The sequence below is a fragment of the Dermacentor variabilis genome, chromosome 2 (assembly GCF_050947875.1).
Source record: "Dermacentor variabilis isolate Ectoservices chromosome 2, ASM5094787v1, whole genome shotgun sequence".
Taxonomy (NCBI): domain Eukaryota; kingdom Metazoa; phylum Arthropoda; class Arachnida; order Ixodida; family Ixodidae; genus Dermacentor; species Dermacentor variabilis.
Window position 1 is genome coordinate 215,449,238 of NC_134569.1, and position 144,179 is coordinate 215,593,416.

At 46.7% G+C, this 144,179-nt stretch overlaps 1 protein-coding gene across 1 annotated transcript; it reads right to left on the reverse strand.

The window, feature by feature from the left end:
* Positions 1-5,222: 5,222 nt before the first annotated feature.
* LOC142570684 (2-Hydroxyacid oxidase 1-like) lies at positions 5,223-60,686 on the reverse strand. Its single transcript, XM_075679032.1, has 5 exons — positions 60,551-60,686; positions 53,197-53,288; positions 28,687-28,845; positions 24,981-25,050; positions 5,223-5,357 (listed from the first exon to the last, which is right to left on the reverse strand). Exons 1-5 carry the CDS (start codon positions 60,684-60,686, stop codon positions 5,290-5,292), a joined length of 525 nt encoding a protein of 174 aa, XP_075535147.1. The 3' UTR covers positions 5,223-5,289.
* Positions 60,687-144,179: the final 83,493 nt, after the last annotated feature.

Sequence of the window (144,179 nt, forward strand, 5' to 3'; positions counted from 1 at the left end):
ATCTCTACATTTAAATGCAACAGAAACTTTAACCTTGTTTTTGCATATAGTGAATATAGAATGCTTAATTTGTACCACATGCATACGTTACTCTAAAGCAGAAAGAAGGAGCAAGAAGTTCCATATATACATATATTGTACATGTAATAATGCCATTTGAAAATCCACCTGTGTGCCTTCTTCAAAGAAACTTTTTCCTATGAGCATTCTACTATCATCTGTTACTACGAAGTTTAAAAATCAAGAAAACCTACTGTGCAATGAAATTTTTAAAAGCAGTCAGTCTTTGCATATTCGTTTATAGTTCAGGTTATGTTATCTATTCACTTTTGACTGAATCATTTTTTAAAAAGCTTTGTAGTAACCAGTGTTACTAGAAAGTTGATTGAAAATGAAGCAAATCCACACCTGTGCATGAAACAAAACTATCTTGCACAAGCCGTGTTCACCTAAAATTATGACCTTATTTAATAATATTCATGCATGTTTTGTAACTATGGTTTTGTACTTTAACAACATAATTATTTTTATTGACTTCCTATTGAATGATGTTTCAAAAAGGTTAAAATAGTGTGTTTTAACTTTCTATTAATTTTTTTAACATACTGAAGTTAGAAAAAATAACGTAACGAACTTTCTTTTGACAAACGCTACTAAAAAGTAAAAGTCAATAGGATGTTGCTAAAGTAGATAGGAAGTTGATAATTGTTCTAAGGAAAGTATGGAAGGATTGTCGTATGGGGTACTTCAGAAATGAAATAAGAATGAATTATTTTAAGAAACTTCCCGCGAATACCGTCGTGCTCTAGCTTAGCGGGCATTATTTTGTGAGCGATGCGATCAAACACTTTTAAAGAATTAATGAATACCACAAGAGTGAGAAGTTTCTGGTCAAATGACTCTAAGATAAGCTCTTTTTGGGTCAGAAGCGCGGTTTCCGTCCTAAGATGTTGGTGAAGACCATGTTGGCTGGGAGTTCGTACGTTATGTTTTTCACGAAAACCAGACATTCATCTGAATAGTATCTTTTCCAAACACTTGGAGAAATCAAGTAGAATGGAGATAGGGTAATAATTTGAGAGAATCTTTTGTATCCTTATTAAGGAACAACCGTGACTTTAGCAATCTGCGTTCTTTTGGGGAATACTGCTTGTTCGATACAACATATAAACATGTATTCTGGCACTGAACTATTTACATCGGCTACATGTTTTATGGGTAAAATTTTAAGGTCATTAATATCAAGCGACTTACTGTTGCGTAAAGCCAGGAGGCAATTTTTGATTTCATTCACATCGTTTGGTGACACGAATGCACTGGAAATAACCCGTAAGTCAAGACATTTCAAACCAGAGACGCGAAGTAAGCATTGAAATTGTCTGCCAGCCTTTTCCCACTCACAGCTTCATTGTTCACTAAAAGTTCAAGCACACCATTAGCAGTTCTACCTCAATTTAAATATTGGTTGATGTTCTGCCACACAAGATCGCTCCTTTTTAAGAAGTGTTGACTGAACAGTTTTTCTATATATCTTTGTTTCGCATGACGAAGAAACGACGTTACTTGGTTCCGGCATTTTTTAAAATTGTACAAGATCATTTGGTGTCGTGGTTTGGATTGGGCGGTTATAAAGGTCTGCTTTCTATTTGATCATTTTAGGGCATTCTGCGGTTACCCATGATTTTTTAGCTTTTCAGGGCTTTTTGAGCGTTACCGTAGAATAGCTTTGTTCATATACAGATTTAAGTATCGCAATTAAGGCATTTTAAGCATTATCTGGACCATTTTTATTGTGCACAACGTCCCTGTCAAGGTTGTAAGTCTTGCCAGAAAGTAATTCAAGGTGTCATTCTTAATGCGCCGGTACATGATTGTAGGGTATGTGCATTGTTTTTTAGAGTTTACTAACGCAAGAATGATGTATGTTAGAAGATGTTCACTTATATGAAGATTATTTACTCCAGAATTAAGACAATCTGCTGCGCAGCTGATAAAAAAGACATCTATTGCCGTCGCTACCTGTAATCGTGTGGGTTCATTTATGAAGGAAATGAAACCATTGCATTGCAATATGGACTCAATCTACAGTTTGTTAGTAGAATATGAAAGAAAATCAATGTTGACGTCAACACCTAAAACTAGATCCAGGTTGTTTTCTGTGACGCATTGGAGATATTCGTCAAGAAAGCAAGGAAATCGGAAAAGTTGCTTTTAGGAGGCCGGTAGATAACAGAGAAGATATTTCTACCACTTTGTAGGTAGAGTATTTCGTAGTCATCATGAGGTACAGTGAAATCAGTGAGACGGCCGCATTCCAAAGTTTTTTCTGTCGCTATTATAACACCCCGCCTCGGTTATCAGGGCGATTTTGCACATACGCGTTGTCGTTTGGCAACTATAATGCTTCATAACTATATTTGTACCAGGTTTCAGCGACTATTATTATGTTGAAACGGCAGTGTGCAAAGAAACGCTTCAAACTCGTCACCTTTGTTGCGCAAGTATTGTGCTTTGATGCAAAAGAAAGACGTCATTTAGTTTTCATGAGTAGACATAGCGGATAAAGCAGACGGCAGGAATGATTGACGCATTGTTTGTTCCGAAAGAGAAAGGAGTCCGTCCATGAGGGGGGCGAAAACGTAAAATATTAAGCAAAGCCGGTCCCCTAAGGTAGTTCATGAAGTTCAAAAACTTTAGATACGACTGTCACCGACATGCCTCAGATTTCCTGAGCAGTACCTTTCCGTTACTCTGTCCGATGTATTTGTAGCCGTGTTCTTTGGCCAATCCTTCGTTTTTTTTTCCCTGCAGTTCGCGTTTCCTTTTGGTCAGATTCTCTAGCACCTACATGTTTCCATTTTCGTTCGCGATATTTTTTATGTTTGCCCACCACCGATCTTGGGTTTCTTGCTTTGCGAAGCGGCGGATAACCGCAGGAATCCTACAGTGCCCTATTGGCAGCTGGTGTACGGCACCTACGTTATTACCAGATAGCGGCGGGGGCGGAATCTTAATAGTGATACCATTAACTTTTGCCAAGATAGCTTCTTTTCCGGTTTCAGGGATTTCATAAAACTGTAGGTTAGCGCGTCTACTCAACCACTCTAGTTCATCAAGCTGACTTACGAGGGCTTCGGTACATTAATTTCCTTCGGGTTTTTCAACCCTCTTTCTTATATTTTTTTTATTGCATACTGTTTTGACTTCGAGGTGGAGGACGAAAGGACGAAAGACGGTCTCTTTCCTCAGCGAAGAAGAAACGAAAAGCTTTATACAATATTTACAGACAGTGGATGATAGCGAACATGTAGCAGCAAGAGGGCATCAGACTGACTGGGCGGCAGCAAGCGACTCTCTCTCTCCTCGCACTCGGCTGGTTCTCCCTTTAGTCCCGTTGGCGACCCCTGGTCGGCAGGAACCAGTTTGGCAGGGGCCGACGTCACTCTCGTCGAATTATTGATTCGTCGCAGAGATGGCTGGGTGCTTCTTGAAGACCCCCTCGTGGAATTCATGATTCGTCGCGGAGAAGTGGGAGCTCTCGTCGCCTCGCGGATAGCCACATGGTGCACGTAGTATGGCAGATCCGGTCGCATCGATGATAGACAAGTGGTATGGCACAACAATGCCCCCTTTTTCTGCACACGCTCTAGCAAATTAGCCGGTTGATCAGACAACATTGTACATATTTCTCGACACCTTCAACGGTCTGTTTCAGATGCATCAGGAATTCCAGTTTTTGATTAATAGCTAGCAGCATATGCCACATGTTGTATGTTTGGCTCGGTTTCTGATTTATCTGGCTGTGTAGAGTCGGAGATTTTGGTGCTCTAGATTTATTGCACCTCCAAGGTTTTCTATAGTGATTTTTCGATTTCAGCGCAGTTTCTGACATGCTAGCGCATTTGCATATATGGAACACGGTGTGGCATTCACTGCAGGACAGGCCATAGTGATCTTCCAGAGCTGATTGACACTCCGGTCATTCATCACCATTATAAATTGCGGCACACTTGGCAGCAGCAGTGAGGCAATTGACCAAACAAATCTTTTTCCTACGAGAAAAAAGGAGAGAGCACCAACCTGCAACGGCACAGCATACAAATTAAACAGATGTCGTCGTGGCCACTGCTGCTGCCAAAGTGTTTTCCGTGGTGCCACTGGGCCGCTTATTATACTGGGTCTGTCGACGGTGGCGCCGACCAACGTGTCATTGATTCCAAGCTGGGTTAGTTAATCCTGGCTTCGTAAGGGCACGTGAGTGAATTCGCTCTTTTCTTTTTCTTTATCTCGTCGTCGTAGCTTGCGTCTTTCAGGATTCTGCAGCAGCGCAACATACAAATTAAACAGATGTCGTCGTGGCCGCTGTTGCTGCCAAAGATCGCGAGAGGCAGCGCGTGGGTGATGCGCGGGCGCGATTCACAGCAGCCGCCGCAGACCTCCGCTCATGCAGTGCTTTCGTGAACAAACGAAGCGCACTACTCTGGCGCCATGTCGTAGTCATCGTCGCCACGGAGTTCGTCTTGTGCGGCACTACGCTTTTCTTCTCATGCTTGACGCACCCTCTTCCTCCGCATTCCGCCTTATGGTTATGCTGCACCATCCTCCTTCGCTTTTCTGATCTCTTCGCTATTGCCGACTCTCGCCTTCCGCTGCGCTCTGCGGTTGCTCGCATACTACGTTGTGCTCGTTCGCTCGGTTACGAGGTACCGCGGGCGACGCTCACCGCAGGCATGGACGCCTAAGTGATGCGCTCTAAAAAACACTGTTCATGTAACAATAGAAGGTCACTGAGGTCAAGCATGGAGTTAGTTGGCCTGCCAGGCTGCGATCGTCAGAAGGCCTAAAATGACCAAGGACAGACAATTATACCAGGTGTTATCGTGTCTGGCGATCCTTGCTTTTTAGCGCTAACTTAGCTTTCTCTATGCGAGTTAGATGCAAACATCAGGAGTGGGAACTTCTGCAAAGTGCCAAGTCTACGTCATGAACAAAACACGTAAATGAATACAGCCCAGCGCAAGAACACCGCGTAGGAATTGTATTAGCTAGAATAAATTTATTGCGCATCGCAATAAATTATTGCACGGTATACCCTTTGGCGGACTGCGATTCGTCTTAGCTGTAAGTTCAACTGCTGCGCGAATAGAAATGGAGATAGCGGGCATTAGTGACAGGACAATGTGTTTTGTCATGCCTTTAGTTTCCTTTAGTGCTGATATTGTGCAGTATTTCATATTTATTGCGTAAACCATTGCATTTACAAGAGAGCTCACACTCTAAGCAGCCTGTTTATAGAAGGCCATAGCGCTCCTGGCGAATCAAGTCTTGTGCCCGAAGAGCGCCCACGCACGGGTGACCTGCAACAACAAAATAAGAAGTGAGGGCGCATCGTTAAACGCTGATTACTCATCATCATCATCATCAGCCTGGTTACACCCACTGCAGGGCAAAGGCCTCTCTTGCAGAACACAAAACAATAAACATCACACGGTTAGCAGCTGGTCGGAATCACGTGGTCTTGCAGCGCCACACGAACGACAGAAACCACTAGCATAGAGGTAACATGTAAAAGTGGTGTTAGTTATCGGTGGCAGTGAAACAATTTAGAGAAGTGCGTACCGTTTACGACTTCATAATATTGTCGCGTATACCCTGCTGAAGTATACATGCTGAATGGGGATCCAGGCGTTTGTACTTCACGAAACCTAACCGTTGAAGCGCGATGCCGAGACGAACCTCGTTCTCTACGTCTTCAGTCCCCTTGCTGTGCCACACCATGTGGCACTACCCCCTCTTCAATAATAATAATAATGAAAGAATGAAAACATACATAGGCTTGACGTGAGAGCGCCGAGATGGCCTAGGACGAACACATAGGCTATAGTCACAATCACTGTCGTGTGCGATATAGTCACAAGGCAATCAGGGACGAGCGACAACAAAAACTAACCTAAGCGGCTGTAAACGTCGAATTTTAGGGGCTATGGTACGGTTTCAACCGCACAACATGCACAATCTCAGATTGCGGTTGTCGACGTCGGGAAGGCTGGCTTCTGTCAGGAAGGACTTCGTAATTCACGTCACTAATTCGCTGCAACACTTTATAAGGTCCGATGTAGCGACTCAAAAGCTTCTCGGATAGTCCTTTTCGGCGCACGGGAGTCCCGACCAAAACTTGATCGCCAGATTGGAAGTCGACTTGTCGATGGCGGAGATTCTAACGTTGCGCATCGATGCCCTGTTGTTTCTTTATGTGCACTCGGGCAAGCTGACGGGCTTCTTCCGCGCGCTGCACGAAGAGTTCGGCATCTTGGGCGAGATCGAGGTGAGCGATGTTGTCGCATGGCAGCATTGCTTCTAACAGAGTCTGCACTTCACGGCCGTAAACGAGGTAAAACGGCGTGAAGCGTGTTGTTTCTTGCGTAGCAGTATTATAGGCAAACATTACGTATGGGAGTATCTCGTGCCACGTCTTGTGCTGTACATCTACGTACATAGACAGCATGTCAGTCATCGTTTTGTTCAGTCGTTCGGTCAAGCCGTTTGTCTTCGGATGATAGGCAGTTGGCCTTCGATGGGTCGTGCAGCTCAGCTTAAAAACGTCTTCAATGAGCTGTGCTGTAAAGGCTTTGCCTCGGTCTGTGATGACGTGCGATGGGGCGCCATGCCGTAGGACGATGCTCTGTGTGAAAAACTGGGAAAACTCAGAAGATGTGCCTCGAGGCAACGCCTTTGTCTCAGTATACCGTGTTAAATAGTCTGTGGCGACGATTATCCACCTGTTGCCAGAAGATGACAGTGCAAACGGGCCCAGAAGATTCATGCCGACCTGGTCGAATGGTTTGGCAGGTGGGTCAATCGGATTCAGCAATCCCGCAGGCTACACAGCTGGCGACTTTCGGCGCTAGCATTCACGGCAGGCTTGGACGTACCGCTTAACACACGCGGCGAGTTTTGGCTAGTAGTAGGATTTGCGCACTCTATCAAGCGTTCGCGTAAAACCCAAATGGCCAGACGGAGGCTCGTCATGACAGGCGAACAAAACTTCGGCACGGAGGTTGTGGTGGAACGACCACAAGGTATGTCTTGTTGGTGGCAGCGGAGTTCTTATACAAGACGCCATGTCGTAAACAAAAACACGACAATCCTCGAGCGATGTGCCGGGGTATTGATGGGTTTCGTCCTTCCAGATGTTCGAATATAAATCGTAGTGAGTCGTCTGCGCGCTGCCGTGTGGACAAATCAGTAACGCTTACGGCCTCAAGGAAAACGCCGTCGTCCACAATGTCTTGGTCGGTAGTGTCGATAGGGGCGCGCGAGAGTGCGTCAGCATCTTCGTGTATGCGGCCCGACTTGTACACGATGATCACGTTGTACTCCTGCAAACGTAGACTCCACCTTGCCAGTCGCCCACAAGGGTCCCGCAAATTTGCAAGCCATCATAACGGGTGATGATCGGTTACAACTTTGAATGGGCGGCCGTAGTAAGGTCGAAATTTGGCCATCGCCCATACGACGGCAAGACACTCTTTCTCTGTAGTGGTGTAGTTGGTCTCTACACGCGATAGTGTGCGACTTGCGCAGGCAATCACTCTTTCAATACCTTCCTGCCGTTGTACAAGCACCGCACCAAGACCGACGTTACTGGCGTCTGTATGAACTTCCGTGTCCGCCTCCTCGTCAAAGTGGACCAGAACTGGTGCTGACACCAGACGCTGTCGAAGCTCAGTGAAAGCAGTCTCTTGCTCTGAGGCCCAGACGAACGATACATCGTCCCTCGTGAGTGGAGTCAGCGGCTCCGCCATCTTCGAAAAATTTTCGATGAAACGCCGGTAGTATGCGCAAAGGCCCAGGAAGCGTCGGACACTTTTCTTGTCGGTAGGTGTTGGAAACGTAGCTACAGCGGCAGTTTTCGCGGGATCGGGGCTAACGCCTTCCGCGCTGACCACATGTCCCAGAAACATAAGCTCCTTGTAGCCGAAGTGACACTTCTGAGGCTTAAGGGTGAGGTTAGCCGACTGAATGGCTTCGAGAACTTGCCGCAGTCGTTTCAGGTGGTCGTCAAATGTCGCCGAAAAAACAACCACGTCGTCGAGGTATACGAGGCACGTTTGCCACTTCAGAACAGCGAGAACGGTGTCCATCATTCGCTGGAAAGTTGCTGGTGCCGAACAGAGCCCGAAAGGAAGTACCCTGAATTCGTAAAGGCCATCTGGAGTGACGAAAGCAGTTTTTTCGTGGTCTCATTCATCTACCTCAATTTGCCAGTAACCGCTCTTTAGATCGAGACACGAAAAATACTTAGCTCGCCGCAACCTGTCTAAAGCGTCATCAATACGTGGTAGTGGGTACACGTCCTTCTTGGTGACATCGTTGAGGCGTCGATAATCAACACAGAAACGAAGCATTCCGTCTTTTTTATTGATCAGAACAACCGGGGATGACCACGGACTGTGCGAAGGCTGAATGACACCATCATGTAGCATCTCCTTGACTTAGGCTTGAATTGCCTCACGTTCATTCGGCGAGACACGATAAGGCTGTTGTTTGATGGGGCGTGCGTCGGCGGATGTCGTTATTCGGTGCTTCGTGATCGGCGTTTGGCCCACCATAGTATACCGAGCGAAGCACGCGCGGAATTCGGTCAGAAGTTCCTACAGTGCGCTCTTTTGGTCGTCCGTAAGCTCGGAGTCTACATCGATGTCCCTGAGTGAACCGTCGTCTGTGTCCACTTCAGAAGCAAATCACTCGACGATGTCCGTTGATGGTTCGGCATAGGCGACGGCAGTGCCACGAAAAATGTGCCGATGCTCAAAGGTAAAGTTGGTAACGAGGAGCGCTGTCTGACTATCACGAAGTTCCACAAGGCTTCGCGCTACACAAATATCTTGTGCCAGCAACATAGAAATGTTGCCTTCTACAATGGCTTCACCGTCTTGTAGTTCGTCGGACTTGACCAGAACCATAACACTTGCACGCGGCGGTATCGTGATGCTGTCGTCCGAAACGCGAAGTGCGGATCTGTGTCCGACGGCGTCGGTCTGTGTTGTTGCCCTTTGCGTCGAGAAAGTGATGCAGCGCTCGTGGAGGTCAATAATGGCACCATATTCCCGGAGAAAGTCCATCCCAAGAATCAAATCGCAAGAACACTCGCGTAGAACCAGACAAGTGGCGAGAAAAGCAGCACCTCGAATTTGTACTCTCGCCGTGCATTAGCCAAGTGGTGTGACGACGTGGTCACCTGCCGTGCGAACTGGTGCCCCGTTCCAGGGTAGCGTAACTTTTTTCAGAACCCTCACCAGTTTGCCACTAAGAATAGAGTAATCGGCGCCGGTATCTACAAGTGCACTCATTTTTCTGCCGTCGATCAACACAGGTATGTCCAGTGAAATCTTGTTGGCGAGAACTGGTTCTGGCGTCGTCGTATTTTCGTTGTTCTGCGGTCGGCACGATACGAGGTCTTCAGCGAGTAGAGTATCAGCGGCCCCGCCTCGGAAGGTCACTGCCGTCAGTTTTCCCGGCGTGAACTTGGTGATCTCCCTTGCGTCATCCTCGAGGTGGTATCACGAGCAGGGAAATATCGTCGCGGTGAAGGTGAGCGTGACTGCCGCTGCGATGCGCCCGTCCTGCGCTGCTGCTCGATGAATTCTGCGATGTCGGGAGGCGTCTGGCCAAACCTAGGTCGAGGCGAATCGATGGAAAAACCCCGCGGCAGAGTCGTCGATAGGGGCACTCCCGATACACATGACCAGCTTCGCCGCAGTGGCAGCACAGCGGTCGTCAGTCGGGTGCTCGCCAAACTTCTGGTTTCCTCGCGGGCGTTTGGCGGTCGTCGAAGCACGGTAGCGGAGTTGTCGGAGCGGCTTGCGCCGATTGCAACGCGACTCGCGACGCAACATAAGTAGGTACGAAAGCCTGGGCGGGGCTCAGTAATGTTTCTGCGTAAGTCTTCCGCGTAAGTCTTCCGGACTCACTTGGCAGAGGTGGCGCTTCACTGCTGGAAAGAGATGCCTGCAGTGCCGGCTGTACTTCGTTGCGTACGACGCTGACGAGGGAGCTGGCTGGCGGTGGCGACGTACCGTGGTGCTTCTGCAGCTCGTCGCGAACCACTGAGCGAATCAGCTCGCAAAGCAAGGCGACGTCGCACCCGAAGCCTACCGGCGTATCCGGAGAGCAGGCGGAGTTTACTTGTCGGTTGTACATGTTCGAACGTTGCTGCAGCGTCTTCTCCATTGCGGTGGCTTCGGTGAGGAACTCCGCGACAGTTGGGCATATTCCGAATAAGACCGCCAAAGAGCTGTTCCTTTACGCCTCTCATCAGATGACGCACCTTCTTCTCTTCCGACATGCCCGGATCGGCACGCTGAAAGAGACGCGTCATGTCCTTCACGTACACGGTGACGCTTTCGTTGGGCTTTTGGACGCGTGACTGAAGGGCTCGTTCCGCTTTTTCCGGGCGATCGGGGCTGGAGTAAGTCTGAAGTAACTTGTGCTGGAATTGAGGCCAGGATGACAGGGCACTTTCGCGGTTCACAAACCACGTGCGAGCACCATCCTGGAGGCTGAAGTAGACGTTCCTGTGTTTGGCGTTGTTGTCCCACTCGTTAAACGCAGCCACGCGCTCGAACTCCGCCAGCCAGTCTTCCACGTCTTCAAATATGTCGCCATGAAAAGCCGTCGGCACTTGGGGGTTCAGCAGCGTTAGGTAAGTCGGTGTCATCCTTTCCGTAGAAGTCGCAGTGGTCGTAGTCATCACTTTTTCCTGGAGGTTTCCAAATTCTAGGGCGAGGTCTCGTATTCGCCGGATTGTGCGGTGCACTGGAGTCACCTCCAATTGGGCGAGGTTCTTGCTGCCCAGGGGGGTCTCCTGTATAAGTTGGGTGTACCCAGGAAGCTCCACCAAATTGTCGCGTACACCCCATTGAAGTATACACGCTGAATTGGTATCCAGGCGTTTGTACTTCACGTAACCTAACCTTTGACGCGCGATGCCGAGACGAACCTCGTTCTCTTCCTCTTCAGTCCCCTTGCTGTGCCACACCATGTGGCAATATCAAAGATGACATCTTGTTCCCATCTTATTTCCTTCTAGATGGACTCAGCCTTTACCCAGGTATCACTTTACGGTTAACCCATCCGTCATACACAGTGAAATTCGAAATCAGCAATAAGAGGAACAGCTCGGAAGTTAACAATACAAACTGCTGCTAGTTTTATACCGTGAAAAAAAAGAAGGGCATGTGTTGGAAAGCAACGTACATGCAGCACCGACACGCGTTCACAGTGTATGCAAAAGGCGTTGCAATGTTTGGTTGCCATAGGCGAGCTCTATAGCTTTCTGTGAGGGTGATTCTCTAGAACAGTTCTCTTGCTGTCTGTTTTCCGCTTCATGTATTTTCAAACATCTCATCTCAGGAAGCCCTGCATATAGCCGAGCTGGCATGTTCAGCTTCCATTATGTTCTCTCTACCTATCTCGAAACCAGCCTGCGATCTCGTTTTCGTCAAGTCGGCCTACGGTGGCAAGTCGAAAGTAGGGGAGTGGTCAAGGGTATCTTCGGTGATCTCGTCGCAACCGCAAACCTTATGCGAAACTTTGTCCATCCCTCTGGTTAAAAAGTGCAGAGAAGTACAATGCAGCGGGATGCACAAACTGTCATTTGCACTATTCTGGACCATTTGTAGGGCCTTATAATGTTCTCTTTTCCGTTGTTAGGCAAGCGGAAGTTGCCGCTTCTGGTTGAGTGTCATCTTTATATGGTAGTACAACCAAAAGTTTGACTTAATTCTGTACGTCCTCCTCAGCACTGCTATTGAGTTATCTGGCACTATAACGTAAAGCTATTCCAAACTGCTTCCATCCCACTTCTGCAACCAGCGCTCTATGATTGATCAAACGTATTTCCAGCTACGCCCTCCTCCCTTTGCCTGTTGGTGACATGAGGTCAGAAAAACCGCTAAAACTCCCCAATTTCATATAACGTTCACACTGATTAGGCATAAATGTACCAAACAAAGAAAAGATTGTTTACAATGGCCCACATTTTTCGCAATGGGCCCACCGCTATTGGTAAAATGTTTGCTGACTGTGCTCACTTCGCCTTTAGGCCACATGAAGTCATAAAATCACATTAGCTCACGACGTCAAGGTGACATTTACGCATTAAACATGCCTTAATGGGCCAAACAAAACTGATTTTTTTTTCGAAATAGCCGGAGGCTGCACTGTTCCGGAAGTAAAATAAAATGTCCGCTTACAGTCTTACACAATCCGCCGTGGTTGCTCAGTGGCTATGCTGTAGGGCTGCTGAGCACGAACGAGGTCATGGGATCAAATCCCGGCCACGGCGGTCGAATTTTGATGGGGGCGAAATGCGAAAACACCCGTGTACTTAGATTTAGGTGCAGGTTAAAAAACTCCAGGTGGTCGAAATTTCCGCAGTCCTCCACTACGACGTGCCTCATAATCAGAAAGTGGTTTTGGCATGTAAAACACCATAATTTAAACAGTCTTAAACAAATGTACACCATTTGGGGCGTATATTTGCGACACAACAATAATAGTCATCTGTCTTGCTTGCGCTCGCTTTCTTCGAAGCGCTGCGTTCGCTACTTTGATCTCGAGAATGCTCTGCCATGCTGATAACACGCATGCCGTTTGTGACTTGGAAGTACCGGGTTCGCAGCGTTAAAGAAAGGAAATGCGGACAAGACAGATGAGGATCATTGTTGTGTGGCAAGATACGACCCAAAGGGGGTAATTTTGCTTAAGAGTGTAGCCATCGCTCTGGCAATAGCTACACGGGGTTGCCGGTGAGAAGCAATCGATTTGCGTATTTATAATAAACCTGTTACATGTCACTAACGTTCCTGCTGCCTTCAATCACGTATACGGCATTGCTCTGCCAACTTTTTTCGCTATCGATCAGTTTTAGTGGCATTTTCCATCTTGTGGTCGCACGCCGCCGCAATTTTCACCCAGTGACTGGAAGCTGAGAAAGCGGAGGCGGGCCAATCGCAGACACCGGAACCCTCCTGATCTAGTTATACACTTTCAGTGCACTAGTTCGGCGCTAACGTAACCCTCTCCACTTATGTGTAGTCCTCGCCCCTTATCAGCCAATTGGATAAGAAAAGCCTGCCAAGGTTGGGAATGCAAAGTTAGTCAAGATGAAGTGAACAAGATGCTAGCCAAATACATTTTTACACCTTCGTTAAGCCCTTCGGCGTCGCCCGTTGCGCATGTTAAGAATAATGATGGCACGTGGCGTTTTTGAGTAGATTATCGTCATCACAACGGAATTACGAAAAAGGACGCCTACTCCTTGCCTCGAATCGATGACGCGCTGGATTGTCTCCGCGGTGTGAATTACTTATAATTAGGAGACCTTCGGCATGGTTATTGACAGATTTCTTTGGATAAGAAGGCCCATGAGGAGACCGCATTCTTCAGCCCTGATAGTCTATATCAATTCAAAGTTATGCAATTCGGTCTATGCAAGACCCTAGCAACGTTCTAACGTATGATAGGCTCTTTGCTTCACGGCTTCAAATGGTTGACATGCCTTTGCAACCTAGACGATGTTCTCGTACTTTCCCCTACTTTAGAGACACACCTTGAGCGCTTATCATGTATTCAAGCATTTCGGAAGTCTGCGCCCTAACTGAATTCATTGAAGTGTCACTTCGGTCACCGGTAGATTAAAATGCTGGGTCAACCCGTCGATGCTTCTGTTATTCAAGCAGATCCGGGGAAAATTGGTGTTGTCACGTCATTTCCTGTACACCAACCTCTGAAAAACGTCCGAAGTTTTGTAGGGCTATGCTCCTACATCCGACGTTTCGTGAAAGATTTCGCAGGAATTGCCCGATCACTTACTGATCCTCTGAAGAAGGAAGTGCCGTTTACGCGGGGTCCCGCTGAAGCTTCCGGTCCTGCCCATCTGGCTACCACTTTCACCACGCTACTAATATTGGGCCAATTGACTCCTTCTACATTACAGAAGTACGTACCGACCCCAGTGGTCACGGGATCGGAGGCGTCTTAGCCCAAACACAACGGAGACAAACTCGTTTATTCCCCTAAGCTAGGCGCCTTCTCACAGCAGAGGACTGAAACTATTCCATTATAGAGCGCGAATGCCTGGCTCACGGCGGGGTGTTTTCTAATTTGCAACCGTACTTGTATGGCACGAACTTGTCGGTAATCATGGACCATGACGTGCTATGTTGGCTTTCGTCACTTAAGGATCCTGCGGATAGGTTTGACCCCTGAGTTCCGCGGCTATATAGTAGTGCACAAGTCCGGCCGCCTACATGAAGACGCCAAATATTTATCACAATATCCAGTGGACGAACCACCCGCCCCCGCTGACACCGATACCGACGCTTGCGTTTTCTCCGTTTCTCAACTTCTCCATGTCACCGACAAGCAATGATGCCACTTTGCGCACCATCATTGATAATTTGAAATCTTGGCATTCAGATTTATTCCTTCGCTTGTTTGACCTCCGGGATGGTGTATTATACCACCAGAACGTTCGTCCCGATGACCTTGCCCTTCTCCCCGTCATTCCTAAGCACCTCTACTCAGCACTTCTCCATGAACTTCAAGACTTACCGACGGCCGGTCACCTCGGCGTCTCGCGCACTTGCGACATCGTTCTCTGACGCTTCTTTTAGCCACGCCTTGCGCGCTGCGTCCGGAAATACTTTGTGGCTTGTGAGAAATGCCAGCGCCGAAAAACGCCATCGACGCTCACTGCCTTCAATCGCATGACGTCCCGCCGCAGTCGTCCTTACGCGTTGGCTTGGAATTACTTGCCCTTTTCCCTGTATGAGCGTCTGGCAACAAGTGGGTCACCGTGGCGGCAGATTGCGCCACGCGTTACGCAGTCACCCAAGCACTTCCAACAAACTGCACCACAAATGCCGCCGATTTTCTTTCACAGGACGTGATTTTACATTAAGGAGCTCCAGGCCAGCTGCTTACTAACCGTGGCTGGGCATTTATTTCAAATTTCATCGCCGACATAGTACAGTTCTGTACAACCAGGCACCAGCTGACTACGTCTTGCCATTCGCAAACTAATGGTCTCTCATCGCGCCTCCATCGAACTCTGAGAGCCGTGCTTGCAAATATGTCTCGTCCCACCATACTGATTGGGACCTTGCTCCGCCCATGTCACATGTGCACGTAATTCTTCGCGCCACGACACTGCCGATTATTCCCCGTTTTTCCTGTTGTTCAGCAGTGAACAAACATTGCAATTGGACACATCCTTTCCATCCGGCGCCGCAGAGGCCAGCGAATATGCATTAGTCGTCATCACCAGGGCAGCGCAAGCAGGAGAAATAACCGACCCTCGCCTCCTGAGCTTTCAAGAGAACCAAGGGTGTTTTACGATCAACAACACAGAGACGTTCACGTTTCACCTGGATCTGTGGTACTCATGTCTTCCCCGATGTTATATCGGCGGTTTCTGTTTCGAAACCATAACTGACTCGCCCTCAGGGGGCGCGGACGTAGGGATGCGAAGCCTATTTAAGGCGCCGCACTTAAAATAATTCTATGAGCAGACTGTCTCGGTCCCTATCTGCGTCCCCGTGTCTCTCTTCAGGCCGCCATCCCAGCATGCCCAACGCACCAGCGCGGCGTTCATGGCGGCCACGCCGACATAACATTTTGCGAGGAAGATAAACCCTTCTGAGCACGAAGCCATGCGCCATGTTATCTGAGTAGTACATGGCGCAGTCGCCTTTCCAGTGGCCATTCCAACAACATTTGGCGACGAGAATGATCCAAGTACATCGCGCCTACCTGTATGCTGCGCCTGCCAACTTCTTCACGGCATCTTTCATTTCTGCTGCCATTAGTTCAGGCACTATTTGTGCATTTTATACGACTGCCTGATTCCTGCTTGCTACTTCTGCAAGCCCACTGTCCACTTCTGCTGCCCTCCTTGCTATAGCATTTCTGCACTTTCTGCCGTTTACGACGGTACTGCGGCGTCGTCCTTGCATCTGCCCTCACCCTTCCGCCCAGCCTGTTACTGCTCGGCATGAAAGCGGGAATACCCCCCGGCCCCTCCTTGTCAGGCACCGTCGTACTGGCCATCCCTTGGCTCAAATGGTGACGTGTGTTGCAGGCATACATCGACGCCGCTGCCAAGACCACTATGCCGGAACACAAAAGAGCGCTCTTCCTCAACGCGGTGGAAGGCGTCAGCGTTTCCTACATCCCCATCGAAACGCAGACTGAAGCCGACGAACGCGCAGGGGACTTGGGGCAGTTGACGTTTATGAAGTAGCGCTTCAAGTGCTCGACCAGTGCTTTTCTGCAGAAGACGATGAATTTTGAAGCCGCGTCCATTTCAACCGCACTTTACGAAGTCCAGCAGAGCCTACTGCAGAATTTATCCAAGAAGTTCAAGGGCTCGCCAAAGCCAGAAGTATGGTCCCGCTACGGACCTCATGGTCCAAGATCAGATCCTTTGCGGCTTGCAGTCACATAAACTTCGCCGCCTGTCCTTTCAACTCGGCGAGTACTTTGCCGTCAAAAAGCATTGGAAATTGCGCAGGAAGAGGAACGAACCGATAAAATAATGGAGAATCTCGGCTTTCTACAGGTAGATGCCCTTTGACGGCGTCGTCGGCCACAAGATGGCGGCCGCGACCAGTCTCGTCTTCCTCGGGACCTTCAAGATGGTAGTTACCTTCCCCGCCCTGCTGCATTTTAAGATGGCGGTCTTCCCCACCCTGTTCCGGTCCAAGAAGGCGATCTTTCCCCCCTGTTCCAGTCCAAGATGGCGGTAACCTTCCCCGTCATGTTCAATTCAATATGGTGGCCAATGGACCGACGCTCCCCCATGACCGTGCCGAGATGACGGACGCCGAAAGCATCGAAGTAGGCCTCCCCGTCAGGAATGGAGACAACCGAGCGCCTTCGCTGCCTCCGCGCCGTCGGCTTTGCCCGGCGGCTGTGTTCACCGCGGCTCGCCGCTGCACTGGGCGAATTTTCCAGGTAGTCCTGCCTGCCACAAATTCCGCCAGACACGTGGAAAAAAGGGACATTTCTTCCAAATCTGCCTTTCCCCCGAAAGTAGATCAGGACCAGTCAATGAGCTGGAAACGCAAGACAGTACTACTATAAAGGCAGCAACCATTCTACACATTGGCCACACTGTCGGCGCTTTACCGCTTATGCGCATTTCCGTCCAGTTGAACAATGTGACTCTACAGTTGATGGTTCACACCGGAGCGGTTGTGTGGCTGATGAATCTTCAGGACTACAACAGGCACTTTTCACATATCCGCTTGTTTCTGTCCCATTTAATCATCCAGAACTACTCGGAGCAAGTAGTGAAGAATCTGGGCTATTTATCCGCAATCGTCAAGTTCCAATGTAAGCCTGCTGCCGTGGACTTCTATGTCAGTGAACGCGGTTCATCACTTCTGGGACTCGACGCTATTGAGGCATTGAAGGTAGTGATCGATGGATCGACGTTGTCTTGTGTCTAAGCCTCATCTTCCGCACCGGACTCCAATTGATATTGGTTCCCGCTGGACGGAATATCATCAGACTTCACTGAACTTATACGGTGCAGCGGACTTTGACAGTGCACCGCAGGTCAACGCCTGTTCGACTTCACCATCAGCGAGAGTGAATCAGCGCAGAGTGTTGGAACAGTCTACCCCAGTTAAAGCGGCCCCACCGCAAGCTCCACGGAAAACGTATGAGGGCAGTGCATCACCTTTCAGTTTGCATGTCGAGCGCATTGCTGCATGGTTTGGCTACAGTCGCACGCATATTAAGGCATATACCCCTCGTGGAAAATATTTTCTAAAACACTCACAGGCAACAGTTCAGGTATGCTTTCAGTGAATTCCGCAATTCAGTGCAGTTCTCATTCGCGAGTGCGTTCTGATACAGCTCTTAAAGTAGCTCGAATGAGTGTTTCATGCTCAGCCGTAAGGCAAGAGAGTCAGGCAAGATTATTTAAGCTGACTGACTTGCCCAGTCAAAATGCTCCGCTCGCAGCGTCGACTGCTGAGAGTTTCACAGGATGTGAGTATTCTGTTCAGGCACCATTTATACATCTGGCTGTAGTGCCCAGCCAACATGTACTTTCGCATTATAGGCGTGTAACTGAACCTAGTGGTTCAATGCAGACGCCTTCACAATGAATAACTGATGTTCCCAGTCGCCATGTTTCTCTGAAACACTTAACGCTCATATCTCCGAGCCTTCGTGCTCACATGCAGTCCTTGCTGTCTTACCCTACATGTCTTTGCTCCCAGTTGGGCCTGCGGAGCGCGTCAGTGTTCATCATCATCATCATCATCATCAGTCTGTTTTATGTCCTAACGGTCCAGTGGTTATCTAAACTGCGCAGTACATGACCTGCCCAGCTCCATCCTTTTCTCTTGATGTGAATTATAATATGGCCTGTACCCGTTTGTTCCCTGATCCAAACCGCTCTCTTTCTGTCTTATAAAGTTGTGCCTAGAATCTTCGTTGCATCGCTGTTTACGCGCTCCTTAACTTGTTCTCAAGCTTCTTTGTCAGTCTCCAAGTCTCTGCCCCATATGTCAGCACTGGTGAAATGCACTGATTGTACACCTTCGTTTCAATGATAATGGCAAGCTTCGAGTCAGGAGCTGAGAATGTCTGCCGTATGTCATCCAATCCATTTTATTCTTCTATGAATTTCCTTCTCATGATCAGGGTTCCATGTGGTTAATTTACTGGGTAAACATACTCCGTCACACACTCTAGAGGCCGACTGGCGATCCTGAACTCAAGTTCCTTTGCCCGGCTATTCATCATTATCTTTGTCTTCTGCATATTAATCTTCAACTCCACTCTTACACTCTCTCTGTTAAGGTCCTCAATCATTTGTTGTAACTAGTCTGCATTGTTGCTGAATAGAACAATGCCATCAGCAAAGGGAAGGTTGCTGAAATATTCGCCGTCGATCTTTACTCCTAAGCCTTCCTAGTTTAATAGCTTGAATACTTCTACCGAGCAAGCAGTGAATAGCATTAGAGAGATTGTGTCTCCCCGTCTGAACCCTTTCGTTATAGGTATTTTCCTGCTTTTCTTGTGTAGGATTAGGGTAGCTGTAGAACCTCCGCAGATATTTTCCAAGGTATCTACGCGCGTTCTGTATTCCTTGATTACGCAATGCGGCTATGACTGTTGGTATCTCTACTGAATCAAGTGCCTTTTCGTACCGCAATCTGGCTCTTTCATGTTCCTGTGCTGCCCTGTTACGCACGCAGTTGGAAACGTTTTGGAAGGGTGTCGGGGATTTCGCCGGTTGATTTGCACACCTGCGCGCAAGTTGAGTGTGCGTCGGCTGTGCGGTTCATGGATCGCGATTAATTAATAATGGTTTCTGCGGGGCAACATGTCGTTCACCCGTCGAGTATAGTGGGTGAACGGGCCCGAGTGCGATGTTGTGGTAACAGCGCGGCCGATAAAGGCACGCTGAGTTTCTTCCGCTGACGCGGCTGCCTTGAGTTCGTTGTCGCTGATGTGTGCGATTGCACATCGTTTTTTTTTGTATTCCTTTTACACGTTCACTAAACATTTCGCATATTCAAGAAGCCTTTGAGCGCCGCCTTCCACGTGGGATTTGCTAAAGTGGTGCACTCGTTTACTTCTACAGCTTTAGACCGCTGTTAGCTTCGGTTATTATAGAAACGGCGCATCGCTGATGTGAAATAATCTCAAAACGTAGCAAAACATACAGACGAGTCAGTGTGAGCGACCGAGTCACTCACACTGACTATGTTTATGCTGTCAGAACAACTGCAACTGTGATCCAGACACATATATATTACCGGCTGTTATTACTGATTCTCGCTTTTCTTTAACTTCATCATACTTATAGTTTGCCCGTGCTATAATGTATCTAGAACTGAGGTTAAACAGCGCGAATAAAACAAGGACATGAGGAAACAAATACCATAGACAAGCGCTGTCGTAATTGTTTCCTCGTGTCCTTGTTTTATTCGCGCCGTTTAACCTCAGTTCTACATATGAGCCAACTAGCCCTCGTCAAGATCCTACTAATATAAAGTATTATTAGAGACAACTGTGCTCGGCATAAGTCACTACTTATAGGCCGTGTAGTTCTCTCGCGAAAAGGCGGATGCCATTGCTGACACTGTTGGCAACTGAGCGAGTTTATGCTGCTATATCGAATCCACTGTCTCTTCTTTCCTGTTTGACGCAGAGGTAAACAATGATTCTTTGGAATTAAGAAATGTCAGCATAACAACATACACAGACCCACCATCTACGGCAATGCGACCGGCAGAGTTCGGGAACGGTGACCAAAGTACAAGACGCTGGCACAGCGCTGTGTAGCCGCTTGCCGCTTCTTGTGTACGTGCCGTGCGAAGTGAAGAGTAGTTATAAAATCGTTATAGGGCCGCAACCTAAATATAAGAGCGGTTTCCTTCGTCCTGACTGTTTATTTTTTAAGTCCAGCTCCATCGGTAGCGGGTGCACGAACACGACGGGGTCAGGCCTAATCCAAACTTCGCTAAACAGAATCAACATTGACTCAGACTTCACGTGCACGGCTTGAGAGGACTGAAGCTCGTGCATTTCAACTTCGAAGGCGTGTCGACGCATGTTGAGCGCGAATAATTTACAAGTGAATGAGCTGCATCTATTGCGTTGTCGATTCGACGGCTGATCACGTAGGTTTCGGTCGGCACGCTGTTTTTGTCGGTGCCGTCGACACGAAAGCCTGTCGCGCTATATGATAACTCGCACCCGTCGGTTGCGTCGTTCTCGGCCTATTACGATCAAATGGTCTCAGTGACACAGTGCTGAATAGTCGGCCAATCGTCGGCGTCAGCGTCTTGTCGGTCTTGTATCGACCCAATGTTACCACGCCTTAAAACAGTCTATGAAGTCAGGCACGCGCTGCCACCACCAGCAACAGTGGGCCGACGCTACAAGAAGACTGCGTCAGCAACGTGTTTTTGAAGTGTCGCCCAAGAGTAACGAAGGGGTTTATCGATAAATTTGACAGCCGTCAATGCTAGGCGACAACTATGTGGTTCACGGTGCAGTCCGGACCAAGCTCTGGCCGTTTTCTGTTTCAAAGTGGAGTTGCAGTCTTACGCACATTTTCGGCACCGCATCGACGTCGAACTACCAGTACAGTTTCAACGCGGCACATGGCACGAACGGTTGCAACAGCGCGCGTCCAAGCGCTTTCTTTTTTTTGGGGGGGGGGGGGGGCACTTTCCGCTGATATCTGGCCGCGCGGCCGCGAGCGCGTGCCTTCCAAATCGTTTTGCGATTAATCCGCTAGGGCAGGGCGCATGCGCCGTCGCGCCGTGACAAAGGCGAATTGTCTCGGCGGTCAAAAAGGCCGCGCCAGAAACCGTGCCACCTAAATGATTTTGTTCCATGATGTTTAATGTGTTCGTATTTTATGTCGTTACTTGTATTTTTATGTAAAAACCTTCACAGGTGTCCAGATATTTGGCTGTTGTGCAGTCCATTGAGTTACATGGCCGTCTTTTGTTGTGTGTTTAAATGTTGTTTTTATGTTTTAATTGAAAAAAAAAGAAACCGAGTGCTTTATTTTGCTGCCTTTTGTTCGTCAGGGAGCAGAAAGTCGAGAGCCAGAGAGTATGTCATTCACGAACATACAATGATGCTCCCTGGCCTTTTGTGTAATACGCCTTCGGGAAATTGCTATTGTATAATGACACGGCTGCTTCTCAGATTCACTTCAAAAAACAAGGGGATGATGTTATATCGGCGGTTTCGGTTTCGAAACCATAACTGACTCGCCCCCTATGTAGTCAGGCGGAGCCTATTTAGGGCGCCGCAATAAAGGGACTCTCTGCCTCGGTCACCGTCTGCGTCTCCATTTCTCTTTCTTCACGCCGCAGTTCCGGCGTGCCCAACGTGCCAGGCGTGGCGTTCGTGGCGGCCACGTCGATGTAACACGCAACCCGCCACGTTGAGCTGTCAGAAAAACACCTGTCTTGGCACACAGGCCCCATACCGAGAGCTGCGTGCCGTGACTCCAGTTAAATATGCAAACGCCCTAGTCAATGCTAGTGCCTCATCTGCCTAATCTGCCGCTGGTGTTCTTTCAAACTCTACTATTCTCTTGTCAACACCGATACTTAGACGCACCAGGACAATGCTTCTGCCACCCGGAACAATGCTGCATGCATATTGCACGTTTCTTTTCGACGATGCACGCGGGCGCCCCGACGAAGGCAAGTTGCTCCTGATCCTCGAGCTGTCAGCTGATCAGGCCAGCGCTGCAGTTGCTTTTGTGAATATGTCTTGGAAATAGTCTTCAGTGTTTATACCATCGTTCGCGTAACAATGCTTTTCTGGAGTTTTCTCTTGTTTCGAAAGCGCATTCACCTTTTCTTTTTTAATAGCATCTAGTAGAATTGATAGCCGCTGCTGATAATGTCAAGGCACTTGACAACCTGTAGTAGTAAAGAAGTGCTTGCCTTGTCAACGTTAGTGGACAAGGCAAGCACTTCTAGGGCCTCTACCCGCCGTGGTTGCTCAGTGGCTATGGTGTTGGGCTGCTGAGCACGAGGTCGCGGGATCGAATCCCGGCCACGGCGGCCGCATTTCGATGGGGGCGAAATGCGAAAACACCCGTGTGCTTAGATTTAGGTGCACGTTAAAGAACCCCAGGTGGTCAAAATTTCCGGAGTCCTCCAGTACGACGTGCCTCATAATCAGAAAGTGGTTTTGGCACGTAAAACCCCAAATATTATTATTATTATCTAGGGCCTCTCGCCACCCGTCTGATACTTCGTGGCAATGAAGTGTCAGAGGGTACGCAACCTTATAATACACTGCGGACAGGAATTTCACAAAGACAGTTGCAGCATTTTGGAAAAAGTGTATTATAGGCTATACATGGGAACGATAGTTGAATGTATCTCCTAGTAATACTTTGTGGCGCAAAATGCATTTCTTCAAAAGGGCCAGAAGGAAAGAAGAAAGTGAAGCGTCTTTCGGAATCGTCCTTTTGGAAGCCATTTTGGAATCGTTTAATGTAGATTGCGCTGCGCGCGTGTCAGGCGGAAGGGTTACAATCTACTGGAATTACTCTTGACTGCAGTGACGCGCTACCCTTCTTCGGTGCATGTGCGCCTTTTGCTTGGCCGCCCAGACATGCAAGCCGATGGCGTTGTTGCCACACTCCAATGAACTCTGCTCCTCAACTCTCCGAAGGCTCTTACTGTTAAATGGGTGTATCTAAGAAGGTAAATATTACTGTACTCGAACGTGTGATCAATATACAAGCAGTTTGCGAATAATAAAGTCATGGAGAAATACAAAAAGCACCTAATGACGCGTTATTGTGACCAGCTCACAAATTTTTAGTTCCTGTGAACAGTTCACAAGACACAGCTGCGTCGCCAGAAGAAAAGTTTATTGCATCCAACGTGTGTGGCAGCACTAGTGAAAAATTTCGTGCACAGTTGCAGTCAGTCTTTCACAAGAAACGTGGATTTATTTTCCGCTCAAGAAAGTCTCGGAGGTTCTCACAGGCATTTACCCTAGAATCTTAGGGGGCGTTACGCTGTAAAGTACAAGGAAAATAACAAAATAACGCTTCATTCGCCTCTTTTACACTCGTTTTCAGCCTACGAGCTTATTCTCGGTGACGAAAGGCGCTCTCTTGAAATCCAAGACATCCAAATAACAAATATGCATTACTGATGTAAATTATGGAAAGAATGTTAAGCAAAACGCTGAACTTTTTACTCGGAAATCCAAGTTCAATCCATTATGCCTGGATTTGTCCTTTTCTTATTGACTATTTATTGGCTTTCATTGCGTATTTTGTTTTTCGATTCGTTACACTTGATGCACTATTGTAATGTTTTGTACTGTAAATATACAGTATGATACCTGCTCATTGTGTCAGAACGATTGCATTAAGTGTGTTGGCTGCAGTATGTGGTCTGAAAATAAGAAGTGGGCTCTCACGTGCTTAGGCAAGCGATGTAAAGCGACGGCAAGCGCAATATCATTGCTACCTTTCAGATTGACAACTGAAAGCTTACCAGTTTTGTTACCATGAAAATGAATTACAGGCATTCAATACGTAAACCAGGTCGCGGTTTGCGAATGATTTACAGTGCCTATTTTGCCCAATATTTTGCCTGAAGTGAGGTTCCACATTTCTCGTCTAAAATTTTGTCTCCGCTTATGAGTAAAGGCTACATCTATGCGCACCAGGAAGAAGAATAATCAGACTTGTTTGGTTCCTTTGGCACGGAACTAGATTGCTGCGACAACAGTTACTGTATCACCTGCGACCAGCTAAACCGCCAAGTATCGTCGCAGGACTATACATGCATAGCAACAATAATGGCCAGAAGCAGTATAGCGCGCCTGCGAAATAGCGTGGAAAACACTTTTCATGCAACAAGTCGAAACTGTGTTTCGCGTGCATTTTATTGAGTTCGTGTGCAGGGCCATTAACTACTATTTAATTTGAATGCACTATTTTGGAGGTAAGAAAGCTGCATATCTGATTCGTTACTTTTGAGGTGCAGCACAACACTGAGTGTTAAATTATTTTTAATGGTACTTTGAATGTGCATTTGCATTTGGCTTTGTTTTTGTCGGACAGTAACAAGCTGAGCACGTGTTGGTGGGCTAGTTGGTTAAGCATGATTACGAAGAAGGCGCCGAATAAAACAACGCACGAAGAAGGTCTCCCTTCTTCGTGTGTTGTTTTATTCGGCGCCGTCTTTGTAATCATAGTAACAAGCTTTTGCACATATGCACTGCTTTTATATTTCGTTGACTCCCAATTGCGGCTGCGTCAGGCTACGTTCAGACTGTGAACTCCCTAACACAACAGTTGAGGCCGCAGATAATTTTTTACCTGCTCTTATTAGCACAAGTTCATGTTGCGTACAGGTTTCGGAAGTATGTTCTGTTATGCTCACCCATTAATGCGAGAGCCCTGTCAAGTTCCGTCTTGAGTATCTCCAGCATTTTCTTGACACCAGCGGTTCCCTAAAATAAGAAGTTGCGGTCAACGTATGCTTGATGGTTTCGTTACTTAGATATTGAACAAAATGCTGCAGTTCCTGTCTTCGCGGAACCAAGCACGACTTCTGCTGTAGATAACCTCCGAGGATGTTCACCAAAAGCGTATACTTCGGTTTAGCGCCGGACCATACGGTCATCTCCTGTGGCGCGATCTATAAGCTGTGGTTATTGATTTGGTCTTTTGCTATTTCGAACACGGCAAAGCGAGTTTATTTTAGGTAGCGGTGGCTAGTAGAAATAGACTCAGTTTCATTTTTTCATCGTATAATGATCAGCTCCCTAATAAAACATCTAGAAAACAACAATTTTTTTAGCAAATATCAGCATGGTTTTAGGTCTGGTCGTTCTTGTTCAACCCAGCTCCTAGAATTCAGCCACGATCTTTTTCATTCATTCGATCTCGGTATACAGACTGACTGTATATTCCTAGATTTTAAAAAGGCATTTGATTCTGTTCCCCATGTTTTACTGTTGTATAAGCTATCATCCCTCGGTATCTCTCCTTCATTGCTTGATTGGATTAAATGTTATCTACAAGAACGCATGCAACGTGTTGTAGTTAATGGCTCACAATCTGATTATGTTGATGTTACATCGGGAGTTCCCCAGGGATCTGTTTTAGGGCCATTGTTGTTTTTGGCCTACATCAATGACATTGCACAGGTTGTGTCATGCAAAGTGCGTCTGTATGCGGATGATTGTGTGATTTATCACTGCATTAGGTCTGCCACTGACCACGAGTGTTTGCAACGCGATTTGGACTGTATAACCCGCTGGTGTGTTAGGTGGCAAATGTCTTTAAACCCCTGTAAGTGTCAGTACGTGTCCTTTACACGTAAACAAAATCCACATCTATTTCATTATACGATAGACAATGTCCAGCTATTGCGAGTAACTCAGTATAAGTATCTTGGCGTTTATTTCTCATCGAATTTAACTTGGACTAAGCACGCTGAATATGTTACAGCGAAAGCCTGTAAAATGCTAAATTTTGTTAAACGCAACTTCCGGCTAGCTCCTCCCAAAATTAAAGAACTACTTTATTTTTCGAACGTAAGACCCATATTAGAGTATGCCTGTATGGCCTGGGACCCGCAAACCACAACTCTGTCTAATATGCTCGAGCATGTACAAAACCGCGCAGCCCGTTTTGTCTGCAATAACTATGACTTTACTTCTAGTATTACAGCACTTAAGGATAGCTTGGGCTGGGAATTATTAAGCACACGCAGAAAAAACATGAGGTTGGAAATGCTTTTTAAAATTTATTTCGGCCTGGTTAAAATAGATAGAGAAACTTACCTTTTACCTCCTCATTTCTTATCTCACAGAAGTGACCACTATTTAAAAATAAGAGAACTCATTTGTAGAACAAACGTCTTCAAGCATTCATTTTTTCCACACACAATATCACAGTGGAATCAGCTACCGCGGGAAATTGCTGATTGTCACACTGAAGCATCGTTCAGAGCATTTCTGCTGAGCATTTAGTGGCGTGAATTTTTATATTGTTGTGTTATTTTTTGGTTGACCAGTTCTGTATTTTGTCGAGCTTATGTACACTGTACATTCCCCCCTGCAATAATGCCTTCGGGCGCTGCAGGTACTTGAAATAAATAAATAAATAAAAATACTGGCCGAAGAAGGAATGACGCCGGCGTCATTGTTTCGACAAGAAAGCCTGTCTACATAATCTAGAGAACATAAATATGTATCATCTTGATCGCATTGTTTATGTAGTGGCTGGTGAAAAGTTTGACTCTCCCATCTGAAGAAAGGATGCCGGAGAATGCAGGAACACGTGTTTTGCATAAAGCAACGGCTCTCCACTTTTCCGCAACCCAATTTATCCCTAAAAGAGCTTTAGAGTTGTTCTTTGCAGAAAGATCACGTCGCCCAGAAATGACAGCTGCGTTTTGGGAGAAGGCGACGTGTGGACAGCCGGTACCCTTTCACCCCGCTTGTTCACTAATCTTAATGTGAGGCAAGCAGAAATAAGCGGCATCCAACACTCGTCTTCTATCCTCGTAATTTGTCCAATAAAAATTTCAAGACCTCGCTTCTTGCTATTTCCTTGCAATATCCGCGTTCGATCGCCTGATGCTTCTCTTTACATTGAACACTTTCACACGCCAATTACTTCTGCCCTTATAAAGTTCTGCTTCAACACATTTTTGGCATTTTAAGAATCATGAACGCGTACTGCTGCTGAATGTCTTAAGAGTATTAAATTCTTCATTGAGTTTTGTCAAATTTATTGAATGTGGTCTCTATTCGATAACTCTCTACAGAATAGACAGATATGAGAATAACAACGTCATGCCTAGCGTACTTAGGAAACACCCATCCAGCCATCTGAAACATCAACTGCACGTAAAACGCTGAAAAACAATGAAAGAGGTGAACCAGCGACAAAATGGCATACCGATAACGAGAGAGAACACACATATGTCTACATTTAAACTCGTTTTGCACACACATATTCAAACTTTGCAGCACAGGTAAGATCAGAAGTGTTGCAAGATGTTTGCGATTTCAAATATCGTTGTTTTCATCGATGGTTGTGCTTTTAAAGCAATCTCTGCTTCGTGCAATAGTGCACACAGTGCCCGAAGTGGTTAAGGAATTAGATCGAATCAATGTCTTGGACAAATAAGGCTTTCCTTTTTTTGCAAGTAAGCATTATCATAGTTACCAGGGGACCCTTGACCTGGATAAAATAAACTGTACTACTTGTAGCGCTATCAAACTCTCGTCTCAGTTCTTCAGTACGCACCAGGCGCTCAAATCACAAAGCTTTTTGTTCGTAAGTGGTGCTTGCCATGGCAGTCCATCTTCGCTAACAATATCTCCAGAATCCGGATAGGCTGAAATTTTTTCGCAAGAAAAATTCTAGCATGAAATATTTTTCCAACTGCAGGCACAGGTGGACGGAATAATTACAGTTTTGAACCCCAACTTCTGTCAGCGTTGGTGCAGTTCCAGTTCGCTGCCGTGTACAATAACATCGTTATCTCCTTAAAGGGACACTAAAGAGAAAAAGGATTTCTTCTGCATCAGTAAATTACCTTTCTATGACACGAATAACACCACTCTTACCTCGATAAGATGCTTGGTAAGCCAGAAAAAGCGCAACTAAACATGGGTGGCGACATCTCCTTGAAGCTCTCGGAATTGGTCGCTGTGACGTCATGGATTTTGATGGCGACTTCTAGGGCCTACTGAAGTATACAGCGGCACTGATTGAATACATGGTGTTCTAAAGGAACCAAATATTAAACATGCTAAGTTTTGGGAACCTATCTCAGCCAACGCGGCCCAAATGCGATAACATACTTTGGAATCCATGACGTCACACTGACGTACCTGCGTCGGAGTTTCGGCGCAAAATTAAAATACTGATACTTCGACCTTCACTCTCTGATCTAATTATCAAACTAGTATTTAAAATGACTGCCTGCAGAGTTCTCAAACAATGCTTTATTACTGTAGACTGATTTACTGTTTCACTTCAGTGGTCCCTTTAAAGGTAAGGGTGCTAGTCGCAGCAAAAACCAGCATCCTAAAGGGTGTAGGAGCCTTCAGTAAGTACGTTCTTACGTTGTAGGCAAGTCCCCAGAGCGCAGGCCTGCCGACGAACACAGCTCTGGCACCGAGGGCAAGCGCCTTGAGGACGTCAGTTCCGGTCCGCACTCCGCCGTCCAGGTAGACCTCCGTTTTGTTCCCTACGGCTTCCACGATCGCTGACAATGCCTCGATCTGCGCGTGACGATGATAAGGACTTGTGATACCGGACTGTTTTCATTTTAAAGAATAAGGTATTATGGACTCATTCCAGCAGCCGTTTCGGTTGGTGATGGTGTCTGCCACCGCCGATGCCTCCGCCACCGGTGTCCATAGCAGTTCTCGCCGGGAATGAGAAAAAAAGTTCCCGATGCGATCAAGCCTGGAGCCGCTGTGTGGAAGTCAGCTACTCTGCCACTGAGCCACGGCAGCGCTGTTTTTTATTACATGGACCAGACCATTCAACAAAATAAGAAAACAACGCGCTACAGAAATGTAAGGCGACTGAAAACATGTTCAAAAGTCAGGCAAACACGTGCAAGCATCCAATAAAGGCATCCAGTCTGGCGATGTTTCCTGTGCAGCATACACACTACGAACGTAGGCAACAGATTCCTAAATAAAACGACCGAGTGCTTAGCAGTGGTTCAGCGTACCTGGCACGGATTCTTGACACATTGTCAAACACGGCCAAAGGCTATGTAGGCGAATCACCATGAACTTGTCATATGGTGGGTCACAGGGACCTTTAGCAGGTATGAAACCAATTGTGCATGATGTTACCTCTAAATGCTCTTCAGGTGGTTGGAGAATGTCCCAGAAGAACACGGCTTCTCTACAATCTACAAAACAGTGATTAATCGTTTCAGCATGTAGACACCAGCGAAGTCTGTTGACCACAGCACGAAGCAGCCCCGTTTTTTCTAACCAGGTTCTGAGAGAAAGGGCTCCGTAACGTAACTTAAAGGAAGAAGTTCTTATCCCTGGAGGAATGACCATTCGGCGGACACGTTTAAGCACGTCTAGGTAATGGCATTGCAAATAAAGCGCACAATAATGGGGAACATAAAATAATGTGTCTTGAGTGCCGCGGAAATTTCTTTGCGGGAACCGTGGAAATATATTCCATACTTAAGCCAGCGTTAAGAAAGTGAAATCCTTCGACAACCTCCTTCAAGAAGCCACAAGGAACCCGGGGTGCATCTCTGACCTTTGATGACACTATTTCTAAAGAGTAATTACTTAATCTAAATTGTAATACCTTTTAGAAATGGATCGTTTAGATTACGAAAGAAGGTTAACTAGGAGACATGTTGTGTAACGAGAGGGTAACTAGGCCAAGACCCTCACTCCGAAGAAGAAAGAAAGGAGCTCACGTCGCATGGCCTCAACACGTGAGCTCCATACGTAGGTAACAAACACACGATGGAAAGCTGGAGACCTAAGCCGCGAGCAGTGTACTACCTACCCGGCATACCTAAGTCCCAAGCTGCTCGGCATATCAGCTCCAACGCTGGAAAATCAGCACTGAATGAAACTAATCTGCTGAGCAAGATGGCAGCCATAAATAAAAAAAAACATTACGTGCGTTGATGCCTGTGAAAGAAAAGGACGAGTCCCTTCTGCAATTGAAAAACATCGTTCTGAGCATTCAAACGTCTTTGTCAGTTAAGTATGACATATGTCAGTTAAGTATGACGAAGTTCTAAATAACTGTAGGTTCAGGACAGCAAAAATTGAAGATATGAATTGCAGCCCGAAAGGAGGTTACCAGGTTACAGGACCAATTCAATGAGCTAGAAGAATACGCAAAAAGGCTTAATCTAGAAATCCATGAAGTTGCGTACGAGGAAGGGGGTAATATTCAATCTAAATTGAATTAGCTATCAATTGATTCAGTGGAGCATGCCGATTTTAAAGTGTTAGCTGTTAAGACAAATCGCATTGTGATAGTCTTAGTATAAGGCCACGATCTGGCGATGTCGTTTTCTGTCGCATGCTGACGAAATACTCCAGTATATCGAAAACAGTAATAACTCGCTCATTATAGTGGGGAACCTTAAGACAGATAGTCTATCTGGTGGGGCAGCGTCTACAAACGTGTTTGATATTTTGTGTAGCTGTAATTATGAAAATATGATTGTCGCGCCCACAGAAATAACTGAAGATACTGAAATTAGTAGCCATCTATATTTAAGATTTGTTATGCTCTGCTGTTAGTTAAGGTGCACTTGCCTGTCGTGTTAGTGATCGTCCAGAATTTTATTTTTATTTTACCATTACAAGAAATGAATCAAATACGTCCGTACGTGCATGAAAATGGTTACAGGAAGCTAAATGAGGAAACGTTGACTCACTTTTACAGGCTAACAATTCAGTCGGTCAGTATATAATTATACACAGAAGCAGATCCAAGCCTGCGTTATGATACTTTGAACAAAAAATTTTAATATATCAAGTTGCTTTCATATTCCTACACGCGTGTGGTACTTGATTGTTTGAACGAGGCGCGTGGGCGCCATCACTCGAGAAAAGACGAGGAAGAACGAACTGGGCTCCCGCGGTGAATCGAACCGATCAGCGCTGCAACCGCTCTTGTAAATATTATTACGATATCATTGAGCGATGCTCAAGAGACGAGCCGCCGCGATAATGACGAAGTTGGTCAGTGGCCTTGGTGCGAGCGAGTGTCGGCCTGGCTGTCTGGATCCAGTGTAAATAGCCTGTAAATAGCCTCTTTCGTCTGTGTCTTTCCACACGTAACAATATAGCCTGTAAATAGTTGCTCGTCTTATTGATTCGTCCTTCGCGTAACATTGTCGTGGAAGTGGAACGTTCCCCGTCCTAGCCACGCAGCTCCGACGCGGCCGCACCGTCGTCTTCTCAGTCATAGCTTCCGATGCAACCAGCCCGTCGCCACCTACACCTGCGGCGCCAACCACAACGTACGTTACGGTTCCTAGTCTCCGTGACCCTGGGACATTCTCCGCCCAAAATGACGTTGACGTGGACGACTGCCTCAGCATGTATCAGGGTGTTAGCCAAAGCCACCACTGGGACCCTACCATTATGTTTGCCAATGTGATCTTTTATCTGGACGGGACACCGCGTGTCTCGTTTCGCACCCATGAGATGGATCTCTCCAGCTGGGACATTTTCAAAGAGCGGCTTCGCGACCTATTTGGCAACCCGTCCGGTCGCCAACAGGCTGCGCGAAAAGAGCTTACCACCCGTCTCCAGTCGTCGACCTAATCGTCGACCTAATCGTAGTCTCCTACATACATGAATTGCTCGCGCTGACCGAGGTTGACAAGGTGGGCCATAGTCTCAAAGGCATCGCGGACGACGCCTTCAATTTGCTCGTCTATAACGACGTTTCTACCGTCGACGCCATCGTCAAAGAATTCGGCCTCTTCGAGGTAGGCAAAAGCCACCGCGTCGTCCCACAGACACTCAGGCTCCCAAACATCCCTGCCACGTCCTCTTGCTCCGCTCTTAGCGCCACACGACCATCTCAAAAAAATGTCACACGTATCGTTCGACTTGAGATTTAAGCGACGCCCCCGGCGGCCCTTCATCCGTGAAACCGTGACGATATCTTTGACCAAGCGGCCCCCACTATTTCCGTTATTCAAGCAGCTGTGCGGCAAGATATTGCAAACCCTGGCATCCCTACCGCCTGCTCTGTCTCCCGACCTGATTCGCCATCCATTCCCATGTCCACAACATGTAATGACCACTATTTCGCTCCCAGACCACGCAATCCTGCTTAATGGCGAAACCCAGATGACAAACCGATCTGCTTCCGCTGCCACAACGTTGGTAATATATCCCGCCACTACTGCACCACCTGGATGGCGCCGTACTGGAGCTCATTCCCTGCTCATTCCCCGCCCATACGCCGACGCTCGCCGTTATTGACCTCGCCGTCTGTACCCTACTTCGGATGCCCCTGACAGTCGCTCCTCCGTGCAATCGCTGTCACCTCAACGCCATCGCTCCCCGTCACCCCAACCTCGCCGTTTTTCCTCGCCAAACCGACGGACGGAAAACTAGGCCATGCAGCTCTTGGAGGTAGTGCTGCATCACGTTCTTCCTGTCCAAATCCTCCGTTGTCGGTCCTCACCAACATGAACCTAATTGAAGTAGGCTTAGACGGTGTTCCGTTGACGGCATTAATTGATACTGGAGCTCAAGTGTGCATAATGAGCGCTAACGTATGTCATCGCCTCAAAAAAGTTCTTATACCTGCCATCACTCGAGCCATACGCGTCGTCGAAGGCGCCACTGTTGCCGTCAGGGGTATGTGCACTGCTCGCATAGGAATTGCTGGCCGCCACGTTCCAGTCCTGTTCACCGTGCTGACCAGTTTCCCTCGTGGCCTAATCTTCTGGCTCGACATTCTGACAACGCATTCTACCTTCATCGATTGTTCCACCGGTACGCTGTGCCTCGAGCTTCCCCTTCTTTCAGACGCTCGCGCCGAACAGCCGAACACCCTCTGCACTACAGCGTTTGTTTGCTTACCTCCAAAAGCATTAGCTTTCGTCGAATTGGCCTCAACTTTGACTCTGACAATCTGACAATTTGACTCTGACAATCGACCACTTCATCAGACGTCCCTTCTTGAGCATCGGATAAACACTGGTGATGCCGTTCCCATTCACCGCCGACCGCATCACGTGTCCACGGCAGATCTGCAAGTTATTCAGCAGGAAGTACACAAGATGCTCGTCAGAGGCATTGTTGTGCCTTCGTCGAGTCCTTCGGCTTCATCGGTCGTGCTCGTCAAAAAGAAAGATGGCGCGTGGCATTTATGCGTTGATTACCACCACCTAAACCGGATTACTAAAAAGGACGTTTAACCTTTACCACAAATAGACCACGCTCTTGATTGTCTTCACGTTGGCAAATACTTTTCCTCCATCGGCCTTCGATATGGTTATTGGCAGATTTCCGTCGATGAGCAAGACCAACAAGAAAATCGCTTTCCTCACTCCAGATTACCTATACCAATTCAAGGTTATTGCCGTTAGGTTTATGCAATGCCCCCACCACGTTCGAACGGATGATCGACTCTCTGCTTCAAGGTTTCAAATGGTCAACTTGCCTTTGTTACCTCGACGACGTCTTTGTGTTTTCTCCTACATTTGAGGCGCACCTTGAGCGCGTCACAACTATCATTGACGTCGTCCGGAAAGCTGGGCACAAATTAAACTCATCGAAGTGCCACTTCGGGCGCTGACAGATTACAGTGCTAGGCCATTTCGTCGATGCTTCCGGAGTGGAAGCTTACCCTGGGAACGTTCGAACACTAATGGCTTTTCCTCTACCTTAGTCTGTCAAAGACGTCCGGAGTTTTGTGGGGTTCTGTTCTTATTTCCAACGGTTCGTGAAAGATTTCGCAGCCATCGCTCCGCCACTCACTGAACTTCTGAAGAAACACGTGCCTTTTACGTGGGGTTCCCCTCAGGCTGCCGCATTTTCACGCCTTATCACGATTCTCACCAATCTACCGGTCTTGGCCCACTTTGACCCATCCTCACCTACAGAGGTTCGAACCGACGCCAGTGGTTATGGGATCGTCGCCGCGTTATCTCAACGCCAACACGCACACGACCGCGTTATAGTCTACGCTAGCTGGCTCCTCACAACTGCAGAGTGCAACTATTCTATTACCGAGCGCGAATGTCTTGCTCTCGTTAGGGCTGTTTCAATGTTCCGCCCATATTTATGTGGCAAGCCCTTCTCAGTAATCGCAGACCATCATGCGCTCTGTTGGCTTTCGTAGCTCAAGGATGCTACTGGCCGGTTCAGTCGTTGGGACCGCCGACTACAAGAATATCCCTACAGAGTGACTTACAAGTCGGGACGCCAACACGAGGACGCAGATTGCTTCTCTCGCTACCCAGTCGAAAACGCGACTTCTACGTCTGATACTGGCACTGTCGCCTGTGTTCGCTTTATTTTTTCACTGCTCCATGTCGCCGACGAGCGGCGCCGTGACCCGTCCTTCCGTATCATCATTGACCGCCTTGAATCGTCACCTTGCTGATAGCTCCCTTCGCTTATTCTCACTTCAAGATAGCGTACTCTACCGCCACAACGTTCACTCCGACGGCCCTGCATTACTCCTTGTGATCCCTAAACACGTTCGCTCGGTTGTTCTCCACGAACTTCACGACCTCCCCGCTGCCGCTCACCTGGGTGTGTCACGTACCTACGACTGGATCCACCGACGCTTCTTTTGGCCAGGACTTGCTCGCTCTGTTCGAAGATACGTAGCTGCGTGTGAGAAGTGCCAGCGACGCAAGACACCATCGACGCTCCCTGCTGGGTACCTTCAACCTCTCGACATTCCTGCGGAACCATTCTTTCGGATTGGTTTGGAATTACTTCTCCCTTTCCTCTTTCTAGCTCTGGGAACAGATGTATCGCTGTGGCCACGGATTACGCCACGCGCTACGCCATCACACGAATGCTTCCTACAAGCTCCGCTACAGATGTCGCCGATTTGCTTCTACGCGACCTGATTTTTTTACGTGTAGCTCCGCGACAATTTCTCGCACACCGTGGCCAGATATTCCTATCAAAGGTTATCGCGGACATCTTGCATTCCTGTGCCCTGAAGCACAAGCTATCCATGATATACCATCTGCAAACAAATGGCCTCACGGAGCGTCTCAATCGCACTCTCACAGACACGCTCGCGAAATATATATCTGCAGACCACACTGACTGCCACCTCGCTCTACCGTGTCACATTTGCTTATAATTACTCGCGTCACGACACAGCCTGTTATTTCCCATATTTCATTCTTTTCGGCCGAGAACCAGCACTGCACCTCGACACAACCTTTCCAGTTCACGGGGCATCGACCAGTGAATGTGCACTTGACGACATCGTCCGCGATGCCCAAGCAAGGGAAATTGCCCGTGACCACCTTCTAAAACCTCAAGAGAGTCAAAGGCGTTTGTACGACCGGCGACACGAGAGACACGCATTTCCCGCCTGGTGCTTTGGTGCGTCTATGGTCTCCGTCGCGCCAGGTCGGCCTGTCATAAATACTGCTGCTCGTTACACAGGTCCATACCGAGTGTTTCCTGCCGCGACTCCCTTCACCTACGAGATCGCCCCTGACGCCCTATTTGCTTCCCAGTCCAGTGATAACGTGCACGTTACACGACTGAAGTATCACCCGCCCAGTGATGACATTTAGACGCTCCTGGACGTCGCTTCTGCCGCCGGGGGATTATGCTACACGCGTGTGGTACTTGATTGTTTGAACGAGGCGCGTGGGCGCCATCACTCGAGAAAAGAAGAGAAAGAACGAACTGGGCTCGCGCGGTGAATCTAACCGGTCGGCTATGCAACCGCTGTTGTAAATATAATCTGTAAATAGTTGCTCGTCTTACTGACGCGTCCTTCGCGTAACAATAATGACTCGACGTTCAGAATACACAATGCCGAAAAAGTGGTGGATAAACAAGAACCTGCATGAAAGAATCGTTGACAAAAACAAACATTTCGCCAAGTTTCGCTGACACAGAGATTGAAATTTACTTCAGATATACAAAAACTACAGAAATATTCTTATCAGGGACTTGACGAAAGCTAAGGACCGCTAATACACTACAGGTTTCTTCGCAACCATACTTCAGTGCAAATTTGAAAGGCTTTTATTTCCTTGCGGTCGAAAGGAAACTTTCCAAACCAAACAATATTGATGGAGTCTAGTTAAGTTCCGCTTTGTCTAATTATTCAGTTATGGCTTTGCAACTCCATGTGCTAACAACAAAGTGCTGACTTTCGGCCTTGACCCTACTTGTTAGCAGATGGTGAATAGCCCACTAAACTCACTGTATTTTGAAACAGCCACACCTCACGAGATTGCAAAGTGCATCCTCAATTAAGAAACAATTGTTTTAGCGGACAGGGAGACATCATATCTGAAGCAGTGCAAGCTATAGCTGACATAGTTGCCCTGTGTTAGCATATGCAGTAGTGAGCAAAAAGATAAAATATCAGTCCTGCGATCTAAACTGCTCAGATGGTAGGTGATGGGCCATGTCGGACGAGTAACCTAGGGAAATAGTCTCTCGAACACGCACTGTCAAGGTACTTTAATAACGCCGAAAATCCACCCACTATGTACAGAACTTGCGTATTCCAAAAATGTGCCATAAGGGAACCGTAATATCGACCATTAGTGGAAATACATGCGTGCTCGTCAGATGAATTTTAAGGATTGGAGGCAACATTAGCCAAGGAAGAAGTTTAGCATGTTATTGCAGGTTTTATATATAGCTATAAATGAAGGGTGGGAGAAAATAAAGAACACGGACTCATGCACTCACGCAAAATGTTGCAAATGGGGAGCAGTCAACAGCGTGAAATGATCAAAGTGGAAAATCCAGCTCTATAGCAGTGCCAATAACAGAAATCGTATCCATCTCTGGGCTTTTGGCTCCACTACAGAGATGGATAACCTTTTCCTTGTGTTAGAAGCTTTGAAGGCAACAAGGACTGCGCGCCATAGGGCTCTATTCTTGGGCCCTAACTACTCCTAATCTCTGTAAACGACATTATCAATACGTCTGACACTCTTCAAATAGTCTGATTTATGGATGATACGAACGTATCCTTCACCGGAAGAGACCTTCCAGTCACCGTGAAGAGTGCGAACTATCTTTTATCAGAGCTATCATAATTGTTGAAAGTTTCCGTTAAATGTACATAACACCAAATTTATTGCATTGATACAATTGTAACCGACGAATCCGCCCTCAGTTTTCGAACTGAAACAATAGAATCTGCGAACGCGAGACGTTTTCTTGGTGTGGTCTTTATTGAACAAATAACTTCGACTGACCATGTCAATGAATTGCAATCTAAAATATCATGCTTAGTGGACGCTTGTCAATAAATTAAGGTTTCGGCTACCGATTTGCTTAAAAAACCAATTGTGTTTTTTCATCATCCAGTCACGTGTACGCGTATTAGTCTGTGGAATTACAATGCACACAAACTTAAGTTCTTTATAAGTTCTACAAAAATGAGCTATTAGGGCAATTTTCAGCATACGTTTCACTTGAGTACTTCACAATATTCGCAACGATTACACATTCTGAATGTATATAAATTGATTACTCTCGGAGAGGCAACATGTCCTTATCTTGTTTGATCCGCAAGAGATCTAACCTTAACCTTTGTTTTCTTTCACTAACAGACGTTGAATATTCTCCACGAAGTGCATCCTGTTAGAACACCTAGGATAAGAACCAACTATGGACTCGAGACTTTTGGACAAACTATAATGTACTCCCCCACCCCCCAGAAAAAAACAAAACGAGAAATGAAAATTTAATGCACGAGTTCTTGAAAGAAACATCGTGATAAAGGTACTGTACTAGTAATCATGCTATATATAATGTTAAGACTCATTTCATTCCTACGAAATTATTGTGCTTGTCGTGTTTTTGCTCGTTTGTTATTGTAAAAGTTTATTATATGAGCTTATTGATGAACAACAGATGGATCATCGTGCTTTTTTACAACATTGCAGCCTCTGTATTTCCATTCATACGCTTATTCTTGAGCCAGTCATGAGCCTATATATGCCGTTTATTTGCCGTTTACGCCGTTATGTCAAGGTCTTTAATTGTACATTTCATTTCTTTATTTCCTTTCAGGGTAGTTCAACGGTAATATGGAGCAGTGGATGACAACAAGAAATAGACATATAGTGAAAACAATATGAGCAAATTTAGTATAAATGTTGGCAACGTGAACATTTTGCCATCTTGGATGGAGGCGGGAAGGTTATCGCAATCCTTGTTAGTATAGGAACTAAACAATTCAAAGGCGCTATAACGTACAACTATAGAATTTTTTCTATTCCAATTCTGCAATGAGCTCTCCACGATTGGTGAAAAATTTGGGGCCACTACCCACTGCGCCGCACTGCAACGCGACGTCACGAAAACCGCGAAAACGCCCCATCTGATATCACATGTGCACACTGATTATGCATGATTAGACGGAACGAAAGAAAAATAATAATGTCTGATTCGAAGCGTTTATCACCATTAGCGAAAAAGGCGTCGTTTGAGCAATTGGTATTGGTTGCACATTTCTGGGCTACGCCCACTTTACCTGTCTGTCACGCGACGGCACAAAGCTACGAAAACTCACCACGTCAAAGTGATGTGTACGCGCTACAGACGCATTAATATGCCAAACAAAACTGAAATATTTTCTAAATAGCAGAGACTTCCCCGTTCCAAAAGGAATAGAAAATGGCTGCTGCCGATCGCTGTGACACTGGCTATAGAGCTGCCGGGGTGCATGGATTTATTTTTTCATATTATAAGATTTCGCGTGGCAGGATAACGTGATTGAGGCATTTCGGCACATATACGACATCGCTCTGCCAGCTCTACTTTGCTGAGGATTCGTTTTAATGGCATTTTTAACCTTCCGTTGCACGTCGTCGCGATTTTCGTCCAGCCAGCGCAAGCTAGGTAAGGGGAAGCGTACCAATCGCAGATTCCTGCACCACCCTCCTCCACGGCTTATCTACTTTCCCTGCGCTGGCTCGGCCCCATCGAAACTCTCTTCATTTGAGCGTGCAGCTCGCTTCTTCTCAGCCAATTAGATAAGAAAGAGGGCTCAATGTAGTCAATGCTATTCGCTTTGAAAGCAAAGGAAAGTGACATCCTATAAACGAGAAGCGCGTTTGATTGGGCTTTTCAAACACCGCTGCATGTTACCGCCAGATTACTGCGTTGGTGGTTACGCAAATTTGACGTCAGGCGATTGGAATAAAAACATATTGGAATAGTTTTACGCTTTAGGGCCCCAGAGTACAGTTTAGTTATTGATACCAGAACACCGACTTCGTGCCTGTGGTCAATACGCGGTGACATGTAGTTATGAATCATCAGCAATTATTGTTTCAGACTTGAAACAATCATGAGAACTTGTGTTTTCTTGAATCGTTGCAACGTACTTATGCCGATGTATGAAATGCACAGCTTGTCACTAGGAAGCAGGCCTCGTCAGGATGTTTGCCTTTAGCCTGCCCCTTGTAGTGCCGACATGTGCTGTATACGATGGTGCTTCTAAAGCATAACATCATGCAGGCGATCTTGCGCGCGACAGCGCCAAGCGACGCGATGGAGATGGCTGTCGCGTTCGCTCGTCGCCCAGAAGTCACACTCCAAGCGAGCGACCGCTTCGCGCGACGGCTCTTCAGTGTTGCCGGTATTAGGGGATCTAGTTAGCGCCAAACCTGGCGTGGCACTTGCTATAATTATTTAAGTTGATTTGTTTGGCTGTACAAAGCAACATAAAGTATTTCTGAAGGGTCTTGGAATAGGTTTCTTTTCGTTTACATATCGAAATTCGGTGGTTCACTCGTTCCGTTTGTATACCGAGAAGCGTGAACAAACCGGTAGTACGTCAGTAATGTACATCCCGTTCCGGCTGCCTACTATTGGCTAGTCCACGGAGGAAGGAAACTCAGGAGAGGCCCTCACGTCACCCTTTGCGAAGCTAAAGTAAAGCCGGAAGTTGGCGTTGCTCATGGCGCTGCTCCGCCTATCGGGCCAGCTCTCCTCTCTTGTTTACATTTCTCGCGAAACCACGCCGCGCTGCGCGCAACCGTGCTGCTCGGACCCGCGCGCTCCGCAGCAATACTAAACAATCGTTAGCACGTTAGCATGATTCTGCCAAAGAGGGCAAAATTTCCCGCGGATATTTCTTCGTCCGTTATCATCGCCGTGGTGCGGTACATTGCGTACAGCGTTGCATGCGCGTTTATTTCACGAACTTTATTTCCTCCTGTCCCACCTGGCCACAGCAACCTCCGGGACAGCACGGTCCAGATAACGCAGCGCAACAAAACACGGAGACCAACGCAAACCTGCCCGCACGGCGCCTTTGCCGCTGTACGAAACCTACGGAGCAACACGTGTGAGCGCACAGAACCAAAACAGAACTGACATTGTGGCCCGAAAGGCGCGGCCGCTACGGCAAAGAAATAAAAAAATCAGCAAAAAAGAGGGGAACCTACTTCGTCATTTCCTCCCCACTTTTCTCCTAGCGCACGGAGGGGGTAGGGCCTCTCCTCAGTTTCCTTCTTCCATGGGCTAGTCGCTCATAACACTTCCGGGCGACGAGCGACGAATTCTAGATTTGCAGAACCGAGCGATCGCGCGACAAGACCGAGCGATCTGTTCGCGCGACGGCCCGATCCGTCGCTCGAAGCCGTCGCTCGTCGCTGTCGCGCACAAAATCGCGCTCATGGGTTTAGCCTCAAAGGTAAAATCTAATGTACGAATTAGAGACCAGTACATGATCGGCACCATTTTTGCATTATAAGCGCAGTCTTTGTCATTGTGTGGTGATCTCAACGTACAAAGGCAAACATGGGTAAAAATTTTCAGTCACTTGTCTCGTGAAGATTATTCACAATAACGTAAATTGCATAAAATTACGCGATAACTCGAAGGCCGAATGTGTGTTTTGCGTCATCAATTATTTTTCTGGCAAGGAATTTCGTTCCATTTTATCGTTTTTAGTTGCACTCATCAAGGTACTCTCTCCAGTTCCCCAAGGAAATGGGCATATATGTTCGTTTAGTTTAAATTTCCTTTCAATCAAACAAAATACTTACTTTGACATTTAACCACGATGTTAGGAGCACTGCAAGCTGTGGACAAGCTTTCGGCTACGCCGTCAAACAAGGTTCACTGAAATGACTGTCTTCAGAAGAGCCACCTGTTCATCTTTGTGGCGGCATCGTTAAAGTTGAAGCTTGATTCAAGTGGAAGGAGGGCTCAGTACGTTTGTGATACCTAATAGCGCATCGAGACGGAAAAAGAAGGCTTAGCCAACGCCTTCCTGCTCCCACATTATAACTACCATTCCTTAAAATGAATAATTTATTGAAGGTTATTTATTCTCGCGACAATACATGGAAAGTGATTTCAAAACGTGAAACAACAGAACGTGATTAAAAATATTCGCGGCCTTAGAATGTTCGCGGAACGAAAGAGGGTCCTCTTGCAGTCGTTGACTTTGGAACTTTCGTTGGCATACTACCTGTACCTAGTCATGCTTGTTGAATAAGCTGACACTGAATACGCGCAGAAAATCACAGCACAGCACGAGTAGACCATAACTTAAACAAGCAGGCAAAACAATTAAACTACACGCAGACAGCCTGTACAGGCAAAGAAAACACATTTGAAAGTCAGCTGAGAATGAATCAGCTAACTGAACCAATGAATCGTAAAACATTCAGCTACCAAGTCACACTGCTAGCACTAAGAAAACAATTGTAGCACAAGTCATACTGCACAAGTTATACTGCACAAGTCATACTGAACTGTGAACAAAGTTATGGGGTGTTTGCTGCAATATGAGAATGTTCATATTATATTTCTTGGGCTTCATCAATGCCTTAGGCACCACAAACTAAGCTTTAAAAATTAGGCTATGGTGTTTTCCGTGCCAAAACTACGTTTGCAATATGAGGGATGCCGGAGTGGGGGGAGCTCCGGAATAATTTGGTCTACTAGGCGTTCTTTGGTCCACCAGGGGTCCACCGTGCACCTAAATCTAAGTACATGATGTTTTCGCATTTCACCCTCATCGAAATGCGGCCGGCGTGGCTGGGATTCGATCCTACAGCCTCGTGCTTAGCAGCCCAACAAACTGTAATCATTGCTTCTCATAATTAGTCCTTGTGCGAAGAACTGTTCAGTCTTCAGTAAGGCATGTTCACAACCCTATTGTAAACAAAAGTTGAGGTAATAATGTAAACGGCACTCATAAATGAAAGTAGAACGTTGTATTACAGCGATAAATTCCGGTGTTTTCCATGTGTAAGTAGCACCAGTAATGTCTTCGCTCTCTTCTGAAGTGTTAATAGGCTTATCATCTTGGTCCTGCATGCGGTAATGCGCACTACGTGGCAATAGATCGTCCAAGTAGGAGATATAGCTTGCTAAATTGAACTTTACTTTTGGTGCAGATTCACAGCGTATGCTGGACGTCAAACCAAGAGTACAAGATTATTTTTCTATTAGGGTACATGTTCACTACATCTAATGATGCAAGGACAACACTACACCTTTTCATTATTGCGAATATCATTATTCGCCTACTTCAGCCGTTTTGACGCTATTTATCGATTGTTACATAAGAAGACGCAGATCAAAAGCTATATACAAGTATATTTACAGCGTAATACGCCGCACTTGGCCAAGAGGCAACAGCCCGCGCTTGCCTTCAATCGTCGTCGTCTTCTTCTTACTGCTCGCCCCTTTGTCATTGGAAATACTATTCCATAGTAATAACCCCGGCGGCAAAAGCGCCGTCCCGGAGCGACTGAAGGCCGTACTCGGAAGCAGCGTAGTAGGCCTTGAGCCTACTGACGAGCACATCACTAGATACCAGGGAAGATGACGAGGTTGAGCTCACAGGAGCAATTTCGTACGTCACAGGCGTCACCTGGTGCAGCACGCGGTAGGGCCCTGTGTAACGCGAATGGAGCTTCTCTGAAAGTCCGAAGTGACGAGAGGGCGACCACAGGAGCACGAGCGCACCAGGCGGAAACTGTACGTCACGGTGGCGGGCGTTGTACTGACGCTGCTGAGTGGTTTGCGAGACCGTCAGTCGAGCATGGGCAAGCTGGCGTAGATGGTCGGCGAGGACGATGGCGTCGCGCGCATACTCGCTTGTTGAGATCGCAGCAGGAGGAAGTGCTGTGTCACGCGGCTAGGTCGGTTCGCGAACTCAGAGTAGATAAAATGGAGAAAATCTGGCGGCGTTGTGCCGGTAAGAATTATAAGCCAATGTGACGTAAGGATCGGCAATGTCCCTGTCGTTGTGGTCCTTAGAAACGTACTTGGACAGCATATCGGTAAGAGTACGGTTTAACCGCTCTCTCAGGCCATTGGTTTGAGGATGGTATGAGGCAGTCAGCTTGTGTTGAATGGAGCTGCAACGCATAATGTCGGCGATAACTTTTGAAAGGAAGTTACGACCACAGTAAGAAGCAGCTGTCCTGGGGCACCATGAAGTAAGATAATGTCACGCAAGAGAAAGTCCGCGACGTCAGTGGCGCAACTGGTAGGGAGAGCCCGCGTGATAGCGTATGGGGTGGCGTAATCAGTTGCGACGGCTACCCATTTGTTCCCAGAGGATGACGTCGGAAAGGGATCGAGGAGGTCTAATCCAACACAAAAGGACGGTTCCACAGGGACGGTGATCGGCTGGAGATGACCGGCAGGTAGCACCTGAGCTGTATTCCGACGCTAGCATGTATCACAGGCAGCAACATAGCGTGGGACGGGGCGAGCGAGACCAGGCCAATAGAAGCAGCGGCGGACGCGGTCGTACGGGAGGTTTACCCCAAGATGTCCTGCAATGGGTGCGTCATGCATCTCAAAGAGCACAATTTGTCGTAGATGTTTTGGCACGATAAGAAGAAGATCAGATCCGTCAGGGAGGAAGTTCCTTCGGTACAGAATGCCGCCCTGGAGGACATATCGGCGAACGGATGTGTCGGTAGGTGTAGAGCGGAGACGCCCGGTGAGTGCTCGCAGCGATAGGTCTCGGTACTGCTCATCGGCGATGTTAGCGAAGGCAGACAGAGAAAATGCCGTTGGCGGTACTACTGTCGGCGTCGTCAGGCTCGTCTACCGGGTAACGAGACACGCACTTAGCGTCCTTGTGTAGTCGGCCAGATTTGTAGGTGACAGTATACGAATATTCTTGGAGGCATAAGGCCCAGCGACCAAGTCTTCCTGTAGGATCTTTCAGTGAGCATAACCAGCAAAGCGCGTGATGGCCTGTGACAACGGAAAAGGGTCGGCCATATAAGTATGGGCGGAACTTCGCAGCTGCCCAAACTAGGACCAGACACTCACGCTCAGTGATGGAATAGTTGCACTCGGAGGGTGAGAGGAGCTTGCTGGCGTAAGCGATAACACGGTCGTTGCCGTGCTGGCATTGTGCCAGTACTGGGCCAATTCCGTGACCGCTCGCATCAGTACGGACTTCTGTAGGCGCAGAAGGATGGAAATTGGCCAGAACGGGAGGCGTTGTGAGAAGGACGATTAGATGCAAGAATGCAGAGGCCTCGTTATCGCCCCCTTAGAAAGGGGCGTCTGTTTTCAAAAGCTCGGTTAGTGGTCGTGCTATGGCCGTGAAAGTTTTCACGAAACGGCGGAAGTACGAACAAAGGCCGATGAAGGTGTGCACATACTTGGCACACTTCGGAACAGGGAAGTGCGTAACAGCATGGATCTTGCCTGGGTCCGGTTGCACTCCATTCGCGTCAACGAGATGCCCAAGGACGGTAATCTGGCGACGGTCGAATTGGCACTTCGATGCGTTCAGTTGCAGACCGGCTCGACGAAAAACGTCCAGGACTGCCTAGAGGCGCTCGAGGTGCGTATCGAACGTTGGGGAGAATACTAAAACGTCGCCCAAGTAGCACAGGCATTTGGACCATTAGAAACCGTGAAGAAGGGAGTCCATCATGCGTTCAAATGTGGCAGGAGCGTTACCTAGACCGAACGGCATCACTTTGAATTGATAATGAAGCCGGGTGTTACAAAGCCAGTCTTCTTGCGGTTGAGATCGTCCACGGCAATCTGCCATAAGCCGGAGCGAAGGTCAATAGAGGAGAAACAGCGAGTACCGTGGAGGTAGTCAAGGGTGTCATCAATCCGAGAGGCGGATACACGTCCTTTTTGGTAACCCTGTTAAGTGCCGATAATCCACGCAGAAGCGCCATGTGCCATCCTTCTTTTTTACCAGTACAACAGGTGACGCCCATGGACTACATGACGGCTGTATGATGTTCTTGGCAAGCATTTTGCGAACTTCTCCGTGAATAACTTGACGCTCAGCCGGTGACACTCGATACGGGCGGCGTTGAATAGGAGGGGAATCGCCAGTATTAATGCGATGTCTAACAGCTGTAGTTTGGGCCAAAGGACGATCGTCGAAGTAAAAAATATCGTGGTAGGAAAACAGAACGCGGTAGAGCTCACGAGCGTGCTCAGACGGCATGTCGGGCGCAATCATCTTTTTGTAAGTCGGCGATGGTACAAGCTGCCGACTGCGATGGTAGATCAGGATGGGCTGAATTGTCGTCTACTGCAATAGATGCTATTGAGTGATCCTCGAATGAGCAAATCTGGGCCAGAGACATCCCGCGTGGCAGCACTTGTGTCGTCAAGCCAAAATTGATCATTCTAGGCAGACGCAATTCGCCGTAATAGATAAAACGGTATGAGGTACTGTGATCCCGTGTGTAAGGAGGACGTCTTGCATAGGAGTAGCGATGTAGTGACCGTCGGGCACTGGTGGGGATGACACTAAGTCAACGTAAGTCAGTGCCGAAGGTGGCAAGCGAACGAAGTCGACCGAACTGAGGCGACTGGGGTGTGGTTCAGCGGGATCCAGAACAGGCAGGTCAAGGCGCAGAGTACTGGCGGAACAATCGATTAGAGCAGAATGTGCGCAGAGGAAGCCTAAGCCGAGGATGATGTCGTGGGGACAGTGGGCGATGACTGTGAATAGCACGAGTGTGGAGCAATCGGCGAAGGAGACGCGGGCGGCTAACATACCAATTACGGGGCCTGTTCCGCCATCAGCGACACGGACAACAGGCGTCGCGGCGGGCGTGATTATTTTCTTCAGGCGGTTACGAAGGTCAGCGCTCATTACCGAGAAATGTGCCCCAGTTTATATAAAAGCAGATACAGAAACACCGTCGATTTGCACGTCAAGAAGGTTCAGATGAGTGGGCAACGTCAGTAGAGGATTTGGCGGCGTAGGGAGCAATGCAGTGTCAGCTCGAGGCGCTGCATCATCTAGTTTTCCGGCTGGGAGCGGCGTCCGAAGGGACTTGGCGAAAAGGACCGACTGGGCTGGGGAGAGCGAGATTGCCGTCGTTGGAGCGAAGGTGAACGAGAATAGGGGCGGTTCGGCGCAGGAGAATCAGTGGCGGCGTTATCGAAGCGTGCGGCGTAGGGACGAGAAGGGCCACCTGAGGGGCGAGAGTAGGTAGTATAAGCAGACCGGGTCGGGGAAGTCCAGCGACTGCGACAGTGCCGACAAATGGGCCCTATCAGACGGCAGTGAAAACAAATGGGCTTGTCGTCAGCAGTGCGCCGTTCAGATGGGTTGCGGAAACGTGGTGGGTAAGAAGATGCGGAACGGGGCGGAATCGAAGAAGCCCGGTAGGTATCAGGGCGATGGGCCGAGCAGATGGTGTGAAGACCCATGTTTTCGAACTCCTGGCGGACAACTGCCGCGGTCAGGGAAACCGTGACTGCAGGCGCGTTGGTGGGGCTGGAGTCGAAGGCAGCCAGATAGGCCGCCTCAATCTCACGCCAGTGTTAATATCGCCAGTGTTGTTGGGACGAGGAGGGTCGGCACAGGAAGATTTCGCTGGGGTGTTGGGCAAATGGGCAAACTGCTGGTCGATATGTCGGCTTTTAGCGAGTTCCAGGCGGCGGCACTCTTTAATAACTGCATCTATCGTCGCGACGTTGTTGACTACGAGCAAGTTGAAGGCGTCATAGGCAATGTCTTTGAGGATGTGGGACACTTTGTCTGACTCAGTCATGTGTGCGTCAACTTTGCGGCACAGAGCCAAGACGTCCTGAATGTACGTGACATAGGTCTCTGTTAACGTCTGCACACGGCGGCCGGAAAGCGCCTTCTGCGCGGCAAGTTGGTGACCATAGAGGTTGCCGAACAAGTCTCGGAGCTTTTTCTTGAGCGAATCCCAACTGGTGAGCTCATCTTCATGCGTCCGAAACCAAACTCGAGGTGTGCCACCGAGGTAAAAGATTACGTTGGCACGCGTGATAGTAGGGTCCCACCAGTTATTGCGGCTGACGTGTTCGTACAGGCTGATCCAGTCTTCGACGTCTTCCCCATCTTTGCCCGAGAATACGCCAGGATCACGAGTAGCAGGGAGAGTGATGTAGGTCGTCGAAGAGGCAGCAGGTGTCGGAGGCGGCTGAGTCGAGTTGTCACCGCCGGGAGTCATGAAGGAAGGCTCGACGTACAGTCCACTGCGAAGCTCCGTGACGAGGTACAGGGAACGCCCACCTCCACCAGATATGTTATGTAAGAAGACGCAGCTGAAAATCTATATACAAGTATATTTACAACGTAATACGCCACACTTGGCTAAGAGGCAACAGCTCGCGCTAGCCTTCTATCACCGTCGTCGTCTTCTTGCTGCTCATCTCTTCGTCATTGGAAATACTGTTCCGAAGCACTATCTATCTATCTATCTATCTATCTATCTATCTATCTATCTATCTATCTATCTATCTATCTATCTATCTATCTATCTATCTATCTATCTATCTATCTATCTATCTATCTATCTATCTATCTATCTATCTATCTATCTATCTATCTTCTTACGCCTACCCAGCGGCCTAGTGGCCTACCAGCCTTGGATACCAGGCTGGTAGGCAATTTGCTCGTGGTAGCGATGCCGCCATGGTCGTTCCATCGACGTGCTTGCATCTTTAATTAATTTGTTAATTTCTTCACTCTCAGGGCCAGAGGCATTACAGAGAGGAGGGGCATACAAAATTGGCGGCCGTTCTCTTAAATTTGTTGATCTCGGTGATGGGAGCCATGAAGGCAAGGAGGTAGTTCTAGTCATTTCCAGTTCCAGGATTAAATGAATTTATACAATAGCTAGTTCGGCATTGCGGTATTTCTACCTTGAAGCTGTGGTGTGTGCGTGAAGATATATAAGATTGGGAGAGGAGTAACTTATCTTTGAGGATATGAGAATAGGGTTGGTATAATAAATTCTGTGAAAAAGACATAAGCGAAAATAGTTACGGCACAGAGAAAGAACGGCAAGACCAAGTGCAGATTTCATTGTATAGATACGCTTGATGTTCGGGAATAATTTGAAACAATGAAACGCTTTGAAACAATTTGAAACATCAAACAATTTGAATCGCCACCTTTGTAATCTGACTTGTCATGCCGCCGTCATGACGCATTCTACGCCAACCTGGTGGGCCAAGTTGACTAATATCTTTGGCCACCAAGTTTGTGTTTGTGGTCCTTGCATCCTCGCCATCATTGCCATGCCATCATCGTCATACAATTGTCATCATGAATTTGTTCTCATACTGTCGTCGTGGTGCCGTCCTGGTTATATCATCGTGGTCACTCTTACTTCGTCATCCGACTCTCGTCACGCCGTCGTCGTCATACAGCCGTCGTCATGCGACCGTCGCCATTTCCTCGACATCAAAGCTTGCTCGTCCGTCCATCATAACCGCCTTAATTATGCTATCGTCGTCATTGTCATCGTCTTACAGTCGCTATCATGCATCCATTGACACACCGTCGTCATCATGCCGTCGTGGTCGTTCAATCGTTGTCAGTCTAATTTCGTTATCCTACCTCCAATATGCCACCGTAGTCACGCCATCCTTATCCCAGAGTATTCGCGACATAGTCGTCATGCCCCTGTCCTCATACACTCGTCGTCATAGCATTGCACTCATACCGTGCTCATGTCATCGTCATCATTGCTTCGTTGTCATACGTCGTCGTCTTGTCTTCATTGTCATACCATCGTCGTGATACCGTCGTGGTCTTTCCATCATCCTCGCTCTAACTTCAAGATTCTACTCTCATCATTCAGTCGTCATGCCATTTTCTTGACACAGTCCTCGTCATACCATTGTCATGTCGTCGTCGCCACGCTGTGGCTTTCGCATAGTGATCACTTCAGCAATGCCATCTCATTGTGGTCATTCCGTCGCTGTCATACCGCCTCCGTCGACAGATCGCCGTTATGGCTTTTTCATTCATTCGTAATTATGCTGTCGCAATTTAATCGTAATTGTGCAGTCGTTATGTCATCGTCGTTATTTCATCATCATCATATATTCGCTGGAATGCGTCCGCTGCAACATTCTCTTTATTATGCCGTCGTGGTTGTGCCACCGTCGTCATTCTAGCTTCGCCATCCAGCTGTCGTCACACTGTCGTCGTCGTACACTTGGTGGTCATCCCGTTGACATTATTCGTTTTCCCGTTGTCGGTGTTATACCATCGTTATAATTTAACTACCGTCATCTAATTATCGTCACGATGTTGTCGCCATATCGCCTTTGTCTTTTCACTGACGTCATTCCTTCTCCCGCATTCCATCATCGTCATGCCGCCAGGCTCATGGTTAGCCTTGGCAAAGAAGAGCCGTTGCAACAGAGGTGAAGACGGGATTATGTCACATATAACCAAAGCAACGGATGCGCCAGAATGACAACTACAGATGGCAAATAAACTTGACAGGCAATGTGGTGTGTTGGTACATTGCTCGAAAGCTAGCCATCGCATTACGATTGACAGGCATTGTGAAATGAGTTCCGCTGTAATTTTTTATGTTGCAAGATGTCGTGGTTAAGAAGGTTGCTGAAGCAAGAAAAATGACCAATGTTAGCTTTTTTTGCTTCAGTGTTGCATAAAATGAGTTCCTTCTGAACAAATAAGGCGGATGCCGTTTATTTGGTTATTGGAAAGCCTGAGTAAAAGTTTGTTAATGTTTGTTAAAAGGTCTCTGAATCAGTTTTCGTCGAAGTTGAGAAAGGCTTATGAAGTGAAAATATGCTATTTCAGTAATGCTTAGCCTCAAACAGTATTTCAATGCGTTAAGCAGAAGCGGAGTTATTCACCATGAAACACTGAAGCCGCGGTTCTTCCACTCCTCCTTCAATGCATTGCACCGCGAAGGCTACGCCGGAGCGGGGCTTGCCCACAACGCTCTGCCTTCGAAATGTCACCGCGGCGCGCAATTCAAATTTCGTTTTGGGTGTTAAAGGGAAACTAAAGCAAAACACTACCCGCCGTTGTTACTTAGTGGCTATGGTGTTGGGCTGCCGAGCACGAATTCGCGCGGTCGAATGTCGGCCACGGCGGCCGCATTTAGATCGGGGCGAAATTCGACAACCCGTGCATTTAGGTTTAGGTGCACGTTAAAGAAGCAGGAGGGCGAAATTTTCCGGTGTCCCTCACTACGGCGCGCCTCTAATCATATTGTGGTTTTGGCAGGCAAAGCCCCACAACTTAGTTTTTAAAGCAAAACGCTAAATCAGCTTAGACTGATTAAGCACTGTTTGAGAACTATGCCGGTGGTCATTTCAATATGATAGGCCAATTGTTACATAAGAAAATGAAGAACAATATGTCAGTATTTGAAATTCGCGTGAAAGCCCTGACGACCGTACGTCAGTGTGACGTCAGGGATTCGAAAGTGTTTCTTTTTTATTTTCGTATTTGGACCGCGTTGGCTCAGTAAAGGTTCCCGCAACCTGCCATGTTTGATATTTGGTTCCTGTAGAACACAACGTATAGTCAACTTGTAACGCTAAACAATGAAGTAAGCCTTAGGAAATGCCATCAAAATCCATGACGTCACGGCGAAGTCATGCGGAAACTTAAAGGAGGCGTCGCCACTCGTCTTTCCTTCTTGCGCTTTTTCTGACTTACCAAGCGTCGTTTCGTTTGGCGCGTCGTCGCCTAGGACGCACTAAACGTAAGCGAAACGCACTTCTCCTCAGCGAACCGGAGTGTGCTTAGCCAGTGGACTCGTCACGGCTGCCGCGGTATATGCGCTACCGTAGCGGACCGCAGCTAAACGCAACCGTAACGTGTATGGGCAGCGTTTGCTTTGTGCACAACGGCGCTCATGTGCTTGCTCGCGCTCACAAGCAGCAGCCTGACCATGCTAAGTGCTGCGGACCCGCTTTGTCCGTCGCCTGCTTGACCTACAGATAGTAACCACGTCCAACTTGTGCATTTTTGAAGCGCTATCAATTAGTCTGCCAAGGCGTCTACACGGAGCGGCCACGAGTGAGCGCGCGCTGACAACCGTGTACATCGTTTGACCTTAAGTTTCGCGTAGATCGGGGCTAGTTGAGCGCTCAAAACTGGTCATACCTGGCGAGACCCGACGGCTACGACACGGATATGCAGGGTGGCCTAAATTTGTTTCCTACGCGGGATACCGCGGCCCAGTGAGAGCAGACGATAGTAGGCTTCTTCCGGAAGTACGTAATTATTATCGAAATTTGAGAGCACAATTTCCCTTACTTCAGCCTGTTTAGTAAACTTCGTCAATAGACGTACACAGTTAGAAGAAGCGCGCTCAACCAAACATCCGTTTTGACTGACGTTAGCTATTGACCAATAGCAGCCGTGTGTGGGAATCGGCTATATGACAAAATTAAGCGTCCAGAAGAGAGCGAGCAGCAGGCGTGCGTTCAAATGAAAACGTTTGAGAGAAAGGTGTCATCGCCCTCCGCTTATGAGCTCCATGCGCCGCGCACAACTGCACAACTTGGCTGGGATATTCCCAGCAGCGTATGCTATCCGCGGACTATGTTTTTGTCACGAATCCCGACAAGTGGTTTAGGACCCCTTTAAAGAACTTTTGGATTTTTTCCAGAAGTGTCACCAAACAATTCGAAGAATTAAGATAGGGCGGTAATTGCCTCCGCTACTGTTATCTCCGCCTTTCTAAAACTGTGATACTCTCTGATTTTTCATATTGGTAGGGAATACTCAAGAAGACATTGACAAATTTAACATGCCCGCCACATACCAGCACATAATTGTCCACTTCAAACTTTATTCCTTTTATTTGGAAGCCGTCGCATTGTTCAGATCACACTGACTTGATGTTCAGTGCTAGTAAGCAAGTGAAGAGCTGTCCCTGGGGGTAAATCTTGTACAAGAAGAATTAAGTTTCTTAAACAAAATATGTGTGAGCCGGTCGATGGCATGTTCCTTTAAGTGGGAACTATTCATTTTCAATTATATAGGTCATTCAAGAGCCCCGCAAGAAATTTTGGAGGCGTTCTATTGTTGTCCAGTGCCTTTGGTATGCTTACCTGGAACTTGAGAGTTCTCTGTTTAATATGGTCCTGTACTTTTAAACAACTTTAGATCGCGGTATCATGGCTAGACATGAAGCACTAGTACGCTTGCCTCCAGAGCCATAAGATACTATATAGGGACCGCTAAGAGGCGAGTTATGGTCACTCTTATCAACTCTGATCCTTTCAACCGATCAGGAGGCGAGCACTACTCCCGAAAAAAGAGAGCTGGGTCTTTATGCTTGAGAAATTTATTCGCGATTATTATGATTACTTAGGTCCTTTTATTGCAGAAACAACGTTATGATCCGTCACTCACGAGGTAATAATTATCCAGAAAAGCGACGCATGAGAGATTCAGTTGAGGACAATTATTCGACGATCCATTCGTCTGAATCTTTCCCCGGCATGGTTAAAGTAACGAAGAGCATACAAAGCAATGGTTGCAGTTAGTAACCTCGTACGTTACCTGTCAAGCACTGCTAACGATCTTTAACTAATGCTTGTTAGTGTTGTTAGTTCAGCTCGCTAAAAATAAGAGTATTTGAATCGTCGTGCATGTATGATGCATGCCGTATGTATGCTCACAGTGGCCGGTGCTCCATCCAGTTGTCGACCTCCATGGTTGGACACAAGAATGGCACTGGCGTTGTACGCCACCGCAAGCTCGGCGTCCCCTGCTGCGAATTCCGCGAAAACCACCATGTCAGCATATGTTGAGCCACAGTAATGCCAAAAGCATAACGCTCGTCTTATAGCACGAATCATGTTACCGCTTCGCCGATGTTCGCGCTCATACTCACTCGGTGTGATATACTAAACAGCTGGTACTGCTGTTGAAACTAAAGCCGTGAAAACCATTGCTTAAAATATATATATCCCCTGTCAGGAAATCTCCTCAGCTGTGAAAATGAGATATTTCAGTCATCGAATGTTAGAGAATTCATTTCAGTCCCGGCTCAATGAAGCCATGTGTGCGATGATGATAGGAAGAAGAAATTTAAATCGATCACCGACTCCATCGCGGCCTGAGCTGGCCGGGATGGACACGGACGACGAGGGCAGCTCGGGAGAGACGGCGGATGAACGCGATGATCGTTCAGTTACCGCGAAAGGGATCGCACTAAATTCCGCAAGACCCGACACCAAACAGCGATGCGGCCGTTATGAGAAACTACGGAAACGAGTAGACAGCATCGAGAAGAGCATCGAGGAACGTTTTACAAAACAGACTGCTCATATGAGCGAAATGTTCAATAACGCGTTAGCTAAGCTCTCTGAACAAATAACACAAATGTTCGCCGCGCACTGGGCGCGTATAGAAGACATAGAAGCGAGGCTATCGCCAGCTGCAGGCAGACCAATCAGAACAATGAGGAAGCCGTACGCTAGACAGCAGCAGCAACACGCTCACAGACGTAGAGACGCAACCGCAGCTGCATGCGCAGCAGCAACCAAGTCACCTCGATGGTGACGGGCTAAATTAAACGCAAGCATCACCATTGCTACACATGCAACGAAGCACACTAACACTGGGAAACAACAATACACAATGTGGCAGTGGAACTGCTGGGGCTACAGGAGGAAGCGGGGTAATCTCCAGCAATTCAAACGCAGCCGCGAGACGAAACCGGATGTGATCCTTTTACAGCAGACAAACCATCCGGTTAAACTAGCTGGCTACAAAGCCATAGAGGCGACCACTACGGAGAACAGGCAAAGAAGGAAACGGGCTACAGCCCGCGTGGCGGGTGGCGCGGGGCCGGGGGCGATGGTGGCGCGCCGGCCGTCTCCCCCGCCACACCCGTCGCCGGCCGCCGCCGTGCTCGTTCGACATAACGTCACTGTGGCGCAGCGAGAACTTGCCTGCGTAAAGATGCCTCACGTGTTCGTAGAATTAATTCCTGAGAGCGGGTTAGGACTCTTCGTCCTTAACGTGTACAGTAAACCTACGCTGCAGCACAGATTCGGGGACCTACTACGGGGCGCGCGCGCGGCTTCCGGCGGCGAGCCTCTACTTGTTGCGGGCGACTTTAACGCGCCCCACGGGGCCTGGGTCTACACCCGAGAAACACCCAAGGGCAAACACCTTTGGGAATACTCGCAAGACTAAAGGCTTGAACTGATCGCGAATCCCGCCGATCCTACACGCAGAGTGAACAGCGTGAGTGCCGATACGTTACCAGACCTTGCGTACGTTTCGAACGTAGCAACAGCTCACTGGCAAAATACGCAGGAAGATTTGGGGAGCGACCACGCGCTGATCGAGATCACGATAGGCACGGGCCCGAGCGGTCGTGGTACTAACCCTGAAGGCAAAGGTCGTAAGCTCAAACTCGTGAAGTGGGACACGTTCCGCAAGAAGCGAGAAGAAGCGGGGCGATGCGACGAGCCGATTACGGACATAGACGAGTGGACGGAGACGCTCAGAAGGGACGTAGGCGCAGCTACGAACGACGTTCCGCCAGAGGCGAACCTCGAAATAATCGACAGCAGGCTCCTACACATGTGTGAAGGAAAGCGAGCCTTCCTAAAGAGATGGAAATGCCAAAGATATAATAAGGCGTTGCGCAAACGCATAGCACAATTAGACAGAGGCATCGAAGAACACGCACTCCAGGTATACAGGGCACAATGGGAAGACACGTGCAACGGCCTCGAGAGGCAGATGACCGGGGCGAGCGCTTGGCGCCTTTTTAGACACCTATTGGATCCGGAGGAGACTCGGGCCGCTCAAGGCCACAAGACTCGTAGACTAGTAAGAGATATTAAAGGCGATAACTTCCCCGACGCAATACGCGACCGTTACTTTAAGGCCGAACGCATCCAGCACGCCGAATACGACGGCGTCGCAAACGAGAAACTGGACGCGGAATTTAGCGAAGCGGAAACTCGGATAGTCCTGTTCGAACTGAACACTCGATCGGCGCCCGGCCCGGACCGGGTTACCAACAAGACTCGCCGCAACCTAGACGACGAGTCAATCTCCCGACTCGCGGCCTACGTCAATGAGTGCTGGCGATGGGGTTCCCTTCCCGAAGCGTGGAAACGGATTCGCGTTATCATGATTCATAAACCTGGCAAGCAAGTTACGTACGCTAGATAATCTAAGACCGATTTCGCTTACGTCTTGCGTCGGCAAAGTCAGGGAACACGCAGTTCTAACACACGTGACTGACTTTCTCGAAGATTATGACGCGTTCCCGCACACCATGCTCGGATTCCGCCGCAACCTCTCCGCACAGGACGCATTGCTTCAGCTTGAGCACCAGATCGTAGACGACACTACAAGCTCCACTAAGGCAATTCTAGGCTTAGATATTAAAAAGGCGTTTGACAACGTTAAACACGAAGTGATGTTAAAAACAATTAGAACATTAGGACTAGGCCAAAGAATGTATAATTACGTTAGAGATTTCCTCTCGGGCAGGCGCGCATGCGTCGTCGTCGGCGACGAGGAATCGCCAGAATTTGAGACGGGTCCGTGCGGCACGCCGCAAGGATCCGTCATATCATCATTACTCTAACTTAGTTCTACTCGGTCTACCCGAGAAATTAACAAAAGTAGAAGGGTTACATCACAGTCTCTACGCGGATGACATCCCCCTCTGGGTTCCCGGTGGAGGATGTGACGGTCACGTCGAGCGAACGCTACAGGCAGGAGTAGATGTGGTTCAGAATTACTGGCGTGAAATGGGCCTCGAGTGCTCGGCTACCAAGTCCGAACTCTTATTCTACAAACCCACAAGGAGAGGTTGTAAAACCCTGCGCGCAGAGGAACGGGAATTCTCCAAAATACGCATTACATTGGCAGATGGTACTCCCGAAGCGCACGTAGAGAAAATTAGAATCCTAGGGTTACACCTCCAGGCAAACGGCCATAACGGAGAGACGGTGCGAATACTTCGTCGTTCGGTGGATGACACGATCCGACTCTTGCGTCGCATCACGAATAGACGCAATGGTATGCGTGAAGAGTGCGCGATCCGTCTCGTGCAGGCGTACGCTATAAGCCGCATAACGTATGTTGCCCCCTACCTGAAGTGGATCGGGTCCGAAAAAAACAAATCGGAATGCGTGATCCGAAAGGCTTTCAAGAGGGCGGTCGGCGTTCCACTCAACGCGAGCACCGAGAAATTTCTAGAGCTCGGAGTTCACAACTCACTTGAAGAGTTAATCGACGCGCACGACGTTGCGCAATACGAACGATTATCGAGGTCAAAGGCAGGTCGATGCATCCTCGAGTCGCTCGGCATCACGTACCACACTCAGCATGGAGAAAAGACGGCGGTTCCCGCCTCGGTTCGCGACCGCCTGATCATCCCGCCGCTTCCCAAGAACATGCACCCGACGCACCACGCCGGGAGACGAAACAAACGCGCAAGCGACCTTCAGAAGAAGTTTGGTAACAGCAACGAGGCGGTGTACGTAGACGTGGCGCGATATGGAGAAGGGAGAAGCGCACACGCGAGCGCGGTTGTAGACCGCACGGGTAAGTGCCTCGCGAGCGCCACGGTGACCACGGGACTGACAGAGGCGGCCGAAGAAGCCGCGATAGCCCTAGCACTTGTCGCGGTGCCGAACGCTGCGATCGGGATCAGCGAGTCGCTGGCGGCAATCCGCGGCTTCGCGTGCGGTCGTGTCTCGTGGGAAGCGGCCTGCATACTCCAAATTTCTGACGACGGCGACTCGTCATCGCCGTTGCAACCCCAAAATTTTACGGTCTTCCTACTCCGGACCCCCGCACACACCGATGTTCCACTCGCAGGCAACTAGGCGGCCCACGCCACGGCTCGAGGTCTCACACGCCGAGCCGCCGCTGATTATGTGGCCGCCGCCTCCGTCCCCGAGAGCGGGGCATCGGATCTGCCGGATCGGGACACTACAACAGGAATACAGCAACAGGAAACAAATTGGGCGTGGGGCGATCGCCTAACTACGTCCAGAGACCTAACCCAACACTACAGACTCGAAAGACGCTCATTCCCGCCACCGCACGATAAACTTCACTGGAACGAGGCCGTAACATTACGCTTGCTCCAGACACACACCTACCCTAGCCCTGCTATCTTACACCAATGCTATCCACGTTTATATCCAACAGACGCGTGTAAAACTTGCGGACAAAAAGCAACGCTGCGACACATGCTCTGGGAATGTGCCGGCAACAACGGTAATCACACCAGCTGCGTTCGCGACGCGTCCATAATCGGGGCCGTTGCCAGAGTACGGAAAGGTTCGAGCTCGCTTCTTCCCGACGCCGCCCCGGATGCGAGAGCTGCCAGGGACCTTCTCCTCAGGCGTCGCCGCTGCTGCGAGGCGGCTATCAAAAGTTCAGAGCTGGTAGACCAGCTCTGGGCCGTCCGGCAAGCCGAAGATGCCGCCCGAGTCCAAGGACCTCGAGCCGCCACCTGAGGCCACCACAGCAAAAACTGCCTGACTGTTCTTTAGTAATGTTTCTTCTTCGATCACAGCCATGGCAGCATTATTACGAGGTGACATTACGATGTTATATTACAATTATTACGACGCTAATTGGCAAGAAAGGCAACGGCTTGAAAGAGCTGACAGAATGTGAGGCCTTTTGCAAGTTCCTGGATAGACAGAAAACCTTTCAAACCACGACTACCACGAGTACGGCTCGGAACGAAAGACTAAAGGAACGGTTCCGTAAAAACAAACATTTAATTTGTTTATTTTTTTGAGTGTTTGAGAAGTTTCGCGATTTGAGACTGGCGTTCCTGTCATTGGTAAGTTATGAGGTTTGTTAATGCTTCTTTTTAATGTGGCGGAGCGATGGATGCTGTTGCCGAAACGGTAGTCTATGAGGATGCGTGTCGAGATGTTAGGGTATATGTAAAAGCAAAAGAAATGCAAAAAATAAAACGTCAACAATGAAGAAAAAAAGAAAGAAAAAGATGACATATAAAACACTAAAGAAACAGCAGAGTTATGTGCTTGTGCCTTTATTGAAACAATGTACAATAACAACCATTTAGAAATTGATATAGCTATTGAGCTACACAGCTTCGCTGTCTTCCATCTTCACATAGTGAAAAGGCTCGTAATTTTTTCACAAAAATTGTAACGATTAAGTTCAGTAGCGTTGATTCAGTAGCCACAAAGTATATTTAGAAGAAGGTGCACAGCGTTATTCGCACTATTGCGCTATAGAGGGCACCGTCGTGAGGAGCTGCGTTAGCCGCCCATAATACCCTCCGGGCGACAGCAGACGCGTTTCTTGAGTCAATGATGGTACACTGGTATAGTGCCCGCAACGAGAAGACCTGATGATGTCGTTCAATACTCTTGCGTTGACGAGGTCAGTTCGACCGTGCTAGATTATGATCGCATGGCATTGCTATACATCAGTGCACAAGATATTGCAACATGCCGCGCGTCTTGATTTGCTTCCGTATTAAGGCGAAAGCCTTAAGTAGCTCGTTGCGAGATGGCCTTGAAACAAACATGACGTGTAGTCGAGTAGTACAAAAAAAAAAGAACTCACGTGACCTTCTCCGAGCTAACGGCGACTGGAGAGGGGACCGAGCGGCGCGCGCAGACAGAAAAACAGGTGTCGCGTCACAGAGGTCACGCGGCGGTGGTGGCGGTAGTGGCACAGTCTACTGCGAAGCCAGAGAGACTGCTGTGAATGACGCTCACCAGGCCCCTAGCGGATTGCGCACAAGGTCTTGGAAGTACGCTATGGCCGGGGATGCTCGCCAAAGTAGACAGGAGGTGCTACGTGCGAAGGGGCAGGAGCATGGCGCTCGACCGCGAGTTCTGCTTTCCCATGCTGAAAGTATGCAACGTATTGTTGTTCCGCTTGCATTACACATTTGTAACACTTACTGGCGACAAGCATGCCGCACCTTTATGTAGTACATTAAGTGCTTGCATATGTCGTTGAGGACATCCACCTAAAGCACTATGCGCATACTTCACACTGAGGCTCGTTATGTCTTACAAGATGTCTCACCCCTTTTATCCTATAACTTCTAACTTAATACATAACTAAGTGTGCAGGAGGCTTTCGCTTCACGTGTTATAGGAATGTAATATGCCCTATAAATTTTTTCGCGTAATTTTCTCTGGTGTAATCTAGAATCACATTAGACTCGGCAAAAGTAGTAGCTCCCACAGTTAGAGCTTCTCCACTTCAGCGCTTTCACGTCGTAACAGTCAACGATGCCTTCGGGGTGAAAAGCCTGAAGTATACGCCAAGATATTGCTCGTGATTAGCGGCAGCGTAGACACGGACGAAGTGCGATGACAACACGGCGCTCACAAGCACGTGCCGCTTCGTACTTGTCCTTTGCGTTGCCGCAATCATGAACTTCAACCAACTTACCTAACTCGCCGCTCTTCTCGACGTAATTGCTCCCTGTCGTGATACCCCTAACTAGGCTTACGATCGCAGGACCACGGTGTGCGACGAACATGCTGCGTGTGTGCGCGTTCGAGCGAGAGAGAGAGAGAGTCTGTGTGTACTCGCGTCAGAACACCGCGTAAGCTCAATAAGACCTGTCGCAGAACGTGCACGGCTATGCGCTCGCCCGTATGTCTAAACCAATATGCGCACAGTATTGGCGGTATTATGCAAAAGGTCTACAGGTCTGTGAAACAGACATGCTGTCTACTTATACTACCGACATAGATTTGCTGGATAACGGTTCCATTTTATGCGGCATTATGCAACGAAGCAAAAAAATACGCTACGTAAATATCTTCGCTGCAAGAAATATCTGTCGTGAAGCACACAATTCTGTGAATAATCAATTCAGCTATTCGATGACGTTAACAATCATCGTCGATTCTTTCTCCACAAATTTCTTTTAAATTAAACTGTTTGTTGCAAAGTATTGAATGTGCGCATTTTGCAATTATAATTGTATAAGGTATCCATTGGATGGGCGTTTAGACTTGAAGATTTGTGTCTTACCGGTTATGATTCCTTTGAGTACTACGGGTAGCGCTGTGACATTCTTGAGCCAAAGAACGTCCTGCCACGTAAGTGTCTGGTCGAAGAAGTCGTTCGTGTACTTAGTGAGACCGGAGCCGCTGGTGGCATTCGTCATATTGAAGTTGGCATAAATGGTCTCGTCGAAATTACCCAACCTGAAGCAAAAAAAATTACAAATGCGAATGAACAAGAAAACTCAAGCTTGCTACGTGACGTTTGCTCTCTACAAAAATATATATTGAAATCCGTCTTTTGTGTACACTTCCCTTTGCCCTTTCCGATGACAGAAACAAATTCGCCGGTAATTTCACTTTTTTCATATGCTACGACAGCTACAGCTGACATTTAACTATTACGAATGATCACTTCGAAAAGAAATCGAAAAAGAGGCAGTTTCCCCCGAAGGCAAGACATTGAAAGCAATCGCAATTTTAACAGTGAGGTTGAGCCAACACCACCTAGATAGCACAAGGTCTGTTTACCGCCATCCCCGACTTCATGCTGCTGGCCCGACTGCAATAGAACCTAATCGTTATGCTCCCGAGTAAGCGGTCGTGATTTGACGTCACCGCTTCATCACGCTAACGTCGGCAATGGAAATTTCGGGTCAGTAGCATGACTTCATGTATCGGAGTTAACAGGCATTGTGCTGTCTAGGTGGTATTGCTTGAGCACGGCCACTGGATAAAAAAAGTGTGGCCTGCCACGTCAGCCGGGCTGCAATGGGAGCGAATGTCTCAGCCGTAGTTCCATTCTCGGCCGGTTGACTGGGCCAAATAACACTAGCGGTCGGGGACGAGACGTGTCGGTTTCGACGGGCGACGACGTTCCAGGAGCGTTCCTCGCGCATTTCCTATGCCGATCCCTGACAGCAGTTTTCGACTGCTGGTGCCACGGCAGATGACAGCGTTTTCGATGCACCCGGCAAGCCGCACTTTCTTTTACAGCGAAGCTGTTTACCTTTACCAACCGGCGATTCGTTCGTGGCAGTCCACAGAAAACTCCGCTCCATCACCTGGTCACCGTCACGAAGGCTTGCCTTGCCATGTTGCGGGAACCGTACTTGATCTCGCTTGCCTCTCTCAACGTGAGATCGCTTGGTCTTCCTTCCAAAGATATAACGCATGACTCCGTACTAAACGAGGTTCAGGTGTTGTGTCTCTCCGAAACGCGGACGGACATAGTCGCCGAAGTGACCGGCAAGGTTGGAATAACGGCCACGAAACGAAGTGAGAACCGCGCTGCCGAAGTCGCCGTCTACGCAAGAAGCGTGCGTGACAGCTTACACGCTAAAGTCTGACCCAATTGACTGCGGCGATGTGTGTGCCATAAAAAACGGGCGATGGAATCGTCATCTTCACCATGTACACTTCGCCGAGCACTTCCAAGACCGACGTAGAGCGGTTCATGCGAACGCACTTCGCGGTGTTGGCGGGAGATAACATTACGCCTTTCGTCATGATGGGGGAGTTTAAGGTCGACATTTCCAAACAGGAAAACAAGTGGTTCGTAGATTTTGTCTTCTAACAGTTTGTACTAAAGTGTTACACAGAAAAGAAACTACCAACCACCATCCGTGACTCATGTGTCGACATAATGCTGGCGAAGAACGTGGGAACTGGCAAAACTGACAACCTCAGTGTATACCACAGCAATCGTAAAGCCGTTGTGAATGTCGTTGTGCGATAAATGGTTATAAACTGCATTTTACGGCGTACTCATTTCATTCGTTAGACTAGAATAGGTTAAGTGGATGGTAACAGCTTCACTGGCAATTCACCTTCACAGAGTGGATTGGGCCTTCAAATTTTTTATCCAGCGGCCGTGGCTTGAGCTTCTCATACCGGGTGCTAACAGACACTGTAACACACATTTCCGTTCCGTACGTAGCTGTCAACGCTGTGGAAGCTGCGCAAGAAGTTTGGTCAGGAAACGTTTTCACTCTGCGCTTTCTGTCCACGCTTAGCTGAGCTCCAAGAGCGTTTGCTGGAGCGAGCATGCACGCGACGCTCTTCGCGACGGGTTGATAACAAAAAAAGTGAAAATAACAACAAAAACATAAAGCTTATCGAAAACTACCCATTAGCAACAGTATACGACAGTGTGTTTGTTTCTAAGGACTAAGCCTTGTTTCATTTAACACTGAGCATATATAAAAATTCGCTGTCTCGCCTGAAAGGCAAAGCGCCTATTGCGATAGCAAATTGGAATATAATTGTACGAAGTAGGATAGTAGCTTTATCGGCCGTGTAAACTTGTAATCATTCGCCCGCTAACTAAATTAACAATTATAGGATGCGTAAGCATGACTTAGCGGGGACGTAGAAAGAAAGAGAAGCACAGAGACAGCGTTGACTTTGTGTATCTGATTCTTTCTACGTCCTTGTTCGGTCGCGCTTACACATTCTATCATGAATTCAAACCAACTAGCCCGCCTACGTGTTTTAACTAAATGAACCAGCACGGTGTCACGCGAGCAAAGGTCATTATGAGCATACCTCTCTCGATGACAACGGAAACTAAAAACGCCGGAGTTAGGAATCATTGCATAGCCGCGAGCCCATTGGCGTCCGCGCATCTGTCGCTTCAACGCGAACTAAACGTCGAAAGCACAGCCCATGTACAGCTACCGTCTCTATGCGCGCTCTGCAAACATCGCAGATCGCTTTAAAGATTAGGCCCGCGCGGGCGCGTAGTTTCCTCACGTCGCAGACAGTTTTCAAAACACTCGAGCGCCGGCAATGCGTCCCTACGGCTTCCGCCCAAGGCGTCTACTACGGCATCCGCGACTCACGTGGCTGCCGCCGTATCAGACGCCGCGGTTGTCTCCACTCTGTAGAGAGAGAGAGAGAGAGAGAAAACTTTTTACTTTTACGCCAGCGTCCGACGCTCAACCCTGGTCGGTCAGCTACCAGTCCTCACCCAACACGTCTCTGACGTGCTGGATAAGCACCGGCAGGAGAATGTTAGTTGCCTGGGGTGGTGGAGTGAGCCAGTCCGTCCATGACCATGGCTTGATGTTAGTGGGAATGCTGGAGAGGGCTGAATGCAGTTTGGGTTGAATGTGAGGGCAACGCCATAAACAATGCTCTAGGGACGGATATTCCATGCAGTTCGGGCATTTCGGTGACCCAGGTAGGCCTTGAATATAGTGACGGAAAAGAGGAGTCACTATTGAGTTTGTTTGAAGTCTTCGGAGAATAGCGCTGGCTTCTCGAGAGAGGTTAGCAGGAGGAGTAATAAAGGCGGCGGCATTGGTGCGAAGTTGCTTTAAAAGTGATGTGCGCTCCTTGTGCAAAGTCTTTCTGTGTTCCCTTGAGTGAAATTCGGATGGCCATAGGCCCGGGGGACCCGGAAAACTAATTACGCGGGTGAGCTCATGAGCTCGGGAGTCCCCCTCCCCCCATGCCTTGATGCCTAGGTATCCACTGCAAGGTAACACAGAGCGAAGGGTGTGCATTCAAGTGACATCGAAGTAGGCTGTGTATATGCTCAGGTAGCAAGTTGTCGCAAAACATGCGGCATGCATCTTGGCTATCGGTGCGAATAAAGATGCGTTCGGTAGGATGATGAGGCCGGGTGACTGCTTCGAGAATAGCAAGAGACTCTGCGTCGGATGGGTCGGGGACTCCTATGTGTGCGTTTACATGCTCGTAGTCAGGGCCGACTACTGCAGTTAGACATCTACCCTCCGAGTGACTAGCGTACGTATAATAATACGTAGTGTCTGGTAGTGGGTTTTCCATATTTATTCGTTTGACTAACTGGGAGCGGCGAGCTTCGTGTTCGTGCGGCTGCATATGGAGCGGCCAGCGAGGAGGACATCGAGGCACCTTAGCAGCCGCCACAGAGGAACGCCCTTCCTCCCTCGCCTGACACGCCTGCCCATTGCCCTGCCTTGCGCGCCACACCAGAGGGCACGGATCTGGGTGGCGTTCCTCGCTCGCGCACGCGAGATTCAACCGCGTTCGCCAGCTCACCTCACACGCTTTCACTCATACGGAAGCTCACGGCGACGGCAGAAATGCACCTGGACTGTCCCTATAATAGTTATGGCAATAAAAACAATTGCGCCCAATTGCGGCCAAAAATTGCAGCGACGTTTCACTGCGTGAACGTGGGCTACGGGCAAGCATGCGGTTGCCATGAACTTGCACAGGTAGCACCACGGCGTTGAAGCACATATTGAAAGGGCGCGGACACTGCGATGCCTTTTGTGCCACAGGGTGTTGTGACAGTCGGGGGTCCTTGCAGCCACGAAGGTTCCATGGATGGTGCCGTGCCAGGTGCCGGGAGAAATCAGGGTTCTGGGCGACGTTCGAAGAATGAGAAAAAGGATTATATTAAAAAAAGGTACATGGGTCATGTTTCAGCACGGCTCCAGCTATGGGAGCATGTTCATGCGTCTCTTCCTCTCACAGCCTTCCGCATCCGCTTTCTATGCCGTTTAACTCCCTCTTTCCCTCGACGAGGGAATTCACTGGCCAGTCACAAACGCCCAACCGCCACTTGTCGCCAACGTGGTGCACCTGTCTCCAACGTGGCACACCTGTCTCTAATGTGGCACACCTGTTACCAATGTTGTATACCTGTCTCCAATGTGGCACACCTGTCAACAACGTGGCACACCTGTCTCCAACCTGGTGCACCTGTCTCCAACGTGGCACAATACGAGGCAACCGCGTGGCAAACAGTGAACCCGCCGTTGATTTTCCCGGGAATACCTGATAATGACCCTGTCATCGGTCAGTGGGCTCTTCGTGACGGTAAAGAGGGCGACATTGGCGTATTGAAGCGAATTGAATGATGAGGCGCCAACATCAGCCGTGACAGCTGCATGTCACCGGTTGAACATCCTTTATTCTGTGGGTGCGCCAGGCCCAAAAAAGGAAAGCGCAAGTGCTAGACATGCAAAGAAACGCTGCGAACATAGAGAGTGAGAACCACGGCGCCGAAGCACAAACTGAAATGGCGCGAACACAGTCGCGGACGCTACATTCACAATGCGCGCCTCGCCGCGGATATTTCTCTCTCTCTCGCTCCCTAGTCAATACTGTGCATGCGCCACTAGTAGCACCGAGCCACAGGTGTACCGCCGCTGCGCAGCGCCGCGCCATTCCGCCACCGCCATTTGGTATGACGTCACACCGCGTTCCTCGTCATTGCGCTTGCCTCCGCTCGCTTCGCCAGCTGCATCGCATGCCTCATAACATGTCGGAGCATTCAAAAGGAGAGCTCGCGTGCGCCGCAACCACAGTTGAGGCGGCAGTATAATTCTGATAAGCAGGAGGAGGCCTGCACTTGACATCGGAACGAGATTAAGAGGAAATGAATCGCCCAGGAAACAGACCAACAGCGTGCCAAGCGACTGGCTAAACGCCGCAACATAGCTAGACAACCAGACTAGCCTGGACTTGAAATCAAGATTAACCAATGCTAACGATGATATGCCTTAGCTTTCGCTAGGTATAACCTGGCTAAGCTAAGCTAAGCAGTGGCTAAGCTTGGTATATCCAAGCTAAGCCACTGCCAATTTTAATGTAGAACACGTTTTGTTTCATGGCATTTGTTTGTGGGCTTTCATTCTGAAAATTCCAAGGAATAGCTTTGTAAATAATGAAATACAAAGTATGAGCAACTTTAGTGCCCTATGGAATGCTTCACGGCCTTAGATGAAAAGTGCCGATTTGTAGAGCTGGCCAATGACCGTTGTTCGTGGAGACATAGAAAAGTGCGAAAGAAGTCATTGCAAGATGTTTGCATTTTCCACAGCATTGACTGCTATGTATGAAACGGAGTGCACAAGGAGATGACGTTTCACAGCGCAGCACGCGAGAGAGCATAGAAGTGCTCCTGCGCAGCAAAAATAGTGCAATGATGATGATAGCGATCTAAAGAAAGGAAAGACGCTTTATTCTGCAACCCGTGAGGTAGCACGGCGAAGCATCCTAAGGTGAGAGGGAGTGCGAAGTGAAAGCTGATAGAGGGAGGATGTGGCCTGATAGACTCCACCATGCGCGACAGGTGGCAGTCCTCAGTAAAGTGGCCAGCGTTGTAGTGGGCGCTTACAGGTTGTCTATTCCCAGTGAAATTTATGAACTCAAGCAGGCTTCGCAGCGCAGTGAGCCGGTGACACACTAGAAACCGCAGGTCCGTCTCTGTGGCCGCTAGAAGCCCGTGGCGTCTGTAAGTGTTGATCACTATTCCCCACCTACTTGTGGCAGTGGCTCTTCCTCCTCCCCATCTCCGACCTCAGGACGTGCACCTCTCCCTCAAGGGGATAGCCAAGCGGAGAGCACAAGCCCCAGCCCTGCAGCCGGCGGCAGCGTATAGGCTCCAGGAGGAGTTGGAAGGACACCTGCTGGTGTTCAGGGTGGTTCAGTCCTCGCCAGCGGGTCGGTAGCAGTGGCGTGCACAGTTCCATCTCTCGCCTGTCACAGGCAGTGTCGGATACCCGTTTACAACAAGTTCTACGGCAGCTGAGCTCGCAGGGCTGCACCTGGCTGCCGAGCTTCTTGCGGAGCATCCTCCCCAGCAGACGCTGGTGTGCGACTCTAAGCCAGCGCCCCAAACCCTCGTCAACCCGCGGCGGGCAGGACTAACAGGGCTGCGGCTGCTTGCGAAGTTATCGGCTCTAGCCACCGCCGGAATCAAAATATTCTTCCATTGCCTGCTCTCCCATGTCGAGGTAGCCGGGGACGAGGATGCCAATACCTACGCCAAAGCTGCTCAACATGATGTAGTCCCTGTTACCAGAGCAACAACGGCTTCGGACTACACGAGATATCGGCTACGGTGCCTGCCGACCTCCATTAAGCCGGACCCTCGAGTGGCTAGTGGCAAGGCTCCGAAGCCGCTTCCAAGGAACGGCCTCACCAGAAGAGGCCATCCAGGCTCCTGCTCTTGCGGACTAGCTGTACTTAGACTGCGGCCCGGCTGTACACCAACGGCCGCGTCACGTGACCTGCCTTCAAGAGGTACGGAGACCCCGAGACTCTGGTGCGCCTTCTCGGTGTCTGCCCATTCTTGGCGCTGGAACGCTACATAGTGATGAACACTTACAGAATATTGAAGATAAGAGGCATGTCAGAAAGTGGCTCTGACGAGGAACGCTTGATGCGGCGTTAAGGGCGTGGCACCTCGATTATGCATGAGGGCCACGGAAAACCGTCGGCGTTTGTCGGTTCCCAGTGAGAGGGTTAAGTCGATTTAGCCTGACGGTGACTGTGTTACACTCAGACCAGCGTTTGCCGCACGTCCGTGTTATGCACGCAGCTCCTCAGCAGGAACGCTCATGACAGCAGCGGCAAGGTAAATGTACCTGGTAGCGAAGCATCCATAGGAGCCCATACGTTCAACACATGGTGGTCCATCGGCGGTTCATGGGGCTTAGCGCCATATGTATGTGGTGGGAACACTTCCGGCGGAAGAAAAAAAGAATGTGACGCCATGTCCGTTCAAAGCAGAAGTGACGTCATTTTGTTTTCGAAGGCGCGAAATCTGTTTTGTTGGCCTGCTTTTGGAGCTATATTGTCACGTGGTGGTGACGTTCAAGAACACAGTAGCAAATACTGTGAAAGACAAAACTAACTTTTATTGGGCGAACCTGTGCCCACAAAAACAGGCTACATTTATAGCGCAACGATAGCGGCGAACACGGTCGGCGATAGTCGAAAATCTGATCAGCGGGTCAAGTGCGTCGGCTTTTACACAGCAGTCGTCGAATGTTCCAGACTAATCGTCCGGGCCCACGTGCCTTCCACAAAGTTCTACACCATTCGCGTCACGCGATGACATCAGATAACGCAAGGATCGGCGACAACAAGACAGCCGGGTAGAAGCATTTTATTTTTTTTATTTATTTATGAATACTGCGATCTTGTACACAAGATCATAGCAGGTGGGAAACATTGCGTTAGGATACAGAATTACAGACACAAAGAAAACAAAATTGCACATAGAAATTCAACAAGAGAATACAGCATCGATAACTTTCCAGAAACTTCCGATACATGCAGGCGCGTCCCGCGCTGTGCGATTGCATTTGTTAAGCGGCCAAACGTGGTCGCCCGATAAAGATAAGTACACGTGCCAATACCCCCCTCTTAACAAGCATCGACCCGATGCTGCAAGCAAACGAAAGTAATAAACAAAAGCACTTGTAGCACAGAAAACAAAAACAAAAATAAGGAAGTTCGTCAGCGTCCGTAAAAGGGTTTAAGGCGCAGAACGTGGACCACTTCAGATCGTGCGCGGCGCCGCTCTGAATGCGAAATGCCGTCTGGCACGACCTCATAGTCCAGTGCGCCAATACGTCGGATGACCTTGTAGGGTCCGAAATAGCTTCGCAGTAGTTTCACACTGAGTCCTCGTCGGCGTGTCGGGGTCCGTACCCAAACACGGTCGCCGGGCTGGTACTCGACGAAGCGTCGTCGGAGGTTGTAGTGTCGCCTGTCGGTCCTCTGCCGGTTCTTGATCCGCAGGCGGGCGAGCTGTCGGGCTTCTTCGGTGCGCTGGAGGTAGGTAGCGACGTCAAGGTTCTTCTCGTCAGTGACGTGCTGCAGCATGGCATCGAGCGTCGTGGTCGGGATCCTGCCGTAGACCAGCTTGAACGGCGTGATCTGTGTTGTTTCTTGCACCGCCGTGTTGTAAGCGAATGTTACATACGGCAGGACGGCATCCCAGGTCTTGTTTCGACGTCGACGTACATCGCTAACATGTCGGCGAGGGTCTTATTCAGCCGCTCCGTAAGGCCATTCGTCTGCGGGTGGTAGGCCGTAGTCCTCCTGTGCCTTGTGTGACTGTATTTCAGAATGGCTTGGGTGAACTCCGCTGTAAAGGCCGTTCCTCTGTTGGTGATGATGACTTCTGGGGAGCCATGTCGCAGCAGGGTGTTTTCGACAAAGAATTTCGCCACTTCGGCTGCGCTACCTTTCGGCAGTGCTTTTGTTTCAGCGAAGCGGGTGAGGTAGTCCGTCGCCACGACGATTCACTTATTTCTGGTTATTGACGTCGGAAAGATCCCAGCAAGTCCATCCCGATCTGCTGGAATGGTCGGCAAGGAGGCTTGATTGGCTGTAGTAATCCAGCTGGCCTTGTCGGCGGTGTCTTGCGTCGCTGACAGGCTCGGCATGTTCTGACATAACGGGCGACGTCGGCGGTCAGGCGCGGCCAATATTACTTTTCTTGTATCCTCGATAGTGTCCGGGAAAATCCGAGGTGTTCAGCGGTCGGATCGTCATGTAGGGCGTGCAATACTTCTGGACGAAGTCCTGACTGGACAACAAGAAGGTAATTGGCGCGGGCTGGTGAGAAGTTCTTCGCGAGTAGAATATTTTGAAGCGTGAAGGAAGATAATCCGCGCTGAAATGCCCTGGTGACAACGTCGGTGTGCCCTTCCAAATATTCGACGAGGCCTTTTAGCTCCGGGTCTGCCCGTTGCTGTTCAGCGAAGTCTTCCGCGCTTATCATTCGAAGGAAGGCGTCGTCATTCTTGTCATCTTGCGGCGGCGGGTCAATGGGTGCGCGTGATAGGCAATCGGCATCGGAGTGTTTTCGTCTGGACTTGTAGGTTACAGTGATGTCGTATTGTAGTCTGAGGCTTCACCGTGCCAGTCGTCCTGATGGATCCTTTATATTCGCTAGCGAACACCACGCGTGATGGTCACTGACGACTTTGAATGGCCTGCCATAAAGATAAGGGCGAAATTTAGCTGTAGCCCAAACGATGGCGAGGTATTCCTTTTCGGTCGTAGAATAGTTGCCTTTCGCTTTTGACAGCGACCGGCTAGCCTAAGCTATCACCTGTTCGACTCCGTTTCTTCTCTGGACTAGAACGGCACCGAGGCCTAGGCTACTGGCGTCAGTATGGATTTCTGTATCGGCGTACTCGTCGAAGTGCGCAAGTGCCGGCGGCGACTGCATGCGTCGTTTGAGTTCTGCAAATGCGTCGGTCTGCGGCGTTTCCCCACTTGAACTCAACATCACATTTAGTTAGACGTGTCAACGGCTCGGCGATGCGTGAAAAGTCCTTGACAAAGCCCCTGTAGAAGGCACACATGCCAAGGAATCTACGCGCTGCCTTCTTATTGATGGGTTGCGGGAACTGTGCGATGGCAGCTGTCTTTTGCGGGTCCGGACGGACACCACATTTGCTGATTACGTGGAATAGGAACAGAAATTCATAGTAAGCAAAGCGGCATTTTTCCGGCTTCATAGTAAGCCCTGACGACTTGATGGCCTCTAGTACTGTCGCAAGCCGCCTGAGGTGATCGTCGAAATTTCCGGCGAAGACGACGACGTCATCCAAATAAACGAGACAGGTCTGCCACTTCAATCCTGCTAGCACCGTGCACATGACGCGCTGGAACGTTGCAGGCGCCGAGCACAGTCCGAATGGCATAACCTTGAACTCGTAGAGGCCGTCTGGGGTGATGAAGGCAGTCTTTTCGCGATCTCTTTCGTCGACTTCTATTCGCCAATAGCCAGACTTCAGGTCCATCGACGAGAAGCATGTAGCGTTGCAGAACCGATCCAATGCGTCGTCTATTCGGGGGAGGGGGTATACGTCCTTCTTAGTGATCTTCTTCAGACGACGATAATCGACGCAGAAACGTAGGGTTCCGTCCTTTTTCTTTACCAGGACAACAGGCGATGAACACGGGCTTTTCGACGGCTGGATGATGTCGTTGCGCAGCATTTCGTCGACTTGTTCTCTTATAGCTGCACGTTCTCGCGGCGAAACTCAGTAAGGGCTCTGGCGGAGTGGTCGAGTGCGCTCCTCGGTGATTATGCGATGCTTGGCGACTGGTGTTTGTCGAATCCTCGATGACGTCGAAAAGCAGCCTTTGTATCGTCGGAGCAGACTTCTGAGCTGCTGTTGCTCAATCACGGGGAGACTTGGGTTAATGTTGTGGTCTGGTTCGGGAACCATCGTCATCGGGGTAGATGCGGCGGAATCCGAGAAGACAAACGCTTTACTGGTTTCCAGAATTTCCTCGATGTACGCGATCGTCGTGCCCTTGTTGATGCGCTTGAACTCTTGGCTGAATTTTGTCAGCAACACTTCAGTTTTCCCTCCACGCAGTCGAGCGATCCCTCTTGCGACGCAAATTTCACGGTCTAGCAGTAGTCGTTGGTCGCCTTCGACGTCAGCGGGTGTTTCGGGGCCGACCGAAATAACAATGCTCGAGCGAGGCGGGATGCTCACTTGATCTTCGAGAACACTCAAGGCGTGTTGACTACGAAAGCTCTCCGGCGGTATCGCTTGATCTTCTGACAGCGTTATCGATTTTGACTTCAGGTCTATGATTTCGCCGTGTTGGTCCAGGAAGTCCATGCCGAGAATGATGTCTCGTGAACACTGTTGGAGGATAACGAAGTTGGCAGGGTAAGTCCGGTCATGAACGGTTATTCTTGCCGTGCAGATTCCAGTCGGCGTAATGAGGTGTTCTCCAATGGCCCGAATTCGGGGGCCCTCCCATGCAGTCTGAACCTTCTTCAACTAGGCGGCGATGTGTCCACTCATTACGGAGTAATCGGCCCCTGTGTCGACTAAGGCAGTGACTGCGTGGCTGTCGAGAAGTACGTCGAGGTCGGTAGTTCTTTGTCTGGCGTTGCAGTTGGGTCTTGGCGTCGGATCACGGCTGCGTCGCGTTGAACTGAAGCTGGAACGTCGCGTCGTGAAGCAGTCTTTCGTCGGTGTAGTCTTGGCTTCCTGACTTCGTAGGGACGGCGGCGCGTCGTCATTAGGTCGTCGAGATGGTTTCTTCGTAGTCTTCTTCAGCGGCGGAGGATCTTCGTCAGTTCGACGAACAGCAACCGCACCTCCATCGGTTGCTGCTTTTAGTTTTCCGGATATGGGCTCGCTGACCGGCCCCGGGCTGGGCCAGTGTATGGTCGGCGCTGCGGCGAGAGGTAGCGGCCTGGTGATGGCGAACGCGACGGTCGTCGAGAGCTCCACTGAGTAGCGGCGAGGTAGTCGGCGATATCGCGAGGGCGTTCACATTGCTGCGGGCGCGGAGCGTTGACGGCGAAACCTCGCAGTCCCATCTCCCGGTATGGGCATCAGCGATACACATGGCCGGCTTCCCTGCAGTGACAGCAGAGCGGGCGGTTTTGGGGGGCTCGCCAAATGTCCGTCTTCCTCGCGTAGGTGCGCTGGGCGACGTGTGGGCGTGCTTGCGACGGCGGAGGCGAACGACGGAATTGCGTCGTTGCAGGGCCCTGGCATGGTCGCGGAGGGGGACCGTGAAGGCATGCGACGGCGGCGTATGTCATCGGTTCTGGCTGGGGCTGCGGTAATTGTGGTTGCAGCTCGGGAACTCCAAGCGATCGGTGCACCTCTTCTTTCATCGAAGCCACTTGCGGCTGCGACGAAGGCAGGACCTTGCGCAGTTCTTCGCGCACAATGGCCCTGATGGTCTCCTGAAGGTCGTCGGAATCCAGTCCTTGGATGGCGTACTGCGGCGTGAGCCCCTGGCGGTTATATTGCCGGGTGCGCATCTCCAGAGTTTTCTCGATCGTCGATGCCTCTGCAGAAAACTCAGCTACGGTCTTCGGCGGGTTACGAATAAGTCCTGCGAAAAGTTCTTGCTTGACGCCCCGCATCAGGAAGCGGATTTTTTTCTCCTCTGACATTTCCGGGTTGGCGTGCCGGAAAAGACGGGCCATCTCCTCCGTGAAGATCGCGATCGTGTCATTTAGCAGCTGCACTCTGGTTTCTAGTAGTGCTTGGGCTCACTCTTTTCGCACGACGCTTGTAAACGTTTGCAAGAAGCCGCTTCGGAACAAGTCCCACGTCGTTATGGTGGATTCTCGATTCTCGAACCAGGTCCTGGCGGTGTCTTCCAGTGCGAAATAGACATGCCGCAGCTTGTCGTCTCTGTCCCAACTGTTAAACGTAGCGACACTCTCATACGTCTCGAGCCAGGTTTCCGGGTCCTCAAATGTTGATCCGCGGAACGTCGGAGGTTACCTGGGCTGCTGCAGCACGATGGGGGACGCTGGGGCTGCCATTGGGGTTGCCTTGGCCACAATCTTCTTGGTCTTCTCAGGTAGAAGTCCGTGCTCCGGGGGCAGCTGTTGAAGACGGCGGCTTGCTCGATGCTCCGGGACTACGTTGGTGTTCTCTTTGCGGTCTGGGCTTGGATCACGGCTTGTCGGGGGCGTCCGGTAAATGAACGAAAAGCACCTCCACCAGATGTCACGTGGTGGTGACGTTGAAGAACACAGTAGCAAATACTGTGAAATACAAAACTAACTTTTATTGGGCGAACCTGTGCCCACAAAAACAGGCTACACTTATAGCACAACCGTAGCGGCGAACACGGTCGGCGATCATTGAAAATCTGATCAGCGGGTCAAGCGCGTCGGCTTTTATACAGCAGTCGTCGAATGTTGCAGACTAATCGTTCGGGCCCGCGTGCCTTCCACAAAGTTCTACACCATTCGCGTCACGCGATGAAATCAGATAACACAAGGTTCGGCGACAACAGACAGCCGGGTAGAAGCATCGATAACTTTCCAGAAACTTCGGACACATGCAGGCGCGTCCCGCGCTGTGCGCTTACATTTGTTAAGCGGCGAAACGTGGTCGCCCGATAAAGATAACTACACGTGTCAATATATTCAAATTCCCCGCCATTCGACTTGATGGGCGTTTCGAGCTTTCAGCGCGGAAAGCGATGCAGGAAAATCCAGTCGTACGGTTGTCGAAATCGCACCCCTGCACAGAACATACTTTCTTTGGAGGCCGACGAAAGCTTTAGGTGTAGAGTGCTGATCCTATCGTCTGACGCCAAGCTCGTCGGCTGGCGCAGTCGCACGAAAACAACTACACAATTATCTGGCGGTCGTAACTCACTACTTTTGACTGAACAGAATAAGAAGCGATGAAGCTACCCGTGTCACCAAATTCAGACAAACTTCGACAAGCAAAAAAGCACAACGTGTCAGGGTGGCGTGTTTCAGCAGGTGAACTTCACGAGCGCGCCTTTCTGCACATTTCAAGACGTGCATTGCATTGCGAGTGATTGTGGCGTGAACGCCCTCTGTAAGGATGGGCGCTGAAAAGAAATGCATTTCATAATATTAATAAAATTAAATGAACTTGTATTTTCCTAACTGGTCACGAATATATAAAATTGATCAGGAATTTTATTTTCGTTGAATGACTATGACTGTGTCTCGCTTGAGTTTAAAAAAAAAGGCTTTTTTCCTCCCCGATGGTTGCTCCCTCGAAATGTAGTCGCGCTTCAATCGCTGCTCCCTTAAACCCCCTTACTGATGTCGGTGACAACTTGTACCGAACTGCTTTTCGCCCGAAGCTTCGCGAAGTATTTGGATCGACCTTGGCAGCGGCATGCAGAACGCATGCCCCGGCTCCGCTGTAGAGAGGCAGAGACGATTGAGAAGAGCGCGGCGGTGCGTTCAAATGGCTTGGTCGTTTTTGCAGCCGAACGCAGTGCGCGTCACTGGCGGCCATCTAACAATCCACGCGCAGGCAACGCATGCGCCGTTAATAGGAGTACATCATGACGGTGGTGGTTCGAGCGTTGATACCTACGACGAATCGGCCGTTGCTTTAATTGATTTCGCCATCAAACTTCTCTAACGAGAGATGTTCTGCGATTTGCCTTCTTAGAGTGGGTGACGCACTTTTTAGTGTCTGTGCCCATTCCACTATTTAAGCGGTTTCCTTTCACGCCAACTTGTGTCGCTCCTTGCGTCCCACTGAATAGGTATGGGCCGCTCTTCAATGAATCTCATTGACGTCATTTTTGGCCAATGGATATGTGCTATTTTTATTGTTCTTCCCTTTAATGGCAAAAAATAAACACGTCTATAACCGCGGCCATTACGAGCGTACAGGAAGCCTGGAGCCAACTCCTTCCCGATGCCGCCCCGGCTGCGGGTGCCACTGGGGACCTTCTCAGTAGGCGTCGCCGCTACTGCGAGGTGGCTCTCAAAAGCTCCGAACTGGAGGACCAGCTCTGCGCCGTCCCGGAAGCCGAAGATGCCGCCCGAGTCCAAGGACTTCGAGCCGCCACCTGAGGCCACCGCAACCCAAACTACCGGACCATTCTTTTTAATAAAGCTGATTTTCTTCTTTTTCTTCTTCAAATTTCTTTGGCGCAGGGCGGAATCGAACTCGCGTTATCTAAATCGTTACCTTATCTTATAATATTTTTCTGAATATATATTCAGACACGCACCACACACGGATTTCACGGTGGTGCCGCTATAGGCGCAGTGTATCCAGAAGCGAGCGCGAGAGAGCAGTCCCTGCTGCAGTACACGCCTCATACAATATGCCTTTCGGGTGTGTTAATACGATTTGTCCATACATTGCTTCAATGCTAATCCACAGATGAAAGAAAAAATACGAGAGGCCCTGACGTCACTTTCTTGAAGCCGGAGGTGCAGCCATATTGGAGTGACAATGTTCCCGCCTCCAATCAGCTCTCTGCAGAAGATAGGCACGAGTTTTCAACTCTCATTTATACGAGCCGTTTGCAGTCTGTGCTGCTGATGCGCATCAGAACAAACCCTGCGAAACTTCTGGAACAGTTTTAGTGAAGCAGACGCACACCTGTGTTATTCCGTAGCATGTTGAAGTGGACGATGAAGAACCGCGCCGCGATTGCTTGAGTGTGTCTGTTGCTGGCTAACACTCACGGACCGAAAAGACAACTCTCAATCTTACGCACCACACTCCACTCAGCTTATCTCGTGAACATAGTGTGCTGCCCAAAGACAGAAACAGAAAAAAAACTTATCTTACTTTTCAGAGGCCGAGAGCAGCGCTAGCTTCAGGAACGCAGTTTCTATGGCAACGTTGACGTGTGACACACCAGTATCAGTGTTCCTTTGCGAAAAACACCACGTTACTGCTGCCACACTCTCTTCAACTGATCCAAGCTAAGCAGTGCCTCTCCTACGCTTTGCTTCCTCCATATTGGTAATCGCATTAACGCCGACAGTCATTCTCAGATAGACTCTTCTAATTTTGTTCTTACTTTTCGCTGCATTGCTCTCGTCAAATTTGCTTTTGACATTGTTGTTTAAAGGAACACTTAAGGCTTCTGTAATCAATTCGTCATTCGTAGCGTCAGTCGTAGTTTTCATGAGCGAAAAAATGTTAAAAATAGAAAGAAATATTAGAGGGGCTCACCTATATTCGATTATGGTACTCTCTTTTGACGTAAGCAATAACTTATTCCCAGAGAGTGCCAGAGAGGGAGGTCACGTGAGGATTACATGAAATTTTCCGTTTGTCCGCGGGCCATTCAAATCGACGAGTAGTAGTGCGACATTCAGTGGCGATTTTCTACGTAACAAAGTGACAAATTGCCAAACAGAAACCGATGACAAACGTCTAGACGAATGATCTATCAAACTAACTTGGCTTAATATTTTGCTTTACTGTCCCTTTAGAAACGCACCGTTGTTTCTTTACAGTATGGCCTTTGACTACATTTTTCCCTGCTATATTTATTAGGACCAGCTGGTAATAACAAGGACACTAGGTATAACTATGTGTCTAGATTAACCTAATGTACTGTATGAATTTCTTCTACGGGCGTTAAGCTCCGCTATGAAATTGATCAGGGCGAATACTATTCAGACACTACTGTGTAGTACATAGGCGCAACAATGCACGATCCCTTGTAGTGTTGCGACCCACAACGTAAATTTGTGCGTACATTAAAACATAGAAAATAAAAAATAACGTCATCAAAGGGAACAATATGGACGGTGATGAATTTGAAGTTTCCTGGAATTTCGAAAAGTGACTGTAGCACAATATAATTCTAGTCCTTGAGCGAGATTATTCAGAAACTGACACTAGCCTAACAGCATGAATTATTGATGCAACATTGCCACACTATTGTGAATGTTGTCGAACTTGTGCGAATGTACTTGTGTCCAGCACCTGATTTTGTGATATGTGATGGTGTTTGCCTGGTAAATTATGCCAGATTTAACAACGAAAATTCTACAGAATTTAACTTGTGATAAGGTAAGAACGAAGCGCTTGCTTCAATAGTTGCAATAATTCGTTGTAAAATGTGCGCCGTGGGGATGTTACCTTTTCGTTTCCATTATTTGTGACACTATAGACCATAGCCGCTCGGCTTCCGTTAGTTAAAACGGGCTTACTGGGGCGAAGGCGACTTAGGCTATGCTGCGTCATCCGCAAGGTGTTGGAAAATCAGTTGCATTGCTGTACAGTTTATATAAAAAAGCCTGTTTCTTCTAAATAACCTAAGCCAAGTCAGTCAGTGACCCTTGTGGATCGTCTTTTAAAAATAAAGAGGGGTGTAACGCTATGTTTATTTGTTTTAAATTTAGCAAAGGTTTCCGTCTATGTGTTTTATTCTTTGTACACGTGGTTAAAACGCGCATCACTGTTAAGGGATCGTTGCACTTGTCGCATGCTGGTTATTCTTCCTTTTTAAGTAAGTTTCGTTGTCTGGGTGTCAGTAGACGGGCGACTCCAGGGAAGGGAAGCGATTCCAAGGGAAGGGAAGCGCAGCAGGGGGCGGCAGAGAGTTAGGTGGGCGGAAGAGATTAAGAAGTTTTCAGGGACGACAGGGCCACAATTAGTACATGACCGGGGTTGTTGGAGAAGTATGGGAGAGGCCTTTGCCCTGCAGTGGGCGTAACCAGGCTGATGATGATGATTAGACGGGCGAAACCACGGCTGCCAGTGCCTGTGGCGTCATAAGGAGGAATCTTGCAAATCTTCTTTTTTTATTGGCGCCAGTATTCTTTAATTCCAAATGTTTCTTGCAAATGCGTCTTTAGTTTTCTTTATGCATAGGTCTTAACTACTACACGCAGAGGCAAGAAACAGCGCGCGCTTTAGATACTATAGATGAGATGAATATTTACAATTATTATTGGGTTATAATTATATTCGAGTGCTGATTGCCGTGTTATAGTTTGTTAACGAAACTACCCCTCAATTCTAAATATTGTAAGGCAGTTTGTCGTGTGCGTATCATGGACACGCATGCTTATATCGCCTTTCCGTTTCTCTACCACGGTTGCGCCTTAAAACCACGGCGCTGCAAGTTTGCTTTCTTTTCCTTCCCTCTTCTCCGCCCTTCAACTGGCTCTCTTAACTACTACACGCAGAGGCAAGAAACAGCGCGCGCTTTAGATACTATAGATGAGATGAATATTTACAATTATTATTAGGGTTATAATTATATTCGAGTGCTGATTGCCGTGTTATAGTTTGTTAACGAAACTACCCCTCAATTCTAAATATTGTAAGGCAGTTTGTCGTGTGCGTAATCATGGCCACGCATGCTTATATCGCCTTTCCGTTTCTCTACCACGGTTGCGCTTTAAAACCACGGCGCTGCAAGTTTGCTTTCCTTTCCTTCCCTCTTGTCCGCCCTTAAACTGACTCTCTTAACTACTACACGCAGAGACAAAAAAACAGCACGCGCATGCGATCGCATAGATGAGATGAATACATATATATAGAAAAGCATCAGTCATAGCTCTCGAAGTATAATATAATATAATATAGAATAGCTCTCGAAGATAGCTATTCCGGCGGGTAGCTTCCCACGCTATGCGTGCCGTCCTCGCACCTGTTAAAACTTTTCCTAGACGCTAGAACTATACTATTCCTACGCAACCTTGAGCGATCGGAAAGCGCGTTTTCCACGCCTGGCCGGCGGAGAGGGGGGGCTTCGTTCCGGCCGCGAAGCTCTCCACATCCCCGTAAGGAGCCTGGTGGTGGTCTCGTGCGGACGATGCCCTCTCGCTGAGCGCATATTTCCCCCCTCATCTTTTAAGAGATTCAATACATACAAGCATTTGTCTCGCAAACCAGATTTATTTCAAGGGAATTTTCCACGTCTCAATTATTTCTCTCGTCGTATTCGAGTGCTGATTGCCGTGTTATAGTTTGTTAACGAAGCTTCCCCTCAAGTCTAAATATTGTAAGGCAGTTTGTCGTGTGCGTATCATGGCCACGCATGCTTATATCGCCTTTCCGTTTCTCTACCACGGTTGCGCCTTAAAACCACGGCGCTGCAAGTTTGCTTTCTTTTCCTTCCCTCTTCTCCGCCCTTAAACTGGCTCTCTTAACTACTACACGCAGAGGCAAGAAACAGCGCGCGCTTTAGATACTATAGATGAGATGAATATTTACAATTATTATTGGGTTATAATTATATTCGAGTGCTGATTGCCGTGTTATAGTTTGTTAACGAAACTACCCCTCAATTCTAAATATTGTAAGGCAGTTTGTCGTGTGCGTATCATGGCCACGCATGCTTATATCGCCTTTCCGTTTCTCTACCACGGTTGCGCCTTAAAACCACGGCGCTGCAAGTTTGCTTTCTTTTCCTTCCCTCTTCTCCGCCCTTAAACTGGCTCTTTTAACTACTACACGCAGAGGCAAGAAACAGCGCGCGCTTTAGATACCATAGATGAGATGAATATTTACAATTATTATTGGGTTATAATTATATTCGAGTGCTGATTGCCGTGTTATAGTTTGTTAACGAAACTACCCCTCAATTCTAAATATTGTAAGGCAGTTTGTCGTGTGCGTATCATGGCCACGCATGCTTATATCGCCTTTCCGTTTCTCTACCACGGTTGCGCCTTAAAACCACGGCGCTGCAAGTTTGCTTTCTTTTCCTTCCCTCTTCTCCGCCCTTAAACTGGCTCTCTTAACTACTACACGCAGAGGCAAGAAACAGCGCGCGCTTTAGATACTATAGATGAGATGAATATGTACAATTATTATTGGGTTATAATTATATTCGAGTGCTGATTGCCGTGTTATAGTTTGTTAACGAAAATACCCCTCAATTCTAAATATTGTAAGGCAGTTTGTCGTGTGCGTATCATGGCCACGCATGCTTATATCGCCTTTCCGTTTCTCTACCACGGTTGCGCCTTAAAACCACGGCGCTGCAAGTTTGCTTTCTTTTCCTTCCCTCTTCTCCGCCCTTAAACTGGCTCTCTTAACTACTACACGCAGAGGCAAGAAACAGCGCGCGCTTTAGATACTATAGATGAGATGAATATTTACAATTATTATTGGGTTATAATTATATTCGAGTGCTGATTGCCGTGTTATAGTTTGTTAACGAAACTACCCCTCAATTCTAAATATTGTAAGGCAGTTTGTCGTGTGCGTATCATGGCCACGCATGCTTATATCGCCTTTCCGTTTCTCTACCACGGTTGCGCCTTAAAACCACGGCGCTGCAAGTGTGCTTTCTTTTCCTTCCCTCTTCTCCGCCCTTAAACTGGCTCTCTTAACTACTACACGCAGAGGCAAGAAACCGCGCGCTTTAGATACTATAGATGAGATGAATATTTACAATTATTATTGGGTTATAATTATATTCGAGTGCTGATTGCCGTGTTATAGTTTGTTAACGAAACTACCCCTCAATTCTAAATATTGTAAGGCAGTTTGTCGTGTGCGTATCATGGCCACGCATGCTCATATCGCCTTTCCGTTTCTCTACCACGGTTGCGCCTTAAAACCACGGCGCTGCAAGTTTGCTTTCTTTTCCTTCCCTCTTCTCCGCCCTTAAACTGGCTCTCTTAACTACTACACGCAGAGGCAAGAAACAGCGCGCGCTTTAGATACTATAGATGAGATGAATATTTACAATTATTATTGGGTTATAATTATATTCGAGTGCTGATTGCCGTGTTATAGTTTGTTAACGAAACTACACCTCAATTCTAAATATTGTAAGGCAGTTTGTCGTGTGCGTATCATGGCCACGCATGCTTATATCGCCTTTCCGTTTCTCTACCACGGTTGCGCCTTAAAACCACGGCGCTGCAAGTGTGCTTTCTTTTCCTTCCCTCTTCTCCGCCCTTAAACTGGCTCTCTTAACTACTACACGCAGAGGCAAGAAACAGCGCGCGCTTTAGATACTATAGATGAGATGAATATTTACAATTATTATTGGGTTATAATTATATTCGAGTGCTGATTGCCGTGTTATAGTTTGTTAACGAAACTACCCCTCAATTCTAAATATTGTAAGGCAGTTTGTCGTGTGCGTATCATGGCCACGCATGCTTATATCGCCTTTCCGTTTCTCTACCACGGTTGCGCCTAAAAACCACGGCGCTGCAAGTTTGCTTTCTTTTCCTTCCCTCTTCTCCGCCCTTAAACTGGCTCTCTTAACTACTACACGCAGAGGCAAGAAACAGCGCGCGCTTTAGATACTATAGATGAGATGAATATTTACAATTATTATTAGGGTTATAATTATATTCGAGTGCTGATTGCCGTGTTATAGTTTGTTAACGAAACTACCCCTCAATTCTAAATATTGTAAGGCAGTTTGTCGTGTGCGTAATCATGGCCACGCATGCTTATATCGCCTTTCCGTTTCTCTACCACGGTTGCGCTTTAAAACCACGGCGCTGCAAGTTTGCTTTCCTTTCCTTCCCTCTTCTCCGCCCTTAAACTGACTCTCTTAACTACTACACGCAGAGACAAAGAAACAGCACGCGCATGCGATCGCATAGATGAGATGAATACATATATATAGAAAAGCATCAGTCATAGCTCTCGAAGTATAATATAATATAATATAGAATAGCTCTCGAAGATAGCTATTCCGGCGGCTAGCTTCCCACGCTATGCGTGCCGTCCTCGCACCTGTTAAAACTTTTCCTAGACGCTAGAACTATACTATTCCTACGCAACCTTGAGCGATCGGAAAGCGCGTTTTCCACGCCTGGCCGGCGGAGAGGGGGGGCTTCGTTCCGGCCGCGAAGCTCTCCACATCCCCGTAAGGAGCCTGGTGGTGGTCTCGTGCGGACGATGCCCTCTCGGTGAGCGCATATTTCCCCCCTCATCTTTTAAGAGATTCAATACATACAAGCATTTGTCTCGCAAACCAGATTTATTTCAAGGGAATTTTCCACGTCTCAATTATTTCTCTCGTCGTATTCGAGTGCTCATTGCCGTGTTATAGTTTGTTAACGAAGCTTCCCCTCAAGTCTAAATATTGTAAGGCAGTTTGTCGTGTGCGTATCATGGCCACGCATGCTTATATCGCCTTTCCGTACCTCTACCACGGTTGCGCCTTAAAACCACGGCGCTGCAAGTTTGCTTTCTTTTCCTTCCCTCTTCTCCGCCCTTAAACTGGCTCTCTTAACTACTACACGCAGAGGCAAGAAACAGCGCGCGCTTTATATACTACAGATGAGATGAATATTTACAATTATTATTGGGTTATAATTATATTCGAGTGCTGATTGCCGTGTTATAGTTTGTTAACGAAACTACCCCTCAATTCTAAATATTGTAAGGCAGTTTGTCGTGTGCGTATCATGGCCACGCATGCTTATATCGCCTTTCCGTTTCTCTACCACGGTTGCGCCTTAAAACCACGGCGCTGCAAGTTTGCTTTCTTTTCCTTCCCTCTTCTCCGCCCTTAAACTGGCTCTCTTAACTACTACACGCAGAGGCAAGAAACAGCGCGCGCTTTAGATACTATAGATGAGATGAATATTTACAATTATTATTGGGTTATAATTATATTCGAGTGCTGATTGCCGTGTTATAGTTTGTTAACGAAACTACCCCTCAATTCTAAATATTGTAAGGCAGTTTGTCGTGTGCGTATCATGGCCACGCATGCTTATATCGCCTTTCCGTTTCTCTACCACGGTTGCGCCTTAAAACCACGGCGCTGCAAGTTTGCTTTCTTTTCCTTCCCTCTTCTCCGCCCTTAAACTGGCTCTCTTAACTACTACACGCAGAGGCAAGAAACAGCGCGCGCTTTAGATACTATAGATGAGATGAATATTTACAATTATTATTGGGTTATAATTATATTCGAGTGCTGATTGCCGTGTTATAGTTTGTTAACGAAACTACCCCTCAATTCTAAATATTGTAAGGCACTTTGTCGTGTGCGTATCATGGCCACGCATGCTTATATCGCCTTTCCGTTTCTCTACCACGGTTGCGCCTTAAAACCACGGCGCTGCAAGTTTGCTTTCTTTTCCTTCCCTCTTCTCCGCCCTTAAACTGGCTCTCTTAACTACTACACGCAGAGGCAAGAAACAGCGCGCGCTTTAGATACTATAGATGAGATGAATATGTACAATTATTATTGGGTTATAATTATATTCGAGTGCTGATTGCCGTGTTATAGTTTGTTAACGAAAATACCCCTCAATTCTAAATATTGTAAGGCAGTTTGTCGTGTGCGTATCATGGCCACGCATGCTTCTATCGCCTTTCCGTTTCTCTACCACGGTTGCGCCTTAAAACCACGGCACTGCAAGTTTGCTTTCTTTTCCTTCCCTCTTCTCCGCCCTTAAACTGGCTCTCTTAACTACTACACGCAGAGGCAAGAAACAGCGCGCGCTTTAGATACTATAGATGAGATGAATATTTACAATTATTATTGGGTTATAATTATATTCGAGTGCTGATTGCCGTGTTAAAGTTTGTTAACGAAACTACCCCTCAATTCTAAATATTGTAAGGCAGTTTGTCGTGTGCGTATCATGGCCACGCATGCTTATATCGCCTTTCCGTTTCTCTACCACGGTTGCGCCTTAAAACCACGGCGCTGCAAGTGTGCTTTCTTTTCCTTTCCTCTTCTCCGCCCTTAAACTGGCTCTCTTAACTACTACACGCAGAGGCAAGAAACAGCGCGCGCTTTAGATACTATAGATGAGATGAATATTTACAATTATTATTGGGTTATAATTATATTCGAGTGCTGATTGCCGTGTTATAGTTTGTTAACGAAACTACCCCTCAATTCTAAATATTGTAAGGCAGTTTGTCGTGTGCGTATCATGACCACGCATGCTTATATCGCCTTTCCGTTTCTCTACCACGGTTGCGCCTTAAAACCACGGCGCTGCAAGTTTGCTTTCTTTTCCTTCCCTCTTCTCCGCCCTTAAACTGGCTCTCTTAACTACTACACGCAGAGGCAAGAAACAGCGCGCGCTTTAGATACTATAGATGAGATGAATATTTACAATTATTATTAGGGTTATAATTATATTCGAGTGCTGATTGCCGTGTTATAGTTTGTTAACGAAACTACCCCTCAATTCTAAATATTGTAAGGCAGTTTGTCGTGTGCGTAATCATGGCCACGCATGCTTATATCGCCTTTCCGTTTCTCTACCACGGTTGCGCTTTAAAACCACGGCGCTGCAAGTTTGCTTTCCTTTCCTTCCCTCTTCTCCGCCCTTAAACTGACTCTCTTAACTACTACACGCAGAGACAAAGAAACAGCACGCGCATGCGATCGCATAGATGAGATGAATACATATATATAGAAAAGCATCAGTCATAGCTCTCGAAGTATAATATAATATAATATAGAATAGCTCTCGAAGATAGCTATTCCGGCGGCTAGCTTCCCACGCTATGCGTGCCGTCTTCGCACCTGTTAAAACTTTTCCTAGACGCTAGAACTATACTATTCCTACGCAACCTTGAGCGATCGGAAAGCGCGTTTTCCACGCCTGGCCGGCGGAGAGGGGGGGCTTCGTTCCGGCCGCGAAGCTCTCCACATCCCCGTAAGGAGCCTGGTGGTGGTCTCGTGCGGATGATGCCCTCTCGGTGAGCGCATATTTCCCCCCTCATCTTTTAAGAGATTCAATACATACAAGCATTTGTCTCGCAAAACAGATTTATTTCAAGGGAATTTTCCACGTCTCAATTATTTCTCTCGTCGTATTCGAGTGCTCATTGCCGTGTTATAGTTTGTTAACGAAGCTTCCCCTCAAGTCTAAATATTGTAAGGCAGTTTGTCGTGTGCGTATCATGGCCACGCATGCTTATATCGCCTTTCCGTTTCTCTACCACGGTTGCGCCTTAAAACCACGGCGCTGCAAGTTTGCTTTCTTTTCCTTCCCTCTTCTCCGCCCTTAAACTGGCTCTCTTAACTACTACACGCAGAGGCAAGAAACAGCGCGCGCTTTAGATACTATAGATGAGATGAATATTTACAATTATTATTGGGTTATAATTATATTCGAGTGCTGATTGCCGTGTTATAGTTTGTTAACGAAACTACCCCTCAATTCTAAATATTGTAAGGCAGTTTGTCGTGTGCGTATCATGGCCACGCATGCTTATATCGCCTTTCCGTTTCTCTACCACGGTTGCGCCTTAAAACCACGGCGCTGCAAGTGTGCTTTCTTTTCCTTCCCTCTTCTCCGCCCTTAAACTGGCTCTCTTAACTACTACACGCAGAGGCAAGAAACAGCGCGCGCTTTAGATACTATAGATGAGATGAATATTTACAATTATTATTGGGTTATAATTATATTCGAGTGCTGATTGCCGTGTTATAGTTTGTTAACGAAACTACCCCTCAATTCTAAATATTGTAAGGCAGTTTGTCGTGTGCGTATCATGGCCACGCATGCTTATATCGCCTTTCCGTTTCTCTACCACGGTTGCGCCTTAAAACCACGGCGCTGCAAGTTTGCTTTCTTTTCCTTCCCTCTTCTCCGCCCTTAAACTGGCTCTCTTAACTACTACACGCAGAGGCAAGAAACAGCGCGCGCTTTAGATAATATAGATGAGATGAATATTTACAATTATTATTGGGTTATAATTATATTCGAGTGCTGATTGCCGTGTTATAGTTTGTTAACGAAACTACCCCTCAATTCTAAATATTGTAAGGCAGTTTGTCGTGTGCGTAATCATGGCCACGCATGCTTATATCGCCTTTCCGTTTCTCTACCACGGTTGCGCTTTAAAACCACGGCGCTGCAAGTTTGCTTTCCTTTCCTTCCCTCTTCTCCGCCCTTAAACTGACTCTCTTAACTACTACACGCAGAGACAAAGAAACAGCACGCGCATGCGATCGCATAGATGAGATGAATACATATATATAGAAAAGCATCAGTCATAGCTCTCGAAGTATAATATTATATAATATAGAATAGCTCTCGAAGATAGCTATTCCGGCGGCTAGCTTCCCACGCTATGCGTGCCGTCTTCGCACCTGTTAAAACTTTTCCTAGACGCTAGAACTATACTATTCCTACGCAACCTTGAGCGATCGGAAAGCGCGTTTTCCACGCCTGGCCGGCGGAGAGGGGGGGCTTCGTTCCGGCCGCGAAGCTCTCCACATGCCCGTAAGGAGCCTGGTGGTGGTCTCGTGCGGATGATGCCCTCTCGGTGAGCGCATATTTCCCCCCTCATCTTTTAAGAGATTCAATACATACAAGCATTTGTCTCGCAAAACAGATTTATTTCAAGGGAATTTTCCACGTCTCAATTATTTCTCTCGTCGTATTCGAGTGCTCATTGCCGTGTTATAGTTTGTTAACGAAGCTTCCCCTCAAGTCTAAATATTGTAAGGCAGTTTGTCGTGTGCGTATCATGGCCACGCATGCTTATATCGCCTTTCCGTACCTCTACCACGGTTGCGCCTTAAAACCACGGCGCTGCAAGTTTGCTTTCTTTTCCTTCCCTCTTCTCCGCCCTTAAACTGGCTCTCTTAACTACTACACGCAGAGGCAAGAAACAGCGCGCGCTTTATATACTATAGATGAGATGAATATTTACAATTATTATTGGGTTATAATTATATTCGAGTGCTGATTGCCGTGTTATAGTTTGTTAACGAAACTACCCCTCAATTCTAAATATTGTAAGGCAGTTTGTCGTGTGCGTATCATGGCCACGCATGCTTATATCGCCTTTCCGTTTCTCTACCACGGTTGCGCCTTAAAACCACGGCGCTGCAAGTTTGCTTTCTTTTCCTTCCCTCTTCTCCGCCCTTAAACTGGCTCTCCTAACTACTACACGCAGAGGCAAGAAACAGCGCGCGCTTTAGATACTATAGATGAGATGAATATTTACAATTATTATTGGGTTATAATTATATTCGAGTGCTGATTGCCGTGTTATAGTTTGTTAACGAAACTACCCCTCAATTCTAAATATTGTAAGGCAGTTTGTCGTGTGCGTATCATGGCCACGCATGCTTATATCGCCTTTCCGTTTCTCTACCACGGTTGCGCCTTAAAACCACGGCGCTGCAAGTTTGCTTTCTTTTCCTTCCCTCTTCTCCGCCCTTAAACTGGCTCTCTTAACTACTACACGCAGAGGCAAGAAACAGCGCGCGCTTTATATACTACAGATGAGATGAATATTTACAATTATTATTGGGTTATAATTATATTCGAGTGCTGATTGCCGTGTTATAGTTTGTTAACGAAACTACCCCTCAATTCTAAATATTGTAAGGCAGTTTGTCGTGTGCGTATCATGGCCACGCATGCTTATATCGCCTTTCCGTTTCTCTACCACGGTTGCGCCTTAAAACCACGGCGCTGCAAGTTTGCTTTCTTTTCCTTCCCTCTTCTCCGCCCTTAAACTGGCTCTCTTAACTACTACACGCAGAGGCAAGAAACAGCGCGCGCTTTAGATACTATAGATGAGATGAATATTTACAATTATTATTGGGTTATAATTATATTCGAGTGCTGATTGCCGTGTTATAGTTTGTTAACGAAACTACCCCTCAATTCTAAATATTGTAAGGCAGTTTGTCGTGTGCGTATCATGGCCACGCATGCTTATATCGCCTTTCCGTTTCTCTACCACGGTTGCGCCTTAAAACCACGGCGCTGCAAGTTTGCTTTCTTTTCCTTCCCCCTTCTCCGCCCTTAAACTGGCTCTCTTAACTACTACACGCAGAGGCAAGAAACAGCGCGCGCTTTAGATACTATAGATGAGATGAATATTTACAATTATTATTGGGTTATAATTATATTCGAGTGCTGATTGCCGTGTTATAGTTTGTTAACGAAACTACCCCTCAATTCTAAATATTGTAAGGCACTTTGTCGTGTGCGTATCATGGCCACGCATGCTTATATCGCCTTTCCGTTTCTCTACCACGGTTGCGCCTTAAAACCACGGCGCTGCAAGTTTGCTTTCTTTTCCTTCCCTCTTCTCCGCCCTTAAACTGGCTCTCTTAACTACTACACGCAGAGGCAAGAAACAGCGCGCGCTTTAGATACTATAGATGAGATGAATATGTACAATTATTATTGGGTTATAATTATATTCGAGTGCTGATTGCCGTGTTATAGTTTGTTAACGAAAATACCCCTCAATTCTAAATATTGTAAGGCAGTTTGTCGTGTGCGTATCATGGCCACGCATGCTTCTATCGCCTTTCCGTTTCTCTACCACGGTTGCGCCTTAAAACCACGGCACTGCAAGTTTGCTTTCTTTTCCTTCCCTCTTCTCCGCCCTTAAACTGGCTCTCTTAACTACTACACGCAGAGGCAAGAAACAGCGCGCGCTTTAGATACTATAGATGAGATGAATATTTACAATTATTATTGGGTTATAATTATATTCGAGTGCTGATTGCCGTGTTATAGTTTGTTAACGAAAATACCCCTCAATTCTAAATATTGTAAGGCAGTTTGTCGTGTGCGTATCATGGCCACGCATGCTTCTATCGCCTTTCCGTTTCTCTACCACGGTTGCGCCTTAAAACCACGGCACTGCAAGTTTGCTTTCTTTTCCTTCCCTCTTCTCCGCCCTTAAACTGGCTCTCTTAACTACTACACGCAGAGGCAAGAAACAGCGCGCGCTTTAGATACTATAGATGAGATGAATATTTACAATTATTATTGGGTTATAATTATATTCGAGTGCTGATTGCCGTGTTAAAGTTTGTTAACGAAACTACCCCTCAATTCTAAATATTGTAAGGCAGTTTGTCGTGTGCGTATCATGGCCACGCATGCTTATATCGCCTTTCCGTTTCTCTACCACGGTTGCGCCTTAAAACCACGGCGCTGCAAGTGTGCTTTCTTTTCCTTTCCTCTTCTCCGCCCTTAAACTGGCTCTCTTAACTACTACACGCAGAGGCAAGAAACAGCGCGCGCTTTAGATACTATAGATGAGATGAATATTTACAATTATTATTGGGATATAATTATATTCGAGTGCTGATTGCCGTGTTATAGTTTGTTAACGAAACTACCCCTCAATTCTAAATATTGTAAGGCAGTTTGTCGTGTGCGTATCATGGCCACGCATGCTTATATCGCCTTTCCGTTTCTCTACCACGGTTGCGCCTTAAAACCACGGCGCTGCAAGTTTGCTTTCTTTTCCTTCCCTCTTCTCCGCCCTTAAACTGGCTCTCTTAACTACTACACGCAGAGGCAAGAAACAGCGCGCGCTTTAGATACTATAGATGAGATGAATATTTACAATTATTATTAGGGTTATAATTATATTCGAGTGCTGATTGCCGTGTTATAGTTTGTTAACGAAACTACCCCTCAATTCTAAATATTGTAAGGCAGTTTGTCGTGTGCGTAATCATGGCCACGCATGCTTATATCGCCTTTCCGTTTCTCTACCACGGTTGCGCTTTAAAACCACGGCGCTGCAAGTTTGCTTTCCTTTCCTTCCCTCTTCTCCGCCCTTAAACTGACTCTCTTAACTACTACACGCAGAGACAAAGAAACAGCACGCGCATGCGATCGCATAGATGAGATGAATACATATATATAGAAAAGCATCAGTCATAGCTCTCGAAGTATAATATAATATAATATAGAATAGCTCTCGAAGATAGCTATTCCGGCGGCTAGCTTCCCACGCTATGCGTGCCGTCTTCGCACCTGTTAAAACTTTTCCTAGACGCTAGAACTATACTATTCCTACGCAACCTTGAGCGATCGGAAAGCGCGTTTTCCACGCCTGGCCGGCGGAGAGGGGGGGCTTCGTTCCGGCCGCGAAGCTCTCCACATCCCCGTAAGGAGCCTGGTGGTGGTCTCGTGCGGATGATGCCCTCTCGGTGAGCGCATATTTCCCCCCTCATCTTTTAAGAGATTCAATACATACAAGCATTTGTCTCGCAAAACAGATTTATTTCAAGGGAATTTTCCACGTCTCAATTATTTCTCTCGTCGTATTCGAGTGCTCATTGCCGTGTTATAGTTTGTTAACGAAGCTTCCCCTCAAGTCTAAATATTGTAAGGCAGTTTGTCGTGTGCGTATCATGGCCACGCATGCTTATATCGCCTTTCCGTTTCTCTACCACGGTTGCGCCTTAAAACCACGGCGCTGCAAGTTTGCTTTCTTTTCCTTCCCTCTTCTCCGCCCTTAAACTGGCTCTCTTAACTACTACACGCAGAGGCAAGAAACAGCGCGCGCTTTAGATACTATAGATGAGATGAATATTTACAATTATTATTGGGTTATAATTATATTCGAGTGCTGATTGCCGTGTTATAGTTTGTTAACGAAACTACCCCTCAATTCTAAATATTGTAAGGCAGTTTGTCGTGTGCGTATCATGGCCACGCATGCTTATATCGCCTTTCCGTTTCTCTACCACGGTTGCGCCTTAAAACCACGGCGCTGCAAGTGTGCTTTCTTTTCCTTCCCTCTTCTCCGCCCTTAAACTGGCTCTCTTAACTACTACACGCAGAGGCAAGAAACAGCGCGCGCTTTAGATACTATAGATGAGATGAATATTTACAATTATTATTGGGTTATAATTATATTCGAGTGCTGATTGCCGTGTTATAGTTTGTTAACGAAACTACCCCTCAATTCTAAATATTGTAAGGCAGTTTGTCGTGTGCGTATCATGGCCACGCATGCTTATATCGCCTTTCCGTTTCTCTACCACGGTTGCGCCTTAAAACCACGGCGCTGCAAGTTTGCTTTCTTTTCCTTCCCTCTTCTCCGCCCTTAAACTGGCTCTCTTAACTACTACACGCAGAGGCAAGAAACAGCGCGCGCTTTAGATAATATAGATGAGATGAATATTTACAATTATTATTGGGTTATAATTATATTCGAGTGCTGATTGCCGTGTTATAGTTTGTTAACGAAACTACCCCTCAATTCTAAATATTGTAAGGCAGTTTGTCGTGTGCGTAATCATGGCCACGCATGCTTATATCGCCTTTCCGTTTCTCTACCACGGTTGCGCTTTAAAACCACGGCGCTGCAAGTTTGCTTTCCTTTCCTTCCCTCTTCTCCGCCCTTAAACTGACTCTCTTAACTACTACACGCAGAGACAAAGAAACAGCACGCGCATGCGATCGCATAGATGAGATGAATACATATATATAGAAAAGCATCAGTCATAGCTCTCGAAGTATAATATTATATAATATAGAATAGCTCTCGAAGATAGCTATTCCGGCGGCTAGCTTCCCACGCTATGCGTGCCGTCTTCGCACCTGTTAAAACTTTTCCTAGACGCTAAAACTATACTATTCCTACGCAACCTTGAGCGATCGGAAAGCGCGTTTTCCACGCCTGGCCGGCGGAGAGGGGGGGCTTCGTTCCGGCCGCGAAGCTCTCCACATGCCCGTAAGGAGCCTGGTGGTGGTCTCGTGCGGATGATGCCCTCTCGGTGAGCGCATATTTCCCCCCTCATCTTTTAAGAGATTCAATACATACAAGCATTTGTCTCGCAAAACAGATTTATTTCAAGGGAATTTTCCACGTCTCAATTATTTCTCTCGTCGTATTCGAGTGCTCATTGCCGTGTTATAGTTTGTTAACGAAGCTTCCCCTCAAGTCTAAATATTGTAAGGCAGTTTGTCGTGTGCGTATCATGGCCACGCATGCTTATATCGCCTTTCCGTACCTCTACCACGGTTGCGCCTTAAAACCACGGCGCTGCAAGTTTGCTTTCTTTTCCTTCCCTCTTCTCCGCCCTTAAACTGGCTCTCTTAACTACTACACGCAGAGGCAAGAAACAGCGCGCGCTTTATATACTATAGATGAGATGAATATTTACAATTATTATTGGGTTATAATTATATTCGAGTGCTGATTGCCGTGTTATAGTTTGTTAACGAAACTACCCCTCAATTCTAAATATTGTAAGGCAGTTTGTCGTGTGCGTATCATGGCCACGCATGCTTATATCGCCGTTCCGTTTCTCTACCACGGTTGCGCCTTAAAACCACGGCGCTGCAAGTTTGCTTTCTTTTCCTTCCCTCTTCTCCGCCCTTAAACTGGCTCTCCTAACTACTACACGCAGAGGCAAGAAACAGCGCGCGCTTTAGATACTATAGATGAGATGAATATTTACAATTATTATTGGGTTATAATTATATTCGAGTGCTGATTGCCGTGTTATAGTTTGTTAACGAAACTACCCCTCAATTCTAAATATTGTAAGGCAGTTTGTCGTGTGCGTATCATGGCCACGCATGCTTATATCGCCTTTCCGTTTCTCTACCACGGTTGCGCCTTAAAACCACGGCGCTGCAAGTTTGCTTTCTTTTCCTTCCCTCTTCTCCGCCCTTAAACTGGCTCTCTTAACTACTACACGCAGAGGCAAGAAACAGCGCGCGCTTTATATACTACAGATGAGATGAATATTTACAATTATTATTGGGTTATAATTATATTCGAGTGCTGATTGCCGTGTTATAGTTTGTTAACGAAACTACCCCTCAATTCTAAATATTGTAAGGCAGTTTGTCGTGTGCGTATCATGGCCACGCATGCTTATATCGCCTTTCCGTTTCTCTACCACGGTTGCGCCTTAAAACCACGGCGCTGCAAGTTTGCTTTCTTTTCCTTCCCTCTTCTCCGCCCTTAAACTGGCTCTCTTAACTACTACACGCAGAGGCAAGAAACAGCGCGCGCTTTAGATACTATAGATGAGATGAATATTTACAATTATTATTGGGTTATAATTATATTCGAGTGCTGATTGCCGTGTTATAGTTTGTTAACGAAACTACCCCTCAATTCTAAATATTGTAAGGCAGTTTGTCGTGTGCGTATCATGGCCACGCATGCTTATATCGCCTTTCCGTTTCTCTACCACGGTTGCGCCTTAAAACCACGGCGCTGCAAGTTTGCTTTCTTTTCCTTCCCCCTTCTCCGCCCTTAAACTGGCTCTCTTAACTACTACACGCAGAGGCAAGAAACAGCGCGCGCTTTAGATACTATAGATGAGATGAATATTTACAATTATTATTGGGTTATAATTATATTCGAGTGCTGATTGCCGTGTTATAGTTTGTTAACGAAACTACCCCTCAATTCTAAATATTGTAAGGCACTTTGTCGTGTGCGTATCATGGCCACGCATGCTTATATCGCCTTTCCGTTTCTCTACCACGGTTGCGCCTTAAAACCACGGCGCTGCAAGTTTGCTTTCTTTTCCTTCCCTCTTCTCCGCCCTTAAACTGGCTCTCTTAACTACTACACGCAGAGGCAAGAAACAGCGCGCGCTTTAGATACTATAGATGAGATGAATATGTACAATTATTATTGGGTTATAATTATATTCGAGTGCTGATTGCCGTGTTATAGTTTGTTAACGAAAATACCCCTCAATTCTAAATATTGTAAGGCAGTTTGTCGTGTGCGTATCATGGCCACGCATGCTTCTATCGCCTTTCCGTTTCTCTACCACGGTTGCGCCTTAAAACCACGGCACTGCAAGTTTGCTTTCTTTTCCTTCCCTCTTCTCCGCCCTTAAACTGGCTCTCTTAACTACTACACGCAGAGGCAAGAAACAGCGCGCGCTTTAGATACTATAGATGAGATGAATATGTACAATTATTATTGGGTTATAATTATATTCGAGTGCTGATTGCCGTGTTATAGTTTGTTAACGAAAATACCCCTCAATTCTAAATATTGTAAGGCAGTTTGTCGTGTGCGTATCATGGCCACGCATGCTTCTATCGCCTTTCCGTTTCTCTACCACGGTTGCGCCTTAAAACCACGGCACTGCAAGTTTGCTTTCTTTTCCTTCCCTCTTCTCCGCCCTTAAACTGGCTCTCTTAACTACTACACGCAGAGGCAAGAAACAGCGCGCGCTTTAGATACTATAGATGAGATGAATATTTACAATTATTATTGGGTTATAATTATATTCGAGTGCTGATTGCCGTGTTAAAGTTTGTTAACGAAACTACCCCTCAATTCTAAATATTGTAAGGCAGTTTGTCGTGTGCGTATCATGGCCACGCATGCTTATATCGCCTTTCCGTTTCTCTACCACGGTTGCGCCTTAAAACCACGGCGCTGCAAGTGTGCTTTCTTTTCCTTTCCTCTTCTCCGCCCTTAAACTGGCTCTCTTAACTACTACACGCAGAGGCAAGAAACAGCGCGCGCTTTAGATACTATAGATGAGATGAATATTTACAATTATTATTGGGTTATAATTATATTCGAGTGCTGATTGCCGTGTTATAGTTTGTTAACGAAACTACCCCTCAATTCTAAATATTGTAAGGCAGTTTGTCGTGTGCGTAATCATGGCCACGCATGCTTATATCGCCTTTCCGTTTCTCTACCACGGTTGCGCTTTAAAACCACGGCGCTGCAAGTTTGCTTTCCTTTCCTTCCCTCTTCTCCGCCCTTAAACTGACTCTCTTAACTACTACACGCAGAGACAAAGAAACAGCACGCGCATGCGATCGCATAGATGAGATGAATACATATATATAGAAAAGCATCAGTCATAGCTCTCGAAGTATAATATAATATAATATAGAATAGCTCTCGAAGATAGCTATTCCGGCGGCTAGCTTCCCACGCTATGCGTGCCGTCTTCGCACCTGTTAAGACTTTTCCTAGACGCTAGAACTATACTATTCCTACGCAACCTTGAGCGATCGGAAAGCGCGTTTTCCACGCCTGGCCGGCGGAGAGGGGGGGCTTCGTTCCGGCCGCGAAGCTCTCCACATCCCCGTAAGGAGCCTGGTGGTGGTCTCGTGCGGATGATGCCCTCTCGGTGAGCGCATATTTCCCCCCTCATCTTTTAAGAGATTCAATACATACAAGCATTTGTCTCGCAAAACAGATTTATTTCAAGGGAATTTTCCACGTCTCAATTATTTCTCTCGTCGTATTCGAGTGCTCATTGCCGTGTTATAGTTTGTTAACGAAGCTTCCCCTCAAGTCTAAATATTGTAAGGCAGTTTGTCGTGTGCGTATCATGGCCACGCATGCTTATATCGCCTTTCCGTTTCTCTACCACGGTTGCGCCTTAAAACCACGGCGCTGCAAGTTTGCTTTCTTTTCCTTCCCTCTTCTCCGCCCTTAAACTGGCTCTCTTAACTACTACACGCAGAGGCAAGAAACAGCGCGCGCTTTAGATACTATAGATGAGATGAATATTTACAATTATTATTGGGTTATAATTATATTCGAGTGCTGATTGCCGTGTTATAGTTTGTTAACGAAACTACCCCTCAATTCTAAATATTGTAAGGCAGTTTGTCGTGTGCGTATCATGGCCACGCATGCTTATATCGCCTTTCCGTTTCTCTACCACGGTTGCGCCTTAAAACCACGGCGCTGCAAGTGTGCTTTCTTTTCCTTCCCTCTTCTCCGCCCTTAAACTGGCTCTCTTAACTACTACACGCAGAGGCAAGAAACAGCGCGCGCTTTAGATACTATAGATGAGATGAATATTTACAATTATTATTGGGTTATAATTATATTCGAGTGCTGATTGCCGTGTTATAGTTTGTTAACGAAACTACCCCTCAATTCTAAATATTGTAAGGCAGTTTGTCGTGTGCGTATCATGGCCACGCATGCTTATATCGCCTTTCCGTTTCTCTACCACGGTTGCGCCTTAAAACCACGGCGCTGCAAGTTTGCTTTCTTTTCCTTCCCTCTTCTCCGCCCTTAAACTGGCTCTCTTAACTACTACACGCAGAGGCAAGAAACAGCGCGCGCTTTAGATACTATAGATGAGATGAATATTTACAATTATTATTGGGTTATAATTATATTCGAGTGCTGATTGCCGTGTTATAGTTTGTTAACGAAACTACCCCTCAATTCTAAATATTGTAAGGCAGTTTGTCGTGTGCGTAATCATGGCCACGCATGCTTATATCGCCTTTCCGTTTCTCTACCACGGTTGCGCTTTAAAACCACGGCGCTGCAAGTTTGCTTTCCTTTCCTTCCCTCTTCTCCGCCCTTAAACTGACTCTCTTAACTACTACACGCAGAGACAAAGAAACAGCACGCGCATGCGATCGCATAGATGAGATGAATACATATATATAGAAAAGCATCAGTCATAGCTCTCGAAGTATAATATTATATAATATAGAATAGCTCTCGAAGATAGCTATTCCGGCGGCTAGCTTCCCACGCTATGCGTGCCGTCTTCGCACCTGTTAAAACTTTTCCTAGACGCTAGAACTATACTATTCCTACGCAACCTTGAGCGATCGGAAAGCGCGTTTTCCACGCCTGGCCGGCGGAGAGGGGGGGCTTCGTTCCGGCCGCGAAGCTCTCCACATGCCCGTAAGGAGCCTGGTGGTGGTCTCGTGCGGATGATGCCCTCTCGGTGAGCGCATATTTCCCCCCTCATCTTTTAAGAGATTCAATACATACAAGCATTTGTCTCGCAAAACAGATTTATTTCAAGGGAATTTTCCACGTCTCAATTATTTCTCTCGTCGTATTCGAGTGCTCATTGCCGTGTTATAGTTTGTTAACGAAGCTTCCCCTCAAGTCTAAATATTGTAAGGCAGTTTGTCGTGTGCGTATCATGGCCACGCATGCTTATATCGCCTTTCCGTACCTCTACCACGGTTGCGCCTTAAAACCACGGCGCTGCAAGTTTGCTTTCTTTTCCTTCCCTCTTCTCCGCCCTTAAACTGGCTCTCTTAACTACTACACGCAGAGGCAAGAAACAGCGCGCGCTTTATATACTATAGATGAGATGAATATTTACAATTATTATTGGGTTATAATTATATTCGAGTGCTGATTGCCGTGTTATAGTTTGTTAACGAAACTACCCCTCAATTCTAAATATTGTAAGGCAGTTTGTCGTGTGCGTATCATGGCCACGCATGCTTATATCGCCTTTCCGTTTCTCTACCACGGTTGCGCCTTAAAACCACGGCGCTGCAAGTTTGCTTTCTTTTCCTTCCCTCTTCTCCGCCCTTAAACTGGCTCTCTTAACTACTACACGCAGAGGCAAGAAACAGCGCGCGCTTTAGATACTATAGATGAGATGAATATTTACAATTATTATTGGGTTATAATTATATTCGAGTGCTGATTGCCGTGTTATAGTTTGTTAACGAAACTACCCCTCAATTCTAAATATTGTAAGGCAGTTTGTCGTGTGCGTATCATGGCCACGCATGCTTATATCGCCTTTCCGTTTCTCTACCACGGTTGCGCCTTAAAACCACGGCGCTGCAAGTTTGCTTTCTTTTCCTTCCCTCTTCTCCGCCCTTAAACTGGCTCTCTTAACTACTACACGCAGAGGCAAGAAACAGCGCGCGCTTTAGATACTATAGATGAGATGAATATTTACAATTATTATTGGGTTATAATTATATTCGAGTGCTGATTGCCGTGTTATAGTTTGTTAACGAAACTACCCCTCAATTCTAAATATTGTAAGGCAGTTTGTCGTGTGCGTATCATGGCCACGCATGCTTATATCGCCTTTCCGTTTCTCTACCACGGTTGCGCCTTAAAACCACGGCGCTGCAAGTTTGCTTTCTTTTCCTTCCCTCTTCTCCGCCCTTAAACTGGCTCTCTTAACTACTACACGCAGAGGCAAGAAACAGCGCGCGCTTTAGATACTATAGATGAGATGAATATTTACAATTATTATTGGGTTATAATTATATTCGAGTGCTGATTGCCGTGTTATAGTTTGTTAACGAAACTACCCCTCAATTCTAAATATTGTAAGGCAGTTTGTCGTGTGCGTATCATGGCCACGCATGCTTCTATCGCCTTTCCGTTTCTCTACCACGGTTGCGCCTTAAAACCACGGCGCTGCAAGTGTGCTTTCTTTTCCTTCCCTCTTCTCCGCCCTTAAACTGGCTCTCTTAACTACTACACGCAGAGGCAAGAAACAGCGCGCGCTTTAGATACTATAGATGAGATGAATATTTACAATTATTATTGGGTTATAATTATATTCGAGTGCTGATTGCCGTGTTATAGTTTGTTAACGAAACTACCCCTCAATTCTAAATATTGTAAGGCAGTTTGTCGTGTGCGTAATCATGGCCACGCATGCTTATATCGCCTTTCCGTTTCTCTACCACGGTTGCGCTTTAAAACCACGGCGCTGCAAGTTTGCTTTCCTTTCCTTCCCTCTTCTCCGCCCTTAAACTGACTCTCTTAACTACTACACGCAGAGACAAAGAAACAGCACGCGCATGCGATCGCATAGATGAGATGAATACATATATATAGAAAAGCATCAGTCATAGCTCTCGAAGTATAATATAATATAATATAGAATAGCTCTCGAAGATAGCTATTCCGGCGGCTAGCTTCCCACGCTATGCGTGCCGTCTTCGCACCTGTTAAAACTTTTCCTAGACGCTAGAACTATACTATTCCTACGCAACCTTGAGCGATCGGAAAGCGCGTTTTCCACGCCTGGCCGGCGAAGAGGGGGCGCTTCGTTCCGGCCGCGAAGCTCTCCACATCCCCGTAAGGAGCCTGGTGGTGGTCTCGTGCGGATGATGCCCTCTCGGTGAGCGCATATTTCCCCCCTCATCTTTTAAGAGATTCAATACATACAAGCATTTGTCTCGCAAAACAGATTTATTTCAAGGGAATTTTCCACGTCTCAATTATTTCTCTCGTCGTATTCGAGTGCTCATTGCAGTGTTATAGTTTGTTAACGAAACTACCCCTCAATTCTAAATATTGTAAGGCAGTTTGTCGTGTGCGTATCATGGCCACGCATGCTTCTATCGCCTTTCCGTTTCTCTACCACGGTTGCGCCTTAAAACCACGGCGCTGCAAGTGTGCTTTCTTTTCCTTCCCTCTTCTCCGCCCTTAAACTGGCTCTCTTAACTACTACACGCAGAGGCAAGAAACAGCGCGCGCTTTAGATACTATAGATGAGATGAATATTTACAATTATTATTGGGTTATAATTATATTCGAGTGCTGATTGCCGTGTTATAGTTTGTTAACGAAACTACCCCTCAATTCTAAATATTGTAAGGCAGTTTGTCGTGTGCGTAATCATGGCCACGCATGCTTATATCGCCTTTCCGTTTCTCTACCACGGTTGCGCTTTAAAACCACGGCGCTGCAAGTTTGCTTTCCTTTCCTTCCCTCTTCTCCGCCCTTAAACTGACTCTCTTAACTACTACACGCAGAGACAAAGAAACAGCACGCGCATGCGATCGCATAGATGAGATGAATACATATATATAGAAAAGCATCAGTCATAGCTCTCGAAGTATAATATAATATAATATAGAATAGCTCTCGAAGATAGCTATTCCGGCGGCTAGCTTCCCACGCTATGCGTGCCGTCTTCGCACCTGTTAAAACTTTTCCTAGACGCTAGAACTATACTATTCCTACGCAACTTTGAGCGATCGGAAAGCGCGTTTTCCACGCCTGGCCGGCGGAGAGGGGGGGCTTCGTTCCGGCCGCGAAGCTCTCCACATCCCCGTAAGGAGCCTGGTGGTGGTCTCGTGCGGATGATGCCCTCTCGGTGAGCGCATATTTCCCCCCTCAACTTTTAAGAGATTCAATACATACAAGCATTTGTCTCGCAAAACAGATTTATTTCAAGGGAATTTTCCACGTCTCAATTATTTCTCTCGTCGTATTCGAGTGCTCATTGCCGTGTTATAGTTTGTTAACGAAGCTTCCCCTCAAGTCTAAATATTGTAAGGCAGTTTGTCGTGTGCGTATCATGGCCACGCATGCTTATATCGCCTTTCCGTACCTCTACCACGGTTGCGCCTTAAAACCACGGCGCTGCAAGTTTGCTTTCTTTTCCTTCCCTCTTCTCCGCCCTTAAACTGGCTCTCTTAACTACTACACGCAGAGGCAAGAAACAGCGCGCGCTTTATATACTATAGATGAGATGAATATTTACAATTATTATTGGGTTATAATTATATTCGAGTGCTGATTGCCGTGTTATAGTTTGTTAACGAAACTACCCCTCAATTCTAAATATTGTAAGGCAGTTTGTCGTGTGCGTATCATGGCCACGCATGCTTATATCGCCTTTCCGTTTCTCTACCACGGTTGCGCCTTAAAACCACGGCGCTGCAAGTTTGCTTTCTTTTCCTTCCCTCTTCTCCGCCCTTAAACTGGCTCTCTTAACTACTACACGCAGAGGCAAGAAACAGCGCGCGCTTTAGATACTATAGATGAGATGAATATTTACAATTATTATTGGGTTATAATTATATTCGAGTGCTGATTGCCGTGTTATAGTTTGTTAACGAAACTACCCCTCAATTCTAAATATTGTAAGGCAGTTTGTCGTGTGCGTATCATGGCCACGCATGCTTATATCGCCTTTCCGTTTCTCTACCACGGTTGCGCCTTAAAACCACGGCGCTGCAAGTTTGCTTTCTTTTCCTTCCCTCTTCTCCGCCCTTAAACTGGCTCTCTTAACTACTACACGCAGAGGCAAGAAACAGCGCGCGCTTTAGATACTATAGATGAGATGAATATTTACAATTATTATTGGGTTATAATTATATTCGAGTGCTGATTGCCGTGTTATAGTTTGTTAACGAAACTACCCCTCAATTCTAAATATTGTAAGGCACTTTGTCGTGTGCGTATCATGGCAACGCATGCTTATATCGCCTTTCCGTTTCTCTACCACGGTTGCGCCTTAAAACCACGGCGCTGCAAGTGTGCTTTCTTTTCCTTCCCTCTTCTCCGCCCTTAAACTGGCTCTCTTAACTACTACACGCAGAGGCAAGAAACAGCGCGCGCTTTAGATACTATAGATGAGATGAATATTTACAATTATTATTGGGTTATAATTATATTCGAGTGCTGATTGCCGTGTTATAGTTTGTTAACGAAACTACCCCTCAATTCTAAATATTGTAAGGCAGTTTGTCGTGTGCGTATCATGGCCACGCATGCTTATATCGCCTTTCCGTTTCTCTACCACGGTTGCGCCTTAAAACCACGGCGCTGCAAGTTTGCTTTCTTTTCCTTCCCTCTTCTCCGCCCTTAAACTGGCTCTCTTAACTACTACACGCAGAGGCAAGAAACAGCGCGCGCTTTAGATACTATAGATGAGATGAATATTTACAATTATTATTAGGGTTATAATTATATTCGAGTGCTGATTGCCGTGTTATAGTTTGTTAACGAAACTACCCCTCAATTCTAAATATTGTAAGGCAGTTTGTCGTGTGCGTAATCATGGCCACGCATGCTTATATCGCCTTTCCGTTTCTCTACCACGGTTGCGCTTTAAAACCACGGCGCTGCAAGTTTGCTTTCCTTTCCTTCCCTCTTCTCCGCCCTTAAACTGACTCTCTTAACTACTACACGCAGAGACAAAGAAACAGCACGCGCATGCGATCGCATAGATGAGATGAATACATATATATAGAAAAGCATCAGTCATAGCTCTCGAAGTATAATATAATATAATATAGAATAGCTCTCGAAGATAGCTATTCCGGCGGCTAGCTTCCCACGCTATGCGTGCCGTCTTCGCACCTGTTAAAACTTTTCCTAGACGCTAGAACTATACTATTCCTACGCAACCTTGAGCGATCGGAAAGCGCGTTTTCCACGCCTGGCCGGCGAAGAGGGGGCGCTTCGTTCCGGCCGCGAAGCTCTCCACATCCCCGTAAGGAGCCTGGTGGTGGTCTCGTGCGGATGATGCCCTCTCGGTGAGCGCATATTTCCCCCCTCATCTTTTAAGAGATTCAATACATACAAGCATTTGTCTCGCAAAACAGATTTATTTCAAGGGAATTTTCCACGTCTCAATTATTTCTCTCGTCGTATTCGAGTGCTCATTGCAGTGTTATAGTTTGTTAACGAAGCTTCCCCTCAAGTCTAAATATTGTAAGGCAGTTTGTCGTGTGCGTATCATGGCCACGCATGCTTATATCGCCTTTCCGTACCTCTACCACGGTTGCGCCTTAAAACCACGGCGCTGCAAGTTTGCTTTCTTTTCCTTCCCTCTTCTCCGCCCTTAAACTGGCTCTCTTAACTACTACACGCAGAGGCAAGAAACAGCGCGCGCTTTATATACTATATATGAGATGAATATTTACAATTATTATTGGGTTATAATTATATTCGAGTGCTGATTGCCGTGTTATAGTTTGTTAACGAAACTACCCCTCAATTCTAAATATTGTAAGGCAGTTTGTCTTGTGCGTATCATGGCCACGCATGCTTATATCGCCTTTCCGTTTCTCTACCACGGTTGCGCCTTAAAACCACGGCGCTGCAAGTTTGCTTTCTTTTCCTTCCCTCTTCTCCGCCCTTAAACTGGCTCTCTTAACTACTACACGCAGAGGCAAGAAACAGCGCGCGCTTTAGATACTATAGATGAGATGAATATTTACAATTATTATTGGGTTATAATTATATTCGAGTGCTGATTGTCGTGTTATAGTTTGTTAACGAAACTACCCCTCAATTCTAAATATTGTAAGGCAGTTTGTCGTGTGCGTATCATGGCCACGCATGCTTATATCGCCTTTCCGTTTCTCTACCACGGTTGCGCCTTAAAACCACGGCGCTGCAAGTTTGCTTTCTTTTCCTTCCCTCTTCTCCGCCCTTAAACTGGCTCTCTTAACTACTACACGCAGAGGCAAGAAACAGCGCGCGCTTTAGATACTATAGATGAGATGCATATTTACAATTATTATTAGGGTTATAATTATATTCGAGTGCTGATTGCCGTGTTATAGTTTGTTAACGAAACTACCCCTCAATTCTAAATATTGTAAGGCAGTTTGTCGTGTGCGTAATCATGGCCACGCATGCTTATATCGCCTTTCCGTTTCTCTACCACGGTTGCGCTTTAAAACCACGGCGCTGCAAGTTTGCTTTCCTTTCCTTCCCTCTTCTCCGCCCTTAAACTGACTCTCTTAACTACTACACGCAGAGACAAAGAAACAGCACGCGCATGCGATCGCATAGATGAGATGAATACATATATATAGAAAAGCATCAGTCATAGCTCTCGAAGTATAATATAATATAATATAGAATAGCTCTCGAAGATAGCTATTCCGGCGGCTAGCTTCCCACGCTATGCGTGCCGTCCTCGCACCTGTTAAAACTTTTCCTAGACGCTAGAACTATACTATTCCTACGCAACCTTGAGCGATCGGAAAGCGCGTTTTCCACGCCTGGCCGGCGGAGAGGGGGGGCTTCGTTCCGGCCGCGAAGCTCTCCACATCCCCGCAAGGAGCCTGGTGGTGGTCTCGTGCGGACGATGCCCTCTCGGTGAGCGCATATTTCCCCCCTCATCTTTTAAGAGATTCAATACATACAAGCATTTGTCTCGCAAACCAGATTTATTTCAAGGGAATTTTCCACGTCTCAATTATTTCTCTCGTTGTATTCGAGTGCTCATTGCCGTGTTATAGTTTGTTAACGAAGCTTCCCCTCAAGTCTAAATATTGTAAGGCAGTTTGTCGTGTGCGTATCATGCCCACGCATGCTTATATCGCCTTTCCGTTTCTCTACCACGGTTGCGCCTTAAAACAACGGCGCTGCAAGTTTCCTTTCTTTTCCTTCCCTCTTCTCCGCCCTTAAACTGGCTTTCTTAACTACTACACGCAGAGGCAAGAAACAGCGCGCGCTTTAGATACTATAGATGAGATGAATATTTACAATTATTATTGGGTTATAATTATATTCGAGTGCTGATTGCCGTGTTATAGTTTGTTAACGAAACTACCCCTCAATTCTAAATATTGTAAGGCAGTTTGTCGTGTGCGTATCATGGCCACGCATGCTTATATCGCCTTTCCGTTTCTCTACCACGGTTGCGCCTTAAAACCACGGCGCTGCAAGTTTGCTCTCTTTTCCTTCCCTCTTCTCCGCCCTTAAACTGGCTCTCTTAACTACTACACGCAGAGGCAAGAAACAGCGCGCGCTTTAGATACTATAGATGAGATGAATATTTACAATTATTATTGGGTTATAATTATATTCGAGTGCTGATTGCCGCGTTATAGTTTGCTAACGAAACTACCCCTCAATTCTAAATATTGTAAGGCAGTTTGTCGTGTGCGTATCATGGCCACGCATGCTTATATCGCCTTTCCGTTTCTCTACCACGGTTGCGCCTTAAAACCACGGCGCTGCAAGTTTGCTTTCTTTTCCTTCCCTCTTCTCCGCCCTTAAACTGGCTCTCTTAGCTACTACACGCAGAGGCAAGAAACAGCGCGCGCTTTAGATACTATAGATGAGATGAATATTTACAATTATTATTAGGGTTATAATTATATTCGAGTGCTGATTGCCGTGTTATAGTTTGCTAACGAAACTACCCCTCAATTCTAAATATTGTAAGGCAGTTTGTCGTGTGCGTAATCATGGCGACGCATGCTTATATCGCCTTTCCGTTTCTCTACCACGGTTGCGCTTTAAAACCACGGCGCTGCAAGTTTGCTTTCCTTGCCTTCCCTCTTCTCCGCCCTTAAACTGACTCTCTTAACTACTACACGCAGAGACAAAGAAACAGCACGCGCATGCGATCGCTTAGATGAGATGAATACATATACATAGAAAAGCATCAGTCATAGCTCTCGAAGTATAATATATTATAATATAGAATAGCTCTCGAAGATAGCTATTCCGGCGGCTAGCTTCCCACGCTATGCGTGCCGTCCTCGCACCTGTTAAAACTTTTCCTAGACGCTAGAACTGTACTATTCCTACGCAACCTTGAGCGATCGGAAAGCGCGTTTTCCACGCCTGGCCGGCGGAGAGGGGGGGCTTCGTTCCGGCCGCGAAGCTCTCCACATCCCCGTAAGGAGCCTGGTGGTGGTCTCGTGCGGACGATGCCCTCTCGGTGAGCGCATATTTCCCCCCTCATCTTTTAAGAGAATCAATACATACAAGCATTTGTCTCGCAAACCAGATTTATTTCAAGGGAATTTTCCACGTCTCAATTATTTCTCTCGTCGTATTCGAGTGCTCATTGCCGTGTTATAGTTTCTTAACGAAGCTTCCCCTCAAGTCTAAATATTGTAAGGCAGTTTGTCGTGTGCGTATCATGGCCACGCATGCTTATATCGCCTTTCCGTTTCTCTACCACGGTTGCGCCTTAAAACCACGGCGCTGCAAGTTTGCTTTCTTTTCCTTCCCTCTTCTCCGCCCTTAAACTGGCTCTCTTAACTACTACACGCAGAGGCAAGAAACAGCGCGCGCTTTAGATACTATAGATGAGATGAATATTTACAATTATTATTGGGTTATAATTATATTCGAGTGCTGATTGCCGTGTTATAGTTTGTTAACGAAACTACCCCTCAATTCTAAATATTGTAAGGCAGTTTGTCGTGTGCGTATCATGGCCACGCATGCTTATATCGCCTTTCCGTTTCTCTACCACGGTTGCGCCTTAAAACCACGGCGCTGCAAGTTTGCTTTCTTTTCCTTCCCTCTTCTCCGCTCTTAAACTGGCTCTCTTAACTACTACACGCAGAGGCAAGAAACAGCGCGCGCTTTATATACTATAGATGAGATGAATATTTACAATTATTATTGGGTTATAATTATATTCGAGTGCTGATTGCCGTGTTATAGTTTGTTAACGAAACTACCCCTCAATTCTAAATATTGTAAGGCAGTTTGTCGTGTGCGTATCATGGCCACGCATGCTTATATCGCCTTTCCGTTTCTCTACCACGGTTGCGCCTTAAAACCACGGCGCTGCAAGTTTGCTTTCTTTTCCTTCCCTCTTCTCCGCCCTTAAACTGGCTCTCTTAACTACTACACGCCGAGGCAAGAAACAGCGCGCGCTTTAGATACTATAGATGAGATGAATATTTACAATTATTATTAGGGTTATAATTATATTCGAGTGCTGATTGCCGTGTTATAGTTTGTTAACGAAACTACCCCTCAATTCTAAATATTGTAAGGCAGTTTGTCGTGTGCGTAATCATGGCCACGCATGCTTATATCGCCTTTCCGTTTCTCTACCACGGTTGCGCTTTAAAACCACGGCGCTGCAAGTTTGCTTTCCTTTCCTTCCCTCTTCTCCGCCCTTAAACTGACTCTCTTAACTACTACACGCAGAGACAAAGAAACAGCACGCGCATGCGATCGCATAGATGAGATGAATACATATATATAGAAAAGCATCAGTCATAGCTCTCGAAGTATAATATAATATAATATAGAATAGCTCTCGAAGATAGCTATTCCGGCGGCTAGCTTCCCACGCTATGCGTGCCGTCCTCGCACCTGTTAAAACTTTTCCTAGACGCTAGAACTATACTATTCCTACGCAACCTTGAGCGATCGGAAAGCGCGTTTTCCACGCCTGGCCGGCGGAGAGGGGGGGCTTCGTTCCGGCCGCGAAGCTCTCCACATCCCCGCAAGGAGCCTGGTGGTGGTCTCGTGCGGACGATGCCCTCTCGGTAAGCGCATATTTCCCCCCTCATCTTTTAAGAGATTCAATACATACAAGCATTTGTCTCGCAAACCAGATTTATTTCAAGGGAATTTTCCACGTCTCAATTATTTCTCTCGTAGTATTCGAGTGCTCATTGCCGTGTTATAGTTTGTTAACGAAGCTTCCCCTCAATTCTAAATATTGTAAGGCAGTTTGTCGTGTGCGTAATCATGGCCACGCATGCTTATATTGCCTTTCCGTTTCTCTACCACGGTTGCGCCTTAAAACAACGGCGCTGCAAGTTTGCTTTCCTTTCCTTCCCTCTTCTCCGCCCTTAAACTGACTCTCTTCACTACTACACGCAGAGACAAAGAAACAGCACGCGCATGCGATCGCATAGATGAGATGAATACATATATATAGAAAAGCATCAGTCATAGCTCTCGAAGTATAATATAATATAATATAGAATAGCTCTCGAAGATAGCTATTCCGGCGGCTAGCTTCCCACGCTATGCGTGCCGTCCTCGCACCTGTTAAAACTTTTCCTAGACGCTAGAACTATACTATTCCTACGCAACCTTGAGCGATCGGACAGCGCGTTTTCCACGCCTGGCCGGCGGAGAGGGGGGGCTTCGTTCCGGCCGCGAAGCTCTCCACATCCCCGTAAGGAGCCTGGTGGTGGTCTCGTGCGGACGATGCCCTCTCGGTGAGCGCATATTTCCCCCCTCATCTTTTAAGAGATTCAATACATACAAGCATTTGTCTCGCAAAACAGATTTATTTCAAGGGAATTTTCCACGTCTCAATTATTTCTCTCGTCGTATTCGAGTGCTGATTGCCGTGTTATAGTTTGTTAACGAAAATACCCCTCAATTCTAAATATTGTAAGGCAGTTTGTCGTGTGCGTATCATGGCCACGCATGCTTATATCGCCTTTCCGTTTCTCTACCACGGTTGCGCCTTAAAACCACGGCGCTGCAAGTTTGCTTTCTTTTCCTTCCCTCTTCTCCGCCCTTAAACTGGCTCTCTTAACTACTACACGCAGAGGCAAGAAACAGCGCGCGCTTTAGATACTATAGATGAGATGAATATTTGCAATTATTATTGGGTTATAATTATATTCGAGTGCTGATTGCCGTGTTATAGTTTGTTAACGAAACTACCCCTCAATTCTAAATATTGTAAGGCAGTTTGTCGTGTGCGTATCATGGCCACGCATGCTTATATCGCCTTTCCGTTTCTCTACCACGGTTGCGCCTTAAAACCACGGCGCTGCAAGTGTGCTTTCTTTTCCTTCCCTCTTCTCCGCCCTTAAACTGGCTCTCTTAACTACTACACGCAGAGGCAAGAAACAGCGCGCGCTTTAGATACTATAGATGAGATGAATATTTACAGTTATTATTGGGTTATAATTATATTCGAGTGCTGATTGCCGTGTTATAGTTTGTTAACGAAACTACCCCTCAATTCTAAATATTGTAAGGCAGTTTGTCGTGTGCGTATCATGGCCACGCATGCTTATATCGCCTTTCCGTTTCTCTACCACGGTTGCGCCTTAAAACCACGGCGCTGCAAGTTTGCTTTCTTTTCCTTCCCTCTTCTCCGCCCTTAAACTGGCTCTCTTAACTACTACACGCCGAGGCAAGAAACAGCGCGCGCTTTAGATACTATAGATGAGATGAATATTTACAATTATTATTAGGGTTATAATTATATTCGAGTGCTGATTGCCGTGTTATAGTTTGTTAACGAAACTACCCCTCAATTCTAAATATTGTAAGGCAGTTTGTCGTGTGCGTAATCATGGCCACGCATGCTTATATCGCCTTTCCGTTTCTCTACCACGGTTGCGCTTTAAAACCACGGCGCTGCAAGTTTGCTTTCCTTTCCTTCCCTCTTCTCCGCCCTTAAACTGACTCTCTTAACTACTACACGCAGAGACAAAGAAACAGCACGCGCATGCGATCGCATAGATGAGATGAATACATATATATAGAAAAGCATCAGTCATAGCTCTCGAAGTATAATATAATATAATATAGAATAGCTCTCGAAGATAGCTATTCCGGCGGGTAGCTTCCCACGCTATGCGTGCCGTCCTCGCACCTGTTAAAACTTTTCCTAGACGCTAGAACTATACTATTCCTACGCAACCTTGAGCGATCGGAAAGCGCGTTTTCCACGCCTGGCCGGCGGAGAGGGGGGGCTTCGTTCCGGCCGCGAAGCTCTCCACATCCCCGTAAGGAGCCTGGTGGTGGTCTCGTGCGGGTGATGCCCTCTCGGTGAGCGCATATTTCCCCCCTCATCTTTTAAGAGATTCAATACATACAAGCATTTGTCTCGCAAAACAGATTGATTTCAAGGGAATTTTCCACGTCTCAATTATTTCTCTCGTCGTATTCGAGTGCTCATTGCCGTGTTATAGTTTGTTAACGAAGCTTCCCCTCAAGTCTAAATATTGTAAGGCAGTTTGTCGTGTGCGTATCATGGCCACGCATGCTTATATCGCCTTTCCGTACCTCTACCACGGTTGCGCCTTAAAACCACGGCGCTGCAAGTTTGCTTTCTTTTCCTTCCCTCTTCTCCGCCCTTAAACTGGCTCTCTTAACTACTACACGCAGAGGCAAGAAACAGCGCGCGCTTTATATACTATAGATGAGATGAATATTTACAATTATTATTGGGTTATAATTATATTCGAGTGCTGATTGCCGTGTTATAGTTTGTTAACGAAACTACCCCTCAATTCTAAATATTGTAAGGCAGTTTGTCGTGTGCGTATCATGGCCACGCAAGCTTATATCGCCTTTCCGTTTCTCTACCACGGTTGCGCCTTAAAACCACGGCGCTGCAAGTTTGCTTTCTTTTCCTTCCCTCTTCTCCGCCCTTAAACTGGCTCTCTTAACTACTACACGCAGAGGCAAGAAACAGCGCGCGCTTTAGATACTATAGATGAGATGAATATTTACAATTATTATTGGGGTATAATTATATTCGAGTGCTGATTGCCGTGTTATAGTTTGTTAACGAAACTACCCCTCAATTCTAAATATTGTAAGGCAGTTTGTCGTGTGCGTATCATGGCCACGCATGCTTATATCGCCTTTCCGTTTCTCTACCACGGTTGCGCCTTAAAACCACGGCGCTGCAAGTTTGCTTTCTTTTCCTTCCCTCTTCTCCGCCCTTAAACTGGCTCTCTTAACTACTACACGCAGAGGCAAGAAACAGCGCGCGCTTTAGATACTATAGATGAGATGAATATTTACAATTATTATTAGGGTTATAATTATATTCGAGTGCTGATTGCCGTGTTATAGTTTGTTAACGAAACTACCCCTCAATTCTAAATATTGTAAGGCAGTTTGTCGTGTGCGTAATCATGGCCACGCATGCTTATATCGCCTTTCCGTTTCTCTACCATGGTTGCGCTTTAAAACCACGGCGCTGCAAGTTTGCTTTCCTTTCCTTCCCTCTTCTCCGCCCTTAAACTGACTCTCTTAACTACTACACGCAGAGACAAAGAAACAGCACGCGCATGCGATCGCATAGATGAGATGAATACATATATATAGAAAAGCATCAGTCATAGCTCTCGAAGTATAATATAATATAATATAGAATAGCTCTCGAAGATAGCTATTCCGGCGGCTAGCTTCCCACGCTATGCGTGCCGTCCTCGCACCTGTTAAAACTTTTCCTAGACGCTAGAACTATACTATTCCTACGCAACCTTGAGCGATCGGAAAGCGCGTTTTCCACGCCTGGCCGGCGGAGAGGGGGGGCTTCGTTCCGGCCGCGAAGCTCTCCACATCCCCGCAAGGAGCCTGGTGGTGGTCTCGTGCGGACGATGCCCTCTCGGTGAGCGCATATTTCCCCCCTCATCTTTTAAGAGATTCAATACATACAAGCATTTGTCTCGCAAACCAGATTTATTTCAAGGGAATTTTCCACGTCTCAATTATTTCTCTCGTCGTATTCGAGTGCTCATTGCCGTGTTATAGTTTGTTAACGAAGCCTCCCCTCAAGTCTAAATATTGTAAGGCAGTTGTCGTGTGCGTATCATGCCCACGCATGCTTATATCGCCTTTCCGTTTCTCTACCACGGTTGCGCCTTAAAACAACGGCGCTGCAAGTTTGCTTTCTTTTCCTTCCCTCTTCTCCGCCCTTAAACTGGCTTTCTGAACTACTACACGCAGAGGCAAGAAACAGCGCGCGCTTTAGATACTATAGATGAGATGAATATTTACAATTATTATTGGGTTATAATTATATTCGAGTGCTGATTGCCGTGTTATAGTTTGTTAACGAAACTACCCCTCAATTCTAAATATTGTAAGGCAGTTTATCGTGTGCGTATCATGGCCACGCATGCTTATATCGCCTTTCCGTTTCTCTACCACGGTTGCGCCTTAAAACCACGGCGCTGCAAGTTTGCTCTCTTTTCCTTCCCTCTTCTCCGCCCTTAAACTGGCTCTCTTAACTACTACACGCAGAGGCAAGAAACAGCGCGCGCTTTAGATACTATAGATGAGATGAATATTTACAATTATTATTGGGTTATAATTATATTCGAGTGCTGATTGCCGCGTTATAGTTTGTTAACGAAACTACCCCTCAATTCTAAATATTGTAAGGCAGTTTGTCGTGTGCGTATCATGGCCACGCATGCTTATATCGCCTTTCCGTTTCTCTACCACGGTTGCGCCTTAAAACCACGGCGCTGCAAGTTTGCTTTCTTTTCCTTCCCTCTTCTCCGCCCTTAAACTGGCTCTCTTCGCTACTACACGCAGAGGCAAGAAACAGCGCGCGCTTTAGATACTATAGATGAGATGAATATTTACAATTATTATTAGGGTTATAATTATATTCGAGTGCTGATTGCCGTGTTATAGTTTGCTAACGAAACTACCCCTCAATTCTAAATATTGTAAGGCAGTTTGTCGTGTGCGTAATCATGGCCACGCATGCTTATATCGCCTTTCCGTTTCTCTACCACGGTTGCGCTTTAAAACCACGGCGCTGCAAGTTTGCTTTCCTTGCCTTCCCTCTTCTCCGCCCTTAAACTGACTCTCTTAACTACTACACGCAGAGACAAAGAAACAGCACGCGCATGCGATCGCATAGATGAGATGAATACATATACATAGAAAAGCATCAGTCATAGCTCTCGAAGTATAATAAAATATAGTATAGAATAGCTCTCGAAGATAGCTATTCCGGCGGCTAGCTTCCCACGCTATGCGTGCCGTCCTCGCACCTGTTAAAACTTTTCCTAGACGCTAGAACTATACTATTCCTACGCAACCTTGAGCGATCGGAAAGCGCGTTTTCCACGCCTGGCCGGCGGAGAGGGGGGGCTTCGTTCCGGCCGCGAAGCTCTCCACATCCCCGTAAGGAGCCTGGTGGTGGTCTCGTGCGGACGATGCCCTCTCGGTGAGCGCATATTTCCCCCCTCATCTTTTAAGAGATTCAATACATACAAGCATTTGTCTCGCAAACCAGATTTATTTCAAGGGAATTTTCCACGTCTCAATTATTTCTCTCGTCGTATTCGAGTGCTCATTGCCGTGTTATAGTTTGTTAACGAAGCTTCCCCTCAAGTCTAAATATTGTAAGGCAGTTTGTCGTGTGCGTATCATGGCCACGCATGCTTATATCGCCTTTCCGTTTCTCTACCACGGTTGCGCCTTAAAACCACGGCGCTGCAAGTTTGCTTTCTTTTCCTTCCCTCTTCTCCGCCCTTAAACTGGCTCTCTTAACTACTACACGCAGAGGCAAGAAACAGCGCGCGCTTTAGATGCTATAGATGAGATGAATATTTACAGTTATTATTGGGTTATAATTATATTCGAGTGCTGATTGCGGTGTTATAGTTTGTTAACGAAACTACCCCTCAATTCTAAATATTGTAAGGCAGTTTGTCGTGTGCGTATCATGGCCACGCATGCTTATATCGCCTTTCCGTTTCTCTACCACGGTTGCGCCTTAAAACCACGGCGCTGCAAGTTTGCTTTCTTTTCCTTCCCTCTTCTCCGCTCTTAAACTGGCTCTCTTAACTACTACACGCAGAGGCAAGAAACAGCGCGCGCTTTATATACTATAGATGAGATGAATATTTACAATTATTATTGGGTTATAATTATATTCGAGTGCTGATTGCCGTGTTATAGTTTGTTAACGAAACTACCCCTCAATTCTAAATATTGTAAGGCAGTTTGTCGTGTGCGTATCATGGCCACGCATGCTTATATCGCCTTTCCGTTTCTCTACCACGGTTGCGCCTTAAAACCACGGCGCTGCAAGTTTGCTTTCTTTTCCTTCCCTCTTCTCCGCCCTTAAACTGGCTCTCTTAACTACTACACGCAGAGGCAAGAAACAGCGCGCGCTTTAGATACTATAGATGAGATGAATATTTACAATTATTATTAGGGTTATAATTATATTCGAGTGCTGATTGCCGTGTTATAGTTTGTTAACGAAACTACCCCTCAATTCTAAATATTGTAAGGCAGTTTGTCGTGTGCGTATCATGGCCACGCATGCTTATATCGCCTTTCCGTTTCTCTACCACGGTTGCGCCTTAAAACCACGGCGCTGCAAGTTTGCTTTCTTTTCCTTCCCTCTTCTCCGCCCTTAAACTGGCTCTCTTAACTACTACACGCCGAGGCAAGAAACAGCGCGCGCTTTAGATACTATAGATGAGATGAATATTTACAATTATTATTAGGGTTATAATTATATTCGAGTGCTGATTGCCGTGTTATAGTTTGTTAACGAAACTACCCCTCAATTCTAAATATTGTAAGGCAGTTTGTCGTGTGCGTAATCATGGCCACGCATGCTTATATCGCCTTTCCGTTTCTCTACCACGGTTGCGCTTTAAAACCACGGCGCTGCAAGTTTGCTTTCCTTTCCTTCCCTCTTCTCCGCCCTTAAACTGACTCTCTTAACTACTACACGCAGAGACAAAGAAACAGCACGCGCATGCGATCGCATAGATGAGATGAATACATATATATAGAAAAGCATCAGTCATAGCTCTCGAAGTATAATATAATATAATATAGAATAGCTCTCGAAGATAGCTATTCCGGCGGCTAGCTTCCCACGCTATGCGTGCCGTCCTCGCACCTGTTAAAACTTTTCCTAGACGCTAGAACTATACTATTCCTACGCAACCTTGAGCGATCGGAAAGCGCGTTTTCCACGCCTGGCCGGCGGAGAGGGGGGGCTTCGTTCCGGCCGCGAAGCTCTCCACATCCCCGTAAGGAGCCTGGTGGTGGTCTCGTGCGGATGATGCCCTCTCGGTGAGCGCATATTTCCCCCCTCATCTTTTAAGAGATTCAATACATACAAGCATTTGTCTCGCAAAACAGATTTATTTCAAGGGAATTTTCCACGTCTCAATTATTTCTCTCGTCGTATTCGAGTGCTCATTGCCGTGTTATAGTTTGTTAACGAAGCTTCCCCTCAAGTCTAAATATTGTAAGGCAGTTTGTCGTGTGCGTATCATGGCCACGCATGCTTATATCGCCTTTCCGTACCTCTACCACGGTTGCGCCTTAAAACCACGGCGCTGCAAGTTTGCTTTCTTTTCCTTCCCTCTTCTCCGCCCTTAAACTGGCTCTCTTAACTACTACACGCAGAGGCAAGAAACAGCGCGCGCTTTATATACTATAGATGAGATGAATATTTACAATTATTATTGGGTTATAATTATATTCGAGTGCTGATTGCCGTGTTATAGTTTGTTAACGAAACTACCAGTCAATTCTAAATATTGTAAGGCAGTTTGTCGTGTGCGTATCATGGCCACGCATCCTTATATCGCCTTTCCGTTTCTCTACCACGGTTGCGCCTTAAAACCACGGCGCTGCAAGTTTGCTTTCTTTTCCTTCCCTCTTCTCCGCCCTTAAACTGGCTCTCTTAACTACTACACGCAGAGGCAAGAAACAGCGCGCGCTTTAGATACTATAGATGAGATGAATATTTACAATTATTATTGGGTTATAATTATATTCGAGTGCTGATTGCCGTGTTATAGTTTGTTAACGAAACTACCCCTCAATTCTAAATATTGTAAGGCAGTTTGTCGTGTGCGTAATCATGGCCACGCATGCTTATATCGCCTTTCCGTTTCTCTACCACGGTTGCGCTTTAAAACCACGGCGCTGCAAGTTTGCTTTCCTTTCCTTCCCTCTTCTCCGCCCTTAAACTGACTCTCTTAACTACTACACGCAGAGACAAAGAAACAGCACGCGCATGCGATCGCATAGATGAGATGAATACATATATATAGAAAAGCATCAGTCATAGCTCTCGAAGTATAATATAATATAATATAGAATAGCTCTCGAAGATAGCTATTCCGGCGGCTAGCTTCCCACGCTATGCGTGCCGTCCTCGCACCTGTTAAAACTTTTCCTAGACGCTAGAACTATACTATTCCTACGCAACCTTGAGCGATCGGAAAGCGCGTTTTCCACGCCTGGCCGGCGGAGAGGGGGGGCTTCGTTCCGGCCGCGAAGCTCTCCACATCCCCGCAAGGAGCCTGGTGGTGGTCTCGTGCGGACGATGCCCTCTCGGTAAGCGCATATTTCCCCCCTCATCTTTTAAGAGATTCAATACATACAAGCATTTGTCTCGCAAACCAGATTTATTTCAAGGGAATTTTCCACGTCTCAATTATTTCTCTCGTCGTATTCGAGTGCTCATTGCCGTGTTATAGTTTGTTAACGAAGCTTCCCCTCAAGTCTAAATATTGTAAGGCAGTTGTCGTGTGCGTATCATGCCCACGCATGCTTATATCGCCTTTCCGTTTCTCTACCACGGTTGCGCCTTAAAACAACGGCGCTGCAAGTTTGCTTTCTTTTCCTTCCCTCTTCTCCGCCCTTAAACTGGCTTTCTGAACTACTACACGCAGAGGCAAGAAACAGCGCGCGCTTTAGATACTATAGATGAGATGAATATTTACAATTATTATTGGGTTATAATTATATTCGAGTGCTGATTGCCGTGTTATAGTTTGTTAACGAAACTACCCCTCAATTCTAAATATTGTAAGGCAGTTTATCGTGTGCGTATCATGGCCACGCATGCTTATATCGCCTTTCCGTTTCTCTACCACGGTTGCGCCTTAAAACCACGGCGCTGCAAGTTTGCTCTCTTTTCCTTCCCTCTTCTCCGCCCTTAAACTGGCTCTCTTAACTACTACACGCAGAGGCAAGAAACAGCGCGCGCTTTAGATACTATAGATGAGATGAATATTTACAATTATTATTGGGTTATAATTATATTCGAGTGCTGATTGCCGCGTTATAGTTTGTTAACGAAACTACCCCTCAATTCTAAATATTGTAAGGCAGTTTGTCGTGTGCGTATCATGGCCACGCATGCTTATATCGCCTTTCCGTTTCTCTACCACGGTTGCGCCTTAAAACCACGGCGCTGCAAGTTTGCTTTCTTTTCCTTCCCTCTTCTCCGCCCTTAAACTGGCTCTCTTAGCTACTACACGCAGAGGCAAGAAACAGCGCGCGCTTTAGATACTATAGATGAGATGAATATTTACAATTATTATTAGGGTTATAATTATATTCGAGTGCTGATTGCCGTGTTATAGTTTGCTAACGAAACTACCCCTCAATTCTAAATATTGTAAGGCAGTTTGTCGTGTGCGTAATCATGGCCACGCATGCTTATATCGCCTTTCCGTTTCTCTACCACGGTTGCGCTTTAAAACCACGGCGCTGCAAGTTTGCTTTCCTTGCCTTCCCTCTTCTCCGCCCTTAAACTGACTCTCTTAACTACTACACGCAGAGACAAAGAAACAGCACGCGCATGCGATCGCATAGATGAGATGAATACATATACATAGAAAAGCATCAGTCATAGCTCTCGAAGTATAATATAATATAATATAGAATAGCTCTCGAAGATAGCTATTCCGGCGGCTAGCTTCCCACGCTATGCGTGCCGTCCTCGCACCTGTTAAAACTTTTCCTAGACGCTAGAACTATACTATTCCTACGCAACCTTGAGCGATCGGACAGCGCGTTTTCCACGCCTGGCCGGCGGAGAGGGGGGGCTTCGTTCCGGCCGCGAAGCTCTCCACATCCCCGTAAGGAGCCTGGTGGTGGTCTCGTGCGGACGATGCCCTCTCGGTGAGCGCATATTTCCCCCCTCATCTTTTAAGAGATTCAATACATACAAGCATTTGTCTCGCAAACCAGATTTATTTCAAGGGAATTTTCCACGTCTCAATTATTTCTCTCGTCGTATTCGAGTGCTCATTGCCGTGTTATAGTTTGTTAACGAAGCTTCCCCTCAAGTCTAAATATTGTAAGGCAGTTTGTCGTGTGCGTATCATGGCCACGCATGCTTATATCGCCTTTCCGTTTCTCTACCACGGTTGCGCCTTAAAACCACGGCGCTGCAAGTTTGCTTTCTTTTCCTTCCCTCTTCTCCGCCCTTAAACTGGCTCTCTTAACTACTACACGCAGAGGCAAGAAACAGCGCGCGCTTTAGATACTATAGATGAGATGAATATTTACAATTATTATTGGGTTATAATTATATTCGAGTGCTGATTGCCGTGTTATAGTTTGTTAACGAAACTACCCCTCAATTCTAAATATTGTAAGGCAGTTTGTCGTGTGCGTATCATGGCCACGCATGCTTATATCGCCTTTCCGTTTCTCTACCACGGTTGCGCCTTAAACCACGGCGCTGCAAGTTTGCTTTCTTTTCCTTCCCTCTTCTCCGCCCTTAAACTGGCTCTCTTAACTACTACACGCAGAGGCAAGAAACAGCGCGCGCTTTAGATACTATAGATGAGATGAATATTTACAATTATTATTGGGTTATAATTATATTCGAGTGCTGATTGCCGTGTTATAGTTTGTTAACGAAACTACCCCTCAATTCTAAATATTGTAAGGCAGTTTGTCGTGTGCGTATCATGGCCACGCATGCTTATATCGCCTTTCCGTTTCTCTACCACGGTTGCGCCTTAAAACCACGGCGCTGCAAGTTTGCTTTCTTTTCCTTCCCTCTTCTCCGCCCTTAAACTGGCTCTCTTAACTACTACACGCAGAGGCAAGAAACAGCGCGCGCTTTAGATACTATAGATGAGATGAATATTTACAATTATTATTGGGTTATAATTATATTCGAGTGCTGATTGCCGTGTTATAGTTTGTTAACGAAACTACCCCTCAATTCTAAATATTGTAAGGCAGTTTGTCGTGTGCGTATCATGGCCACGCATGCTTATATCGCCTTTCCGTTTCTCTACCACGGTTGCGCCTTAAAACCACGGCGCTGCAAGTTTGCTTTCTTTTCCTTCCCTCTTCTCCGCCCTTAAACTGGCTCTCTTAACTACTACACGCAGAGGCAAGAAACAGCGCGCGCTTTAGATACTATAGATGAGATGAATATTTACAATTATTATTAGGGTTATAATTATATTCGAGTGCTGATTGCCGTGTTATAGTTTGTTAACGAAACTACCCCTCAATTCTAAATATTGTAAGGCAGTTTGTCGTGTGCATAATCATGGCCACGCATGCTTATATCGCCTTTCCGTTTCTCTACCACGGTTGCGCTTTAAAACCACGGCGCTGCAAGTTTGCTTTCCTTTCCTTCCCTCTTCTCCGCCCTTAAACTGACTCTCTTAACTACTACACGCAGAGACAAAGAAACAGCACGCGCATGCGATCGCATAGATGAGATGAATACATATATATAGAAAAGCATCAGTCATAGCTCTCGAAGTATAATATAATATAATATAGAATAGCTCTCGAAGATAGCTATTCCGGCGGCTAGCTTCCCACGCTATGCGTGCCGTCCTCGCACCTGTTAAAACTTTTCCTAGACGCTAGAACTATACTATTCCTACGCAACCTTGAGCGATCGGAAAGCGCGTTTTCCACGCCTGGCCGGCGGAGAGGGGGGGCTTCGTTCCGGCCGCGAAGCTCTCCACATCCCTGTAAGGAGCCTGGTGGTGGTCTAGTGCGGATGATGCCCTCTCGGTGAGCGCATATTTCCCCCCTCATCTTTTAAGAGATTCAATACATACAAGCATTTGTCTCGCAAAACAGATTTATTTCAAGGGAATTTTCCACGTCTCAATTATTTCTCTCGTCGTATTCGAGTGCTCATTGCCGTGTTATAGTTTGTTAACGAAGCTTCCCCTCAAGTCTAAATATTGTAAGGCAGTTTGTCGTGTGCGTATCATGGCCACGCATGCTTATATCGCCTTTCCGTACCTCTACCACGGTTGCGCCTTAAAACCACGGCGCTGCAAGTTTGCTTTCTTTTCCTTCCCTCTTCTCCGCCCTTAAACTGGCTCTCTTAACTACTACACGCAGAGACAAGAAACAGCGCGCGCTTTATATACTATAGATGAGATGAATATTTACAATTATTATTGGGTTATAATTATATTCGAGTGCTGATTGCCGTGTTATAGTTTGTTAACGAAACTACCCCTCAATTCTAAATATTGTAAGGCAGTTTGTCTTGTGCGTATCATGGCCACGCATGCTTATATCGCCTTTCCGTTTCTCTACCACGGTTGCGCCTTAAAACCACGGCGCTGCAAGTTTGCTTTCTTTTCCTTCCCTCTTCTCCGCCCTTAAACTGGCTCTCTTAACTACTACACGCAGAGGCAAGAAACAGCGCGCGCTTTATATACTATAGATGAGATGAATATTTACAATTATTATTGGGTTATAATTATATTCGAGTGCTGATTGCCGTGTTATAGTTTGTTAACGAAACTACCCCTCAATTCTAAATATTGTAAGGCAGTTTGTCGTGTGCGTATCATGGCCACGCATGCTTATATCGCCTTTCCGTTTCTCTACCACGGTTGCGCCTTAAAACCACGGCGCTGCAAGTTTGCTTTCTTTTCCTTCCCTCTTCTCCGCCCTTAAACTGGCTCTCTTAACTACTACACGCAGAGGCAAGAAACAGCGCGCGCTTTAGATACTATAGATGAGATGAATATTTACAATTATTATTGGGTTATAATTATATTCGAGTGCTGATTGCCGTGTTATAGTTTGTTAACGAAACTACCCCTCAATTCTAAATATTGTAAGGCAGTTTGTCGTGTGCGTATCATGGCCACGCATGCTTATATCGCCTTTCCGTTTCTCTACCACGGTTGCGCCTTAAAACCACGGCGCTGCAAGTTTGCTTTCTTTTCCTTCCCTCTTCTCCGCCCTTAAACTGGCTCTCTTAACTACTACACGCAGAGGCAAGAAACAGCGCGCGCTTTAGATACTATAGATGAGATGAATATTTACAATTATTATTAGGGTTATAATTATATTCGAGTGCTGATTGCCGTGTTATAGTTTGTTAACGAAACTACCCCTCAATTCTAAATATTGTAAGGCAGTTTGTCGTGTGCGTAATCATGGCCACGCATGCTTATATCGCCTTTCCGTTTCTCTACCACGGTTGCGCTTTAAAACCACGGCGCTGCAAGTTTGCTTTCCTTTCCTTCCCTCTTCTCCGCCCTTAAACTGACTCTCTTAACTACTACACGCAGAGACAAAGAAACAGCACGCGCATGCGATCGCATAGATGAGATGAATACATATATATAGAAAAGCATCAGTCATAGCTCTCGAAGTATAATATAATATAATATAGAATAGCTCTCGAAGATAGCTATTCCGGCGGCTAGCTTCCCACGCTATGCGTGCCGTCCTCGCACCTGTTAAAACTTTTCCTAGACGCTAGAACTATACTATTCCTACGCAACCTTGAGCGATCGGAAAGCGCGTTTTCCACGCCTGGCCGGCGGAGAGGGGGGGCTTCGTTCCGGCCGCGAAGCTCTCCACATCCCTGTAAGGAGCCTGGTGGTGGTCTCGTGCGGATGATGCCCTCTCGGTGAGCGCATATTTCCCCCCTCATCTTTTAAGAGATTCAATACATACAAGCATTTGTCTCGCAAAACAGATTTATTTCAAGGGAATTTTCCACGTCTCAATTATTTCTCTCGTCGTATTCGAGTGCTCATTGCCGTGTTATAGTTTGTTAACGAAGCTTCCCCTCAAGTCTAAATATTGTAAGGCAGTTTGTCCTGTGCGTATCATGGCCACGCATGCTTATATCGCCTTTCCGTACCTCTACCACGGTTGCGCCTTAAAACCACGGCGCTGCAAGTTTGCTTTCTTTTCCTTCCCTCTTCTCCGCCCTTAAACTGGCTCTCTTAACTACTACACGCAGAGGCAAGAAACAGCGCGCGCTTTAGATACTACAGATGAGATGAATATTTACAATTATTATTACGGTTATAATTATATTCGAGTGCTGATTGCCGTGTTATAGTTTGTTAACGAAACTACCCCTCAATTCTAAATATTGTAAGGCAGTTTGTCGTGTGCGTAATCATGGCCACGCATGCTTATATCGCCTTTCCGTTTCTCTACCACGGTTGCGCTTTAAAACCACGGCGCTGCAAGTTTGCTTTCCTTTCCTTCCCTCTTCTCCGCCCTTAAACTGACTCTCTTAACTACTACACGCATAGACAAAGAAACAGCACGCGCATGCGATCGCATAGATGAGATGAATACATATATATAGAAAAGCATCAGTCATAGCTCTCGAAGTATAATATAATATAATATAGAATAGCTCTCGAAGATAGCTATTCCGGCGGCTAGCTTCCCACGCTATGCGTGCCGTCCTCGCACCTGTTAAAACTTTTCCTAGACGCTAGAACTATACTATTCCTACGCAACCTTGAGCGATCGGAAAGCGCGTTTTCCACGCCTGGCCGGCGGAGAGGGGGGGCTTCGTTCCGGCCGCGAAGCTCTCCACATCCCCGCAAGGAGCCTGGTGGTGGTCTCGTGCGGACGATGCCCTCTCGGTGAGCGCATATTTCCCCCCTCATCTTTTAAGAGATTCAATACATACAAGCATTTGTCTCGCAAACCAGATTTATTTCAAGGGAATTTTCCACGTCTCAATTATTTCTCTCGTCGTATTCGAGTGCTCATTGCCGTGTTATAGTTTGTTAACGAAGCTTCCCCTCAAGTCAAAATATTGTAAGGCAGTTTGTCGTGTGCGTATCATGCCCACGCATGCTTATATCGCCTTTCCGTTTCTCTACCGCGGTTGCGCCTTAAAACAACGGCGCTGCAAGTTTGCTTTCTTTTCCTTCCCTCTTCTCCGCCCTTAAACTGGCTCTCTTAACTACTACACGCAGAGGCAAGAAACAGCGCGCGCTTTATATACTATAGATGAGATGAATATTTACAATTATTATTGGGTTATAATTATATTCGAGTGCTGATTGCCGTGTTATAGTTTGTTAACGAAACTACCCCTCAATTCTAAATATTGTAAGGCAGTTTGTCGTGTGCGTATCATGGCCACGCATGCTTATATCGCCTTTCCGTTTCTCTTCCACGGTTGCGCCTTAAAACCACGGCGCTGCAAGTTTGCTTTCTTTTCCTTCCCTCTTCTCCGCCCTTAAACTGGCTCTCTTAACTACTACACGCAGAGGCAAGAAACAGCGCGCGCTTTAGATACTATAGATGAGATGAATATTTACAATTATTATTGGGTTATAATTATATTCGAGTGCTGATTGCCGTGTTATAGTTTGTTAACGAAACTACCCCTCAATTCTAAATATTGTAAAGCAGTTTGTCGTGTGCGTATCATGGCCACGCATGCTTATATCGCCTTTCCGTTTCTCTACCACGGTTGCGCCTTAAAACCACGGCGCTGCAAGTTTGCTTTCTTTTCCTTCCCTCTTCTCCGCCCTTAAACTGGCTCTCTTAACTACTACACGCAGAGGCAAGAAACAGCGCGCGCTTTAGATACTATAGATGAGATGAATATTTACAATTATTATTAGGGTTATAATTATATTCGAGTGCTGATTGCCGTGTTATAGTTTGTTAACGAAACTACCCCTCAATTCTAAATATTGTAAGGCAGTTTGTCGTGTGCGTAATCATGGCCACGCATGCTTATATCGCCTTTCCGTTTCTCTACCACGGTTGCGCTTTAAAACCACGGCGCTGCAAGTTTGCTTTCCTTTCCTTCCCTCTTCTCCGCCCTTAAACTGACTCTCTTAACTACTACACGCAGAGACAAAGAAACAGCACGCGCATGCGATCGCATAGATGAGATGAATACATATATATAGAAAAGCATCAGTCATAGCTCTCGAAGTATAATATAATATAATATAGAATAGCTCTCGAAGATAGCTATTCCGGCGGCTAGCTTCCCACGCTATGCGTGCCGTCCTCGCACCTGTTAAAACTTTTCCTAGACGCTAGAACTATACTATTCCTACGCAACCTTGAGCGATCGGAAAGCGCGTTTTCCACGCCTGGCCGGCGGAGAGGGGGGGCTTCGTTCCGGCCGCGAAGCTCTCCACATCCCCGCAAGGAGCCTGGTGGTGGTCTCGTGCGGACGATGCCCTCTCGGTGAGCGCATATTTCCCCCCTCATCTTTTAAGAGATTCAATACATACAAGCATTTGTCTCGCAAACCAGATTTATTTCAAGGGAATTTTCCACGTCTCAATTATTTCTCTCGTCGTATTCGAGTGCTCATTGCCGTGTTATAGTTTGTTAACGAAGCTTCCCCTCAAGTCTAAATATTGTAAGGCAGTTTGTCGTGTGCGTATCATGGCCACGCATGCTTATATCGCCTTTCCGTACCTCTACCACGGTTGCGCCTTAAAACCACGGCGCTGCAAGTTTGCTTTCTTTTCCTTCCCTCTTCTCCGCCCTTAAACTGGCTCTCTTAACTACTACACGCAGAGGCAAGAAACAGCGCGCGCTTTAGATACTATAGATGAGATGAATATTTACAATTATTATTGGGTTATAATTATATTCGAGTGCTGATTGCCGTGTTATAGTTTGTTAACGAAACTACCCCTCAATTCTAAATATTGTAAGGCAGTTTGTCGTGTGCGTATCATGGCCACGCATGCTTATATCGCCTTTCCGTTTCTCTACCACGGTTGCGCCTTAAAACCACGGCGCTGCATGTTTGCTCTCTTTTCCTTCCCTCTTCTCCGCCCTTAAACTGGCTCTCTTAACTACTACACGCAGAGGCAAGAAACAGCGCGCGCTTTAGATACTATAGATGAGATGAATATTTACAATTATTATTGGGTTATAATTATATTCGAGTGCTGATTGCCGCGTTATAGTTTGTTAACGAAACTACCCCTCAATTCTAAATATTGTAAGGCAGTTTGTCGTGTGCGTATCATGGCCACGCATGCTTATATCGCCTTTCCGTTTCTCTACCACGGTTGCGCCTTAAAACCACGGCGCTGCAAGTTTGCTTTCTTTTACTTCCCTCTTCTCCGCCCTTAAACTGGCTCTCTTAACTACTACACGCAGAGGCAAGAAACAGCGCGCGCTTTAGATACTATAGATGAGATGAATATTTACAATTATTATTAGGGTTATAATTATATTCGAGTGCTGATTGCCGTGTTATAGTTTGCTAACGAAACTACCCCTCAATTCTAAATATTGTAAGGCAGTTTGTCGTGTGCGTAATCATGGCCACGCATGCTTATATCGCCTTTCCGTTTCTCTACCACGGTTGCGCTTTAAAACCACGGCGCTGCAAGTTTGCTTTCCTTTCCTTCCCTCTTCTCCGCCCTTAAACTGACTCTCTTAACTACTACACGCAGAGACAAAGAAACAGCACGCGCATGCGATCGCATAGATGAGATGAATACATATACATAGAAAAGCATCAGTCATAGCTCTCGAAGTATAATATAATATAATATAGAATAGCTCTCGAAGATAGCTATTCCGGCGGCTAGCTTCCCACGCTATGCGTGCCGTCCTCGCACCTGTTAAAACTTTTCCTAGACGCTAGAACTATACTATTCCTACGCAACCTTGAGCGATCGGAAAGCGCGTTTTCCACGCCTGGCCGGCGGAGAGGGGGGGGCTTCGTTCCGGCCGCGAAGCTCTCCACATCCCCGTAAGGAGCCTGGTGGTGGTCTCGTGCGGACGATGCCCTCTCGGTGAGCGCATATTTCCCCCCTCATCCTTTAAGAGATTCAATACATACAAGCATTTGTCTCGCAAACCAGATTTATTTCAAGGGAATTTTCCACGTCTAAATTATTTCTCTCGTCGTATTCGAGTGCTCATTGCCGTGTTATAGTTTGTTAACGAAGCTTCCCCTCAAGTCTAAATATTGTAAGGCAGTTTGTCGTGTGCGTATCATGGCCACGCATGCTTATATCGCCTTTCCGTTTCTCTACCACGGTTGCGCCTTAAAACCACGGCGCTGCAAGTTTGCTTTCTTTTCCTTCCCTCTTCTCCGCCCTTAAACTGGCTCTCTTAACTACTACACGCAGAGGCAAGAAACAGCGCGCGCTTTAGATACTATAGATGAGATGAATATTTACAATTATTATTGGGTTATAATTATATTCGAGTGCTGATTGCCGTGTTATAGTTTGTTAACGAAACTACCCCTCAATTCTAAATATTGTAAGGCAGTTTGTCGTGTGCGTATCATGGCCACGCATGCTTATATCGCCTTTCCGTTTCTCTACCACGGTTGCGCCTTAAAACCACGGCGCTGCAAGTTTGCTTTCTTTTCCTTCCCTCTTCTCCGCTCTTAAACTGGCTCTCTTAACTACTACACGCAGAGGCAAGAAACAGCGCGCGCTTTATATACTATAGATGAGATGAATATTTACAATTATTATTGGGTTATAATTATATTCGAGTGCTGATTGCCGTGTTATAGTTTGTTAACGAAACTACCCCTCAATTCTAAATATTGTAAGGCGGTTTGTCGTGTGCGTATCATGGCCACGCATGCTTATATCGCCTTTCCGTTTCTCTACCACGGTTGCGCCTTAAAACCACGGCGCTGCAAGTTTGCTTTCTTTTCCTTCCCTCTTCTCCGCCATTAAACTGGCTCTCTTAACTACTACACGCAGAGGCAAGAAACAGCGCGCGCTTTAGATACTATAGATGAGATGAATATTTACAATTATTATTAGGGTTATAATTATATTCGAGTGCTGATTGCCGTGTTATAGTTTGTTAACGAAACTACCCCTCAATTCTAAATATTGTAAGGCAGTTTGTCGTGTGCGTAATCATGGCCATGCATGCTTATATCGCCTTTCCGTTTCTCTACCACGGTTGCGCTTTAAAACCACGGCGCTGCAAGTTTGCTTTCCTTTCCTTCCCTCTTCTCCGCCCTTAAACTGACTCTCTTAACTACTACACGCAGAGACAAAGAAACAGCACGCGCATGCGATCGCATAGATGAGATGAATACATATATATAGAAAAGCATCAGTCATAGCTCTCGAAGTATAATATAATATAATATAGAATAGCTCTCGAAGATAGCTATTCCGGCGGCTAGCTTCCCACGCTATGCGTGCTGTCCTCGCACCTGTTAAAACTTTTCCTAGACGCTAGAACTATACTATTCCTACGTAACCTTGAGCGATCGGAAAGCGCGTTTTCCACGCCTGGCCGGCGGAGAGGGGGGGCTTCGTTCCGGCCGCGAAGCTCTCCACATCCCCGTAAGGAGCCTGGTGGTGGTCTCGTGCGGACGATGCCCTCTCGGTGAGCGCATATTTCACCCCTCATCTTTTAAGAGATTCAATACATACAAGCATTTGTCTCGCAAACCAGATTTATTTCAAGGGAATTTTCCACGTCTCAATTATTTCTCTCGTCGTATTCGAGTGCTCATTGCCGTGTTATAGTTTGTTAACGAAGCTTCCCCTCAATTCTAAATATTGTAAGACAGTTTGTCGTGTGCGTAATCATGGCCACGCATGCTTATATCGCCTTTCCGTTTCTCTACCACGGTTGCGCTTTAAAACCACGGCGCTGCAAGTTTGCTTTCCTTTCCTTCCCTCTTCTCCGCCCTTAAACTGACTCTCTTCACTACTACACGCAGAGACAAAGAAACAGCACGCGCATGCGATCGCATAGATGAGATGAATACATATATATAGAAAAGCATCAGTCATAACTCTCGAAGTATAATATAATATAATATAGAATAGCTCTCGAAGATAGCTATTCCGGCGGCTAGCTTCCCACGCTATGCGTGCCGTCCTCGCACCTGTTAAAACTTTTCCTAGACGCTAGAACTATACTATTCCTACGCAACCTTGAGCGATCGGACAGCGCGTTTTCCACGCCTGGCCGGCGGAGAGGGGGGGCTTCGTTCCGGCCGCGAAGCTCTCCACATCCCCGTAAGGAGCCTGGTGGTGGTCTCGTGCGGACGATGCCCTCTCGGTGAGCGCATATTTCCCCCCTCATCTTTTAAGAGATTCAATACATACAAGCATTTGTCTCGCAAACCAGATTTATTTCAAGGGAATTTTCCACGTCTCAATTATTTCTCTCGTCGTATTCGAGTGCTCATTGCCGTGTTATAGTTTGTTAACGAAGCTTCCCCTCAAGTCAAAATATTGTAAGGCAGTTTGTCGTGTGCGTATCATGGCCACGCATGCTTATATCGCCTTTCCGTTTCTCTACCACGGTTGCGCCTTAAAACCACGGCGCTGCAAGTTTGCTTTCTTTTCCTTCCCTCTTCTCCGCCCTTAAACTGGCTCTCTTAACTACTACACGCAGAGGCAAGAAGCAGCGCGCGCTTTAGATACTATAGATGAGATGAATATTTACAATTATTATTGGGTTATAATTATATTGGAGTGCTGATTGCCGTGTTATAGTTTGTTAACGAAACTACCCCTCAATTCTAAATATTGTAAGGCAGTTTGTCGTGTGCGTATCATGGCCACGCATGCTTATATCGCCTTTCCGTTTCTCTACCACGGTTGCGCCTTAAACCACGGCGCTGAAAGTTTGCTTTCTTTTCCTTCCCTCTTCTCCGCCCTTAAACTGGCTCTCTTAACTACTACACGCAGAGGCAAGAAACAGCGCGCGCTTTAGATACTATAGATGAGATGAATATTTACAATTATTATTGGGTTATAATTATATTCGAGTGCTGATTGCCGTGTTATAGTTTGTTAACGAAACTACCCCTCAATTCTAAATATTGTAAGGCAGTTTGTCGTGTGCGTATCATGGCCACGCATGCTTATATCGCCTTTCCGTTTCTCTACCACGGTTGCGCCTTAAAACCACGGCGCTGCAAGTTGGCTTTCTTTTCCTTCCCTCTTCTCCGCCCTTAAACTGGCTCTCTTAACTACTACACGCAGAGGCAAGAAACAGCGCGCGCTTTAGATACTATAGATGAGATGAATATTTACAATTATTATTGGGTTATAATTATATTCGAGTGCTGATTGCCGTGTTATAGTTTGTTAACGAAACTACCCCTCAATTCTAAATATTGTAAGGCAGTTTGTCGTGTGCGTATCATGGCCACGCATGCTTATATCGCCTTTCCGTTTCTCTACCACGGTTGCGCCTTAAAACCACGGCGCTGCAAGTTTGCTTTCTTTTCCTTCCCTCTTCTCCGCCCTTAAACTGGCTCTCTTAACTACTACACGCAGAGGCAAGAAACAGCGCGCGCTTTAGATACTATAGATGAGATGAATATTTACAATTATTATTAGGGTTATAATTATATTCGAGTGCTGATTGCCGTGTTATAGTTTGCTAACGAAACTACCCCTCAATTCTAAATATTGTAAGGCAGTTTGTCGTGTGCGTAATCATGGCCACGCATACTTATATCGCCTTTCCATTTCTCTACCACGGTTGCGCTTTAAAACCACGGCGCTGCAAGTTTGCTTTCCTTTCCTTCCCTCTTCTCCGCCCTTAAACTGACTCTCTTAACTACTACACGCAGAGACAAAGAAACAGCACGCGCATGCGATCGCATAGATGAGATGAATACATATACATAGAAAAGCATCAGTCATAGCTCTCGAAGTATAATATAATATAATATAGAATAGCTCTCGAAGATAGCTATTCCGGCGGCTAGCTTCCCACGCTATGCGTGCCGTCCTCGCACCTGTTAAAACTTTTCCTAGACGCTAGAACTATACTATTCCTACGCAACCTTGAGCGATCGGAAAGCGCGTTTTCCACGCCTGGCCGGCGGAGAGGGGGGGCTTCGTTCCGGCCGCGAAGCTCTCCACATCCCCGTAAGGAGCCTGGTGGTGGTCTCGTGCGGACGATGCCCTCTCGGTGAGCGCATATTTCCCCCCTCATCTTTTAAGAGATTCAATACATACAAGCATTTGTCTCGCAAACCAGATTTATTTCAAGGGAATTTTCCACGTCTCAATTATTTGTCTCGTCGTATTCGAGTGCTCATTGCCATGTTATAGTTTGTTAACGAAGCTTCCCCTCAAGTCTAAATATTGTAAGGCAGTTTGTCGTGTGCGTATCATGGCCACGCATGCTTATATCGCCTTTCCGTTTCTCTACCACGGTTGCGCCTTAAAACCACGGCGCTGCAAGTTTGCTTTCTTTTCCTTCCCTCTTCTCCGCCCTTAAACTGGCTCTCTTAACTACTACACGCAGAGGCAAGAAACAGCGCGCGCTTTAGATACTATAGATGAGATGAATATTTACAATTATTATTGGGTTATAATTATATTCGAGTGCTGATTGCCGTGTTATAGTTTGTTAACGAAACTACCCCTCAATTCTAAATATTGTAAGGCAGTTTGTCGTGTGCGTATCATGGCCACGCATGCTTATATCGCCTTTCCGTTTCTCTACCACGGTTGCGCCTTAAAACCACGGCGCTGCAAGTTTGCTTTCTTTTCCTTCCCTCTTCTCCGCCCTTAAACTGGCTCTCTTAACTACTACACGCAGAGGCAAGAAACAGCGCGCGCTTCAGATACTATAGATGAGATGAATATTTACAATTATTATTGGGTTATAATTATATTCGAGTGCTGATTGCCGTGTTATAGTTCGTTAACGAAACTACCCCTCAATTCTAAATATTGTAAGGCAGTTTGTCGTGTGGGTATCATGGCCACGCATGCTTATATCGCCTTTCCGTTTCTCTACCACGGTTGCGCCTTAAAACCACGGCGCTGCAAGTTTGCTTTCTTTTCCTTCCCTCTTCTCCGCCCTTAAACTGGCTCTCTTAACTACTACACGCAGACGCAAGAAACAGCGCGCGCTTTAGATACTATAGATGAGATGAATATTTACAATTATTATTAGGGTTATAATTATATTAGAGTGCTGATTGCCGTGTTATAGTTTGTTAACGAAACTACCCCTCAATTCTAAATATTGTAAGGCAGTTTGTCGTGTGCGTAATCATGGCCACGCATGCTTATATCGCCTTTCCGTTTCTCTACCACGGTTGCGCTTTAAAACCACGGCGCTGCAAGTTTGCTTTCCTTTCCTTCCCTCTTCTCCGCCCTTAAACTGACTCTCTTAACTACTACACGCAGAGACGAAGAAACAGCACGCGCATGCGATCGCATAGATGAGATGAATACATATATATAGAAAAGCATCAGTCATAGCTCTCGAAGTATAATATAATATAATATAGAATAGCTCTTGTAGATAGCTATTCCGGCGGCTAGCTTCCCACGCTATGCGTGCCGTCCTCGCACCTGTTAAAACTTTTCCTAGACGCTAGAACTATACTATTCCTACGCAACCTTGAGCGATCGGAAAGCGCGTTTTCCACGCCTGGCCGGCGGAGAGGGGGGGCTTCGTTCCGGCCGCGAAGCTCTCCACATCCCCGTAAGGAGCCTGGTGGTGGTCTCGTGCGGACGATGCCCTCTCGGTGAGCGCATATTTCCCCCCTCATCTTTTAAGAGATTCAATACATACAAGCATTTGTCTCGCAAACCAGATTTATTTCAAGGGAATTTTCCACGTCTCAATTATTTCTCTCGTCGTATTCGAGTGCTCATTGCCGTGTTATTGTTTGTTAACGAAGCTTCCCCTCAAGTCTAAATATTGTAAGGCAGTTTGTCGTGTGCGTATCATGGCCACGCATGCTTATATCGCCTTTCCGTTTCTCTACCACGGTTGCGCCTTAAAACCACGGCGCTGCAAGTTTGCTTTCTTTTCCTTCCCTCTTCTCCGCCCTTAAACTGGCTCTCTTAACTACTACACGCAGAGGCAAGAAACAGCGCGCGCTTTAGATACTATAGATGAGATGAATATTTACAATTATTATTGGGTTATAATTATATTCGAGTGCTGATTGCCGTGTTATAGTTTGTTAACGAAACTACCCCTCAATTCTAAATATTGTAAGGCAGTTTGTCGTGTGCGTATCATGGCCACGCATGCTTATATCGCCTTTCCGTTTCTCTACCACGGTTGCGCCTTAAAACCACGGCGCTGCAAGTTTGCTTTCTTTTCCTTCCCTCTTCTCCGCCCTTAAACTGGCTCTCTTAACTACTACACGCAGAGGCAAGAAACAGCGCGCGCTTTAGATACTATAGATGAGATGAATATTTACAATTATTATTAGGGTTATAATTATATTCGAGTGCTGATTGCCGTGTTATCGTTTGTTAACGAAACTACCCCTCAATTCTAAATATTGTAAGGCAGTTTGTCGTGTGCGTAATCATGGCCACGCATGCTTATCTCCTTTCCGTTTCTCTACCACGGTTGCGCTTTAAAACCACGGCGCTGCAAGTTTGCTTTCCTTTCCTTCCCTCTTCTCCGCCCTTAAACTGACTCTCTTAACTACTACACGCAGAGACAAAGAAACAGCACGCGCATGCGATCGCATAGATGAGATGAATACATATATATAGAAAAGCATCAGTCATAGCTCTCGAAGTATAATATAATATAATATAGAATAGCTCTCGAAGATAGCTATTCCGGCGGCTAGCTTCCCACGCTATGCGTGCCGTCCTCGCACCTGTTAAAACTTTTCATAGACGCTAGAACTATACTATTCCAACGCAACCTTGAGCGATCGGAAAGCGCGTTTTCCACGCCTGGCCGGCGGAGAGGGGGGGCTTCGTTCCGGCCGCGAAGCTCTCCACATCCCCGTAAGGAGCCTGGTGGTGGTCTCGTGCGGACGATGCCCTCTCGGTGAGCGCATATTTCCCCCCTCATCTTTTAAGAGATTCAATACATACAAGCATTTGTCTCGCAAACCAGATTTATTTCAAGGGAATTTTCCACGTCTCAATTATTTCTCTCGTCGTATTCGAGTGCTCATTGCCGTGTTATAGTTTGTTAACGAAGCTTCCCCTCAAGTCTAAATATTGTAAGGCAGTTTGTCGTGTGCGTATTATGGCCACGCATGCTTATATCGCCTTTCCGTTTCTCTACCACGGTTGCGCCTTAAAACCACGGCGCTGCAAGTTTGCTTTCTTTTCCTTCCCTCTTCTCCGCCCTTAAACTGGCTCTCTTAACTACTACACGCAGAGGCAAGAAACAGCGCGCGCTTTAGATACTATAGATGAGATGAATATTTACAATTATTATTGGGTTATAATTATATTCGAGTGCTGATTGCCGTGTTATAGTTTGTTAACGAAACTACCCCTCAATCCTAAATATTGTAAGGCAGTTTGTCGTGTGCGTATCATGGCCACGCATGCTTATATCGCCTTTCCGTTTCTCTACCACGGTTGCGCCTTAAAACCACGGCGCTGCAAGTTTGCTTTCTTTTCCTTCCCTCTTCTCCGCCCTTAAACTGGCTCTCTTAACTACTACACGCAGAGGCAAGAAACAGCGCGCGCTTTAGATACTATAGATGAGATGAATATTTACAATTATTATTGGGTTATAATTATATTCGAGTGCTGATTGCCGTGTTATAGTTTGTTAACGAAACTACCCCTCAATTCTAAATATTGTAAGGCAGTTTGTCGTGTGCGTATCATGGCCACGCATGCTTATATCGCCTTTCCGTTTCTCTACCACGGTTGCGCCTTAAAACCACGGCGCTGCAAGTTTGCTTTCTTTTCCTTCCCTCTTCTCCGCCCTTAAACTGACTCTCTTAACTACTACACGCAGAGACAAAGAAACAGCACGCGCATGCGATCGCATAGATGAGATGAATACATATATATAGAAAAGCATCAGTCATAGCTCTCGAAGTATAATATAATATAATATAGAATAGCTCTCGAAGATAGCTATTCCGGCGGCTAGCTTCCCACGCTATGCGTGCCGTCCTCGCACCTGTTAAAACTTTTCCTAGACGCTAGAACTATACTATTCCTACGCAACCTTGAGCGATCGGAAAGCGCGTTTTCAACGCCTGGCCGGCGGAGAGGGGGGGCTTCGTTCCGGCCGCGAAGCTCTCCACATCCCCGTAAGGAGCCTGGTGGTGGTCTCGTGCGGACGATGCCCTCTCGGTGAGCGCATATTTCACCCCTCATCTTTTAAGAGATTCAATACATACAAGCATTTGTCTCGCAAACCAGATTTATTTCAAGGGAATTTTCCACGTCTCAATTATTTCTCTCGTCGTATTCGAGTGCTCATTGCCGTGTTATAGTTTGTTAACGAAGCTTCCCCTCAATTCTAAATATTGTAAGACAGTTTGTCGTGTGCGTAATCATGGCCACGCATGCTTATATCGCCTTTCCGTTTCTCTACCACGGTTGCGCTTTAAAACCACGGCGCTGCAAGTTTGCTTTCCTTTCCTTCCCTCTTCTCCGCCCTTAAACTGACTCTCTTCACTACTACACGCAGAGACAAAGAAACAGCACGCGCATGCGATCGCATAGATGAGATGAATACATATATATAGAAAAGCATCAGTCATAGCTCTCGAAGTATAATATAATATAATATAGAATAGCTCTCGAAGATAGCTATTCCGGCGGCTAGCTTCCCACGCTATGCGTGCCGTCCTCGCACCTGTTAAAACTTTTCCTAGACGCTAGAACTATACTATTCCTACGCAACCTTGAGCGATCGGACAGCGCGTTTTCCACGCCTGGCCGGCGGAGAGGGGGGGCTTCGTTCCGGCCGCGAAGCTCTCCACATCCCCGTAAGGAGCCTGGTGGTGGTCTCGTGCGGACGATGCCCTCTCGGTGAGCGCATATTTCCCCCCTCATCTTTTAAGAGATTCAATACATACAAGCATTTGTCTCGCAAACCAGATTTATTTCAAGGGAATTTTCCACGTCTCAATTATTTCTCTCGTCGTATTCGAGTGCTCATTGCCGTGTTATAGTTTGTTAACGAAGCTTCCCCTCAAGTCTAAATATTGTAAGGCAGTTTGTCGTGTGCGTATCATGGCCACGCATGCTTATATCGCCTTTCCGTTTCTCTACCACGGTTGCGCCTTAAACCACGGCGCTGAAAGTTTGCTTTCTTTTCCTTCCCTCTTCTCCGCCCTTAAACTGACTCTCTTAACTACTACACGCAGAGGCAAGAAACAGCGCGCGCTTTAGATACTATAGATGAGATGAATATTTACAATTATTATTGGGTTATAATTATATTCGAGTGCTGATTGCCGTGTTATAGTTTGTTAACGAAACTACCCCTCAATTCTAAATATTGTAAGGCAGTTTGTCGTGTGCGTATCATGGCCACGCATGCTTATATCGCCTTTCCGTTTCTCTACCACGGTTGCGCCTTAAAACCACGGCGCTGCAAGTTGGCTTTCTTTTCCTTCCCTCTTCTCCGCCCTTAAACTGGCTCTCTTAACTACTACACGCAGAGGCAAGAAACAGCGCGCGCTTTAGATACTATAGATGAGATGAATATTTACAATTATTATTGGGTTATAATTATATTCGAGTGCTGATTGCCGTGTTATAGTTTGTTAACGAAACTACCCCTCAATTCTAAATATTGTAAGGCAGTTTGTCGTGTGCGTATCATGGCCACGCATGCTTATATCGCCTTTCCGTTTCTCTACCACGGTTGCGCCTTAAAACCACGGCGCTGCAAGTTTGCTTTCTTTTCCTTCCCTCTTCTCCGCCCTTAAACTGGCTCTCTTAACTACTACACGCAGAGGCAAGAAACAGCGCGCGCTTTAGATACTATAGATGAGATGAATATTTACAATTATTATTAGGGTTATAATTATATTCGAGTGCTGATTGCCGTGTTATAGTTTGCTAACGAAACTACCCCTCAATTCTAAATATTGTAAGGCAGTTTGTCGTGTGCGTAATCATGGCCACGCATACTTATATCGCCTTTCCATTTCTCTACCACGGTTGCGCTTTAAAACCACGGCGCTGCAAGTTTGCTTTCCTTTCCTTCCCTCTTCTCCGCCCTTAAACTGACTCTCTTAACTACTACACGCAGAGACAAAGAAACAGCACGCGCATGCGATCGCATAGATGAGATGAATACATATACATAGAAAAGCATCAGTCATAGCTCTCGAAGTATAATATAATATAATATAGAATAGCTCTCGAAGATAGCTATTCCGGCGGCTAGCTTCCCACGCTATGCGTGCCGTCCTCGCACCTGTTAAAACTTTTCCTAGACGCTAGAACTATACTATTCCTACGCAACCTTGAGCGATCGGAAAGCGCGTTTTCCACGCCTGGCCGGCGGAGAGGGGGGGCTTCGTTCCGGCCGCGAAGCTCTCCACATCCCCGTAAGGAGCCTGGTGGGGGTCTCGTGCGGACGATGCCCTCTCGGTGAGCGCATATTTCCCCCCTCATCTTTTAAGAGATTCAATACATACAAGCATTTGTCTCGCAAACCAGATTTATTTCAAGGGAATTTTCCACGTCTCAATTATTTGTCTCGTCGTATTCGAGTGCTCATTGCCATGTTATAGTTTGTTAACGAAGCTTCCCCTCAAGTCTAAATATTGTAAGGCAGTTTGTCGTGTGCGTATCATGGCCACGCATGCTTATATCGCCTTTCCGTTTCTCTACCACGGTTGCGCCTTAAAACCACGGCGCTGCAAGTTTGCTTTCTTTTCCTTCCCTCTTCTCCGCCCTTAAACTGGCTCTCTTAACTACTACACGCAGAGGCAAGAAACAGCGCGCGCTTTAGATACTATAGATGAGATGAATATTTACAATTATTATTGGGTTATAATTATATTCGAGTGCTGATTGCCGTGTTATAGTTTGTTAACGAAACTACCCCTCAATTCTAAATATTGTAAGGCAGTTTGTCGTGTGCGTATCATGGCCACGCATGCTTATATCGCCTTTCCGTTTCTCTACCACGGTTGCGCCTTAAAACCACGGCGCTGCAAGTTTGCTTTCTTTTCCTTCCCTCTTCTCCGCCCTTAAACTGGCTCTCTTAACTACTACACGCAGAGGCAAGAAACAGCGCGCGCTTTAGATACTATAGATGAGATGAATATTTACAATTATTATTGGGTTATAATTATATTCGAGTGCTGATTGCCGTGTTATAGTTTGTTAACGAAACTACCCCTCAATTCTAAATATTGTAAGGCAGTTTGTCGTGTGCGTATCATGGCCACGCATGCTTATATCGCCTTTCCGTTTCTCTACCACGGTTGCGCCTTAAAACCACGGCGCTGCAAGTTTTCTTTCTTTTCCTTCCCTCTTCTCCGCCCTTAAACTGGCTCTCTTAACTACTACACGCAGAGGCAAGAAACAGCGCGCGCTTTAGATACTATAGATGAGATGAATATTTACAATTATTATTGGGTTATAATTATATTCGAGTGCTGATTGCCGTGTTATAGTTTGTTAACGAAACTACCCCTCAATTCTAAATATTGTAAGGCAGTTTGTCGTGTGCGTATCATGGCCACGCATGCTTATATCGCCTTTCCGTTTCTCTACCACGGTTGCGCCTTAAAACCACGGCGCTGCAAGTTTGCTTTCTTTTCCTTCCCTCTTCTCCGCCCTTAAACTGACTCTCTTATCTACTACACGCAGAGACAAAGAAACAGCACGCGCATGCGATCGCATAGATGAGATGAATACATATATATAGAAAAGCATCAGTCATAGCTCTCGAAGTATAATATAATATAATATAGAATAGCTCTCGAAGATAGCTATTCCGGCGGCTAGCTTCCCACGCTATGCGTGCCGTCCTCGCACCTGTTAAAACTTTTCCTAGACGCTAGAACTATACTATTCCTACGCAACCTTGAGCGATCGGAAAGCGCGTTTTCCACGCCTGGCCGGCGGAGAGGGGGGGCTTCGTTCCGGCCGCGAAGCTCTCCACATCCCCGTAAGGAGCCTGGTGGTGGTCTCGTGCGGACGATGCCCTCTCGGTGAGCGCATATTTCACCCCTCATCTTTTAAGAGATTCAATACATACAAGCATTTGTCTCGCAAACCAGATTTATTTCAAGGGAATTTTCCACGTCTCAATTATTTCTCTCGTCGTATTCGAGTGCTCATTGCCGTGTTATAGTTTGTTAACGAAGCTTCCCCTCAATTCTAAATATTGTAAGACAGTTTGTCGTGTGCGTAATCATGGCCACGCATGCTTATATCGCCTTTCCGTTTCTCTACCACGGTTGCGCTTTAAAACCACGGCGCTGCAAGTTTGCTTTCCTTTCCTTCCCTCTTCTCCGCCCTTAAACTGACTCTCTTCACTACTACACGCAGAGACAAAGAAACAGCACGCGCATGCGATCGCATAGATGAGATGAATACATATATATAGAAAAGCATCAGTCATAGCTCTCGAAGTATAATATAATATAATATAGAATAGCTCTCGAAGATAGCTATTCCGGCGGCTAGCTTCCCACGCTATGCGTGCCGTCCTCGCACCTGTTAAAACTTTTCCTAGACGCTAGAACTATACTATTCCTACGCAACCTTGAGCGATCGGACAGCGCGTTTTCCACGCCTGGCCGGCGGAGAGGGGGGGCTTCGTTCCGGCCGCGAAGCTCTCCACATCCCCGTAAGGAGCCTGGTGGTGGTCTCGTGCGGACGATGCCCTCTCGGTGAGCGCATATTTCCCCCCTCATCTTTTAAGAGATTCAATACATACAAGCATTTGTCTCGCAAACCAGATTTATTTCAAGGGAATTTTCCACGTCTCAATTATTTCTCTCGTCGTATTCGAGTGCTCATTGCCGTGTTATAGTTTGTTAACGAAGCTTCCCCTCAAGTCTAAATATTGTAAGGCAGTTTGTCGTGTGCGTATCATGGCCACGCATGCTTATATCGCCTTTCCGTTTCTCTACCACGGTTGCGCCTTAAAACCACGGCGGTGCAAGTTTGCTTTCTTTTCCTTCCCTCTTCTCCGCCCTTAAACTGGCTCTCTTAACTACTACACGCAGAGGCAAGAAGCAGCGCGCGCTTTAGATACTATAGATGAGATGAATATTTACAATTATTATTGGGTTATAATTATATTGGAGTGCTGATTGCCGTGTTATAGTTTGTTAACGAAACTACCCCTCAATTCTAAATATTGTAAGGCAGTTTGTCGTGTGCGTATCATGGCCACGCATGCTTATATCGCCTTTCCGTTTCTCTACCACGGTTGCGCCTTAAACCACGGCGCTGAAAGTTTGCTTTCTTTTCCTTCCCTCTTCTCCGCCCTTAAACTGGCTCTCTTAACTACTACACGCAGAGGCAAGAAACAGCGCGCGCTTTAGATACTATAGATGAGATGAATATTTACAATTATTATTGGGTTATAATTATATTCGAGTGCTGATTGCCGTGTTATAGTTTGTTAACGAAACTACCCCTCAATTCTAAATATTGTAAGGCAGTTTGTCGTGTGCGTATCATGGCCACGCATGCTTATATCGCCTTTCCGTTTCTCTACCACGGTTGCGCCTTAAAACCACGGCGCTGCAAGTTGGCTTTCTTTTCCTTCCCTCTTCTCCGCCCTTAAACTGGCTCTCTTAACTACTACACGCAGAGGCAAGAAACAGCGCGCGCTTTAGATACTATAGATGAGATGAATATTTACAATTATTATTGGGTTATAATTATATTCGAGTGCTGATTGCCGTGTTATAGTTTGTTAACGAAACTACCCCTCAATTCTAAATATTGTAAGGCAGTTTGTCGTGTGCGTATCATGGCCACGCATGCTTATATCGCCTTTCCGTTTCTCTACCACGGTTGCGCCTTAAAACCACGGCGCTGCAAGTTTGCTTTCTTTTCCTTCCCTCTTCTCCGCCCTTAAACTGGCTCTCTTAACTACTACACGCAGAGGCAAGAAACAGCGCGCGCTTTAGATACTATAGATGAGATGAATATTTACAATTATTATTAGGGTTATAATTATATTCGAGTGCTGATTGCCGTGTTATAGTTTGCTAACGAAACTACCCCTCAATTCTAAATATTGTAAGGCAGTTTGTCGTGTGCGTAATCATGGCCACGCATACTTATATCGCCTTTCCATTTCTCTACCACGGTTGCGCTTTAAAACCACGGCGCTGCAAGTTTGCTTTCCTTTCCTTCCCTCTTCTCCGCCCTTAAACTGACTCTCTTAACTACTACACGCAGAGACAAAGAAACAGCACGCGCATGCGATCGCATAGATGAGATGAATACATATACATAGAAAAGCATCAGTCATAGCTCTCGAAGTATAATATAATATAATATAGAATAGCTCTCGAAGATAGCTATTCCGGCGGCTAGCTTCCCACGCTATGCGTGCCGTCCTCGCACCTGTTAAAACTTTTCCTAGACGCTAGAACTATACTATTCCTACGCAACCTTGAGCGATCGGAAAGCGCGTTTTCCACGCCTGGCCGGCGGAGAGGGGGGGCTTCGTTCCGGCCGCGAAGCTCTCCACATCCCCGTAAGGAGCCTGGTGGGGGTCTCGTGCGGACGATGCCCTCTCGGTGAGCGCATATTTCCCCCCTCATCTTTTAAGAGATTCAATACATACAAGCATTTGTCTCGCAAACCAGATTTATTTCAAGGGAATTTTCCACGTCTCAATTATTTGTCTCGTCGTATTCGAGTGCTCATTGCCATGTTATAGTTTGTTAACGAAGCTTCCCCTCAAGTCTAAATATTGTAAGGCAGTTTGTCGTGTGCGTATCATGGCCACGCATGCTTATATCGCCTTTCCGTTTCTCTACCACGGTTGCGCCTTAAAACCACGGCGCTGCAAGTTTGCTTTCTTTTCCTTCCCTCTTCTCCGCCCTTAAACTGGCTCTCTTAACTACTACACGCAGAGGCAAGAAACAGCGCGCGCTTTAGATACTATAGATGAGATGAATATTTACAATTATTATTGGGTTATAATTATATTCGAGTGCTGATTGCCGTGTTATAGTTTGTTAACGAAACTACCCCTCAATTCTAAATATTGTAAGGCAGTTTGTCGTGTGCGTATCATGGACACGCATGCTTATATCGCCTTTCCGTTTCTCTACCACGGTTGCGCCTTAAAACCACGGCGCTGCAAGTTTGCTTTCTTTTCCTTCCCTCTTCTCCGCCCTTAAACTGGCTCTCTTAACTACTACACGCAGAGGCAAGAAACAGCGCGCGCTTTAGATACTATAGATGAGATGAATATTTACAATTATTATTGGGTTATAATTATATTCGAGTGCTGATTGCCGTGTTATAGTTTGTTAACGAAACTACCCCTCAATTCTAAATATTGTAAGGCAGTTTGTCGTGTGCGTATCATGGCCACGCATGCTTATATCGCCTTTCCGTTTCTCTACCACGGTTGCGCCTTAAAACCACGGCGCTGCAAGTTTGCTTTCTTTTCCTTCCCTCTTCTCCGCCCTTAAACTGGCTCTCTTAACTACTACACGCAGAGGCAAGAAACAGCGCGCGCTTTAGATACTATAGATGAGATGAATATTTACAATTATTATTGGGTTATAATTATATTCGAGTGCTGATTGCCGTGTTATAGTTTGTTAACGAAACTACCCCTCAATTCTAAATATTGTAAGGCAGTTTGTCGTGTGCGTATCATGGCCACGCATGCTTATATCGCCTTTCCGTTTCTCTACCACGGTTGCGCCTTAAAACCACGGCGCTGCAAGTTTGCTTTCTTTTCCTTCCCTCTTCTCCGCCCTTAAACTGACTCTCTTATCTACTACACGCAGAGACAAAGAAACAGCACGCGCATGCGATCGCATAGATGAGATGAATACATATATATAGAAAAGCATCAGTCATAGCTCTCGAAGTATAATATAATATAATATAGAATAGCTCTCGAAGATAGCTATTCCGGCGGCTAGCTTCCCACGCTATGCGTGCCGTCCTCGCACCTGTTAAAACTTTTCCTAGACGCTAGAACTATACTATTCCTACGCAACCTTGAGCGATCGGAAAGCGCGTTTTCCACGCCTGGCCGGCGGAGAGGGGGGGCTTCGTTCCGGCCGCGAAGCTCTCCACATCCCCGTAAGGAGCCTGGTGGTGGTCTCGTGCGGACGATGCCCTCTCGGTGAGCGCATATTTCACCCCTCATCTTTTAAGAGATTCAATACATACAAGCATTTGTCTCGCAAACCAGATTTATTTCAAGGGAATTTTCCACGTCTCAATTATTTCTCTCGTCGTATTCGAGTGCTCATTGCCGTGTTATAGTTTGTTAACGAAGCTTCCCCTCAATTCTAAATATTGTAAGACAGTTTGTCGTGTGCGTAATCATGGCCACGCATGCTTATATCGCCTTTCCGTTTCTCTACCACGGTTGCGCTTTAAAACCACGGCGCTGCAAGTTTGCTTTCCTTTCCTTAACTCTTCTCCGCCCTTAAACTGACTCTCTTCACTACTACACGCAGAGACAAAGAAACAGCACGCGCATGCGATCGCATAGATGAGATGAATACATATATATAGAAAAGCATCAGTCATAGCTCTCGAAGTATAATATAATATAATATAGAATAGCTCTCGAAGATAGCTATTCCGGCGGCTAGCTTCCCACGCTATGCGTGCCGTCCTCGCACCTGTTAAAACTTTTCCTAGACGCTAGAACTATACTATTCCTACGCAACCTTGAGCGATCGGACAGCGCGTTTTCCACGCCTGGCCGGCGGAGAGGGGGGGCTTCGTTCCGGCCGCGAAGCTCTCCACATCCCCGTAAGGAGCCTGGTGGTGGTCTCGTGCGGACGATGCCCTCTCGGTGAGCGCATATTTCCCCCCTCATCTTTTAAGAGATTCAATACATACAAGCATTTGTCTCGCAAACCAGATTTATTTCAAGGGAATTTTCCACGTCTCAATTATTTCTCTCGTCGTATTCGAGTGCTCATTGCCGTGTTATAGTTTGTTAACGAAGCTTCCCCTCAAGTCTAAATATTGTAAGGCAGTTTGTCGTGTGCGTATCATGGCCACGCATGCTTATATCGCCTTTCCGTTTCTCTACCACGGTTGCGCCTTAAAACCACGGCGCTGCAAGTTTGCTTTCTTTTCCTTCCCTCTTCTCCGCCCTTAAACTGGCTCTCTTAACTACTACACGCAGAGGCAAGAAGCAGCGCGCGCTTTAGATACTATAGATGAGATGAATATTTACAATTATTATTGGGTTATAATTATATTGGAGTGCTGATTGCCGTGTTATAGTTTGTTAACGAAACTACCCCTCAATTCTAAATATTGTAAGGCAGTTTGTCGTGTGCGTATCATGGCCACGCATGCTTATATCGCCTTTCCGTTTCTCTACCACGGTTGCGCCTTAAACCACGGCGCTGAAAGTTTGCTTTCTTTTCCTTCCCTCTTCTCCGCCCTTAAACTGGCTCTCTTAACTACTACACGCAGAGGCAAGAAACAGCGCGCGCTTTAGATACTATAGATGAGATGAATATTTACAATTATTATTGGGTTATAATTATATTCGAGTGCTGATTGCCGTGTTATAGTTTGTTAACGAAACTACCCCTCAATTCTAAATATTGTAAGGCAGTTTGTCGTGTGCGTATCATGGCCACGCATGCTTATATCGCCTTTCCGTTTCTCTACCACGGTTGCGCCTTAAAACCACGGCGCTGCAAGTTGGCTTTCTTTTCCTTCCCTCTTCTCCGCCCTTAAACTGGCTCTCTTAACTACTACACGCAGAGGCAAGAAACAGCGCGCGCTTTAGATACTATAGATGAGATGAATATTTACAATTATTATTGGGTTATAATTATATTCGAGTGCTGATTGCCGTGTTATAGTTTGTTAACGAAACTACCCCTCAATTCTAAATATTGTAAGGCAGTTTGTCGTGTGCGTATCATGGCCACGCATGCTTATATCGCCTTTCCGTTTCTCTACCACGGTTGCGCCTTAAAACCACGGCGCTGCAAGTTTGCTTTCTTTTCCTTCCCTCTTCTCCGCCCTTAAACTGGCTCTCTTAACTACTACACGCAGAGGCAAGAAACAGCGCGCGCTTTAGATACTATAGATGAGATGAATATTTACAATTATTATTAGGGTTATAATTATATTCGAGTGCTGATTGCCGTGTTATAGTTTGCTAACGAAACTACCCCTCAATTCTAAATATTGTAAGGCAGTTTGTCGTGTGCGTAATCATGGCCACGCATACTTATATCGCCTTTCCATTTCTCTACCACGGTTGCGCTTTAAAACCACGGCGCTGCAAGTTTGCTTTCCTTTCCTTCCCTCTTCTCCGCCCTTAAACTGACTCTCTTAACTACTACACGCAGAGACAAAGAAACAGCACGCGCATGCGATCGCATAGATGAGATGAATACATATACATAGAAAAGCATCAGTCATAGCTCTCGAAGTATAATATAATATAATATAGAATAGCTCTCGAAGATAGCTATTCCGGCGGCTAGCTTCCCACGCTATGCGTGCCGTCCTCGCACCTGTTAAAACTTTTCCTAGACGCTAGAACTATACTATTCCTACGCAACCTTGAGCGATCGGAAAGCGCGTTTTCCACGCCTGGCCGGCGGAGAGGGGGGGCTTCGTTCCGGCCGCGAAGCTCTCCACATCCCCGTAAGGAGCCTGGTGGGGGTCTCGTGCGGACGATGCCCTCTCGGTGAGCGCATATTTCCCCCCTCATCTTTTAAGAGATTCAATACATACAAGCATTTGTCTCGCAAACCAGATTTATTTCAAGGGAATTTTCCACGTCTCAATTATTTGTCTCGTCGTATTCGAGTGCTCATTGCCATGTTATAGTTTGTTAACGAAGCTTCCCCTCAAGTCTAAATATTGTAAGGCAGTTTGTCGTGTGCGTATCATGGCCACGCATGCTTATATCGCCTTTCCGTTTCTCTACCACGGTTGCGCCTTAAAACCACGGCGCTGCAAGTTTGCTTTCTTTTCCTTCCCTCTTCTCCGCCCTTAAACTGGCTCTCTTAACTACTACACGCAGAGGCAAGAAACAGCGCGCGCTTTAGATACTATAGATGAGATGAATATTTACAATTATTATTGGGTTATAATTATA

Coding starts and splice junctions, on each gene's coding strand:
- LOC142570684 (XM_075679032.1), bottom strand. CDS start 60,686: ATGACGAATGCCACCAGCGGCTCCGGTCTCACTAAGTACACGAACGAC. Junction 25,051..28,686: donor TCTGGGGACTTGCCTACAAC/GTAAGAACGTAC, acceptor TTCTTATTTTAG/GGAACCGCTGGTGTCAAGAA. Junction 5,358..24,980: donor CAGGGCTCTCGCATTAATGG/GTGAGCATAACA, acceptor TTGTTGTTGCAG/GTCACCCGTGCGTGGGCGCT.